At 39.6% G+C, this 144,179-nt stretch overlaps 1 protein-coding gene across 1 annotated transcript; it reads right to left on the bottom strand.

Annotated features, from left to right (window-relative positions):
* Positions 1-53,197: 53,197 nt before the first annotated feature.
* Positions 53,198-121,063, bottom strand: CPLX1 (complexin 1). The gene is made up of 3 exons (XM_032213804.1): positions 121,043-121,063; positions 120,541-120,789; positions 53,198-53,395 (listed from the first exon to the last, which is right to left on the bottom strand). Exons 1-3 carry the CDS (start codon positions 121,061-121,063, stop codon positions 53,198-53,200), a joined length of 468 nt encoding a protein of 155 aa, XP_032069695.1.
* Between the last annotated feature and the right edge of the window lie 23,116 nt (positions 121,064-144,179).

Raw genomic sequence — 144,179 nt, 5'->3', positions numbered from 1 at the left:
TAGAGAGGTACTTTCAAACTTGGCAAGACTCTGTTAGTGTAACCTTACAATAAAGTTAGAGCTAGTACTTCTTAGTGTACTTCTTACAAGGCTGATACTCCAGATGTTTTTTTTTCTAGACCAACACTAACCAGACTTTCTATATTCACTTGTGCCTCCATGGATTCACAGGGAATGAAAGGCTGTAATCTATTCTCACCCAAATGTATGGTAGAGATTATTTATAGTCCTATAGATTAGTAACACCATTCCAATATATCTGATGTGATAGAGATTTAAACGAACAATGAATTGGCTCAGACTACCTACCATATTCAGAGCAGGTATGATTTGATTTCGAGATTTCTAATTCAGAATTCAGTACTTGTAGTTTGATTTAAAACAAATGAAAGAAACAGTGGGTTGCAATACAGTTGCATCTCCATCTGTTTTGCTACCTGAGTCACTGACATTTGGCTAACAAGACATACTGGATTGGCTCATGGTCTGTTGTTTCCTAGAAAAGCACTTTTCAGGGATTGAGTTAAGAAATATTATCTTAAACTATGAAGCTAGTAGGCATTGACATCCCTCAATAAATAAACAAGTATTTCTTTGTGAGGAGATAGCAATAGCAATAATACTTAGACTTTACAGTGTTTTTCAGTCCTCTCTGAGTGGTTTACAGAGTCAGCATATTGGCCCCAACAATCTGGGTCCTCATTTTCCCCACCTCGGAAAGATGGAAGGCTGAGTCAACTCTGAGCTTGGTGAGATTTGATCTGCCTAATTATAGCCAGACGGCAGCCAGCAGAAGTAGCCTGCAGTACTCTACTCTAATTGCTGTGCCACCACGGGTCTTGGTGACTCAACAAAAGTCACCGTAATGACTCAACAAAAAATAGAAATAAGAACAAAGATCAATTTTCTAATCCTTGCTCAATCATTTGGTAGCCTTATAACCATCACCATCTTAATTTGGACGGTTTTCCCAAGGGTGAAACAAACTCTTGTGTATGTTCCTCAGAGATAGTTTGGGGAAACATTTGCCACATCTGGATATCATGACCAGCTATGTAGACATGAAGAATCCAAAGAAAGGGGAAGAAATAGAGGATGCTCCAAAGTGAGGCATGTTCCTGGTGACATTGAAATCAGTGCTCAACTTTCTCCAGCCATACAATATAGAGTCAACTAGGAAAAAGTAACTTGAAAGATAATGGCAAAAAAGGCTATAACTGTCAAATTGCTGCCTGCAGTCATGAGAAGCAGACTGCAGTACTGCACTCTAACCACTGCACCACCGCAGGGATGAGAAGCTTGTTCTATCTCAAAAGACCATTCAAGACTCTGAAGAAAACCATTGACCTTCTTTGATCACCTGATTCAATGCTAGTTGATTTTATCTCTGGACATTGGAAGAGGTTGAAATGCTTCACAGTAAATGAGAAGCTGGCAGAACCCATCCTTGCATATTTCTACTCCAATGACTTCAATCTACTGGTTTGCTCCATTAGAAAGGGCTAACTTGCCTTTTGGCTCCCAAAACGGCTTCTCCATTTAAAACACAAAGTTACACAAATGATGGAGTTATATTTGTAGCTCAGGGATGAAATGATGAATCCTTGGTGGTCTTTGAAAATTTGGCTGTTTTCTTGTAGACGTTTCATTACCCAACTAGGTAACATCATCAGTGCTAATAAGGAGTGAGGCTTGCTCTCAATTTATATTCTAGAGATTCTACCCTATCAGGGTTGGTGAGAATAGTTTTGGAGGTTTTTTGAGTGGGTGTTTCCTGTTAGCTTGTTTGGCAGTTCCTAGATTGGGGTATTTTTTACTCTACACAAATGAAGACAGGAAGTCAGTTGAGTGCCACCAAAATAGCTGACTGAAAGAAGGAAGGAGCAGAGCTCCAACACAAGAACCAAAGTAGGAGATTCAAGCAGATTAAAGGCTCAGCAAACTAAATATGACTAAATAGCTGTCTTTACACATATAGCTGTTTTTGCACAGAACAATTCCCATTCTATTTCTTCCTTCTCTTTTTGTTGACACAAGCTAACTCTTTGGAGCAATCTATAGCAGTCCTATAATTCAGTGGGAGTGCCCTTTGGCGCTGCTCTCAGCAGATTCCTTTCCTGCACTTCTCCAATGTACAAATCCCAGCAATAGTAATATCAAGATTTAGAACATAACTATTTTTAGTCTTCTATTGCTGCTTTGGTTCTTGCTTCAGGGGTTTATTGAAGGGGGTTGGGATTGCCCTGTTTGCAGTGTTGGGCACAAACATGCTTCTTTGCTCCAGCATTGCATGTGTTTCTTTTTGGTTGCATCCGGAGGAACAATTCTATTCAGTATGATAAACTCTTGACTTAGTGGACTTTGGAGAAGTTGGACAAAGCATGTGTTCAAATGTCTTTCAAGAAAATAAGTTCCGTAATATTGAAAGGTATCCTGATGGTTCATGATTATTTACATAAATTATAGTGCCCTGGTGGTGGAGTGGTTAGAATGCAGTATTGCAGGCAAACTCTGCCCACAGCCTAAAGTTCAATCCTGATGCGGCTCAAGGTTGACTCAGCCTTCCATCCTTCTGAGATGGATAAAATGAGCACCCAGATTGTTGGGGAATCCTCTTGTGAGCTTCTTGCAAGAGCCAGTTGGTATAAGGGTTAAAGTATCCAACTAGAAATCAGGAGACCATCAGTGCTAGGAAGAAGGGTAATGGTAGACTATTTCTGAAATCTTGTCAATAAAAATGGAGGGACTTATCTAGGCAGTTACCAGGAGTGAGAAGAGGGCAGGAGGAGAGCAGCATTGTTTTTTCCCTTAATCCAGATGGTCAGAGGGGTGGGGGACCCCCCACTGCAACCATTAGAAGCCTTTTACACATAGGAACAGCCCTTCTGCTTGAGATAAGTGATGTGAAATCCATCCATCCTGTATTAGATGTTTTCCTAAAATCATTGACTAATTAAAATCTCAGTGGACATAAATTGTCTACATTTTTGTAAAAATAATGCCTTTGCTATTTGAAAAAAAATATTGTAGAATATTGGGAGCTCTCATTTAGTTTTCAAAAATTAAATTGTGTAATTGAACATTGTATAATTTACTAAAAGGGACATGGTGGCTCAGTGGCTAAGATGCTGAGCTTGTTGATCAGAAAGGTCGGTGGTTCGAATCCCTAGTGCCACGTAAGGGAGTGAACTCCCATTATGTGTCGCAGCTTCTGACAACCTAGCAGTTCGAAAGCATGTAAAAATGCAAGTAGAAAAATAGGGACCACCTTTGGTGGGAAGGTGACAGTGTTCCATGCACTTTTGACATTTAGTCATGCTGGCTATATGACCAGAGAGATGTCTTTGGACAGCACTGGCTCTTTGGCTTTGAAACGGAGATGAGCACCGCCTCCTAGAATCAGGAATGACTAGCACATATGTGCGCAGAAATACGATGCAGTTTAAATTAACACTTTTACAAAATAAATATGGATGGGGTGATGTGGTTCTAATTAGACAATGTGGTAATTTTCTGGCAGAGACAAAGAGAAAATGTTCCCTGCTTTGAATTCTTTAACTTAATGTCAACTGTTTCTCTCTTTCATCAAAATGCTATGCTTTTTGAGTTGCATGAGGAAAGGGGGTTAATTTTAGTTCCTAATCCATGGGAAATTGCATTGCCTGAATTGGAATCTAATGCTTAAAAAATAATAGGCAAGATAACAACCTTTCTAGCTAGAAAAAGATGTTCTTGCATGTGGTGGCGGAAGATCATACTAATTATTTGTGCCTGTTCCTTTTAAAGAGGAACAAATGTTCCAGTAGCCATGTGTGCTTCTGCTGCAGGTTGAGAAGGCCAAATGAAATGTTAGAAATGAAACATGGTGTCTTCAAAATCATGTCTTTCTTGGAGTGGGTGGTTGTAATAGCTTTAGCAGAGGAGAATCATGAGGTAAATGTTCTCACATCCATTCAGTTCCTGAATAAATGCCACCCGGGTGTTTTTAACCAGGATTTTATGAAAACATTTCTCCTCTCAGTCAGCTTGAAAATCAGAATGGAGCAGAAGTGGAAACGGTTGTGGATGGTGGAGGAGGATCAGAGTTGGGTTCCGGATCCCATTGCAACCAGTACGGTGTAACATGGCCCGGCGGCCACCACATGAACGTGCGCAGCTCATGGGCACATGCATGCAGCTTGCACATGCATGCAGCTTGCACATGTGTGCAGTTTGCACATGTGTCCTTACCTCCTGCGATGCTCCACGACGCCTCCGCGATGCTCCAACTGCTCAGTGGAGCATCATGCAGGTGCCGTATGCTCCGTGCACGGAAGTGCCGAAGAACTCAAATACAGTTAAGGATGGCGGACAGGTGGGCCCTCTGGAGCACTGTACTGGAATGGTACCCAGTGCTCCTGGCAGGCACCGGTACACCTGTACCGGGGCGTACCACCTATAACCCACCACTGAAGAGGATGGTGGGAAAGCTACACAGGAAAAAAATAGGAAAAGTCAAAAATCCTCACTCCCAACAAGCAATTGTCCTCTACAAGCCTATATATTGCACGGGTCAGAAAGAGGGCCGAGCAAATATCTACAGACCCCTCACATCCTGGACATAAACTGTTTAAACTCCTCCCTAAGGCATTACTGCTACAGGGCATTGCATGCTGAAACAACTAAACACAGAGACAGTATCTTCCCTTGTGCCATCATTCTGCTGAACACCTGATTCCCACTGTATTGTCTTATGTCTATTTACTCATGAAGTATGGCTGTATTACTTTTATCCTTCTCATCTGTTCCACTACCTTCTCTTGTTGGTATCATTATTATGTTTATTATTACTTTGACATTATGATTATTATTACTCTGTTGTTTTGAATGTGCACTGAGAGTGTCATGTTCCAGCAGTCACACTGAAGAAAACAAAAGAGAGACAAGTTTGTTTGATGCAAGGTTTTTATCTCTCTCTAGCAATCAAGTGTTAACCGGCACTGAATGACAATGATACAAAGTAAGAAAATCCAAGTCAATTCTAACCAAGTTAACACCATCATCTCTCTCTCTCCCTCTCTCCCCCCCTCTCTCTCTCACACACACACACATACATAATTACCTCACCCAGTTCCACCCACAACTCCACTCAGATGACATCCAACCACCAGCACCAATCGCCATGACCTCAGCCACCCTCAGCCACGCCCCCACTCAGTGTCATTATTGCCTCCTTCCTGATCAGCTGCACCCAAGCAGAAGAGTTATGTCAGAGTAGGCAGCTGTACCCGAGTAGAAGAGTTACTTCAGAATAGGCTCTGAGGTGTAGCTGTTGTCCAGGAGGTGCACTTGCAGAGTTGTGAGGGAAGCCATGCAGCTACAGGCTCCGCCAACATCAGAGAGAGGAGAGGAGGGGCTTTGGCAGCGGCCCCAGGGGCATTAGCTGTAGCGGTGGCGTTGGTGGCGTGTAAGCATGGCCGAGTGGGTGTAGCATTGGCGATGGACGGGGTCTCCTCTGAATGGCAGCCTGAGGGCTGACAGAGAGCTTATGCACCAGAGATAAAACACTTGTGTGTCTATCACACTTGACCAATAAAGTATTCTATCTATCTAAAACATGTCCTTATCCATAAACTCCCTGTTGCTGTAGTAAAAGATTGGGACTATGTATAAGATAAGGTAAGGTGTCACGTGATCCAGAGTTTTGATCATTTATTTTCTTTCAATGCAAAGAGCAGATTTATAGGAATAATGTTCATTAGACCTCAAGTGAAGGAGAATTGGGTCAAACTGATTTTGCAAATTGGGATTGAGATAATTAATGTATTCCAACTAAAATCTTTAATATGTTTTTGTATAAAAAGATCTCTCTTTCTCTCCCTTTCTCTCTCTCTCCCCCCCTCTCTCTTGCTGCAAGTCATGTTTTATATCAGATTTAACTCATCTAGCTCTGTAAGTTAAGTAGACAGCTGATCCAGAAAGATCAAACTGTTTTACAATAAGTATTCTGTGGTCAACTTTTATATTTGAAGTGTGCATTTATAACAACAGGGCATGATTTTATAATCCCTGAAATAGTACTGTATTCTAAAAGTTGAAGAATTTGTTGGATTTGGGCTGCAAAAAAGAAAACAAAAACCTCAACCACCACTAGATGGCATAAAACAGATTTTCTGAATCACTTTGCTGCCATCTATTGGTCATTTGCATTTTTGCAGCCCACTTCTAGTTCCAAGGATTACACTCCATTTTAGAGGGAGATTTCTAACTGCAGATGATTGGATACTATTAAAACCCACCTTTCAAAATCACGAAAGAAAGCAATAGGACGAAGATTAAGTGGGTCTAAGGATTTGGCAGGTTCTTAAAAGGCGGGTCTAAGGACCTTTAAGCAGGATCTTTAAAAGGACACTGAGAAGGAAAGCTACTGTATAGAAACAGAGAGAAACACCACTCCCTTCTAGCACTGAAGATGTTACCTAGTAAGCAAGCAAAGAACTAAGTTCAGACATCACCAAGGCTAAGGTGACCAGACATCCTGATTTTGGCAGGACAGTCACGATTTATAACAATTTGTCCTGTGTCCCGGGGCATTTTAAAAAAGTCCCAATTTTCTGGCTTCATGTTGAAAGCCCAGTGGATTTGCTTAAGAAATCCTAACCGGGGCAAGACAAAAGACACTCTGTCTAACCCTCTCTCTCTGTCTCAGTACTTTCATTGAAGATATTAAAACTTTAAAGCAAGAAAACAGACCCTTCCCCCTGCCCTTTTACCTCCTTTTATAAGAAAAAATGACCCAGTACCATAGAGCTCCAGGAAATACATTGGCTAGAGAAGTTGCGAGTGTTCTTTCCTGGATTTCCTGGAGGGGAGGGACACGGAGGTTGGAGATCGGCTCGTGTGGAAAAAATGGTGGCAAAGTTTCTTTGAAAAATATTTCCCTGACTAATTTCACCATTTTAATTTGCTCAGTTCTTTGTATTAACATCTACATCATTCTGGATTGACTTGGAGTACCTGCCTGCTGGTAAGTGAGCTGGGTTTTTTCTTTTATTTTTTAATGTATTTTAAAATAATATTTTATTTATTGTGCATAGGATTTTTTAAAATAGTTTTATTCTGTGTGGATTCTTTTTTTAAATTGTCTTAAACTATTTAAAAAAAGATTCTATCCAAAATAAATTGAAGTGAAACCATTTTTAAAAATTCTATGCACAATACTTTGAAATATATTGTGCATAGAATTTTTAAAAATAGTTTTACTTCAATTTATTCTGTGTGGAATAGTTTGAAATGTTTTACTTCAATTTATTCTATGTGGATTCTTTTTAAATTGTCTTAGACTATTTAAAAAAAGATTCTATCCAAAATACAAAATACCAGCTGCAGTTATTCACTTAAGAACTGTGGCAGTTCTTAAGGTGGCATAGTGACCAAAGTTACAATGGCATTGAAAAAAGTGACTGATGACCATTTTTCACACTTAGCGACTATTTTCACACTTAGCGACCGTTGCAGCATCCTCATGGTCACGTGATCAAAATTTTGATGTTTGGCAACAGTTACAATTTATATTTGTAAATTGTAGTTATGTTGAAATAAAAAATATTACAATACTATTTTTGTGTTGTATGAAAATGTTTGTTGCTCCATATAAAATTTTTAATCAACCCCCCCCCCCTCTGGTCAAAGGTGTCCCTCTTTACCAATCTGAAAATCTGGTCACTTTAACCAAGGCCCACTCAGTTTAGCCTTGAGCTACTGATACTCACTTCTATTGGTACCTTAAAAGTCCTTTGGAGTACCAATATGGTGTAGTGGTTAAAGACACCACACTAAAAACTGGAGATTATGAATTCCAGTTGTGCCGTAGGCATGAATCTAGCTGGGTGACTTTGTGTCAGCTCCTATCTCTCAACTCTTGGGGAAAAAAATGTCCACTTCAGAAACCTTGGCAGGAAAACTGCACAGACTATTCTAGGCAATCACCAGGAGTCAACAATTGACTAAAGGGACAAAAGAAAAGGCCCTATTGTTCTCCACCACATTTGTAAATGTAAGGTGAATTTGCAACAGAAGATTTTTTTTTCACACAAACACACACCCTGAATTAGAAATGACGAGACATGCTATCCCTTTCTGTTTCCAGTTAACCACTGCCTAGGCTCACATATTGTCCTAAGCCATCATTTCTTCCACGGCCATTTATGGAATAAACCATAACTGCACAGGTTCTCCCAAATGCCATAAACACTGGATTATAGCCAAAAATGAATAAACCACATTATTTTTGGAGTCCACTGGGGCATTACCTCAATACATAAATGATGGGAATATTTGACATCATTTGCACCACAAGGCAACAGATGCAAGTTACATTATGAATGCTACTTACGTAGTGAGGTCAGGAAGTATGTGACATCTTCTATTAGACACAGGTACATATTCATGAGACAGTTTGTCATGGACAGCAGGACCCACTAAAATTGGAATATTCCATTACCACAGAAATCCTTTGGCCGGCATTGCTCTAAAACCTAAGGAGGTTGCAATAGTTGATAATCCAGCCATTTGGAAAAATGGCAAATGCAACACTGTTCGCACCCTGTAGTGAGTGTGATGTTGGCAACACAATGCTCTCATTTAGATTAAGTGCTGTGTCTGATCCATCCTCCCCCCATTTAATACAGCATTAAATTTATATATCTCTATCTCTATCTCTATCTCTATCTCTATCTCTATCTCTATCTCTATCTCTATCTCTATCTCTATCTCTATCTCTATATCTATATCTATATCTATATCTATATCTATATTATCTATATCTATATCTATCTATATCTATATCATCTATATCTATATCCATATCCATATCCATATCCATATCCATATCCATATCCATATCCATATCCATATCCATATCCATATCCATATCTACCTATCTACCTATCTACCTCTACCTCTATCTCTATATCTCTATATCTCTATATCTCTATACCTGTATCTCTATCTCTCTATTTCTATCTCTCTACTTCTATATCTATCTATCTATCTATCTATCTATCTATCTATCTATCTATCTATCTATCTATCTATCATCTTCCTTATTATCTCATGCAGAACTGGCTTTCATCCATCATTGGTGCATTCTGTTTCACCAGCCTGGCAACGGTCATTTAATCTGCCAGGCTTCTCATGTGACCATTTTTATTATGTTTGCTAATATGGACTTGGCAGCCAAGACCTGAGCTCCATTAAGCAAGGAAAATATTGGGCTTTTAAAAAAGTTTTCTTGCAAGAGCTTGTTTAGGGACGTCACAATTCAATTATGCCCCCCACGCGATACAAGTGCTCAGGAAAATTATTAGCAAAGATATTACAAAGGGCCAGATGTTCAAAATGGTGTACGTGCACAAATTCTGTCCCCGTGCGGTTCCTGGCAGCGAAAACGTGAAAGAAAGAAAAAATAGTCCTTTTCAGATGCTGAATAGTAGAGCGTGGAGCGAAAGGATAAGGCTTAAGGGATTTGGTCTGCCCATTTTGACAAGACATCCATTTATAATGAAAGGGAAAAGGTCGCCTCTCCAGGATTGAGTAGCAAATGTGATTGCAGAAGGGCCAAGCACTGCCATGCATAGGGGAGAGTGAAGGAGTTGGCAATGAAAAAAGGGAAAGAGAAGAAAGGAGCAAGAGGGACAAAAGAGAGGGTGAAGTTATAATATAAGTATTCACCAGTTTGTTGGAATCAGGTTGAGACAGGGGTGGGTTCTGGCTTCTGCCACTGCTGATTTGCTCAGGGATGCGCTGTGCGGTGCACACACACATGCTTAATGTGTGCTATGCGCACATGCGCAGCACTGAAAAAATTACATCTGTGCATTCGCAGAAGCAAGAAACAAGAATAGAATAGGTTCAGGGCATGGCAGGCCAAGTTACTACCTACTCAGCCAAACCGGTCCAAACCAGTAGGAACCCACATCTGGGTTGAGTATCTTGGAACAAGCTTCAAAAGATTTTGAATGTGTATGAAACTGGGGACTGAGGGTATACAGGAAGCCCTCAATGTGTGACTGGTCACTTAGCACCGTTCAAAGCTATGACAGATCCAAGAAAAGTGGACTTGCAACCTGAATCAGAAGTTCTAGCAGTTCCCATCCACTCCTGGCATAAAACCACACTTTGGGCCCTTGGGAACATGGCTGCATATATAGCCATTTGTATGGTCCCATGGGAATGTTTTATATTTTTGCTGAAAAGTGGCAAAACTGCACCAAAGTGAAAAAGTAGTTTGCTTAATGACTGCTGCATTCACTTTATGACCTCCAGGTTTGCTTAATGAACACCTCAAAAAATAGGCAGGGTCTCTTATGGTTGTAACTTGAGGACTATTGTATACTGAAGGATGCAGAGGGCAATATTATTGCCATAACGATAGCTCTGGGAGGTGTGTAAGTTGGAAATATTCTCTGTATGGCTCCCCACATCCCCCCCTTGCTATCAGAGAGTATGAGAGAGGGGTGAAGAGGCCAAAGAAGCCCAAAGACTTATTCTTATTCAAACATACAATAAAATCATGCTGCCAAAATTAGCAACCTACATCTGAGCAGTGTGTATGGCAGCCAAAAACATGTCAGGAGATCTAGATAGGTGGTAGGTTGCCCATTTCTAATTTAAAAGTGCTAATTGATTATCAGATACTCTTAATAGTCCCTCCCCTTGCCCCCACCCCAATACCTGGCATGGAGATAGGGGCATTGACAAGCAGAAGCCTCTTGTCAAATTTGTTGTTACTTGAATACCCACAACTTCTGGAGGCAAGTCGTTCCACTGAACAATCAATCAATGGAATGACTTGCCTCCAGAAGCTGTAGGTGCTCCAACACGGGAGGTTTTTAAGAGGAGATTGGACAACCATTTGTCTGAAATGGTATAGGGCCGTGATGGCAAACCTATGGCAGGCGTGCCACAGGTGGCATGCGGAGCCATATTTCCCGGCACGTGAGCTGTCAGTTCCAGCGCGCATGCATGTGCCAGCCAGCTGATTTTTCACCTTCCAGAGGACCAGGGGAGGCCGTTTTTCCCCTCCCCAGGCTTCAGGAAAGCGTCTGGAGCCTGGGGAGGGTGAAGAACAGGTCTAATGGGCCAACTGGAAGTTTGGAAATGATCAGTTTCTGGCTTCCGGAGGGCCTTGGGAAGCCATTTTCGCCTTCCCAAGGCTTCAGGAAAGCCTCCGGAGCCTGGAAAGGGTGAAACTCCCCCCTTGTGCAGGGGGGGTGGGTGCCATACACACATGTGCAGGTGGGCATGGTGCATTGCATTGTGGGTATAGGCACACACACACAATATTGGCATGCCTTTACAAAAAGGTTTGCCATCACTGGTATAAGATTTCCTGCCTGAGCAGTGGGTTGGACTAGAAGACTTCCAATTTCCTTTCCAACTCTGTTATTTTGAGATCAGAGCAAAGGAATGTACTATTGGCATATGTGGGAAGGAAGTCAAACCTTCCCTGCCATTCAGTCTCCCAGTAGATTCAATGCCATTCTGTTGTGGGAACCTAAGCCCCAGGACCTGTTCCAACAAGAGAATATAATGTCAAAGTTTGGACTTACCACTTTAGATTTCAGGAGAGGTTAACTAGGCTTAAGAATCTCTGCCATCCATCTTCAAGCACATAGTGTAATTAAAATTCTAAGATTTGGCAAGAAAGATTTCAGTCCATCTCCTACTGTGCTCTTTGCTTACTTTCAGAAAATTAAAACAAATGGAACACTAGAGAATCAAAACAGACTGAATCAGCTATTTTCTGAACCCGGTTAGGATTTTCCATTCTGTTATTTATAGAATTACAACTTTTCCCCCATTCCAAAACTTCTAAGTACATCCAGTCTAAGACTAATATAATATGTAACATAGACTTTCCCATTTCTTTAATGATCCTCTAAGCTGGCATTGCCAGATTTCTTCCCAACTCGTTTCTCACTATAATTCAATAACCCCTTATAAACAGGAACATGGAATGACTGACATTTTAGATTAAAATATAGTCACAGAGATCTTAATTCGAAAGTCTCATTGGGATCAGGGGTGCCATGCTCAAATAAAAAGACAGGACATTAATGAATGCAGCTCTGAGATTTACTGGGGTTGAGAACATATGAAACGTCACATCAAAGCTAATTGTTTCTTCACCACAAGCCTTTGTGATTATTATGATTTTTTTAAAAAAAACAACACTTAGTCACACCAGATCTCATTAGAAAATGGAACTGTTCAATGGAGTCCGCTGGGGATGCCATGAACAAAAGAGTTGAAGTCTGTTTCTGATGTAGATGACATCACGCACATCCAAACATAGTTTCACAATCACAGAAATAAGAAATTTTCAAGAAGCAAGGGGAAAGAAAAGATTCTTTTTTAATTTTATGGAGACCCCGAGCTCAGGATTATTAAAGGTAAACATTCCCCTTGCACATGCGTGCTAGTCGTTCCTGACTTTAGGGGCAGTGCTCATCTCCGTTTCAAAGCCGAAGAGCCAGCGTTGTCCGAAGACGTCTCCGTGCTCATGTGACTGGCATGACTAAACAGCAAAGGTGCACGGAAACGCTGTTAGAGCCGAGGTGGCGCAGTGGTTAAATGCAGCACTGCAGGCTACTGCTAGATCAGCAGTTCAGCGGTTCAAATCTCACCGGCTCAGGGTTGACTCAGCCTTCCATCCTTTCGAGGTGGGTAAAATGAGGACCCGGATTGTTGGGGGCAATATGCTGACTCTCTGTAAACCGCTTAGAGAGGGCTGAAAGTCCTATGAAGCGGTATATAAGTCTACTGCTATTGCTATTGCTATTGCTACCTTCCCACCAAAGGTGGTTCCTATTTTTCTATTTGCATCTTTACATGCTTTTGAACTGCTAGGCTGACAGAAGCTGGGACAAGTAACAGGAGCTCACTCCATTACACAGTGCTAGTGATTTGAACCACTGAACTGCCGACCTTTCTGATCAACAAGCTCAGCATCTTAGCCACTGAGACACCACATCAGGTTTATTAAGTAGCAATAAACTATCATTTCCATTTATTTTATAATAATTTGGAATACTGTAACACTGGGGTGTTGTGGGAAATTTAAATAGTTTCCCCTTTCCAATGGTGAACCAGGGCATCAAAAATCAACAGCAGCCAGAGCTAGATTTAACTTTAGTCTAAGAAATAAATATCTGAGTGATGAGGCTATGTAGGCTTTTTATACATGACCAATTATATTAAAGTGCATTGATGCATTTACATATACCTTTGATCCTACTATCTGGGCAACTAGGCAATTATTGGCATTCAACATTAACTTGAGCAAGGGTAGCATTCATTGTAGGTGAATTGAAAGTTCAATACACGGTGATCAAAAGTATAATCTGGCACATGCTTATCCAGTTGGTTACATCATTTATATATCAGGGCAAAGCCGCATGTTCCAAGTATATCTTCTTGGCTTGAAATATCAGAAGCTGCCCTAAAACAATATATGTTTAATTCTCTCCTGAAGATTCTAGTTAAATAAAAGAAAGAAAAGCATCAAACCGTATATTGTGTTTTTTTTTATTTTTTAAAAAAGACATGATTTCACTAGACTTGAAAATAACTTTTCGGTGAAAAGAGACTGATACTAATGTATTCTTGTAGAAAACTGAACTTGTAAAAAACATATTTTTACAGCTATAGATCATTACTGACTCGACCTAACTGAAAAATAAAATAAACATATGGTTCAAAACAGATGTTCCACCTAATGAAAGAGAGTACATTTTCTTCTTATTTGCCATTCTATGTCAATGGAAGTTTGTTTATATATTTAAAACATTTACATAGTCACCATCTTATATTGAATTCTGGCCAGCTCCCAATCAACACTTAAAATAGCATCAACATCAAGGCTTCTGCAACCTTAAACTGTCTACCGTGGACCTCACCCATTCCTAAGAAGTCTGTAAAGGGGGGGGGTGCATAAGTGCACCAGCACGCCTACTCTCCCTGTCCTACTGAATCTGACTTCCCTGATGACTTGACCACATGACCCCAGGACACTGCAACCGTCATAAATATGAACTACTTGGACTTCCGGTCTGGCGTCACGCTGGAACGGGCTGCTGACAGACTCTCTGTTCGGTTCGCCCGGTCTTTCCACGAGCGTGGCCGTAATAGGCAAGGTCCCTTCGAGGTGCGAGGACCTTTGGAGAGGGGAAACTTCTGTGCAGTGGAGGGTGAAAGGCGATCTCCCCCCACGAAGCAAGAGGCTCCCTCAGAGTTCGTGCAAAAGAGGTCGGCTGATTAATGGCCGACCAGAAGGCGTGACTGCCAGCCACTAATAAGGAAGGGAGAGACAGCTGCAGGAAACATAGCGGATCGAATGACGGTAATCACAAGATCTGACTTAAAAGCCTAAATCTAGAAGATAAACAACTTTACTGCAATAAATACAGATACGTGTGTGGGCGCATTTATCTGCAGCGGCTATTAAATACAAACAGTAAACTTTTGTGAAAGCTGATTGACGTAGTGGATAGAAGAAGACTGAGGCTTTGGACTATTTAAATTTGAGGATTAACAGAGGACGAGACGAAGAAGAGAAAGGCAGTCAGCTGGATTTGCCTGCCTGGGAAAAAGGAAAGAAGTTTAATCACAAGGGTTTGAAGTACGCGGTGTCATATTACAGCCAGAGACAGCAGAAGGAAAACACTACACTGACAACAGGAAGAGATTGATGGGTGAGTTCTAAATACTTTCTGGCCTCTCCTGCACCCTGTCGTATCACGCTGAAACGTTTCTCTTCCTGACTCTCCCAGATACTATAGAATTAACTGAGCCTATATTTCACAGCCCTGCTCCAGCTTAATTACCCTGTATGTACCCCGGGCTCTGTATAACTACTCAAACAGCATTCAGAAGGTACTAGACTTACACCTTAAAGGGGAAGAGCTGAATCAAAGCAAATGGCAACAAAAACAGTAACTTTAATTAAAGGGAGTAAAAAGCAAACTCCCCTATCTACCCCGGTGAGGGAAAAGTCCCCTGAGGGCAGGCAAACGGGAGATAAGGCAGCCCCAACCCTGCAAGACCAGGAAGTAACAATGGACTCCCTACAAGAGACAATATTGAAGATGGGTGAAAGTGTCGCCAAAGGCCTGGAGGGAGTAAAGAATGAAATGCGTGAAGTAAGAAACAATATGGGAAAAATTGAGGAACGTATAGGAGTAATACAAACAGCGCTGCTGAAAAATGAGCAGGAAATCCAAAATGTTAAGGGGAGAACGGAAATAGCGGAAAAAAGGATAGACAAAGTAGAGGACAATCTGGAATCTATAAACTCAAGCCTGGAGGAGGCCATCCTCCAGCTAGAATTAGAGCGATCAGCATATTATTTAAGACTACAAAACGTGGAGGAAGCAAAAGATGAAAACCTCCGGGAGCTGATTGGAGAAATCCTGGGATTAGTCCTCGGCAGGCCGAAAAAAGAGGTTATTAATGATCTGGACGAAGCCTATAGAGTCAATACAGGCTTCGCGAGACGCCACCGGCTTCCAAGGGAGATCCATGTGAGGGTGTTGAGAAGACAGCTGAGAGAGGACATTCTAAGTACAATAAGAGGGGACTCTCTAACATACAAAGGTAAAGAAATTCTCATCTTAAAACAGACTCCACGGAGAGTCAGAGAGAAGAGAAGGAAATACAACTTCCTCTCCACACGTTTAAACAGAGACAGAATCCAGTTCAGATGGCTCCTTCCAGAAGGAATGTTGATAACATGGAGGGAAAAGAAATACCGAATAGACACCTTGGCGAAAGCTCAAGAATTCCAGGAACTTTTACTAGCAGACGATGAGAGATTTAATAAAGAAGGACTTTTAAGACAGGAGGACAGTATAATTGAAACTCAACCAGAGGGGCGGGGGCCAGGAGAGGCCAGAGAACGAGAGAGATATGGCAGAGAAGACTCGAGAGCAAGGTCACCCATCGAGACTCGATCCAAAGGCGCCCTCAAAGCGAATAACGTGTAAGGGAATTGAAGAATGGGAAACGAATGTACTATCAGCAAATGTAAATGGTCTTAACATAACTTCCAAAAGAAAACGTGTACTGTTGGATCTAGTGAAACAAAAGTTAGATGTAATCTGTCTTCAGGAAACCCACATTAAAGAAAAATACAATAACCTGTTGGTCTGTCCAAAACTAGGTAAAACATTCTGCTCGTCAGCACAAACCAGAAAAAGAGGAATTGTGATGTATATAAAAGAATGGTTGAACCCCAAATTAATACATGCAGACAAAGACGGTAGGGTATTAATGGTGGAGATAATTAATGGTGGGAAAATTTTTTTACTAGTTGGAATCTATGCCCCAAATCAAAAACAAGAGAGATTTTATATTAATCTATATAAGAGGATAAATGAAATAGAGTGGCAAAATATATGTATTCTAGGGGATTTCAACGCTATAGCAGAAGGTAAGATGGACTATAAGGGTACTCACAAGAAAAGCACAAGAAGGAAACTACCGTCTGCCTATGTAAATATGGTGAAGGATTTAGATCTTTATGATGTCTGGCGAGCAATGAATGACAAGACGCAACAGTACACGTTTTACTCCCATCCACATAATTCATGGTCCCGTATCGACATGGTTTGGTCAAACTCGGAGCTACTCATGGATACTGTAAATATTGAAATAATAACCAACAAGTGGGCCGATCATCACCCAGTCTTATGGCAATGGAAAGGGAAGGCAAGGATAAAAGCTAGGTGGACATTAAACCAGAACATACTACAAGAGAAACAATTTGTACAACAAATAGAAAAGGAATTGGGCTACTTCTTTAAAGAAAACGGTAAAGAGCAGACCTCAATACAAAATGTTTGGGACACGATGAAGGCAGTTGTTAGGGGAATATCCATAGCCTATATAATAAGAAGAAACAAAATGCACAGGGAAAAACTTAATACACTGAACAAAGAATTAAGAGAGACGGAACTGCTGACCCAGAAAGAGCCAGAAAATAGTAGACACAGGGAAAAAGGAGAGTTAATTAAACACCAAATAAATTTGATCTCCCAAGAGGAAATAGCACAAAACATTAAGAGAATGAAGCAGAATTATTTTGAACATGCAAATAAAACTGGGAGATGGTTGGCCCACAAAATAAGAAAGGAGAAGGTCAAAAGAATTATTAAACAACTGTATGACGAGGAGGGGAATTTGAAACAAAAAATAGGAGAAAAGAAAAAGATAGTACACAACTATTATAGGAAACTATATAAACAAGACGAAATTAATGAACAAGACATTAGAAAATACCTTATAAAGCAGAAGCTTCCAGTCTTGTCGGAGGAGATGAGAGAGATGCTCGATAAAGAAATCACACAAGAAGAACTGAAAAAGGCCATTCAAAAACAAAAAAACAATAAAACACCTGGGCCGGATGGGCTTCCGTCGGAAATATATAAAAAACTTCAAAATACCATGGAAGACAAATTATTAGAACTATGTAATGAGGCATTACAAAATGGTAGGGTCCCAAAATCATGGGGGGAAGCTTACATCACCCTAATACCAAAGGAAGAGGCGGACAGTAGCAAGGTCCAAAATTATAGACCCATATCCCTGTTAAATGCAGATTACAAAATCTTTGTATCAATATTGGCGGAAAGACTAAAAATAATATTAAATCAAAGCATCCATTCGGATCAAAACGGCTTTCTCCCAAAAAGACATATTAGAAACAATACAAGAATAATAATTGATACCCTGGAATTCTATCAAACAAGATCCGAGAAACAACTCGCATTAATCTTTGTCGACGCTCAGAAAGCCTTTGATAACCTAGATTGGAACTTTCTAACCACTCAACTAAAAATGATGAAATTTGGCGATAAATTTATTAAGATTATAGAATCTATATATTCACGGCAATCTGCAAATATTATAGTCAATGGGGAACTAACGGAGAGGATACAAATTGGAAAGGGTGTTAGACAAGGGTGCCCGCTCTCCCCACTACTATTTATTACGTCACTAGAGGTCCTTTTAAATCGGATAAGATCAAATCAGGAAATTAGGGGCTTGACCATAAAAAAAGAACAATATAAAGTACAGGCCTTCGCGGATGACATGGTCTTTATCGTGGAAGACCCCTTACTTTCAGGACCGAATTTGATGAAGGACATTGAGAACTTTGGGTGTGTGGCCGGTTTAAAAATAAACAAGGAAAAAACAAAAATGATTATAAAAAATTTCCCCAAAGACCAGATTGGAGAACTAGAGGAAACAATGGAATTAAAGGTAACTAAAAAAATTAAGTACTTAGGGATCTGGCTGTCTGCGAAATGCTCTTCCATAAAAGAAGACAACTATGATAAGTTGTTACAGAATACCCAAAAGGACTTAAAAACCTGGTCAAAACTACAACTATCACTGATGGGAAGAGTCGCAGTAATTAAAATGAATGTTCTGCCAAAAATCCTCTACCTATTTCAAACGGCACCGGTTAAGCTAGGGGAAAAATTTTATAATGATTTGGACAAAATGATTCGAAACTTTATATGGAATGGTAAAAAGCCCAGAATAAAATATATGCACCTGCAGGATAAAAGAACTCAAGGGGGAATGGGATTACCAGAATGGAAAACATATCATCAAGCAGCAACAACTATGTGGATAAAAGAATGGGTAATGCTAGCTAATAAAAGAATCTTAACAATAGAGGGCCACGACCTGCAATACGGGTGGCACAACTACTTATGGTGCGAGGGAAATAAAATCCACAATTATTTTAGTAGTCACCATTTAAGGGGGGTATTGATTAAGGACTGGCTCGAAATTAGAAGGAGATACTACACGCAACTACCTAAATGGATATCTCCGACGGAAGCCCTGATATACCCGAATTTGATAAACTTGGATAAAATTGTTACCTACCAACAGTTGCTAGACGACCAAAACAAACTAAACCCCAGGGAAAATTTGGCTGATAAGGGAATAAACATCGATTGGTGGCCATATCTTCAAATTCAAAACAAACACAAATTCGATCTAGCACAACCTGGCTTCCAGAACAAGAACCAGGAATTAGATAAAATTTTAATTGGACCAGATGAGAAATTAGTTTCAAAAATATACAACTGCTTACTGATTCGAAAAATGGAAGCAGAAAGAGTAAAAGACGTCATGGTAACCTGGGCCCAAAACATCGGCCACACAATAGACCTAGATGACTGGGAAAGAGTCTGGGAATGGAACCTAAAATTGACAAAGTCGACGGCCTATAAAGAAAATATATATAAAATGTTCTACCGCTGGCATCTTCCACCGACAAGACTGGCGAAAATGTCTTCAAAAGTTTCGGCCATATGCTGGAAATGTAAAACGGTGCTGGGCACGTACTACCATATGTGGTGGACGTGTCCGGTAGCCAAAGCATATTGGAAGCAAATACTAGGATGGCTGAATGGAATCTTATCAACTAAACTATGTCTTAAGCCGGAAACTTTCTTATTAGGGATAATAGATCAAAAAATTTGCAAATCTGACTAATACCTCCTAGTCCATATTCTGACAGCGTCAAGGATTGTTTACGCACAGTGCTGGAAGAGTGAAAATGCCCCCACCAACACTATGGTGATGAATAAAATTCTAGAACTAGCAGAAATGAACAGACTGACGATGCGAATTAATGACAAAGAAGACACAGACTTTTATACAGTCTGGGAGAAGCTATACAAATGGCTTGATGAGTCAATGAAGACCTAGACATAAAAAGAGATAGCTGACTAACCTAATACGATTAAACCAATAACTCAAGTGAACAATATACAACAACTGAGAGATAAACGAAAGGAGAAATATATCAGGGGCGAGAACCCACCATCGAGCAATTTTGTTACGCTACAATGTTGGGAAAACTTTAAAAAGCTGATAGGAAATTCGCTATAATTACCTGCATGAAACTAGCGATCAAACTTCATTTTAGATGAGGCGAGAGGACTTATAATCCTTGCCTCTTCAAGCAAGGAAAGGGAAAGAGAACTAGGTTGTCCTCAGCAGAGGAAAATATGCAAATGTAACAAAGGTTAGAAGGGAGGGAGGGAGGACAGTAGGGAAGTCAGGATGGAGAGGAGAAAGGAGAGGAATAGGAAAGGCAGAAGAAGGGGGGAAGGATAAAGAGGAGGAAGAGAAAGCAGAGAAGGGAAAGAAGGTGGGAAGAAAGAAGGAGAGAAGAAAGAGAAAAAACTGGGGAAGGAAGGAGGGAGGGAAGAGAAGAGGGTAGTAAAGAGGGAAAGAGGGAGGGAAAGAAAGAGAGAAGGAGAGTTGAAAGGAAGGAAGGAAGGAGGGAGGAAAGGAGGGAGATTAAGAGAAAAGGAAGGAGGAGGGAAAGAGGCAGGGAAGGAGGAAAGGTATGTGAGAAGGAGGGAGGGACCGAGGGAGAGAAAGGAGGGGGAAGGAAAGGAGGAAAGGAGAAAAGAAAGGAGGGAAGGCAGGGGAGAAGGAAGTAAGGGGGGGAGGGAAGAAAAGAGGGAGGGAAAGATACCTAACCTTTGATGTTTATAATGATTTGATAGTATGGGAATATCTCGAAATGTAGTTGTATTGTTTGTTACAAGTTATGGATGTTGTATTTTCTTTTTACCAATAAAATCTTTAAAAAAATAATAATAATAAATATGAACTACTTGCCAAGACGCTGATTTTTGATCGTGTGACCATGGGGAGGCTGCAACGATCGTGTGAAAAATGGTCATTTTTTTCAGCGTCATTACATTTTCAAAAGGTCACTAAACAAAAAATTGTAAACCGAACTCCTTCAGGTCGGTTTACAATAGGTCTTTTTGGAGAGCTATTTATATGGTGGTGATAAGTGTATTACTAGCAATACACTTATATTGCTGCACTTCCCATTCCTTCTCATCTGATAGAGCAACATATTTTGAAAGTAGGGGAAAAAATATCTCCAAATTGTCTTACGGTATGTTTCTCCATAACATTTGAAGCACATTATTTCCAGATCAGTGAATTTCATGAAGACTCCAAGGATGGGAATTAATAAATTGTCACTGAATTGAGAAAGAGCAATGTGTTGTCCCAATACAAAACCTGATCTTTTAGTGAAATAGAACCATAATATATATTTTTAGGTCTATAAAGAAAGTGTGCCTTGCCATTATGATTTTCACAGAGCTGCATCCATTTTCAGATCAACCCCCCCCTCCGAGAAGCTTTATTTCCTTAATCTGCCCACCACCCCATTAACTCAAGTTAAATCTAATTACCCTGGCATTTTGCTTCCATAATTAACCTTGAAAGCATAGCTGATTGCTAAAATAAGCTACTTGTGATGCCAAATTGGGGGAAGGGGCATAGATCCCACCAAACAGTATAAATAAATGCATGTTTCCTTAACAGAACATCCGGCGATGCAGCCTTGAATAAAATAAACCTATTCTCAAATTCTTGCATATTTTAGGGATTACTTTCTTTCTCCAGAGAGAAGCTTGTCAGGAAGGCAATTGGTGGGGCGGGTTGTGTGGGCAGGGCGGCTAAGAGGATTATTAAGTGCTGGAACAACGCTAATATGGGCCCCCTCACCTACAAATAGACATAAGTTTCTGTTTTTCCTTGCCTTTTTGAGCTCCAGATTTTTGAGATGACATTTCATAACTATTCATAAACTGAAATGAAATATAAAATATATTCATAAATGAAATGAAACTAAACTTGCAAACTTAAATAAATAAGTAATGAAATTAAAATTCAATAAATTACATAAATAACTGTCCACTGAGTATCAGATTAATAAAGGTTATGTCAAACAAGGCTGCAAGGTGGCTTTGCTATGCACACAAAGCATAGAATATGAAGTATATATTCAGTATTGTTTTTCTTTTTCTTTTTTTGGGGGGGGGTTTGTAATTTTTGTTTTTAAAAATCCCCTTCATGTACCCCCTTTGAGCTCCATGGGCCCCGGAGCAATGTGCCAATTACACCTCCCTCTCCTCAGGCCTGTGTATGGGGTAGGTAAACAATTGTAAGAGTACATTTTTTAAAGTTATGTTTTGCTTTGTATCCTTTCATTTCTGGTTTCTGTGCATCAGCCATTTGTTTTCTGAAGTATTTGATGGTGATGATCTGAGATATGATGTCCTCTTAATGTTAATCTCAAGTTCCTGCCTGTAAAAACAAAGGAACTTGCATACATTCAGGTATGCAAATCTGTGCAAGTCTTCAATGAGCAGTTAGGACTGCAGAAAAAAACAATTGCAACCAGCCTCTCTTCCATTAATGACCTGTATACCACATGAGACAGAAAGAGAAAATATCTACAGACCCCTCACATCCTGGACATAAATTGTTTCAATTTTTCCTCTCAGGATGCCACTATAAGGCATTGGATGTCAAAACAAGAAGACACAGGGGCAGCTTTTCCTCCTACACTGTCACTCTGCTAAACACATAATTCTCACAGCATTGTCTCATGCCTATGGATATCATAGGACTGTATTACTATTATCGTTCTCGTCTTTCCTATTACCTACTGTTATTGGTATCTTATGACTATCACTTTGTTGGTTGTATGTTATGATTTATGATTGTATCTTATAGCAATATCACTTAGACTTATATGCCACTTCACAGTGCTCTCTAAGTGGTTTTTTTACAGAGTCAGCATATTGCCCCCAACAATCTGGGTCCTCATTTTACCCACCTCAGAAGAATGGAAGGCTGGAAGAAGGCGGGGCTTAGCAGTGAGAAGACGGATTTTCAGGCTATTCCTGAAATTCCCCTATTCCGAAGGAAATTGGACGGTTCGTTTCGGACCCAAGCTGTTCCGGAGAGACAGTGAAAGGTAGGAGGAGATCCAGTGACCCCAGAGATGTTCGTAAAGTCTCTGGGGGGCTTGGAATTTAACCTCCTTTGCCAGTGCCTTCTGGATTAGCTGTAAGCTAACCGAAACTGCAGGTTGCCCCTAAGAATGGCATGAGTGTTTTCAACTGGAAAGCTGATTTTATTACTCAGAGAGACACGGTCCGCATAAAAATTTAAGCTAATTGAAACCAAAGAACTGAAGAATCTAGCGGCGAATTGGATTTTTTTTTTATGGGTTTATGGCCGGTGGTTACCCTATTTCTTAAATGTTTTAAATGCTACTTACATGGAAAAAGGAAAGATTACTTCAACATCTCCTCTGACTCTCTGTAAGTGGGCTGTAAACCAATTTACTATAATTTGGCTCCCTACAATTTGACACTTTTATTGCTTGGCTGGGTTGGTCTAAGATCAGATAAGATTGCACAGCTCCCAGCTTGTTTTTACTTGCAAATACCTTAAAGACTCTAAAGGAAAAAATACTAACTGCGTCACAAACATGGCATCTATGCAAGTTTCAAATGATTCATTTCAAATGATTTTTTCCGTGTTACAAAAGTCGTCTGACACATATGATAGATTTGAAAAAAAAACACGACTATTTGCTGTTTTTAACATCAAAATATGAAGAAAAAAGTGAGAATGTTGACTGTTTGAATGTTCCTGAAATACAAATGAAGGATGTCAGAAATGAAGATTCTCAATTTGCTGACATTCCGGGCATCTGGTTTAAAGATTCTCAATTTGCTGACACTCCGGGCATCTGGTTTACTTCGGAGGGAGAAAGAGATGCAACGTTTGAAGGGGGGGCAGCCATACAGAAGATTTATTTCAAAAGACAGAGCGCAGGAGGAATGAGAAGCATTAAAGAATTTATACTTTATGAAACATCATTTGCAAAATTTTCAATACCACCACTGAGAATTAAAGACAAGCTGAAAAGTGCAATAAGCGTAGGACAACGATATTATATCAGAGGCATCTTAAGCAAAAAGGTGCGAAGATATTCCTGTTTGGACTTGCTTATAAAAACATTTGGTGAACTTGTTCCATGAATGGCAATAGGATTAAGGAGGTTTTGTTATTGGAGAGACACAGGCTGATAGATGGAAGAATACAATTCAAAATTAGCTAAACCTAATTATTCTTATTTGTAATAGATACAGTTGAATAATAATTGATGATGATAGTAATGTATATAATGTGGAGTTGATATGATAAATAATAATTGGATATGAGAAGGGAAGGTTGGAAATATTTTTGGACTATACACAAAGGTTATTAATCACAATAATTATCACTATTAAAAAATAAAATAAAACTATATACAGTTAAATGTTAACTAATATGGGGAAAATGTTACGATATACGATACAATTACATAAAGAAAGGAGAATGATAATAAACTATATACATGGAAGATGGAATTTTTGGTATTAAATATTATGGATGTTTAGCTAAAACAGGATATGAGGATTTGATGTTAATAGAGGATTTTACAAACAAGTAAATGAAATGCTAGCATGTGGTTATGGATTAAATCTTTGGCATAGTTAAGGATGAAAGACGTTTAAATAACTGTAGTCAACTAAAAGTGGAGGTATAATGATGTCAATATGGTAAACATTTGAGTTAAGATATTTGAATTAATATGAATTAATGGAAGAGATGCACCAAAATATGTTGTAACCAGCTGATATACTTTTTTATAATATATACCTGTGTTTTTTTTCTTTTTTTCTTTTGTTTTTCCTTTTTTCTCTCTCTCTCCCTGCCTTGTTTTTTTTTTTTTTTGTCTTTTTTGTGTTCTGATTTTTTCTTTTTCCACCGGTGTGGGCATGTGTTGTTTATGTAACAAAATAAAAAAAAAATTTTTAATTAAAAAAAAAAATTGCATAAAAAAAAGAAGAATGGAAGGCTGAGTCAACCTTGAGCCAGTGATATTTGAACTGCTGAACTGCAGCTAGCAGTCAGCTGAAGTAGCCCAGAGTACTGCACTCTAATCACTGCGCCCCCTCCGTTCTTATGATTTATGATTTATCACTTTGTTGCTTGTATGTACACTGAAAGCTTATGCATCAGAGACAAATATCTTGTATGTCCATTCACACTTGGCCAATAAAGAATATTTTATTCTATTACAAAACTCTTGTAAAACTGAATGAGATATAGAAATATTTATAATCCGGGGGGGGGGGGACCAGAGACCTAGGATGGAATGGATACTGGAATCAGCAGACTGCTAGTGTGTTGCTGTTGGTTTCATTTTCACCTTGGGTATCTGTGTGGAGAAAATATAGGACTGATGAGTCAGGACTGCTTTTGACCATAACATTTAGAAGTGCTTATTCAGAAAAAAAGCAACGCCTTGGATTTTCTTCTCCAAAGCTCCAAAGTAGAGAATTTAACAAGCCCTTTAAATCCCTGAAAACTCAAGAAGATGCAGTAGATGTGAATCATGCGGCTTTGGACTTAAGGAAAGATTTAACGAGAAATTATCTCTTAAAACTGTGGCACTAAATATATACTCTGCTATGGATGATGGGAATGCACTAGAGCCTATGGCTAGCCATCAGCCAGAAAAGTTTTGAAAAACTAACACAGGGCTGAGAAAAGTGGATTAAAAATCAAAGAACATTGGAAGAACTTAATAAAGGATTTCAGATTTTGGTTGTGTTTAAACCAGGTATTGGGAAATTGATCGGTAGTTGGTAGATAATATCTATTATGTAAAATCCATATAACTACAAATATGGACCTGGAGGTATTTCTTTAACAATTATACTTTCTGAAATTTGATGGAAATGGTTATTAGAAAGATGGGAATTTGTCTTGCCTTGGATTTTCTTTTCTTAGTTCCCAGGAAGCATAGGGTAAAAGAACCAGTTGAGTCTCTTCAGGTAGTGAGTGTCTTCAAATCCAAAATTTTCTTCAACCCACCTACATTATGTGCTCAAAACCCTTGTTTTATACTTGCCCTTCTACAAACTGTCCATAAGTGTCCATAAGGTCCTCCACTATGATAGAGCCTCCATTCCTAGTGAAAAGGCAGCTATATTCTAAAATCTCAGGGGGTTAGACCTACATGGTATGAAGCACAAGATGATGATGATGATGATGTCATCCATTCAATCATGTCTAATTCTTGGAAATTCTACTATGGGCCAAATATCTCCAAGTCTTCCAATCTTACACTATTCTTTCAGTTGTGCTATACCCTGGCTGGTGTCAGTTTTGATGGTGTCCAGCCATCGTGTTCCTTGGCAGCCTGGTTTCCTTTTACTTCTACCTTTTCCAAGTATAACTGCTTTCTTCAATGAATTCCTCAGCATGACATGGCCAAAGTAAGTGAGACACAGGTTTTGTGATTTTTGCCTTCTAGTGACACGTCTGATGTTATGCACTCAATACTTGCTGGTTAGTTACCTTTGCTGTCCAAGAAATTGCTGTCCAGCAACACAGCTCAAAGAAATTGGTTTTCTTGCTTAGCTATTTTAAATAGACCATAGCCTGAGGGGTGTTTAGTAATTGTAGTCAAAAAATGGTCAAGATGGTTTTTTCAATGAAGTGAAGTCTCACTCCTTCTTTACATGCACCACACATAAGAAATACTGAGGCTTTAATCACATGATCACAGCTATCATCTTGCCCCCCTTCCTCCAGATGCCTCTTGCTATTGAATTTATGATCTACATTTATTATTCCATTTTGAATTCTAAGAGGATGGTGGTGGATAGCAAGTTCTGAAAATTTGGCTTCACATTATGGATTCCTTCAGTGGCATAACTCCCATGTTTTGCCTACCCATTGGTAAAAATGAGCAGCACACACTCATCATAAAGTAACAACTCAAAGAAAGGATGTATATTTTGCTTCTGCTGATAGTTCATTTGTTTATTCAATTTATATAGCTGCCCATCTCATATACATGATGCAAAAAATATAGAAAAAATACAAAAAATAGCCAAAGACAGAACAAAACATTTTAAACAAGACAAATTATTTAAACCATAAAAACATAATCCACTCTTTGTTGGAAATTCCTAGCTTTTTTAAAGTGACATTGCCAGTAGAATCTCTCCTTGCTTCTAATTTTTTTAAAAAAGAAGCTTACAGTATGGAATTGTGTTGCATTGCTACTGTCAATATTCTTTAACCAGAAGTTTAATCTATTGCTAATGGCTTTAGAGCCAGTTCCCAGTTTATCCAGCAATGTCAAATCATTATTAAAGGCTTTTTCTCCCTTCAGACTAGCATTCAGATTTCTGCCCAGGTATTAATTAAATAGGTCAGATCTGTAAATCAGGAAGAAAAGGCAGCAGGTCCACGTTTGCATCTTTATTTGTACACAGTGACTAGGCTGTCAAGTTGCCCTGAAATGATGCTCTATTAACTTACTATAGTTGCTGATTTGTTTATACCTGTTAGAGGTTGGATAAATGGAGTCTATGATGAAGTCAAGGACCAAAACAATTAAAATGTGTTGAAATGTCTTTGCTTCACCTCAGAGCTGAGAGCTGAAAGAAAGGTGGCATATCTCCAGAGGTAGGATTAGAAATTCACAGAAAATCCCTCTATGCTGTCCAGCAGTGCCAATGAAAGCAATCCTGGAAGACTCTTCTTCCGACAGCAGATGTGGTAGGCACATGTCAAACTTTTATATGCCAATGGGCCTGTAAATAAATAGGCTGGAAAGCATGCTCCAGAAAAAGGCAGGACTGATAGAAAAAGAAAATTAAACTAAATGCAGTAATTGCTATTTTAATTAATTAATTTTAAAATCAATTGCCTCTAAATAAGATATTTTGTAAGATTGTTTGATTCCCCTATGTCTACATTCATGCATCCAGAGACAATGTAAATCTGGATTCAATATTCATAAAAATTAATATGCTTGAGTTCAATGGTGTTTAATTAAGTAAAGGTAAAGGTTCCCCTTGCACATATATGCTAGTCATTCCCAACTCACTTCCGTTTCAAAGCCGAAGAGCCAGTGCTGTCCGAAGACATCTCCATGATCATGTGGCCCGCATGATTAAACATGGAACGCTGTAACCTTACCACCAAAGTGTTTCTTGTTTTTCTACTTGCATTTTTACATGCTTTTGAACTGCTAGGTTGGCAGAAGCTGGGGCAAGTAATAGAAGCTCACCCCGTTACTTGGCACTAGGGATTCGAACCACCAAACTGCTGACCTTTCTAATCAACAAGTTCAACAAGATCACGGAGATGTCTTAGCCACTGAGCCACCGTGTCCCTTTATACTATATGTACATAGGAAGCTACTAATTCTTCAAGTGTGAATTTCTTTGTCCGTCTTCACTGTGAAAAGTGGATGGAAGTTGGAAGAGAGCCTTGGGGTATTTAGTAGATTATGTTGGTTGCCAAAAGGAACTTGGTCAGTAGAGACTTTTGGTGTATCACAATTCTAAGATTAACATGTTGCAGAACTTATGCCCAGAGGTCCACAACAAACTAAGATTTTGTGTTTTTTATCAGGGTAACCTGATCTACCCAAATATGGGACAGAGGTTGCACTGATGAAAAACACAAAATCTCTCCCCCGGTATAGCTGGCAAAGCAAGGAGAACCCATGGCTTAAAGGTTAATACATCTACCTAATTAATACGTATGTAAATAGCTAAGGTTTGAATCCCAGGCTAGCTGATGAAAGCTAAATAGCTTGAAATAGATCTATATTAGGCTCCCATTATTTCTTTGTGGGTAAAATATAAATTTAACCCAAACTGAGATTTTGTCAAAAGACCTAATAATGTGGTCAAAATGCAGGCTTTTCTCCTTAAATATTTGCCAGTGATTTTGCAGTGCCAATATGAACAGGACTGAGCGTGCATCACAATGTGTGTTTTATCAGGGCCCTACAAGTGAGCTAATTGTTCAGTGTCTTAACCTAATTTTTCCCAACTCTTTTTGCACTTCATAGTTAGAGGAGTCTCTCTAACACAAAGCTTCACCCTCACACACAATGGAGAATGTGAGGAAGGCAGGTTTACCTTAATTGATACAATAAGGACATCTGTTTCTGTGTATCAGTCACCTGCTTCCTTTATTTACACCTTCAATTTATTTAAATGCTTTCAACCACATCTTCTTCTATTACTGTATTGTATTCCCAGTAATAAGAAGAGGACTGGTTTAGTGTCACCAGCACAGAGCACCTCTCACTTGGACAGCTTGAAATATGGCTACAGCTACCTTCCCAGGCACTCTCCTGCAATTGCCCAAGATTCCCCTTACACACTTAAAGAACATTAATCAGTGGTTGTGTTTCCTTCTGACTAGTGAAACTTTATTTGGGAAACCCATCAACTGCTGTCCTCAACCTGTCTCCCACTAAAACTGTAAAGAAATATATCTATTTCCTTATTATTGAGGTAGAAGAGACTTCAGCCATTGGGGCAGCATCCATCAACTGAGAATACTTTTCCTGCTGATAGGAGGGATATGTATTAATAAGGCTTAGAACAGTGATCACCAAACCTTCGGACCTCAGGGACCACTAAATTCATAATTTTAAATCCCGCGGACCACTAATATGATCTGCCTAATGATGGGTGGGTGTGGCTAAATGATCATGTGACTCCATGGGTGTGGCCAATACAATGTTACTTATGTCACGGGGCACCTCGTCGGCCTCTACTTGTCCCTCCCCTGCCAGTCACTACTTGCCTCCCCGCCTGGACTCCTTAGGGCCCCAACAGGAAGCAGTTACTTGAACTAAGCAGTCACCAAGAGAAAGAGTTGGCAAAACAGCTGACTCAGTTCAAATTGGATCTGACCGAGAATGAGGCTCAGCCTCACTGAGGACTATGAACATAGGCTTTCCAAGTAGAGCAAAGATCTGCAGGAATGTAAGGCCAGGTACCTGTGCCTGGAGGCTCAGCAGACTGAGATGGTCAGCCAGTTCCAGGCCATGATACAGTCCCATTGGAACAAGGCCCTCCAGCTCTTTGCCACCAGTGGCACTTCCCTCCAGCCTTCAGCCAAAGCCCTGCACCAGGAGGCTGAAGCAGACCCCAAGTCAGAATTTCTTCCCCCCTCCAACTTGTATGAAAAGACCCTGAAGGAGGAGACTCTCTGCAGCAACACAAGCATTCATTGCACGTATCCGGTCCAGGAGTTGTAGTTTGAGGACCCCTGACTTAGTGCAATATAAAAAATGCAAATATTTTTTCCGCAGACCACCAAAATTTTCTTTCAGACCACCAGTAGTCCATGGACCATCAGTTGATGATCACTGGCTTAGAAGGAGAAGTCTTCAGTGAATATTAAAGACAATTCATAGATAGTACTTTCAAGGGAAAAAAGCTCATCCTTTTTTTTTTTTTTTTTGCTGAAAAATATACCTGAAAACTCTGGAAAATTATCTTGAAACAGAATGCAGAATTCACTGCTTAAAAATGATACTATGGCTTTGTGAACTTCCCTCCAGTTATTGAATGCTTTCTCAAATGGTCTCCAAATCACCTTCCCACTTTTGCATTGTAAAAAGGTTTATTTCTTTGGGCTGTTGTATTTTCAGTAACTCACTCGTCCCGAGGGCTTGATTCTGATCGTAGGATCGATCAAATGTTCCTGTAGGATTATTTTATGCCAGAATTGTTCTGATCTGTGTCAGATCGGCAAACCATCTTTTCTTTTTGGACTTTAGGCCTGACACACTCTCTATTGTGGGAAACTGGGAGGGGGGATTATGTGCAGTTGGGCGATGTGTAGCCATAATAACATTCTTCTCTGAAAGTCAAGGTTGACTTTGTCTCTGCACCTGGTCGGACCTGGATGGGAGGAATCTGTCTTTGTGGCAGTGAAAGATTGGAGCATGTGATGAACTTGTGGGTATTGGGGCAGAATTTTGAGCTTTCAACTGGGTGGGGAAACTTGGAAGCTTTCAGATTTGGGTTTTCCCAGATGTGCCAACATGGCTCTTTTAATAAATTGGAATTTTGAAGAACCTTTTGCCTCGGATTCTTATTTCATTTTGGATGCTGTTTGGAAGTCTGACAATCTGTTTCCTCCAAGGACAACACAAAGGCTGAGTTACAGCCAATTGCAAAAGCTGGCAGGGCCTGCTGAAATCTAGGTGGTACCTCTGCAGGAGGCTGGCCCTGCTAGGAAGACTCACATTGCTTGATTCTTCTTTTTAGGAAATAAGCCACGAGCAACACTAGTGAATTCCAGATGGATGCAATTAATTCACCAGCTTATTTTAATTCCCCTTTGCAAACCTATTAGTGCCTTTGTAGCCTTTTATTTTTTTCAAATTAGTATACGATAATCTCTCCCAACTGTGCCTGTTGACTTTATCTGACTTTTTCCACTGACTAGCAGCCATTCTCTGGAGACAATGATGGTTTTAGCACTAACTCCCACTCAGGGTTGTGGGGCCAAAGCAATTAACAAGCCTTTGGCTTTGAAGAAGCACGTAGATCCAAGATAAACTCAGTTAAATGAAATGTCTGGTTGAGTCTAACTCACCAAACTGGTAATAATGAAGTTATTTTGTGTTTGTATGTATCCAGCAGCTGATGACTATGCTTTGGCAGAACTCTCTTTCATTTTTTCCTAGGTTTTTTTTACTCCTTTCTCAACCATAAAGTAAAACATTTTGTTAAGCACTGAGAAAGAATGTATGTTTTTCAACAGTTGCCTTTGTAAGACTGCAAAGCTCTCTTAATTAGAGATGCTGTTGAGATTAGAAGGACAAAGGATGTGATTTATTAGAAAAACAAGTCCTTCTAACCTATTTTTACTTGCAATGTGTGCTCACAGCATGCTTCCCCTTGCTCAAATATTGAAGCATATATCTGCAGCCTAATATTCTCCAGTTCTTTTGGACAAAATTTTCTCCTCACATTTAGAAGACTCTTTAAGGTGTTGTTGCCTTTCAAGATGTTGGCAGATTTCATTAAAAGAACATTAGCTACCTCTGTGAATCATGCATTTGCCAATTTGGCTATCTATAAATATAATCTTAATACCAGTTTGGAATGCAAAGTGCTTTTTGGCTAATGGAAACAACTCATTCCAGAATAAGCATTTAAGCAGTGCAGCTATTAAAGTGAGACAACAAAGATGATTAGGGAACAGGAGGCTAAATCATGCAAAGAACGGTTGCAGGAATTGGGTCTGTCTCATGATGAGAAGGACTAGGAGTGATAGCAATCTTCCAATATTTGAGGGGGCTGCCACAAAGAAGAAAGGTGGGTCAACCTTTCTTCAAAGCACTTGAAGGCAGGACAAGGAACAAGGGATGGAAACTAATCAAGGAAAGAAACTACAATTAAGGAGGAGTTTCATGACAGAACAATTAACCAGTGGAATGGCTTGTCTTCAGAAATTCTGGGTGCTTCATCACTGGAGGCTTTTAAGAACAGATTGGGCAACCATTTGGCTGAAAGGGTATAGGATTTCCTGCTTGAGGAAAGGGTTAGATCTTCAAGGTCCCTTCCAACTCTGTTATTCTATTATCTAATAGTCATGTTTTTCAAAATCCCTTCCCAGATAACTAGCTGAGCTCTTCTATAAATGGGACATTATCACAAAACAGCTTCTGAAACTGTCCCTAAGGAATTGGTTGTTCTCTATGGTGCAATAATCTAAAGCTTTGTTGTATTTATAGACAAGCTGAGCTCTTGGCCTCCAAGGCTTCTGCTTGGTGTCTCTAACTTCTCCAGCTCTTTCCTGCTCCTTCTTTAAACTTCATTTTTTTCATATATTTTTTTCATTTATTAAAATTTATAGGCCGCCCTTTTCCCTGAGGGGACTCAGGGCGGCTTACAATCACAAGGGAGGGGGGTGCAGTATCAAAAAACAAAACAAAATGTGAACAAAGAAAAGTAATAAAACACAACTTTCGTTCAGCAATCAAACACTCGGGCGGGTGAATTGGGAACCTATCCCCAGGCCTGCTGGGAGAGCCAGATCTTGAGGGCTGCGTGGAAGGTTTGGACCTCTGATTCATGCCTTGACCTGGTGCCTTGCCTCATAGGCTAATTCAAGGCTTTGAAACCTTTCCTTTGTTGAATGCCTTGTTCTGGCTTCTGCCTGGCTTTGGGAATTGAGACCACAGCTCTTGCCAGCTCCTTAGAACTCCTGGTGGAACTTAGAAGGGATGTGTGGGTCTTTGTTATTCAAGAGCTGCTGAGGACTGTATCCTTGGACTCCAGCAGTCAATAAAGACCTACCGTTGTGTGTGCGTCTATGAGCAGGGCAGCACAGCTTGGTGGGAAGTTTGAATTTTATCTTTCTTTGACTAACCGATATTAACTCTTTCCTAATTATATCGCTTCCTCATGAAAAAAAGTTCACATAGTCTTAATATGTAATTATATGCATACATTTTAAAAGTAAAACAAAGTAAAACTCCTTTTTACTCTCTTTGAGAGGAGCCGAACACTGTTCTGTCCCTTTGAGGAAATTAAAGAGGTCAGGATATAGACAATTCTTTCCAGATATTGCTGACCTTACACTGAACTCAAATGTCTCATCAAGCTTTTGAATCCCCTGAAAGTATTTCAAAGCAATTGGGGTTAAATGTCAGCTGAGAGACATCATTAGAATCCAGTTCTCAAGAGATGTGAACTCTGACGATATTTGATGGAGTTTAAGCTGAGTTTTAAGCCAGTGTTGTGAATCAATAGACAGTCTGTGTAAAAATCCTTTCATAACAGAAGGAGGATCAACATTCTGACAAGCGATCAAACTGATGGCAGTCACTGAAGCCTCAGCAATTTGATGGATTGAAAAAAAATGAAGGGGGGCGGGGAAGCCCTGGTAACTCCAAAACAACAATCAGAACAACAAAGCTTTGACAATTTTATTGTGAAGACCAATATTTCAGAAGATTTATGAGCTCCCGGGGAAGAAAGCTGACCTTTCCTCAAAGATGTGACATGGTTATGGAAGAGTGACATATGTAAAGATTCCCATTGATAAAAAGAACTATGACCACCTTCAGGGGGGAGAATTTGCTTCCAACCAGAACTGCAAAACAATTTGTCATAAATAAAGCTCCGCCTCTCAGAGAACATCGCTCAAAAGAAAATATAATTTAGAATGGCCAAATAGGCAACACTACCTCTAGTTCGGATAAGATCTTAGAAAAGTTATAGCTATGTCACCATGGACTGATAGAGGCTGGGACACTGCGAAATTTAAATGGTGCTTCCAAATGTCCTAGAACAGATGAGTGAGAATATGTAAGACTGTTCAAGGAACCTAATACTACAAATACTATTCTCCTATGTTTTTAAACCACTGTTTGGGTAGGCTTTTTCTACATAAGCTGGAATAATCAAATTATCCAGTTTCATATTTGTGACAGACAGAGGTGGGTTGCACCAGTTCAGGTGAACTGGTAGTGGTATGTTGGCCTGGGTCACAGAACCAGCAGTGACCCAGGCTGGCCACACCTCTGAACCGGTTCCCCAGTTGCTGCTGGTGCTGCCGGCATGGTTTTTAGTCCTTTTTTAATGTTCTGTGCACAAAGCAAACTAGCAGTAATGGTGGCAGTAACCCATCCCTGGTGACAGAGTGATTTATCAGCAGTGGAAGAAGTTAGACCAGAGCAAAACATCAGGTGGAGAGGCTGAAGATAGCCTCCTGTGGAATGCATGCTTTGAATTTAGAGATTTATTATACTTCCTCTGAATATTACTAAAAGTGTTTCCAAATATTTTGGGTCAATATGCACACTTGTTGAAAGCATGATATGAGTGCTTAAGAAAATGGCTACCATGACTAATTTACCTTCCACGAACAGTTGTCATAATGTACAGATGAACATCAATTTACCAGCCAAACACCAATTTACTGGAAAGCAAACAGCTAAGGAGGCTTCCTGTTGTTCTCTCCCATCAAAGGGATGATGACTACTGAACCCCTAATTAGTTAATCTTCAGCAACTACAAAATTCCGTGTTGAAAAAAGTACATATTATTTATCTGTCCCCAAATGCAGCTGCTTACCTTTGACTATACTTTGCTATTTTCTCACTTATTTACTCTCAAAATTTATTTTAGAGCTGATTTCCAAACCATCAGGTTGAAAGCAATTTACTGTGGCTGGGTAGGTCCTTGATAAATTCAAATGACTGTATGTATCATCATGTATGTTGAATCTTAATGAGCAGTAGAAGGACCTTCATCAGCTTACCTGTTCCTTCAGGTTTCTCAAATGTGTACAACAGAAGACAATATTTGTAGCTCAGGGTTGAACTGTGGGGTCCTAAGCAAGGAAACAACCATCTTCAAAGGTGTAACCATTGCCAGAGTAGTCAAGTCTATCCACCTTGTTGCTGATCATCCTCTTCCACTCCTCACACACACACTTTCTCAACATTATAGACTATTTTTATCTATATGCTTATTTATTTGTTTGTTTATTTGTTTATTTATTTATTTATCATGTTTATGTAGTGCATATTGGAGGTAGTGACCCCTTGATAGCTGTATGCAATGATTAGTGTACATTCAAAGTGACAATAAAGTTATTCCAGGTCAAAGCCTTCGCTAAAAAAATTGGGTCTTTGCTTAGTGTTACCAATATATGATAATCTTTGCCTGGTAGCTTGTATCTCAAATGAGATGAATGGATTAATTTGTTTTATGATCCAATTGTTCATGTTCTTGACTATCCATGATACTCTTGGAATTTTCTTAAATCAACCAAAGTAAAACATAAATATATTCTTTGCTTGTGCTTTGCCATATGGTTAAAGTCATATATACCATAAGATGAAAGATAGGTGTTTTCTGCTATTGGACTAACAGCTGAATAGAAAGGACAGAAAATTTCTGTCATTAAGGAAGACTTTTTTGCAAGAAGGAAAAGATTTGGAGAAGAAGGCGGTAAAAATATTATGCAAATATATGGAAGAACTGTGCAAAAGAACATTATACATATGATGATTATATATGCATATGATGATGATACACACACACAATATCTATCTATATCTATCTATCTATCTATCTATCTATCTATCTATCTATCAATCTATCTATCTATCTATCTATTATAGATAATGATGATGATGATGATGATGATGATGATGATGATGATGATGATGATTGGATTAGAGACAGGCATTCTGGAGAGTGAAGTTTAATGGGCCCAGCAAATATTGCTAATGAAGAAGCTGCAGTAATTGCTGAAATATCAGAACTGTTTACAGTCTTACAAAATGGGATAGTTAAAATACTACTTGGGAATTGTGAGTGGAAAATGGAAAACATATCCCAAAGGAATAGAAAGGATCAATTTATATTACAGTACCAAAAAAGGCAATGTTAAATAACCTTCAAACTTCCAAACCATGCTTTTATCTCACATGCTAGGAAGATAATGCTCCAGATCTGTCGGTTCAGATTGCAGCCATATATGGAAGGTGGACTAGCGGATGAATAAATTGGATTTGGAAGAGGCAATGATACCCAAGAAGATGACATTGGTAACCTCTGACAGATAATAGAAACAGCAAGAAAGTTCCAAATGCATCTCTATTTTTGCTTTATTGATGATGCAATGCTGTTTTGTGTATCATAGCAAGCTGTCAGTAGTTTTTATAAGTATAATCATTTTATCCACTTATTGAACAATTCATGATGAACAGGACCAAGAATACAGACCAATTCAATTGTTCATCTCTGGATCAGGGCTTTATCAATTTGCTTTCTCCACATTTATGAAGAAATGTATGAACTTCAACAAATTCTTATATCAAACAATAAACAAAATAAACTACTCAGTGATTCAGAATAAATAAGTAAATCTATGCTTAAAAGTAGCTTATGTTACAGCTATTAGATGGGAAAATGGGATTCTCAATGAAGTGGCAAAGGAGTGACACTCTCAACCCAAACTCTGGGTGCTTCCATCCATTGAGTGGACTTCCATTTTAAACATAGCCCATCCTACATAATGTTCAGCCTTCCAAAGTTGATAAAATGAGGATCCAGATTGTTGTGGGCAACAGGCTGACTCTGTAAACCACTTAGAGAGGGCTGCAAAGCACTGTGAAGCAGTTCATAAGCCTAAGTGCTATTGCTATTCAGGCTGATCTAGGTCCCCACCGAAGGAATCAGTATGAAGGCTTAGTGGTTCAACAGACTTCTCTTCCTCCTCATTTGAAGTCCTGGCAACTGATTGTTAAGCTGGAACAAGTGGCAAGCGGAACAGGGATGCGTTTTCATAGAAGGCTAAATCACAAATCTAGCCATCCATTGAAACTATTGCCAGCCATTGCAATCTTCTTGCTCTTTGCATTATTCCCTTCATATCACAGGGTCCACAGTTTTGCATTTCACCTGCTACTTTCTCCGGTGATGTTACACATATACAGTATGTCTATGGAGATTCCCAATCATCCAGGTCAAGGCTGTCCCAAAGGTGCTTTTTCAAGCCTTAGTTGAACTTTGTAGTTGTTTTCTTTGAAGACATTTAACTTCTCATCCGAGAAGCTTCTTCAGCTCTGACTGGATGGTGGGGAATGGAAGGATTTATATTCCTTGCATTCAGTTGGCCATTTGCATTCTTTTTGAGAGTCGTTGAGGCCACTTAGAGGTTTATCTGTGTCCTCATGTGACCCTGAGTAGTGCAAATGGGTGTGGAACCTTCTTGAAACTAATGAAAGGGCTGTTGAACAGCCTTCTCTCAACAGAGGGGGAGGGATACGATCTTCAGTCTACAACACAGTCCTTTCAGCAGTTCCAAGTAGGCTCCATACCCATCTGCACTACTCAAGGTCACCCGAGGACACAGATAAACCTCTAAGTGGCCTCAACGACTCTAAAAAAGAATGCAAATGGCCAACTGAATGCAAGGAATATAAATAATTCCATTCCTCACCATCCAGTCAGAGCTGAAGAAGCTTCTCGGATGAAACGTTGCCAAACAAAAAAGTCCAGTTTCCTCGTCAAAAAGTAGCTTTGGGATTACTTATAGATGGTTTTCTTGCCCTTTGTAAAGAGAGCAAGCTTCTCTGCCTGGAAAATGAGGAGACTATTTTTTTGGCTGTAAGGTAATATTTGTTTCTTGGAGAAAAGATCTAGCAAGAGGATAGGAAGGAATTGGGCCATAGGGAGTTGGTGAGGAAAGAAGACAGACTGAAGTATAAAATAGATAATATTGAGAAGCCCTTTCAAAAGATGGATTCCCAAAGAAGATTTTGTGTGTGTGTGTGTGTGTGTGTGTGTGTGTGTAGTCCTTGACTTACTCTGTTCATTTAGTGACCAATCAAAGTTACAATGGCACTGAAAAAAGTGGCTTATGAGCATTTTTCACACAACTGTTGAAGCATCTCCATGGTCACATGATCAAAATTTGGACACTTGGCAACTGGCATGTATTTATGACAGTTGCAGTGTCCTGACATCATGTGATCCCCTTTTGTAACCTTCAGGCAAGCAAAGTCAATGAGGAAGCCAGATTCATTTAACTTACATGTTACTTACTTAACGGAAGTGATTCACTTAAACAACTATGGCAAGAAAGGTCATAAAATGGGACAAAACTCCTATAACTGTCTGACTTAGCAACATAAATTTTGGGCTCAATTGTGTTCATAAGTCAAGGACTATCTGTAGTCTCATCAGCACCCAGAGTCATTCGGAATCAGACGTGGTATTCTAACAGTTCGGACCGGTTTGCCTGAATCGGTAGCAAAAATCACGGGTGCCCCCCCCCCCCAGCTCTATGGCATCCCATTTAGGCCCTTTTTTAGTCAAAAGCGCAGGGACGGAAGACTTAGCACATGCACCAAAATGCACACTCACATTTGCAAACCAGTGGGGAAGGTAAGTAAATACCATCCCTGTTTGAAATGAGGCATTTTTAAATCTGCGTAAATAAAATCAGGAAAAGAAATATCATAGTATTGATGGGGCAAATAACATTCTGCTTGTTCCTCTCTCTGAACTGTAAGGGGCAAAAAATCAGAAGTGAGGAAGGGCTAGAGCTACAATTCACTCAAGCTGAAGAATTAACAAAACTTTAGGAAGAAATGGAAAGGTCAGAATATATTTTATGTCACCATCATTTGGAATTGATTTTGATTTACCTCTATTTAAAGAGAAAGAGAAGGAGCTGAAGGAGAAGGGCATTTTTGAGAAAATGAGAAAAACACTTTGGCAGGCAGCAAAGAACAGAAGCTAAGACATTATTTGCCAAAGGAAAATGAATAAGCTCTTTTGTAAAAAGAAAAAAAAAGGCCTATTTGTTTGGCACCTTCATTCAAACTGGAATTGCTGTGTAAGATAACAACAGGCTATTCTGATCATTACGTTTTTGTGACCAGTCATCCAAGGGAGCATTTTGTAATTTCAATGAATAAAGCTAATAGATAGCCATGATTAATCTTGACCACAATAAGCTCCTCACTGCTATATTGATTTGACCCCACTGATAAGATGACCATAGACCGGCTATTATAATTGGCAGGTTAAAAATATGGCTCTTTCCTCACTATTATTCAGTCACTACCTGAATTATTTCTCACACTGTTTATTACAGAAGAGTAAGTTGCACTATTTGGGAGGCAGCTTAAAGAAATATATCCCAAAATACCACTAGACATATTCTGTGAATCTTTCACACTTTTTTCAAGTCCCTCCAGCTCAGTTCTCTAACATCTCAATTTGAAATTATGTACCCAGATGAAACACGGTTGAAATCCTTTGGATGGCATGTCATTTAAAGTAATGGAGATAATATAAGGGGCAAACTAGAAGGACAGGATATAAATAAGATGCAATGACTTGCTCACAAGTTTATTGGTGGCAGGAATGGTCAGGCCAACTCTCAACCAGCTTGTTTGATAAACAAATCCATTCTCTTATTCAGGACTGCCAAGGTTTGTAGCCCTCCTCTCATATGAGCCATTCATGAATTCTTTTTTTTTTTTTTTTTTTTTTGCCCATTCAAGGGTGGACTAAGTATAGTTGGGGTTATATGGCCTTCTCTCTGATTCACGTTGGGATAAGATCAAGAAGATGTTTGAGGAAAGGGTGGGGATGGGGAATTGGGAACTGGGATCTCTTCAGAGGTGGTATTCAGCCAGTTTGGGAGAACCGGTATCGGAAATTTTGAGTAATTCAGAGAACTGGCAAATACTACCTCTAGTTGGGCCCTCCCTCTCACCCCTATCATTCCCTGTCCTATATTCCCTCGTTTTTTTTAGCTCAGCTGATTCATGCAGCAGAGCATATTGGCATGCCCCAGCAGAGCTAAAAAACAGCTCAGCTCACCAGCTCTGACACCAAGGGCGGTCTTTGAGTGCTGTGTGCGAAGTGCGAGTGCATGCGCAAAGCGCTATCTCATAGAACCAGTAGGAAAAGATTTGGAATCCCACCACTGGATCTCTTGTCTCATAAGAGTGAAACGCACCCTTGATGTGCCCTTATTGACTTAACCAGAGAAGGAAGGATAAAGTTTTCACTGGCTGTGTTTTGACTGAAGCCTAGCAGGAAACAAAAAAAATCCATGAAAGTTGAAGAGCTTTGAATTAAATAAAGCCTACTTTTGTTTGAAAATGCAGAAGCAGAAATCTATTCAAATCCTGAGGCAACACAGGAGGAATCTGCCTAATTTTCAAGATTTCAAAAAACTCCTTAAAGTGTTATTCCAAAATGGTTGCTACCTTGCTTCAATATGCCAGAAAAGACATCTGGAATGTGAAATGTGCCTTCTTTATAGTGTCCAGCCTTTCATCCTTCCTGTAAACCCTTATTTGATGGAGATTGACATACTTCTAATGCTGTGCCGTGTTCCAGGTTTCTCCAGGTCCTCAGCTGCAACTATTTGGAAAATGTCTTCATCAACCCTCCAGCTGTTCAGGTTCCCTTTCATATGTTTTGTATTGCTCCTAGCGTAGGGATAAAGGAGGGGATCCCCTTTGTCTTTCTTTGCTTCATAGGGCATCCCCTGCTTGCTTCCTCCAGCAATGGATGTAGTCCAAAGCTCAAAAAGGTCATAGCAACAGATGATACCTGGAAACATGAGCTTTCATTTACTATGATGCTTCAACCAACTCTGGTTCTTTACCATATTTGGCAATATAGTCATTTTACCAAAATTTGGAAGATGCAACTTGGCTGTTCTTCTAAGTGCAGAGAGTGGGGATCAAGCTCAGTTCTGAAAATGTACATTTCATAGCTTATATGTAACCCTTTTCTGTATGCCCATAAAGGATATTCAGAAAGCCAAGAATCTTCAGAAGACCTTGATCCAAAAATCTTGACAGGTTCATTGTGGGGAACACCTCATTTGGGCAAGCTTTAAGATTAACACTTTAAATCCTTTTCTTCTTTAGTCTCATTCACACATCTCACTTGCCTAAGCAGGCAGTTCTAACAAGCTAGCTTTCATTTAAACTAGAAGATGGAATGTTTGGTTGGCCTATGCCTTTGCATGTCCATGCAGCACAATTAAAAACAAACCAGAGATTTGGTCTCTGGCTTCTTCTGTCTGAATGAAGCCATGTTCATGGGAAAAAGCCAATTGTTACTTTTGAGTATAGAATAAGCCCAGGTAAGTGTGACAAAATGAACTTGTTCTTTTCATCTGTTTTCTCTTTTTTTGCAAAGATACAGCTTGATCTGAGGAATGATATAATGTCTTTAAAACACCTGGGTATAAAGCTATTTGATGATCTCACATCATTTCCATCACATTACCTGGAAAAAAACATTTGCCCTTAGAGTCAGTTCTGCAGATAACTGAATCGGCTGTGCATATTTGTATGTGTGTGAGGGAAGGGATACAGGTGACTAAGACTGTTGCTAAGCTTTTTTGACACCTGAAATGGAAATAACTTCTGTACACAGTAATGTAAAAAGAAATGTCTTTAATGATGTCCAAGATCTGGGACTTAAGGTGAGTCCTGTGATGCTGAGTCATGCAGGGAAAGCTTCTTGGTGCTTGCTTTTAAAAATCTGAATTCTGTTGGAGAGCTTAATTTGCTCCACCCAAATCCTCCATACCAGTCAAATAAAGTCCCATGTTTATCAGAGAAGAAATGGAATGTTAAAGCAAACATTCCATTAACATTGTTGTGCACCAGAGATGTTGTAGGAGATTTTGTCATCCGGTTGTTAAGAATTGCTTGTTGCCTTTCTCTCATTCATTTATACACAAACAAAGGATTGTTATTTAACCTCCTGTTCCTTTTATGTGCACTTTCACTTTGCTTTTTTAAATATATTTTTGAAACTTCCCGGTATCTGTCAAGTTGATGAATTTAAAAGCCTTCTAAAAGCTGACCTCTTCACCTTGACATGCTCTAACCAATTTTTCACTTCTACCTCCCCTTTTCTATCTAGACATGAAAGAAAGGACTGAATATTTTATGTGCAGGGTATAATTACTAAAGGCACAAGAATCAGGATGTTGTTTTTTTTACCTTTGTCAGTTGCCAAGCCGTGTCAGCTAATGTTCAGGCTGCATTTTAGTTTAAATGTTAGCCTTTATAGTATATATTTATTGTGTGCATGGCTGTGTTTTCTCTCAGTTTCTCATTTGTGTGGTCTTGCATTCATTTTGTCATGATTTTGAACCAGTTTCTGATTTTTTTCCCTCCAGCAAGGAAAAAAAAAGTACACATTTTCAGATGCATTTCCCCTGATATACCTACTTGGCATTTTTTGCAAGCAATTTCTTTTAATGTAATGCAATTTTTAATCATCTTTTCCAAGACTGTGCACTGTTTGTTGTGCACTGTTGCTAAACATATCAATATTTGCACACATATTTTTTTAACCTGTGAACTGCTTTGAAAAATCCAGACAAATGCTAATGACAATTTTCCTAAGTAGTTTTAGGTTGGTTGGTTTTAAATAAAATGTGAGTTGTAGGTTAAGGGGAATTAAGTGTAATAAAAGGCTTAGAATAATTTATTTCTTTTCCTACCATACTTCAGTAAGAAATCTCATTCTTAAGGCACAATCCAAGAAGCAGAAAGGAGGAGGATGGGCACCCCAACTGGCTTAAAGACTACAGATTATCCACTTCTTCCCTACAACAATATGGAGGGGAAAAAAGCTGGAATGACAATTTAGTTTGAAGTGGTGATGTCGCTGCCCCCTTCCCCATGTGTTTGTTCACCGCCCTGAGTCCCCCCGGGGAATAGGGTGGCATACAAGTATAATAAATACAAATAAATACAAATAGGTCTTCCTAGAGTCATGCACTAAAATATGAATATTGAAACCAAGAGACTCTCTGCCTTGAATCTACTGCCTATGCATATGTTCCTGGTGATATTGTCTTGAGCTAGGAAGTCTGGTGCACAAAATCAGACCAGAACTGGGACCAGAACTGGGACAAGAACGGGGACCAGAACAGGGACCAGAACTGGAACCAGAGATAATGTGCACAATTTGACACCATATTTAATTGCATATTGAATATAATAGAATAACAGAGTTAGAAGGGACCTTGAAGGTCTTCTAATCTAACCCTCTGCTTAGGCAGGAAACCCTACACCACTTCAGACAAATGGATATCCAACATCTTCTTAAAGTCATTCAATTGATTCATTGTTCTAACTGTCAGGAAATTTCTCCTTAGTTCTAAGTTGTTTCTCTCCTAGATTAGTTTCCACCCATTGCATCTTGTTCTACCCTCAGGTACTTTGGAGAATAGCTTGACTCCCTCTTCTTTGTGGCAGGCCCTGAGATATTGGAACACTGCTATCACGTCTCCCCTAGTCCTTCTTTTCATAGGACTAGACATACCCATTTCCTGCAACCATTTTTCATATGTTTTAGCCTCCACTTCCCTAATTATCTTTGTTGCTCTTCTCTGTACTCTTTCTAGAGTCTCCACATCTTTTTATATGATGGCAACCAAAACTGGATGCAGTATTCTAAGTGTGGCTTTACCAAGGCATTATAAAGTGATATTAACACTATTGGCATAGTGGTATGGATATGTCTGTGTGTATGTGTATATGTATATGTACACACACACATGTACACACACACACACACACACACACACACATGTGGGTATGGATTCCTTTAGAACATAGAATAATAAAGTTGGAAGGGAGCTTGGAGGTCCAACCCCCTGCTCAAACAGGAGACCCTATATCATTTCAGACAAATGGTTGTCCAGTCTCTTTTTGAAAGCCTTCGGGGATGGAAGACCTACTACTTCTGAAGGCAAGCTATTCCATTGGTCAATTGCTCTCACCATTAGGAAATTTGTCCTTAGTTCTAGGTAGTTTAGTTAACTGCTTATTAAACATACTGTATTGCTTTCAGTCAGATACCCATTTGACACTTATTCTTAGGCAGGCATTAAACATGGAGTTACCTTTCAGTGACTTTGGTTCTAGATAAGACCAATTATTCAGTTTTCTGATAAATATGAAAATACAATGCATGGATAAGGAAAAAAAAAACATCTTCAGACTTCATATATCATATAGGCTTATGCATCGGCCTACTAGAGTTGGCTACATCTTTGTGTCAAGTGACATTTTGTTAGCAAACCCAATTTCACACTCTAGCAATGCACAGAAAGGTCCATAGTCCCATTTTACAATAGGAATTTCACAGGAAAAGATGGGGGGAGGGGAGAGTATGTAATCACTTTTATTATTACTGTTTGCTTGTTTGTTGTTTATTGGCTGTGACTCCATTTGAAAAGAACATGGTACCATTTGAACCCACATCATGCAGGAAAAGGTAGCAGGCAAGTTACAAACAAAATTTACATTCACAGAGTCTCTACTTGAAGTCACCTTCTGGTTGATTTGGAAGGTGCTGCATGCATTCGAGAGAGGGGTGAAGAAAAGGAGAGCTTTCCCCCCCTCTTATTAGAAAATGCCCACCTAATTACATGTTCTGCTCTGTTTATTATGTGAGTGGAGTGTGAAAACAAGCATAGTTTAAAAAGACATTGACTGAAAGATGTTGCCGACGGAGCACATAGAATCGCGGTTAACACGGAGTCAAACGTATACAGAGGTAACGGGATCAGATATAAGTAGGACATTACATTCAGATCACAACAACAGATTCCTAATGGTTGATTCTAATGTTCTAAGAGCCTGTTTGGAAGAATGCATTTAAACGTCATCGGAGTGCTGTTTCTTGGTAGAAAGTTAGGGTAGATGGAAACAAAGCTAACATATTGTCCTGGAAACAGAGATGGAAATTCCCAAAGTGATATAGCACACAATCTAAGGTTTTGCTTCCTGTTTGTTTCTTTGTTTCAAACACAGAATAGCATTGTGATTTAATATTGCAGTCTGATTTTATATGGCTTTCTCTAAGAATAGATGCAAATTCATGAAGCTCCACTGCCAAACTTAGCTGGTTCCTTGGTTTCTCCCAAACCCCAAAGGGATTAATACACTGCTTTATTTCTATTGAATTAAACAGAGATGTAGGGGAGAAACACAGACATGAGGGAACTGTCCAAATGTGTGTAATCAATGAAAAGCATTTGTACCTGAGATAGAACTTATCATGATGGAATTTCAAAACCAAAATAAATGTTGAAAAATGTTATGCATTCTGGAGGAACAAAAGTATATGCAGAATCTAAAGGAAAGAAGCACACTTCTCTTTGGTCGTCTTAATGTGCATTCACTGGCTGTGTATTCACTGTACTAGATGTCAAGAGTTTCCAGAAATGATCCCAAAATGTATACAAATTAAAAGCTGAGAACCCAGGGACTGTGCTGATCTTTCTTTTCAAGGTGGCAAGTGCCCATTTAATTGTGTTACACACAACTACTGGCACATTGAGGGAGACAACCCCTCAAAACTGGCATTGTTTTCAGGTATAAACCACATGATATGCCGAAGTCCAGGGTATGTTTTGTCGGTTCAGATTGAATGGGATGGAAGAAATATCTCTTTTTAAAATGAAAAAAAACAACAACATTTTTTTTTAAAAAAGTCTTGCATGCTAAACAATAGCACATCTGAAGAATGATCCCCCCTTCTGATTTCCTTATATTTGAAATGCCAATGGTGAATAAGTTAATATAGGAAAACATTGAGACTAGATCTATTTAATGCTTGAAGTAGAACAATCCTGAAAGGATCCCACATTATAATTTCATTGTAGTTGGTCCCTAAGCCTACTTTAATACAGCTGATTTAAGAGAAATACATTAGCTTTCCTTCCAATCTTAATTTTCCCCCCCCCCCTCCACAGTGGTCCACCTTGCATGCTTTTATTTGCTTAAAAAATAGGAAAAATGTATGGCTTTAAATCCTATTGGACTCAAGATGGAATCGTAACTAGTATTCCCTTTATTTTAGCAGGGACAAAAGCTGATCTTTTTTCAGAAGCTCCAAACTGAACTAAATCAGATTCAAAAGACTAGCATACAGAATACGAATGATAGCTGGCTATCACAGGTTTGATTTTTTTTAACCTACAATGAAATAATGCATTACTTCTCATTTTAATGAAGGATGAAACCAGCCTTTGGACAAATTGGATTTTGCAACAGGCAAAACCTGTTGCATATCACACCACACAAACCATCTGGCAAGGACTGACTAATTTCAAATGCAGAGCTGGACAGAGCTGGAGAAAATCCGGGCTTGTGATCAGTGCACCAATATAACAAAGGATGGTGACTTTTCCTGGCACACAAAGCCATGTTCCCAGCTGCTTGAAATCACCTGAACTAGTCCAATCGCACACTGTTTGGATAATCATGTGAAATTTTGGTGATGGCTCATTGGAACTCATTATCTTTGAAGGGAGATTTGTCCATCGTACTCATTGCTGCTATGTTTAAACTGTTATTTTTTAAAATTTAATTTAGAAAATGCAAGAGTTATATGGATAGTGCTGGATGGCCAGGCACTGAAGAACAGCAGAGGTTCATTTGCTATGAACTTTAACCTTGTCAAGGTGTTTAAAATTCTAAACATGAAGGAGAGGCAGCAATACCTGACCCAAGTCAGCCCTACTTCCTCTAGACCTCATCTTAATGACAGGGAAGATCTGAATGGAATCTTGCTGACTGTGGCCTGAATAGCCAAGAACCCTGATTGGGCATATCTGCTGACCACAGAGTGGATTTGATTGCGGTCATAGGAATATGGCTTGAGTTTTCCTTTAGATCAGCTTTGCTGGCTGAGGAATTCTGGGAGTTGAAGTCCACAAGTCTTAAAGTTGCCAAGGTTTGGAGACCTCTGCTTTAGATCATCCTCATCAACATGGCAAAATTGTGTGCGTGAGAGAGAGAGAGAGAAAGAGAGAGAGGGAGAGGGAGAGGGAGAGGGAAAGGGATAGGGTTAGACTAGACATCAATGTCTGTCCAGGATTTCTGAATGCCTGGATTAAAAAAAAAACCATGTATATGTATATGTATGTGTATATGTATGTGTATGTGTATGTGTAAGTGTATATGTATATGTATATGGGCACATGCTCACTCACAAATTTAAATGGATTTAAAAGTAATTATTTGAGAACTATAGTTCTGGGTAAGAAGAGGATACCAGAAAGCTAATCAGAAACTCTTTTTTCCATCTTCGCAAAATTTCATTTTCTAAAATTCACATGGGGAGCTCAAATCAATTAAAACAGTGCATGAAAATATGCTTTCTTGCATTCATACTAAAGATAGAACTTCAGCAGCCTGAGCCTTCAACTAAATCTGAGAAGGAAGGAGGAGTAAATAAAGTTAGGTAACTGCTTTATACCAGCCTGGAAAAAATAGGAAAAGATGCTGAATTTTGCTGAAGTTGCTGGCTAAACTGAGAAGCATGAAGCAATGTACCTGTCACTTGATAATCCCTCATCTGAGTGTATTAAGAATCTATTGAAATTAAGAGATGCCTGCATGATTTTGGGAAGGTCACCTTACTGTCATAAAGGCATCTATTGAGCCTTTCCTTCTGATGGAATGAGGGTTGGATAGTTTCAAAGACCCTTTGAAGAGGTACTCTGTAGGAATAAAAATTATGTGGGTCCCAATTGCTTTAAAAAGCTGGTAAAGAATTGTCATTGTTGACCTTAAGGTTTGCAGGCCTAGAATGTTATTTTCTATCATGGTAGTTGTATTGTATATGCTTGCGTTCCTGTCAATAACACTGCACTTAAAAAAGTGTTCTTGTTATGGTTTCTATAAACTACCTTATAAAATTTGTAATGGAAAATGTTATAAGTAAGGATTTTTCAAACTGTGTTCTGGAGTTCTATGAGAATGTAACAGTTTTTAAGGCTAAAGGCAAAATAAAATGTAAAAAAAAAGAATGCAACCAATTTTTCATCACCAGAGCTTTGTTTCTTGATCAGGATTTCTAGATTTTTTAAAAGTAACTAATAGTTTAACAGCTTCTAAAGTTAGCTTTTGTTTAAGCAGCATAGCCTGAAAAAGTTAGAAAACTCTTACAGTAAGTGACTGGGGAAATATCTACATGGAATATTTATTTCCTCTGACCAAGACACTGGCAAATGAGGGAAATGCTGTTATTGTTAGAAATGGAAATCAGATAATTAACAAGAAATAAAAAAGGAATCAAGTGCTCAAAGTCAGATTTTGAACAGAACATGAACAAGGTTTAAAACCTCCATTTTTCTTTGTCTAAACCAGGTACAATCCCAATGTGATAGAACTATGACTAAGTGGGGCTACAAGTAATTCTTACTTCAGAATTCCATGAGTTGTAATGTCAACATATATGAAGGATTTGGAAAAAAAAAACCTGTCAAGGGAATTCTGCTCAAATAATTCCTGTCTTGGAAACTGACTTCTCTTTTCACAAGAGGGGTTGCCAAGATTGCACATTAAAAGAAAACAGCACAATGATCTCTTTCCTTTCCTGATTTAGAAATGCTGCGCTCAACCTTGTAACTTCAATAATAAACATCTTTATAATTTAAAATAAAAAGTTTCAAAATGGCTGCACCATTTAAGCACATTATTTCCTGACAAAACTTGCTGGGATGATTCCCCACTAAGCTTTATTATAGAGATCAGGAAGACTAAAAAGATGTTCTGAGCATTCACGCTTTCTTTAAAACCAATTAATAAGATGTATTATTTACTAAGTTTATTGCCATACGTAGCCCATTATGCAAGGTAGCAATAGCACTTAGACTTATATCCTGCTTCACAGTGCTTTACAGCCCTCTATAAGTGGTTTACAGAGACAGTATATTGCCCTCAACAATCTGGGTCCTCGTAATGTTACTTTGGCTAACAGGAGGGCAGGAAATTATTTGAATGCTCCCCCAAACAAAATATTTCACTTCGGGACACCAAGAGCTTCCCAGATGTGTTGGCTTTCTTTTCTTTTTTTTTCTTTCTTTTTTTTTTTGTTAAAAAGAAACATACAGTATATGGAAAGGGTTTTTTTTTCTAAATGTAAAAATACATTTTTTCTACATTATAGTCATTTCTACATCTATCTTCCCTCCATAGGCTGTAGTCATACACAAAGTGACACTATCACATGATGCTGCAGCTCATGGGGCCCTGCTCTGATTCCCATTCTAAAGTGAACACAACTGTCTTTTCCCACTGGCTAGGCTAGGTATAGCAATGGCACTTAGACTTATATACCACTTCATAGTGCTTTTACAACCCTCTCTAAGTGATTTACAGTGTCAGCCTATTGCACCCAACAATCTGGGTCCTCATTTTACCCACCTCGGTAGGATGGCTGAGTCAACCTTGAGCCGGTGAGATTTGAACTGCTGAATTGCAGCTAGCAGTCAGCTAAAGTAGCCTGCAGGACTGCACTCTAACCACCGTGCAACCTCAGCTCTATAGGGTATAGGGACACACCAAGAAAACCTTAAGAAAACTATTCAGAGACTATTACAACAACCAGTGCAAAAACAGAGAAAGTATTAGGCTGAATCCTCCCTGATTCCTGGGATATAAGAGGGAAAAAAGGAAAAAGACAGTCAGGATTCTAAGACACTTTTATGATAACTAAGTGAATCTCAACCTCAGCCTCTATGATGTATCGACTTCAATTCCCAGAATTCTCCAGCTATCATGCTGCATTTGAAGTTCACACATCTTAAAGTTGCTCAACTTGAGAAACAAAAGTCTATTTCAGTTGATAATGTTCTACTCAAACTCTAGACTCGTTTCCTGATTAGGCCAACTTCAAAGAGCTAATATTGATATTTCTGATCATGGGCAGGATTGATGATAGTTTGAGTTGATGCCAGGACATGAAGAGAACAGAAGCAATGTAGAGCAATCTTTTGCAGTTTTGCCAAATCTGGGCTACAAACATCCAGATGATCATGAGATAGCACCAAACAGTATTGACAAATATTCTTAATTAAAAAGTCAGGAACCGAATTTGGGATTGTAAAAAAATAAAATAAAAATACATATAATATTGCTGAGCTACTAAACTATAGCAATTCCCTGATTTTGAACCAGGCTTTAGTGTGCTTAGTTTCAGTAAGTGGCTATCAGACATAAAACAAGGATTTTTATTATTATGGGCAGCCTAAGTATGTAAAAGATAACTGACATAAGACAATGCAAATTGGACTCTGAATCAGTATGAACCATTGTTGTCATTTAGTTCCTTTTATTTTCTCTGGATGGAAATGTATGTGTTGTACACATACAATAATAGTATAACTAATAATGTGTATTTATTTGGAATATGTTGGCTTCTTTGTGACATGGAATATTGGCCTACAAATTGATCTCAGGCTTTAAATTGTTAAAGGACTTTGATTTTTTTTAGGATTAGTTCAAACTTCAGTGAAGAAGCTTTTAACACCTCTAAGGAGCTACGCCTCTCATAGCTCACTTTAGTAGCTAACACCCCAATTGACTATTGTTAAAAAAATAGAGAGACTCCATGGATCATAGCATGCCAGGCCCTCTGTCCTCCTATATATCCTGGAATTTGCTCAAATTCATATTCAATGCATTAATGACACTGCCTAACCATCTCAGCATCTGGTGTCACCTTATCTTTCTCAACATCTGGGTCCTTTCCATTGAGTCCTCTTGTCTCATTAGATGGCCAAAGAATTTGAGCTTCATACCTGTTCATAACAGTTTCTCTAATAAGTTCGAACAAGTTAACCAGCACAGTTTTATGACCTTAGTTAATTAAGTCCCTGCCAGGCTTGTGCTGCTGCCTGAAATTGACAAGACTTTAATCATTACTTGCTGAATATTTTTGCCTCCTAGCCCATTTCTATGACTGGAAGAAAGGATATTTATAATGCCTGGAAAGGTGATTTTATATACACATAAGGGAAGTCCTCTTTTTTTTGCAGTTTATCACTGCACTGATTTTTGTTGTAGATGTCAAGAAAATAAAAATTAATGTGTCCTCCTTTCCTCTCATTTGTTCTCCTTTCCATTTGTTAGTGTCCCCCTTCTGTCTGTTCAGATATCTGGTAACCCTAGCTTTGTGGTGTTTTGTATTAGATATCAAAATATATTTGGAACCTGTAGAAGTTTGGACACACTACCTGTCTATGACATCTTAAACCAGATGAATTCTCCCTGGGATTATGTAACTGTCCTTTTAGCATGGGGTGACCACAAGTCCCATTTTCATCAAAATTGCAAAAGGGGCCTCCTGCTAGATGTCTGCCTGATGTCACAACCCAGGACCAGGTACAGGGCTTGAAGTAGGGTGATACTTCCCACACACTGACTGGTTGGCTTCCTTCCTAAGGATGTTGCTGACTTTTAGAGTTGAACCTGGCTCTTCTTGGTCCCCTCAGGATTATGCTAGAAGGGGAAAACAAGTTATAAGATGTGAAAACAGCTTTTAAACTTAAAAGGCATTTGATAGCTTTGATCCTTATTGAAAAAGTACAGGTGGGCCTCTCTATCCCATATGCACTTGGAGTAAAACATATTTCTGACTACCTCTCTTCCATAAAATGTGAATACTTTACGATTAATGTATAACCTACTAATTTCTCTCATTTAGAAGATAAATTTCTCTCATTTAGAGCTGAATAGTCACCCATGTTGTGATTAAAAAGGTTAGATGATGGAGATGAATATTTCATCATTGGAGCTGTATTTTGGGGAATATTCCATTTTTTTGCTGAAGTTACAACCACCCCCTTGCCAGATGTTCTGCTGCTCTGCCTTCTCTTTCCCTTCCCATCTGGTTCTGGCTTCTACTTCTACTTCAGTTTTCTGAGCTTAACTTTATACAGTGATTAGAAAAGATATATTAATTGGGACAATGATCAATAGTTTTGCCCTCCCCCCCAAGTGACAATAGGTAGGGGTAAAAAAATTAAATGGAGACTGAGGATAATGCATCACTGAGAAATCACATGAATGATCCCAGACAATCAGGAATCAAAACTTAACATGTGGATTGTGTGTAAGAGTAAGTGACAAAATAAAACAACAACAACAACAACAACAACAACAACAACAGGATATGTTTCTTATTCTTAAGGTACCGGTATGTGATGAGGGCAAACAAAATCACAAGGTGGGAGGAGAATCAAAAAGAAAAGAAAAGGGGAAAGGGAAAAGAAAGGAACATACACAATCAAATGTTTTCATAGGCATCATAAAAGTTACAGCTAGTCCTCGTTAGCCACCACAATTGGGACCAGCAATTCTGTTGTCGTAAAGCAAAGCGGTCGTTACATGAACCCGCAAGTATGCTTACAATCTTCCTTCAGCTTCCTTTTCCTTTACAAACTTGCAAAGATTGAAAATGCGCGGATGGATCGCAAAGCAATTTTTTTTTGTCACCATCGTAAATGTGAATGGTCACCAAACAAGGCGGTCACTAAACGAGGACTACTTGTACTGAAATATGGATGGCTTTTTTTTTCAGAGACTGTCAAGACTAAGAAACGACTACCTTCCACTCTGTTATTTCTCTCTCCTACGCTGTGGTGTTGGGGACAGCCTAATTCCTTCTTAGACTTTTCCTGGGCAGGGAGAAGCTACCTGTAGCTCACTTTGGCTGAAGCTTTCTTCTTTCTGGAAGAGGCAAACCAAATGTGCCCCTCTCCCTTTCTCTGTATAAGAAAAACACCTGTCCTTTCATTTAAAAACACATGTAAAACTATGGCTTTAGAATAATAATAATAATAAGGATAAAAAGTTGTGTAGACTGCAGCTCATTAAATCTTTTCCATCCCTTTGGAGGCATCGTCTAGAAGTGAGGATGTACAAAATCAGGAATGGAAGGGAGGGTGGGGCTCAAGGGAATGGCTGGGATTGGAGCAGAGCATGGGAAGGGAAGGGGCGTGAGAGGTGGTGGTAAGTCTAAATTCCCCATTGGTCAATGAGAAATCCATTGCTTTACTGTCCATGGACAGGCTGGCAGTCTGTTGCAGTTTACTTCTTAAACATATCCTGGAGTGGACCTGGCAGGTATTTAATAACGGTATCTAGGATGCTTTCCTCTTCCTCCTCGTCCTCATCTCCACAGCCCGGTGGGATGGCCTTCTTGGGACGTGTCAGGCTGCCTTCTGCATTTGCTTCCAGAGCGGCTTGGGCCTCTGCTTCTCTTTCCTCCTTCTTCTTAATGCCATACTACAGAAAGGGGAGAAAAAAGAACAGAGGCTTTAAGCATTGGATCAAAACCAATCAAGGAGAGAGCTAACCTAGAAATAGGGAGAAATTTCCTGATAGAACAATTAATAAGCTTGCTTTTTGAAGTGATTGGTGCTCCATCACCCATCACTGGAGATTTTAAATAAGAGATTCGACAGTTAGTTGTCTGAAAGAGTATAGGGCAGGGGTCAACCTTTCAGACCTCAGGGACCACTAGATTCCTAATTTTAAATCCTGCAGACCACTAATATGATCTGCCTTATGACTGGATGGGCATGGCTAGGTGATCATGTGACTTTGTAGGTGTGACAACTTGATGTCACTCATGTCGAGGGGCACCTCTACGCGGCCCTCCCCTGCCAGTCACTCTTCGACTCCCCACCAGGGCTCCTTAGGGCCCCAACAGGAAGCAGTTGTTGGAGCTAAGCAGCCACCACGAGAAAGAGTTGGCAAAACACCTGGCTGAGTTCAAATTGGATCTGACCCAGAAGGAAGCTCAGTAGAAGCACCTCACTGAGGACTACAAACATAGGATTTCCAAGCAGAGGGAAGACCTGTGGGAGTGCCAATTCCAGACCATGATGCAGTCCAGGGATGTGCAGTCAGGGGAGGCAGGGCCTCACCACTGTCATGATGAAAAGAAAAAAAAATTAAAAGGAAAAAGGCTGAGGTAGTTGCTGCCAGAGTCACAGTGGATGACTCTGCTTAGTGCTTAACTGCAGGAGGAGGCAAGAGAACCAGAGTTTGTTTGAGAAGAGAGGGAAGGGGGAGAGGCAGGGAGGGCAGCCTTGTTTCAGAAGAGAGGGGCAGCCCGCCAGCAGAAGCGGGTTTTTTACCCGCCTCTGCTGGTGGGCTGGCGCTTTCTTTCTTTTGCCTGCTCTGCCCCCTTCCCTTTCTCCTCCCCCCCACTGAGAGCCCCGTCCTGCTCCCCTCTCCCTTTCCTCCTCCTCCTCTCCTCTTTCTTCGCCAACTGCCACCTCGCACCCCACTTCCTCCATCCACGCTGCTGTGTCCGACAGAGGCGTCTCACGTCTATGGCGGACATAAATGTGAGACGCCTCTGACAGGGACATCAGGGGGGACACTGCTTCTCGCCGCCGCCATGCTCTTGCCTCACCAACCGTAATCCTCACCGCACGTCACTGATGCAGTCCCACTGGAACAAGGCCCCCCGGCTCTTCACCACCAGCAGCACTTCCCTCCAACCTTTGCTGGAGGGTGAAGCAGACCCAAAGTTGGAATTTCTACCCCCCTCTGACCCACACAAAAAGACCCTGAAGGGGAAGTCTCTCTGCAGCAACACAAATGTTCATTGCACATATCCGGCCCAGGGGACGTAGTTTGAGGACCTCTGATTTAGTGCAATATAAAAAAGGCAAATAATTTTTCTGTGGACCACCAAAATATTCTCACAGACCACCAGTGGTCCATGGACCACCAGTTGTTGACCACTGGTATAGGCAGGGGGTTGGACTAGAAGACCTCCAAAGTCCCTTCCAATTCTATTATTCTGTCATAATCATAGAGGATATCAGCTGAATGTCATTTGCTTTCAGGCAAATCACATCATGCCAGAATCCATTCTGGCCAATGCTGCACTCAGCCTTTAAATCAAATAGTAGTTTTAAATGCCAGGCCAGCTGGTAAATGATAGAGCTGAGGAAAGAAGGGCTAATTTCTCCTACAGCAAAGAAACATTATAAACCAGCTAATCCCTTAGATCCTCCTGCTTTGCTGCATAGCCATTAGAAATAAAGAATTCATATTTAAACCCCATAGTGCCAGTAGTCCTCAATTTACAACCCATAATTGAGCCCAATGTTTTTGTTGTTAAGCAAGATAGTTGTTAGGGAGTTTTTTTTGCCTCATTTTACAACTTTGCTCACCACAGTTGTTAAATGTATCACTATAGTAGTTACATTAGTACCATCGTTGTTAAGTCGATCCTGCTTTTTTTTTTTGCTTTTCAGAAGTCACAAAAGGGGATCACATGATCTTGGGTCACAACAACCACCTTAAGTATCAGTTGCTCATCATGTGACCAGGGAGATGCTCCAACAATCATAAGTGCTGTGTAACCGTTGAACAGTCACTAAATGTATAGTTGTAAGTCAAGGACTAGCTATAATGTATATGCAATCGTACACATAAGCGAGGCATTTGTTAAGTGAATTGTGCCCCATTTTACAACTCTTCTTGCCTCAGTTGTTAAGTGAATCACTTCAGTTGATAGGTGAGCAATCCATTTTAAGTGAATTTGGCTTTCCCATTCACTTTGCTTGTCCAAATGTTGCAAAAGGAGTTCACATGATTTTGGGGCACAGCAATGGTCATAAATAAACTGTGAAAAATGATCATAAGTTACTTCTTTCCATGCTGTTGTAACTTTGGACAGTCACTAAACAAACTGTTGTAAGACAAGGGCCATCTGTACCACTCCATAGTGCTTTATAGACCTCTCTGAGTGCTTTATAATGTCAGCACAATCTGGGTCCTTATTTTATTGACCTCAGAAGGATGGAAGTCAACTTTGAGCCTCATCAGGATTGAACTCCTGACAGCGGGCAGAGTTATCCTGCAATACTACATTCTAACCATTGCACCACCAGGGCAGTGAGTATGGAATGCATGAATTGTTCCAGGAACCAGTCCAGGCTTTTCCCAATTTGGGAAAGGCTCTAATTGGCACCTGCCCATGGTATCTTTCCTCACCAAGAACAGTATGTGGATGCCAGGAGCAGTTACAGGATCTGATTCTTTCACCTCCATGACAACCTGTGAATCTGAGCTGCAAATAAGTGCCACTTTTTGTAATAAATGTGTGCAGCCCTATGATCATCTTCTCCCAGCCAGGGTTGCATTCCAATCTATGGAACGCTATCATGAAAATGGAATGCCAATAGTTGATAAATAATAAAATGCTTGCACCTCATTTTAAAATCCCAGAATAAAGAGTTTTGGCTTAAAAAAAAATACAAAACAAAAATCTATCAAATCCCCTGCCTTCAGCTTTGATTCTTATGTACAGACTCTCAGTCCTGAAAATATCCTGCGGTGATGAGGTGTCATTTCAATTACGCAGCATTAAGGATACACTTCACAAGCAAAATGACTTAGAGAGGTCAGATCATCTTCTATGAAATTACTTGTCTGTTGGATCCAAAAGTAATTGCTTTGCCTGAATGGTCCTTACACCTTATCTGGTTGGCTTTGCATTCTAATTAAACCACTGTACGGAAATCATGATAAAACTCAATATACACATGCAAAAGGACAGTTGGTTGGGGGTACATTATTTAGGCCAGCAAAACATACAATGAGAATAAGTGAAAAACCTGAAAAGAAATTACGTGGGATTTCAAACAGATTTAAAGGATTATTTCAAGACAACACTTTTCAGCAATCCTCCTGGTTTGAATATGTAAAGTGCAGATGTTCCTTTGATGGCTTTTTTTAAAAAAGAAAATATAGCTATTAAATTAAGTCGAAGTGATTAGTGGCGCTATGGATAATTCATCTCCATAAATCAGCAGATAAACAAACTATACCTTTCAAAGGAAGAATATACACCCAGCAAGGCCCAAAGAAACCCCCAGATACTTTTCATAGTAATTAATTCATGCAGCCATTTGATTAAAGACCAGTTGCTTCAAAGTTTAGCAATCAGCAATATGATTGCAACAACTTTAACTATTTCCCCTAAAATTAGTGAGATTTTATTCTAATACTATCATGGGATTATATGATCTGTTCATGAAGATCTTGGATGGAAAGAAGTAACCTTAATAGTTGTTTCCATCACTTCTTATGAGAAGGTCAACTCCTCCTGTTTTACAAAAATCAACCAATAAGGGGTGGATTGCTACCAGCATTACTGCCGGTTCAGTGTGCAAATTTTTTTGCATGTGCATTATCGCTTTGCTCGTATGCACGCCAAATGTACGCTCTGTGTGCATGCACATTTACCTCAAAAAAGTCTGTGCATGTGCAGAACATAAGAAAAGGGGGGAAATTACATTTGTGCAATGGAGATTGTTCTGCGCATGTGCAGAAGCAAAAATAAAGATGGCACCACTGAGAATAGAACTGGTTCGAATGCGTGGGCAACTACCTACTCAGCCGAACTTGTCCGAACCAGTAGGAATCCACCTCTGCAACCAATGTTCTCTAGATGGTTTAGGCTACAGCAGGGGTGTCAAATTCAAGGCCCGGGGGCTGGATCTTTAGATCTGGTCTGTGGGGCCACCCTGGAAACAGGACTTGCCCACAGTGTCTCTGCCAGCAAAAATGGGCCTCTAGAGAGCTGCTAGTGGTCCTCCTGAGCTCTGTTTTCACTGGCAGAGAGTTGCAGGGGGCTGTCACAGCCAAAAACAGAGCTTGGGAGCCATTTTCACTGGCAGAGCATTTGGGCTTCCACAGGCACCCCCAACATGAGTGATGTTGAGCTGGCCATGCCCACCCTGGCCATGTCCACCCTGCTGCCTGAAATCAAACACAACCCTAATGTGACCCTCAATGAAATCGAGATTGACATCCCTGGGCTAAAGTTTCCACAAGTTCTCCTCATTAATAATGCTGATTGGGGTTGATTGGAGCTGAAGTCCAAAACCCAAGGAGAACATCAGGTGACCAACTGCACATATAATATTACTCAATCAAAAGAACACTATACCAGTACCCTAACCATGTTCCAATATCTATTGGTTACTTTCTCTAAAACTCAACCATCCTTCTTCATCCACAAAATGATACGGTTATTACATTGACAGTCTAAAGTACAGGAAATGTTGCATTTCATCACTTGAATGTGGAAACTTTCCTTCCAGTGAAATAGTAGGTATGTGAGGCAATTGGATCCAGTTTTGGAATGCAGTCACTATGGATAGAGTCAAAAATCAACCCGAAGGTCAAATATTTCCATTATGGCCCTAATGTAACCTAATTCAGATCTCTCTCACCCTAAATGTATGGGGTGGGGGAGAGGGAGGAAGGCAGGGAGGGAGAGATGGATGGATGGATGGATGGATGGATGGATGGATGGATGGAGGGAGGGAGGGAGGGAGGGAGGGAGGGAGGGAGAGAGAGAGAGAGAGAGAGAGAGAGAGAGAGAGAGACTGCATTTAGCATGGCCCCAAGAAACCCCAAAGAGTTGAAGCTGCTTTACAAATGTTAATTGTACTTAAAAAAAAACTAACATCAATAAAAATATACTGTAACTACACTGCAGCTGAAGGCTTATGTTGCATTTCTTGCAGGTTTTTAAGCATTGAGTAGCCCCCACCCTACAAACAATAGAGTTAATAAAGAGGAACATAATTCCATGGACAGAATAGAGATCCTCCGTGTAGGTTTTGAACCTGGAAACCTTTCTTCTGCTTAAAAATAGTTCACTGCTCTTTCCCCAGGGCAAATTTATGGAGGGAAAACTCCTCATTCAGTCAAAAGAAAACCAGATCATTCCTTTGCAAGACAATAACTTTCAACAGACTCAGTATACAATATTGGCAACTGCTCAAACAGGATCAGGCATATGTTGATTCCGGCATTATTCCCTCTATTTGATGGCTACCTTCCACCTTGCACGTAGTTTGACAGGTGCATCCATTTGTGCATTTTTCTCTTTGCAAACTATATTATGGGTTTCCCCCCGTCAATGCCCTTGTTGATTTCTTATTAATTTTCCACTAACTTAAGTGACTCCAGCAGGAAAGGAGGCTGGGCATTTATCAGGATCCAAGACTAGAGACATGAGAAGGCCACAAGTAATGTTAGACAATTATTTTTTTAAAAGTCTTTTTTAATGTGTATTAAGAGTACTCAATGGAGATTAGACCGCTTCCCCCATCCAGTAGTAGTAGTAGTAGTAGTAGTAGTAGTAGTAGTAGTAGTAGTTTGAACTAACTCATCACAGCTTATGTGGAGCTTGAAATTAAACACAACAATGACTCTCATTATTCAAAGCCATTCCCTATCACTCTGCAACTGATAGCCCAGTGTTATGCCTGGTTAAGTGGAAGTAAATTCAATTGAGTTCAGGAGGACAAGCATCCAAATATAAGGAGGAAAAAGAGGAATTTCTGTATTTATATATTACAAAATAACAGAGTTGGAAGGGAGCTCAGAGGTCTTCCAGTTTCCCCTGCTCAAGCAGGAAACCTACACCATTCCAGACAAGTGCCTGTCTAGTCTCTTTTTAAGAGTTTCCAGTAATGGGTCACCAACAACCTCTGAAGGCAAGCTCTTCCACTGGTTAATTGTCCTCGGTGCTAAGAAATTTCTCTATAACTCCAAGTTGCTTCTTTTCTTGATTAGTTTCCATCCGTTGTTCCTTGTCTTGCCTTCAGGTGCTTTGACCCCCTCTTCTTTGTGGTAGCCCTTCAAATATTGGAGCTCTCATGTCACCCCCTAGATCAGTGGTGGGATTACTACCAGTTCTGTGGGTGTGACTTTGTGGGCATCGCAGAAGAAGGATACTTTAAAATCTCCATTCCCTTTCCACTCCAGGGGAAGGTTACTGCAAAATCCCCATTTTCTCCCAATCAGCTGGGACTCTGGAGGCAGAGAATAGATGGGGATGGAGCTAGTCAGAGGTGGTATTTACTGATTCTCTGAACTACTCAAAATTTCCGCTACCAGTTCTCCAGAACTGGTCAGAACCTGCTGAATGCCACCTCTGCCCTAGACCTTCTTTTCACTAGATTAGACATGTCCATTTCTTGCAACCAATCTTATGTTTAGCCTCCAGGCCCCTAATCATCTTTGATTGATACTTTAGTTTGTTCCCATATATGGGACCTAAATGTCATATATAGTTTTGGTTGTGCAGATTAGGTCCCTGGAGATATTGGTGGAGATGCATTGTAGTAAATAGCTTTTGTCAATGAGGTTTTAAAAGGCCATCGAGGAAGTCCTCTCTGGGCTCCTCCCTGACTCCATCCAGCATTAATGTTCATTTCTGGACCTTAGGGACAGATCAGAGGAATAAACAGGTGACAATAACAAGACAGAAAAGCAAGCAAGCTAGGAGGTGTCACTGCCTTAGCAGAGCCTCGGTTCCAGTCTTGCTTCACCTCACACCAATCTCCCTGTAATGTTATTTTTAGGCTATCATAAATCCAATGGACACCTTTATAAAAACATCCCAGGCAGAAAAGATATCATGCATTGAGGGTCATTGAATCCCCAGCTGCCGTTTGTTTCCATAATTAATCCACCCAAGAGAAGGTGACGGAGATGAACCATAATTATGCGGAAGAAAAAGGAGATGAAGCAAACGGAATAATTATTGACTATACATAATGAATTTTATCCTGAATATTTGCCTGTGGTTATTTTGAGGACAAAACAGAGAGAGAGAGGATTTCAGAGGCCCCTATTTGTTCTTGCTTGAAATGCCTATATGTATGTTTCCCAGCCTCTGAAACAAAATTGAAAGTTGGGTGGAAGTATTTTTAGACCAGATGTAAAGTTTGGTCTCTGTCTCTGTGTCTGTCTCTCTGTCTCTCTGTCTGTCTGTCTCTCTGTCTCTGTCTCAGTCTCTCTCTCTCTCTTCTCTCTCTCTCTCTCACCTTCATTTTGTTCATGTTTGTGATCCCTTTGATGAGCTTGGGATTGCTATCTTTATTGGCTTAAAAATAAGAGATCTCTGTCAAGTTTCATTTCTCATTGTTTCTCAACAATCCATTCTATTCCAACTGGCCTTTGGAACTCAATATCCAATGAAGGGCAAAGAAACTCTTTTCTACCAAAAAGGCCATGATTTCTATTGAAGGTGGTGAGACAGCATCTGGCAACTCCTGACAGAGTCCTCTCATGCTGGTTCTTCTTCACTTGGTTGGGCCCTGGCCAAAATAACAATTAAGAGAAATATCTGTGTCAGCCCTTAAGGGAAGGACAAATCAAGAAACAGGCAAGGTACAGATTCCAGATAGACTTTATACTATGAAAAAATAACAGAATTACAAAAGTCTGTCCAAATCTGTACATATTTCTCTCTGCCCTATTTCATACTAAAGAAAATCAAGGCAAAGTAATTTTGAGTTTCCTTCTCACATTCTCCTCTTTCTGAAGGCTTTGTCAAACACACACACACACACACACACACACACACACACACCAGTGGTGGGCTGCCGGCAGTATGCCCCGGTACAGGCATACCGGAGCCTTGCCAGAGCACTGGATACCGTTCCATACGGTGCTCCGGAGGGCTGACCCACCCGCCAGAGCTCCTTACCTGTCTTTTAAGTCTTTGGCGCTTCTGCACACGCACATGGCACATACAGCACCTGCGTGATGCTCCACTGAGCAGCTGGAGCATCACAAGGCTCTTGGAGGCGCTAAGACGCATGCGTGCGCTGCTCATGTGGACGCTGCCAGGCCCGTTCCAACCATACTGGATCTGGAACCCACTACTGAGACACACACACACACACACACGGAGGGAGGGAGGGAGTGGGGGTATGTAATTGTTCTTTCCTTCCCTATTCTCATGGTTAGTTCCACATAATTTCTCAAACTGCCCCTTCATACCCCCATATCTGGCTCTCCTGGTGTCAGCAAATAGTGATCCTATCCAGCATCTGACCAAGGAGCTGAATATGAATATGTCTAGTCTAGCTAAGAGAAGAGCTAGAGCTGACATAATAGCAATCTGCCAATATCTAAGGGTTGTCACAGAGAAGAGTCAACATATTCTCCAAAGCACCTGAAGGCCAAACAAGAAGAAATGGATGGAAACTAATCAGAGAGAGAATCAGTCTAGAACAGTGGTTCCCAACCTGGGGCCTATGCCCCACAGGGGGGCAATTTGATTTTTAATGGGGGCAATTTGAACCTTGTTTAAACCAAGTAAATGGCCTTTTAGGCTTTCTCTGCATGAGTAGAGTTCACTTTTTGAGTAAAGTGAGAATTATATGTCACAGGGGAAGGCATCAGGATTTTAGAGATGCTTAGGTGGGGCATGGCTAAATAAAGGTTGTGAACCCCTGCTCTAGAACTAAGGAGAAATTTCCTGACAGTGTGAACAATTAATCAGTGGAAAGGATGGCCTCCGGAAGCTGTGGATGCTCCATCACTGGGGTTTTTTAAGAAGAGAATAAATGGCCATTCGTCTGAAATGGTATAAGGTCTCCTGCTTAGGGGGGGTTGGACTAAAGACCACCAAGATCCTTCCAACTCTGTTATTCTGTATTTTATTCTGTATCTCATTACTTTCTTCTCTAAAAGGTAGCTGGTAATGTTCTAGGGATTCCTGAAGAGGCAATACCTGGCTCAAAAAAGAGTTTCTAATGCTTCATTTTTCCGAATTTTAGTGTCATGGCTGTCTATGAAGCTATTTGAGTACCTGGAACCATGGTTAGGTTAGGGTTAACTAGGAATGACACATTTCTTGCAATGCTTCCAGGAAGGGAGAGATTTTAAAACAATTTGTCATCTTAATAAAGTTTCTAAACAGAGAAGGACATACCAAAAGAGAAAGAAACACAAGGAGTGAAGTGTATCAGGTCTTGTTTTCTTTCCTAGAAATGTTAGACCTTTTAAAGGTAATTTGGGGTGATATTACTTTAGTACAATTAAGCACCAAAGACGCTCCATTAATTTACATTAGGCATCTGTTTTGGGGTGGGCTGTTTACCAGGTGTGAAGAGCTCAATTTCCCTTCTCATAAGCTCATTCATTATCTTCTTCATTAGCCTATGAACAGGATTTGCAACAGGAACATGGGCATAAGGCCCATATGGATTGCCTTGGCAACAACATGGAGATGAGTCAACAAATTGGCCATCTTGCCTCTGCCATGAAGCTGGGGTACTGAAGCTGCAAATGAAATCCATCCTCCTGCCCTCTCAGAGAGCAGAAGGGAGGAAAGGACATCTGAGACAGAGAATGAAATTCCTGGAACATTTGTGTTGTTTTCAAGCTCTGTTGGCATCTCTTTGGCATTCTGGCTAGAATTTCCCTTGCCAACACTGGCCATGTTCTCATTTCTGCACTCCTCTCAAGCAATCCACTTTTCTTTATCTTCAAACATCCATGATATTAGTGTATCACAATATCATTCAACCTGGCACAGCCAATATGGAATCTTGGGCATTTGCCTACAGGGTAAAAGACAGTAAACAGGAGAAATATCAAAAAGAACATTGATCCACCATGAATGCATTTCTTCCACCCCACCCCGAAAATGCCTGGAAAGAAGAAGTCACCTACAATGTAAGTACTTTACTATGAATTACCTGTTATACATATAATCATATACCGGTACATATGCTTTCTTCCTAGCAGTAAAGATGATTATCTTAATTACACAGTGTTAATGATGAGCAGCTCCAATGATACATTGGTATGATACTCCCCACTTCCTTTTCCATCAAAGTAGAAGACTTTGAAAACTAGCTTTTGCCTCCATTGGTGAGGTTCAGAGGTGGTATTCAGCAGGTTCTGACCAGTTCTGGAGAACCGGTAGCAGAAATTTTGAGTAGTTCGGAGAACCGGTAAATACCACCTCTGACTGGCCCTGCCCCATCTATTCTCTGACTCCCAAGTCCCAGCTGATCGGGAGGGAATGGGGATTTTGCAGTAACCTTCCCCTGGAGTGGGGAGGGAATGGAGATTTTATAGTATCCTTTCCCTGCCATGCCCACCAAGCCATGCTGACACAACCATTAGTAAAAAAAATTTGAATCCCACCACTGGTGAGGTTGCTTGCGTTGAAAAGTTCAGCAGAGAATAACAGGAAAACCAGCAAAGAACAGATACACTAGAACTGAGTCAAATGAAAATGGACCCCCCCTCCTTTGTTCTGGGAAGTGACCTTGAGCAAATGTCTGATTTTTAATCTACCTCACAGGATTATTGTGAGAATGAGAGTATAATTAACACAGTGTGAGAGAAAAACAGAAAGTAAATGTAATGGTTAAATGATATAGCATTCTCCAAGGATGTACACAATGGGTAAGACTGTCCGGTTAATAGCAGCTTCCATGACATCTTCCTACCTAAAATAAAGGGAAGAGGGGAAGGATCACCCATTTCTAGCTTGATACTAAGGTTCAGCATAAGATCTACTAGTGAAGCGTAAAAGACACAACTTTCACTCATCTAAGCTTTTGTGCACAGGGGGTGAGATGTCAAAGGCATAGTTTTACAATAAGGCAGGAGAGCATTCTCAGTACATAAATCAGGATTCTCTTTGGAAAGATTTGGAAACAAGTTAGGTACCTAAGAGATAACAGATGTCCATACAATTGTTTGTTTACATTTTCCTCCAGTTTTTGGCTCAAGGCCCCAAATCCATTATAGAAAAAATAATTTAACAGTGTAAAACAGTAAATCCAGTTACTGGATTTCACTTCATGTATAGCTTGGTATCTTTCCAGTGTCACCCAAACCCTCTGTTCATGCCAGGAAAATCAGCTGGTTGTCTCCCATATTCACGAGGTGTTGGGAAACAGCCAGCAAGGCAAGGAGGAGGGAATCAAGCAGGGAATTAGCCTTGAGTTGCTGTGCAGCTGCAAGAGACCGAGAACTGACCCCTTCCACTCCCCAAACTCTATGGAACCTTATCTATCTGTTTCCACGAGAAGGTAAGCAATCTGGAGAGATCCCTGTATTGTTTGGTAGAATTGCAATGAATTAGTTAATTCGAATTTTACACATGTGGATTTGGTTGCTTATTCCAGACAGGAGGTTAGATGGGCTGAAGCCTAGAAACATTATTTTCTAGTGATGGAGCCGGACTTCTAAAATGATATCCAGTTGATGATTCATTTGTCTCTGACAGTGTCTACCTTCCAGAAAAAAAAGCTAAATGTGAAGCTTTTCCAGAGAGCTATTGGGACTTCAAGCCATATATTTTGTTTGGGCTGGATCTGTCTTAAGCTTTTTACATTGATACATTTGATTTGTGTTTCATATCTCGCTACTCACTGAGGGTCTTGTGTTGGCAGCAGCATTCAAATGGGTCAAGCTTCCTTTCAGACTTGAGCAGCTTCTCCATTGTTCCTAAGATTGCAGGCTTTCAATACAATTTTAAAAGCTTTCTTCATGTCGCTTTGAATTCAGTGGCACTCATATACAAGCCAGCAGGCTGTGTTAGAAATGATAAATAATTAAGGCACTTAAAGCTTGATGCTAACTGGCATAACTGGCTTGCTAAGAGAAGTTAGGGAGTTAAAACTTAGTTGCAAAGGTCTGTGATTACTGCTTTGTAAAGAATCAGAAAACATAGGAACCTCGGGGAAGCTAAGATAATAGAGGATAGAAATGAAAAGAAGTGATAAGGTATTTGCTGTCAGAAGTGTTGGAGACAATGGAATAAGGGCATATGGATCACAGAAGAGCTTTGTGCCAAGAAAGAAATAAAATCCAGAGTTAGGCTGGAGCGTCATGAGGCGTTGCTGGAAGGTAGGATGCATGTATGTGCTGCACGCATCTGTGCGCATGTGCGCATGCAGTGAGTGCATTTATATGGAGGATGCTGGGCCCCGTTGCAACCGGTATGGTTGCAAGGGGATCCGGAACCCACCACTGACTGGGAGATACATGGGAACAAGGTCAGCCAATGAATAGGCATAGCAACTAAGTCAGCCAATGGGAGCTTAAACAGATCTGAGTCTGTGCAAAGAATTGAAACAGAAACTTAAGCAGTCTGCTGCTCTGAGAAGTCAACTAGCAATCTGTCTGGGTTTGTCTGCTGAAATGAAGCTAACTGCTTGTGTTTGCCTATAACTCTCCTGCCTTGTGTTTACTTGGGGGAACCACTTATTGGTATTGTAGATTTATTCATCTATTCTTATGCATATAAAGAAATGAATGAATCCAGCTGAATCAGTTATCTCTGTGTGCTTTCTGGATTTGAATTTATACAACAAACTCTGATAGATTCTTAGTCTGCCCAGTTTCTACAGCTAAGGGGGAGAAGGGACAGCCCAGTTGCAAAGAAATAAGGAGTTTCTCTTGGCAACACTTGGCCAAATACACAGAGAGAAACTGGCAGATGTTCACTCGGAAGAAAAGCAGCAATGGAATTGATCATGGAAGAATCAAGGCTTGAAGAGCCAAGAGGAGAAGTAGACTTCATCAGGCAGACCAGCATTGAAAAGATCCAAAGATCCAAACCAGAAGGAGGGTTCAAGAGTTGTCCAAGCTGAGGAATTCAAGGAAAAGCATGACATTAGATTTTTGCAGACCCAACCATTGATTTGGGACATTTATTCAGAAGATATAGCTTTTTTAAAATATGTACTCTAGCCCTTTATGACCTTTCTCAGGGTTGTAGCAGAAGGAGACACAAACTTCTAATTCATGGCAGGTTTAATCTACTGGACAAAACAAAAATCCATCTCATTTATTCCTATGCCTGTGTCTCAGTTTCTATAACACTACCATTTTATTTATTGCAGGTAGTACTGTTTTTCTGACAGGCCAAGAGGATGATTTGGAAAAAAAAACTTTATTGTATATACACATGTGATTTTTCAAATTTCTGATCTAGATTACAACTCTAGGATTCCTAGTCAATCTCTCATCCAACTACTAACTAGCTGCAACCCTGTTTCATTTCCAAACTCGAATAGGCCAAAAGCATCTGTGTATACCATTCGGAAGTGAACTCTACTGAAATATACATGAGTAACTTCTCTACATAAGATGTCATCTCTAGAAGCTTCTCTCTGCGTGCTGGTAGTGGTTCCTCCTCACTCTTTGAGTACAGGAATTGAAATAATTTGGGCCAAGCTGTAGGAGAAGCAATAGTAATGCATACTATACATGCTGAAAGACTGTTTCCAATCACAGATGGTACCTTCTTCCCTGCTAGTCTTTTATCACAGCTAATAGAATTAAGGCTAACAAATCCAAGATAATATTTGGAGGGCATCTATTTTTCAGAGCTGAAGTCCACTCATCTGAAATTGCCAAGGTTGAGAATCCCTAAGTTAGAATTTACCTTATCCAGTCTGCAAAATTCCAAGCAACTATCAGAGGGGAGTAAACAGTTACTTATAATCTTAACATTTCACTGGAGTTTTTCCAGCCCTGGATGGATGTGTAGAATTACCATATGCTATCTGCTCCTTACTTTCTTAATCTTTCTAAGGGATACTCCTTTAAGCCAAAAACTCTGGTTAGAGGTGCATTTCCAATTTATGTATTCATTCCACTTTTAATCAAAAATCCATCTGAAATCTTTGATGACTCCATCTGTCTGGTACATCCTGGCATTAAACTGGAGATCCAACCTATTCAGAAATGGCCTAAGAGTAATTCAGAAACACAGATAAGTGCAAATAGGAAATAATATGGCAAACAAAATTCTTGGAAAATTAATCTCTTATGCTGAAGTAAAAGTAATTACTGCTCTGGAACAGAATTACAGAATCACTTGTGTGCTTAATGATGATTTTCCTCCTCCCCAAACTATCCCTATTCCCCTGAACAGACAAGTCATAGAGGATACATGATGATTTTAAATGTTGATTTGGAATACCAGCTAAGAGCCAATATGCTCAGCACCAGAAATTTGTTTGGGTCTCAGTCATTAAGGGGCAAGCTGAATCCCACTGCAAATTGCAAGGCAGATTAATCTCTGATTGCATTTGGAAGAAGGAAATTAATTCCATTATTGCAAACACGATTTTCTCTGCTCTTCCCCACTTCAGTCCCCATGATCCTCTAAATCTATTTAGCAGCATCCACAGCTCTCCAAAGTATATTTTTGGAATGAAGGAGGGGTGTGGTGTTTGTGTAGGAAATCAGAATGAGTCTGATAGCACCTCTCAAACCAACAAGTTTTATTACAAAGCTCATCTGATGTAGCTGTATCCCACACCATTTAAATTGGGGTGATGTAGGGGAGAAGGGGAAGGAAAATAAGGGTGATTAGGTAGATGCAAGTTACACATAAAATGGATTAGTAGTAGTAACAATTGTAGTGTGTTAAAAAAATATTGTGTTGATTGAGACCTTTTGAGATGGCCTGAAACTTTTCATAATGTTGAGTTCAGCAGCTTCTTCCTTGACTGTGCTATTAAAATATATAGGTAAAGGTAAAGGTTCCCCTTGAACATATGTGCTAGTTATTCCCAACTCTAGGGGGCGGTGCTCCGTTTCAAAAGCAAAGAGCCAGGCCTGTCTGAAGATGTCTCGGTGGTCATGTGGCCGACATGACTAAAGGCCAAAGGCGCACGGAATGCTGTTACCTTCCCACCAAAGGTGGTTCCTATTTTTCTACTTGTATTTTTACATGCTTTCAAACTGCTAGGTTGGCAGAAGCTGGAACAAGTAACGGGAGCTCACTCCACTATATGGTGCTAGGGATTCGAACCGCTGAACTGCCTACCTTCTGATTGACAAGCTCAGCATCTTAGCCACTGAGCTACCTTAAAATGTGTGTGTGTGTGTGTGTGTGTGTGTGTGTGTGTGTGTGTGTGTGTGTGTTCATGTTCCCCCCAAAGGGCTACTTTGAGTCTGCAATGGACTGTTTCAAAAAGCTAATATTCTTTAATATTGCTTTGTCCTTGTTTGAGTCCTATTGTCAGACTTCTGACTGCTGAGAAGAAACATATTGGATTTATTTTGGACTGATTGAGCACTGATAGGATTGGATTGAGCACTGATGATGTTACCTAGTTAAGGTAATGAAATGTCTGTAAGAAAACAAGCAAGTTTAGAGAGCGCCAAGGATCCTCTTATTTGATTTTATCTAGATGGTTTTTAGTAATGCCCTTGAAGTGTGCTCCTTCCCCTCCCTCCAAGAAAAATGAAAACAACCCACACATTGCAGTGTAAAATAAAGTGAAATTGCATGTGGAGTCCTTGAGCTTGGTTGTTTTCTTACAGATGTTTCATTACCAAGCTAGGTAATTACCTAAATAACTAATTAACAAATGATTGGTAATGAACAGTCTGCAAGAAAACAGCAAAGCTCAGAAAGTCACCAAGGACTTCACAGCTCAACCATGAGCTACAAATATTCTGTCAATAAGATGAAATTGTTCTAACCAAGACTGTGATTTCCCAGGTTATTCATTTTTTCCCCCAGAATTCCATTATGCTTATAAAGGTATTATTTTCTTGGAGGTTGAAGGACAAAAGACAGGAAAGCAGTCATTGGACTTAAAGATCACCGCCAGTATTTAGCACCTGACAGATGATCAGACATGAACCTCACTCATCTCAATCAATTATTCCATATTATTGTTTCCTTAAACCTGTTTCTACACATCCAGTTGGCTGAAACAAACATTATTAAGATCTGCATACTTTTTTACTTGGACAGGTATCTGTTTCTATTTCTCTCTCTCTTGCAACATGTAAGTGGTTGCCTCCTCTTCTCTAGCCAGCTGTACAAAATCTGGCCCAGAGAGAGGAGGTCAATAGAAAAGCAGTGGGGATGTTCTTGCTAGGAACTGGACTCATTCAGGAACAGGAAACTAGTGAGCATCTTGTGGTCTTACTCAAGTATGCTCGCCTCCAATAAAAAAGAGCAACCCCATAAGCACTTCGATTGAGTTGAACTTTGAGAAGCGATTTATATCTTCAAAATATGCATGGTGTGCAACAGAACAAAACGCAAAGTGTATCAAATGCCTATCATGTTAATTCACATATAATATGTAAAAGCCTGCATTAATAAATTAATAGAAATTAATTTGGCATTCCCTGCCCTATTGCTCTGCATTCTAATAATTACAGAATCATTCTGCTCCTTCTATTTACTAGCACAGGCGAAGAACAGTTTAATGGTGGCCTCTCAACTCAACTCAACGGTCCTTGGATGAAGCCGATTACCTAGACTCCTTTCAGTCGGGCTTCAGGCCTGGCTACAGCACAGAAACTGCTTTGGTCGTGCTGATCGATGATCTCTGGAGAGTCAGGGATGGGGGTCATGCCTCCATCCTAGTGCTCCTTAACCTCTCAGCGGCCTTCGATACCATTGACCATGGTATCCTTCTGCGATGGTTGTGAGAGGTGGGAGTGGGAGGCACCGTTATTCGGTGGTTCTCCTCCTACCTCTCGGACAGGTCGCAGTCGGTGTAGGGCAGAGATCGACCCCAAGGCCCCTCTATTACGGGGTGCCGCAGGGTTCGGTCCTGTCCCCTCTCCTATTCAACATCTACATGAAGCCTCTGGGTGAGATCATACGCCGGCATGGGATTAAGTACCACCAATATGCAGACGACACACAGTTGTATCTGTCTGCCCCGTGCCAACTCAGCGAAGCAGTAGAAGTGATGTGCCAGTGCCTGGAGGCTATTAGGGTCTGGATGGGAGCAAACAAGTTGGCACTCAATCCAGACAAGACCGAGTGGCTTCTGATGTTCCCTCCCAAAGATTGGCCAATTATTCCATCTCTCAGGCTGGGGGGGTGAAATTATATGCCCCTCAGAGAGGGTTCACAATTTGGGAGTCCTCCTGGATCCCCAGCTGACTTTAGAACACCATTTGTCAGCTGTGACCAGGGGGACCTTTGCCCAGGTTCACCTGGTGCACCAATTGCGACCCTACCTGGATCGGGAGGCCCTTCAGACAGTCACTCACACCCTTGTGACCTCAAGACTGGATTATTGTAATGCGCTCTACATGGGGCTGCCCTTGAAGAGTGTTCGAAGACTTCAGTTAGTCCAGAATGCAGCTGCGCTAGCGATTGTGGGTGCACCCAGGTACACCCACATCACACCTATTCTCCGCAAGCTGCACTGGCTACCCATTAGTCTCCGAATCTGCTTCAAGGTGCTGGTCACTACCTATAAAGCCCTACATGGCATCGGACCTGGGTACCTGAGAGACCGCCTCCTGCCGATTGCCTCGCATAGACAGATTAGATCTCACAGGTTAGGTCTCCTCCGGATTTCATCCGCCAGCCAATGTCGGCTGGCGACCCCCCCGGGGGAGAACCTTCTCTGTTGCAGCTCCAGCCCTCTGGAATGATCTCTCCGTCAAGATCCGGACCCTTACTACCCTCCCGGCCTTCCGCAAAGCCACCAAGTCCTGGCTGCTCCAGCAGGCCGGGGGGCTTGTGAAACATCCAGCCCCACGGAAATTGTGAATGTTGCGGTTTTTGTTTTAAAGTGTTGTCTTTGTGCAGTTTTCCCCTTCCCTTGTCTATTGTGAGCCGCCCGGAGTCCTTCGGGAGTGGGCGGCATACAAGACAAATAAATACAAATACAAATACAAATAATTAAAGATGGACACTCTGGTTCTTATTTCCAACAATCTGGTTCTTGGTTACCCTTTTCTTCCTCCAAATCTAACTAATCCAGATGTTATTGGATATTCAGTTTTTGGCAAAGAGGAAGATCTCACATCCTCTGCTTGTAAGCATTATTATCTAGGATATTAGTAAATACTTATTGTGTTACTTCTCGTTAGCTTGTCTGCTTTCATTAAATGGCTTATTGTTTGGGTTGGGTTTTTTTTTTTTTGAGAAAAATAAGTATATTTCTTCCAGCTCTTCCTTCAAAATGAATGCAGGTCACATCTGGAAATTAATATTCATGTAGCATCTCTGGTACACCTGCAAGAGCGTTATAGTATATTTACAGTATATAAAGTATCTCAGAAATGATACTAAAGTGGGATATTCTAGGTAACAAAAATGGCAGACAAGAGAGACATTGAATTCAGGAGGTTCATGTTTAATCTGTTGGCCCTGCTGTTGTTTTGCCCATCTAAGATGTTGCATATTGATTTTTTTATATATCTTGCTGATGAATAGTCAGCCAATTCTCATAAACAATTTTGAATTGTTAAAAAACATCTGCATCATATAAATAAGATCCTTAATACAAGTAATCCGTTCCTGAAATTCTTGACATTATTGTACGCAGCTATACTTTATCACAGATATATTGTAGGGAAACATCTTTTTCTTAATTAACTCATCAAAAAAAGAGGCTGGAAAATTCTAACTATAGTTTCCAAGACTGTTATTTAACTCTGACTAGTATTAAAGATAAAAAATAAAGACTAGTATTAAAGATTAAGGATAGGGATGTGGTGGCTCAGTGACTAAGATGCTGAGCTTGTTAATCAGAAGGTCAGCTGTTCGACAGGTCGAATCCCTAGCACCATGTAACAGAGTGAGCTCCCATTACTTGTCCCAGCTTCTGCCAATCTAGCAGTTCAAAAGCATGTAAAATGCAAGTAGAAAAATAGGAACCACCTTTGGTGGGAAGGTAACAGTGTTCCGTGCGCCTTCGGCATTTAGTCATGCCAATCACATGACCACAGAGACATCTTCAGACAGCGCTGGCTCTTCAACTTTGAAACAAAGATTAGCACCACCACCTGGAGTCGGAATGATTAGCACATATGTGCCAGGGAACCTTTACTTTTACCCTTTACCTAGTATTAAAGATATCATTGTGTAATTTTTCCTTGGTTGTGCCCACTTGTGGGAGGCCTGACAACTTGGATTGTACTTCTAGAGACACAAGGGGATCTGACTTGTTCCAGATGTTGTTATCAGTAGCTGCCTGATCTATGCTTCATGTTAGACTTGTGGATCCTTGCCTTGGTTTAGATCCCTTCTGGGAATTGAAGTCCACACATTTTAAAATTGGTCAGGGGGAGAAACCCTACCCTAATGTAATAAAGACATCCATCACAGAATGGGAAAAAACACCCTCAAAGCTTACCTAGTCCAAACCCTTGCTAGTTGCAGGATCTGCTAAAACATGTTGACTGATGGATATCCGGCCTCTGCTTGAAGATATCAAATCTCTCTCTCTCTCTCTCTCTCTCTCTCTCTCTCTCTCTCTGTGTGTGTGTGTGTGTGTGTGTGTGTGTGTGTCTCACGCTCTCACTCTCACTCTCACAGAGATCTGTTGGCCACTTCAGATCTAAGAAGAAAATAATTTTTCCCTTTCCTTTTCCATCCACAAAAGCTAATGGTGATATAGTGCAGGGAGCTGAAAGCAGAAACCCCAGGTAAGGAATATTGGCAGGAATTTGTTATACAACTTTCACTTCCAACCTCTTGTTCTACCACCCAATATCTTGAAGCAATTGCTTTACTCAGCCTTATCACAGGGCTGCTTTTGCATGCCTGTGATCTGTGTCAGATTCCAGATGGATATTTGCAGATTGCAACTGGAACTTTTGCAGGTTGTCAGCATTTGATAGAAATAGCACTTCAGATTTTTTTTGTATTAAGAATAATTGGAATATCAAGCTAACTGGAATCAGTTTCATTTCCCCAGGAATTTACAACTAGTTAATTGCATTGCCTTCTATAGCCCAAATCCTATCCTTACCCTCCTGAAAAGACAGTGTCTTGACTTTTAAAACTGCCTTGCAGATAGAATTATCTGTCTACTACTGAATTATTTCTCTACTACTGGTTATCTTAGCTTAAGGTTCTTTAATTATGTATATGTTTGCAAGCTACAACACAGGCACATGCCTATGGCTATGTGAAGTTTTTTTTATTGATCAGCTTTATATGACCACCCATCTCATGAAAAAGTGGCTCTAATTGCTGTACAATAAAAATGCAATAATAAAGTTGGGATTCTATTCTATATTTATGTCTTATTTTAGAACTAAAAAATAACCTGGCAGATTTGGGCAGACTCTCTTTCCCTCTACTCTGATTGATAGAATATTTGATTTTGAGCTATGGTGGTGCAGTGGTTAGAATGCAGTATTGCAGGCTAACTCTGCCCACTGTCAGGAGTTCAATCCTGACTGGTTCAAGGTTGACACAGCCTTCCATCCTTCCGAGGTGGGTAAAATGAGGACCCAGATTGTTGGGGGCAATATGCTGACTCTGTAAACTACTTAGAGATGGCTGTAAAGCACTATGAAAGGGTACATAAGCCGAAGTGCTATTGCTATTGCTATCTTCCATAATCTTCTGATTCAGAGGTACTATCTGTAAAGGATAGACTAGGTCCCATGGCACATCTTGTTCTTTGAATGTTGAGTCTTAACCCCACATTTCTTATGCAATCATCTTCCAACGAATTTCTATTAAACTGACAAGATTCTATCAATATAATATTCTTCAATTCAGTTTAGATTAACCAATTCTTTCCTGAAACCACCAGGTTTTGAATCCATTCTAGTGTCTCAGACCTCCATCAACTTCTGTTTCCCAGTTCCCCTTCCAAAATCTCCTCCCATCGTTTCAAATTCTACCTTTCATGGTAGAATAAATAAATTTTAGCCCAATAAATTTTTTTTAACAAAACAGTGCAACTTTCAGAGATGTATTTTCCTGTGAGGAACTGAACCAACTCTAATCTCAGTTTTTCTTATCAGCTAGCCAGCACAAAGTTTGTTTATTTGGTGTGGATTTATGAAGAAAAAAGTCATGGCTGAATGCAAGTTCAGAAGTCAGAAATGCTTTCATTCATGTCAGTATATAGAATAGAATAGAATAACAGAGTTGGAAGGGACCTTGTAGATCATCTAGTCCAACCCTCTGCTCAAGCAGGAGACTCTATACCATTTCTGACAGATGACTGTCCAGGCTCTTCTTGGAAACTTTCAGTGATGAAGCACCTACAACTTCTGAATGCAAGCTATTTCGTTGGTTGATTGTTCTCATTCAGAAAATATCTTCTTATTTTTATGTTGAATCTTTCCTTGATAGTTTCCATCCATTGTTCCTTGTCTGACTTTCAAGTGCTTTGGAAAATAGGTTGACCCCCATTCCTCTCTGTGACAGCCCTCAAATATTGGAACATTGTATTATGTTATCCCTGGTCCTTCTCCTCACTAGACTAGCCATGCCCAGTTCCTGCAACCATTCTTATCTTATATGAAAGTGCTCCATGGAATAAACTATTTTGACTGAAACATTAAAAAAAAACATATCACTGATTACAGTAGAAGAATGTTTCTTCTTTGAAGACTTCTTGCTATATAGAACTTACCAATCTTGCAAACACCAAAGCCCTTTTTTCCAAGTCTTATTCTTATACATAACGCTTCCAAGCAAAATTCCTATTTTGGCTTCAGAATTGGACCTCAACCACTAACATCAAGGGGTCATTTCCACCAACTGATCTGGGAAAATGGTAGGAAAATGTTGGCCACCTTCTTCTCTCCCCCTGCCCCACAATTACTGAAAAGTCTCCAAAATTACTGTGAGGTAGATTAGCTTTCCTTATCAAAGAAGTTCATTTGAAAAGCAAGGATGCTAAAGGTACAGAAATTTCAGCAGCCATTTCCTCAAGAGCCTCCTCCTCCTCCTGCTTTTCTATTTAAATCTGAATGACCCTGTCAGAGTGGTTAATACATGCAATTAGCACTGAAGCAGATCTGCAAGTTGAGACGAAGCCGCTCAAGTCTTCCTCCCAGAATGAGTAATACAATATATTACCTACCAGTCAGCTATGCAGTCTGGGCAGCAGGAGTTCTTCATCATCAGCAATCAATTATGATATTTTGGACTTGCCTATTTCCCCCCAGAGGATGTTTTATCTAACAAAGCAATGGATCTATCCTGACCCAGTTATAAGTCGTTACTGTCTCCTGAGCTCTGGTTCTTTTAGGAAATGTACAATGCTGTGGATGTAACTGAAAAGTAAAAAGGTGAAGATTTCCCTGTTGAGTCCTATCCAACTCCAGGGACAGAGGTGGTATTCATCCAGTTCTAACAGGTTCTGGAGAACCGGTAGTAGAAATTTTAAGTAGTTTGACAAACCAGCAAATAGGCTGGTCCTGCCCCTGCTGCTTCCCAGCCTACCAGCTGATCTTCTTTTGTTGCCCTGAACAGGAGAATGAAGCTGGAAAGCAGGTTAGTGGGGAGGGGAGGGAATGGGGATTTTGCAGTACCCTTCCCTTACTATGCCCACAAAGCCACGCCCACAAAGCCACACCACACCCACAAAGACACACCCACAGAACCGGTAGTAACATTTTTTGAATCTACCACTGTCTAGGAGGCTGTGCTCATCTCCATTACAAAGTGAGGTGGGCCCGTGTTATCCAAAGATGTTTTCCATTGTCATGTCACCGGGATGGCTATAGATAAAAGGTGTATGGAATGCTGCTACTCTGCATTCACAATGATATCTATTCATTTATTTACATTTACTACAGCTAGGTGGGCAGGAGCTGGGGCAAGGAACCAGGGCTCACCCTGGTGCAGGGTGCTCGGGCCTTGAACCTGGGCTGTTGGCTTTCTAGCTGACAAGCTCAGTATCATTGACCACTGAACCATTACTTCCCAATTAAAGAGTAGATCATTAAATTGAGGACAATTTATGATCAGCATAACATCTGTGATTTTCTAAGGGACATCAAGAACAAGTCCTATATTTTCTAAATAAATAAATGGATTTCCCCCCTAAATTGATGAATTGAATTATTTGGGATGCAGATAGGAGAATAGAATAAGATTGAAAGAGAAAATAATGTTACATAAATAGAAACATTCCTTACTTCAGATGGGAACAAATGCCCCAGAGCAAAAACAACAGCAGAAAAACGAATAAGACTGCCTAGGTAAAGGTAAAGGTTCCCTTTGCACATATTGTGCTAGTTGTTCCTGACTCTAGGGGGCCTTGCTCATCTCCGTTTCACAGCTGAAAAGCCAGTGCTATCTGAAGATGTTCTCTGTGGTCATGTGGCCGGCATGACTAAATGCTGAAGGCGCATGGAACACTGTTACCTTCCCACCAAAGGTGATCCCTATTTTACTACTTGCATTTTTACAGGCTTTCAAACTGCTAGGTTGGCAGAAGCTGGGACAAGTAACGGGAGCTTTTATAACAAAAATTTATAACAAAATGGATACCCAGACAACTTTATCAAAAGTTCCTGACCACTCAACCCAGGATAGCACAATGAACACAAGCTATACAAAGATAATTTCATATATCAAAAAGATCTCAGAAACAACCAACAGACTGTTTCAGTCACATAACATCACTGAAGCACACAAATCAAGTAAAGTCCTACAAAACATCTTAAATAAAGCAAAACACCCAGCAACCAAAGAAGAAAAAACAGGAGTCATCTAAAAGAGGGGTGTCAAACTCGTGACGACACATTATCACGTGACGTATCACACCTTCTTCCCCACTTTGCTAAAATGAGGGTGGGGATGGCCAGCATGTGATGCATCTGACCCATGGGCTGTGAGTTTGACATCCCTGATCTAAAACATGCAGTGTAAAGACTGTAACAGTCATGATGTAGAACAAACAAGCAGAGTACTAGCGGAGGGCATCCAGGAATACCAACTAGCAGTCAGAAGAACACAATGAAAACTACTTAATCTCACCATACATGAACAGGCTCAACTATAGTTTCAGTGGGGAAACTGTGAGCATCCTAAACCAAGCTAAATCCAAAATTGCTAGGGAATTCCTGGCAACATGGCATTGAGACAAATCAGCCATCAACAGATACATTCAAAAAAAGACAACAAAAGCTAGAAGGAAACAAAAAACACCAGAACACATCCTCACCAGTTGCCAATGCCCCAGATAATATCCGTAGTACTTAGACTTATATACCACTTTACAGTGCTTTCCAGCCCTCTCTAAGCAGTTTATAGAGTCAGCCTATTGCCCCCAACAATTTGGGTCCTCATTTTACCCACCTCTTAAGGATGGAAGGCTGAGTTAACCTTGAGCATGGTGAGATTTGAAATTGCAGGCAGCTGGCAGATAGCAGAAGTAACCTGCAGTACTGCTCTCTAACCACTGCGTCACCTAAGCAAGAATTAACACCAAACAAACAATCAAAAAGAAAATAATACCCCAAACCAAGAACTATGGAGAAAACTACACCCCCATGAACACTATTATATACAAACAGGGATCAAATCCCACACTAACTAGCATTGATGTTACCTGGTTGGATGTTACATCTGCAGGCAAACTAATACTATATAACACTGCAATTAGGAGGAGGAAGGTGTGTTGGATATGTTCTTCATCTTGAGTTATTTGTAAAAACAATACAGGTGGGACAATCTTTCTCACTCTGGTGCTGTTTTTAAAAATGCAAAGCAGTTTGTTTTCCAGGCTTATTCAACATTATATATCACCTCTAGCTAATATAAAATTTGATTAGAGTTTCTGGAAATGGATGTTAAAATAGCTGGATTAGGTTGGAGAAGAAAGTTCTAAAGGCATTGGAGAGTCCTTTTAAAGATCTCTGCTATCATGCCATCCTATCATTAATATTTTTAGTGGAATTTCAAAACCTACAATTGATGATAGAATGAGCTTTAAATCTGAATGGCTAAAATGATGCTTGAAATAGATAGACTTCATTGAGTCCCTGTTTTCTCATCTTAGTTGGATATACATGTAGTCCTCAATTTCTGGTTGCTTGAAGACAGACTTTTAAAAAAGCTACTTATAATCATTTAAAGATTAGGCTGCCATCTCCCCACAATCACAACATTTCAGGTAACTGAAATGTTGGCTCACATTTATGACTGGTTGCAGCATTCTGCAGTCACATGATCACAATTGTGATTTTTTTGGGGAGGGGCAGCTTTCTGGCAGATGCTGGTTTTAATTAAGGTCCACAAGATTTGCTTAACAACTGCGGTCACTCAATTTATGACTGCCATAAAAATGATTATAAAATCAAGTCTGGTCATGGCCTTAACTTACTGTACCACAGCTTAGGACCAAAATTCTAGTCTCCATTGTGGTCATAAGTTGAGGACTGCTATACCTGTAACAGATATATTTGTGAAATACTGCTAGACCAATGTGTAAAAATAAGTATCAAAGCCACCCCAAAGGCTCTACAATGTCCGGAGAGGCTTATGGAAGTTATGGAAGTAAAGGATAGATGGACTCAAGAGAAATGGGTGGAGCTTATTATAAAGGCAGAGACAAGTCTAAAATGCTTTGGCAGGATTTCTGTTTTACACTTATTGTGTAGTGGGCTTCCGTAGGCAAGAACCAGACCAGCATAGCTACAACAGCATTTATTGACTCAAAACTGGAACTGAGGAAGAGCAGGTCTGTAATTTATACTCTGGGCCCAGAGAGTATAACCAATCATAATGCTTGAAAAACCCGCCCAAATATGAATGTTTAAAGTTTCTCTCCAAAACAGTTGGAGCGAACAGTGTAGGTCATCTAAAGGTTAGTTTCACTTTAGCAGAACACAACACAACTCAATACATAACAACACCCCTCCACTACATAGCAAAACAAACACACCAAATCTAGACTCCAAGTAGAAATAGAGACATGTACAAGATGCGTATGTGCTCTATTCTTTCACAGCTGGTACTCTTCCTGACATTTCCCTATGCACCTCCTTCCCCTCCCCCATCTCTTGGTTGATGCTTAAGAGATGGACAGTGCTAAAATCTTTCTACTTACCAGTGAGTAAACTGTATTATAATGACAAGCATCAGGTTCATGGGTTTTCTTTATTCCCAGGACTTCTCAGGAAATAAAATTTGAGACTGGAAGCAGATGCTTTGTCAGGCAGGTGATTACCAGTTTAAAAAAACAACATTAAAATGCTTAAAAATTACAGGAGGCCTCATTTACTCATTAATTACTTCTGTTCCCTAGAACCAGCTCAGCTGCAGTGCTTCGAAAACAATAACAAATCTAGCATTTGTCAGAAAGTGATGGAGCTCCCATTTGCCTACTTGATGGGTTTCCCCCTCCCCACAGAGATTCAGCTGAATCTGTAGCATCACCTGAGGATTTCACCAGCCTTTTAAACTTGAACAAAGGGATGGTGATTTGGCATTCCTCAGCTCATCCATCCTATCTGCAACCAGTCTTTTACATGTCAGCAAACATAGGAATAGAGCAGATCCAGTGGTGGGCTGCTGCCAGTTTGGACTCGTTCAGGTGAACTGGTAGTTGCAACCTGCAGGTGGGCCGCCCTCCCACCCTGGCACTATGCTGTCCTATTTAGCCTTTTTTAAAATGCCACACGCATGTGTGCAAGGTGTGCACACAAGTGAAGCGCATGCACAGAAGGCCGGGTGCATATGCCGGTGGCAAGTGCTCATATTTCTGGTGCTGGGCAAACTGGTTGTTAATTCATGTGCCACCCACCTCTCAGCAGATCACATGACTTTTTATCCCTTTGCTAAACTGGGAGTGGGCATGGCCAGTGAGTAACACACCCACGGGCTAGGACTTTGACAGCCCTGGAATAGAGCATCAGCTAAGAATAAGGAAGAAAGGAAGCAGTGAAGAGATTCCTCCCTCCATTTTTTTTCCTATTTTTTTCCAGTTGGGGAGAAAGTTGCTTGGTTCAGGTGACAATTTACAACCTTTGAACTGATGTCAAGGTAGATGACTGCAGGTTACCTTCAGACTATTACTTAAGGAGTGAAAACAGCAATGGGATAGACTGTTCTTTGTCTCATTAGGCTCTGATTGATTCAGAAAATTTCAGCAAAAATATTGGCTTTAATTTAATGGGATGTATGTATGTGTGTGTGTGTGTGTGTGTGTGTGTATGTATATGTATATGTATATGTATATGTATATGTATATGTATATGTATATGTATATGTATATGTATATGTATATGTGAAGAGAAGACTCTTCACACAGGTACAACTAAGGACATCTTAAGCTTGTTCTCTTAAGGGGTCAAGTTGAAAGCAACAAGTGGAGAAAGGCTGAGTAGAATGCTCAGCTTACTTTAGTGCCAATAAACAGATCTAGATATTCTAGAACAATGGCCCCCAACTTTTTGGGCACCAGGAACCAGTTCTGTGGAGAGATATTTTTCCACAGGTCAGAGGGGGCGTGATTTTGCATTCTGCCTGTGCCCCACAGATGAGGCTTTACTTGTTTGTATGGCCCGGTTTCTCGCATGCCATGGCCCAGTGCCAGACCACATACCTGTTCTAGAACTTGGATTTTGTTAGGGAAAAGACAGAAAAAGATGTGTTTCCAATGTGCCTCAGGCTGAAGAAAGTGCACAAGGCCTGTGAGTGGCTAAGTAAGAAAAACTTCTCAGAACTTGGGACAGCTGGAAGGACCTCCTTCCCCTTCTCCTATGGTAAATAATTGTCCCCTGGGTCCCATTAGTGGTGAAAAAGACAGCCTTGCCATTATTCATGCTTGGGAATGATGCTGCAGAAAGCAAAATGGGATTGTAAAAATATACAAGGAGACAGAGATGGAATTGACTGAAATGGAGTTAGGGGAAAAACAGTTTAGGGTGGGAAGCAGACTTAAAATGTTATTTACAAGACCATGTGAAGCCAAGGCTGGCTTGATTTATGCCACATTGGGAACTACAAAAGCAATTACAAGGCAATCATTTTCCACTGAACTCTAGGGCAACAGTGACTACCTAGAGAAGGCAGGGGGGAAGGAGAGGAACCAGCTGATCTTACCATCAGTATGAAAAAAGTAGATACACAGTACTATGAACAGCACACAAGACTTATCTAGGAAGGAATACAATAGAGGCAGAACCACATACACACACACACACACACATATTTTCACAAATCAGTCAGGAGAGAGAACAAATTGGGAGCCAATTTGCTACACAGCCTTAGTTATTTGAAAAGAGTGATTTAAAAAACACATGGGAATTAAAGTCACAGTCCATGAGGCCAAACTGGCTCACAAAACATGAGATGCTGCTTAATATTGGTTTGCATGTGGGCATGCATGCAGGGAAGTTGTAGGAAAGAAATTACTAATTCTGTGCCTTCCCTAACCCGAAGTTGGACAACTTGGAGTCATAGTAGTGACATGCAGCCCTCAGTCTAAATTTGGTTCAGGCCTCTGGTGAGATACATCTGCTGTTTTCCCTCAGCCTGTCAATTAGTAGAAAGAAAATAAGTTGTCAAAAAAGCATGGGGGGAGGGGAAGAATGAAAACAGAGGATTGTGAGAGAGGATGGACTTCCGTTCACATTTTGTTTATACCCTACCATGTGGCCACCAACTGTTAATTAATTTTGCAGCTAGCTCAGATTGTAGTAGCAGGGCTAGTTATGGAGATTCCCCATTTGACCCACTTTTTTAAAAAGCTGGTCCTCACCAATAATGTTCTCTATGGCACAGATTTAAATCCCTATATGGCCCAGGACCCAGTTATTTATAGGACCACCTCCCTTGAGGGCATTTGCCCATCTCCTGAGATCAGCTGAGATAGCTGTACTCAGCTCTCTTCTCTTACATGCAGTGGTGGGTTCCTACCAGTTTGGCTGAACCAGTAGTAGTTTGGCGGCCTGGGTTGCTGGAACCTGCAACAACCCAGGCCTGCCGCACCCTCGAACCAGTTCTCTGGGTGGTGCTGTAGGCACCACCATCTTGTTTTTAAGTTCTGAGCATGCACAGAACAATTTAATTGTGCGCACAGCGCACAGATGAGCAAACGGGCAGTACTGTCTGCCGGAACCCATCCCTGCTTACATTGTCTTCTGGTGGACCTCAAAGGCATGTCTTCTCTGTTAGAGTTTGTTGCAGAAATCAAATCCAGAAAGCACACACAGGTAACTGATTCAGCAGGATTTATTAATTTTTGTATATAATATAATACATGAAGTAAATATACAATACCAACATCTGGTTCACAGGCAGAGGAGAGAACAGTTTTGTTTCAGTTCGGAGTTGAAGACAGACTAGAGTAGTTTCAGAGATCAGTGCTTAATACAGACAAAAATAACCTCCTCTATACAGGGCAGTTAAGCTAAGCCTAAGCCACGCCCAGGCTCATTGCTGTCTCAGCTCCCAACAGCCATCATTGGCTGACTGAGTTGTGAGACCTATACATTGGCTGACCTTGGTTACCCTGTCCTATTCCAGCCAGTCCCCAATGGCTGACCTGTTGCTATGTCCTATTCCAGTTCATGCATATTCTGACATTCTCTGTATCAATTCTACAGCTTCAGAGAATGATGTATCTCATATTGGCATACAGTGTATACATACTACATATTCCTGCCTCAGCAGAGGGCTGGACTAGAAGACCCCCAAGGTTCCTTCCAACTATGTTATTCTAAAGACAATACTCTTCAACTGAGGATATTTCTTCAGTCCTAGTTGAAAGTCAAGCTGAGTTACCTTTTCAGTGTATGCAAAACATCTATTTAATCTGAAAAATACATATTTGGAAATCTAATGAACAAAAAAAAATATTCAGGGTGTGAAAGTGTAGAGATTTTGAGAGGGAAGAAGAATTAAACAGCCCTTGCCTATTACTTTCCCTCTGTAGTTGCATCCTGGTGGCCTGAGGATTCAGTTATTTATTTTACCACTGGAAATTTTATTTCATTTGCAAACTCTACAAGAAGAGGATAGAATTGGGTGTTTCAGTTATGCTGAAGCTCCCATCATAAAGACAACAGGAGGGGGAAACATCTAATGGGAAAAGCAAAAATAATATGCAGGTGAAAAACATGGAGCTTTTCTCTTTTGATGTTTTGCCCTCTTTGATTCTCAACCTCCGTTTTTTTTTCTGAAGCAGTGCACAAAGTGACTCTAATGGTTACCAGAAGCTAAAGATTTTACTTTGAAGGCAGAGGGAATATTGTTAACCTATAAGTTACACCATACCTATGGTTGAAATGATGCAAATGAAGGGAAATTGGATTTCCTGTGTGGGTTTCATTGACATACCTTAATAAAGTTCACATAAATCATTGGCATTCCAATAAACACATAACAAGACTCATAGTGTTAGGAAGAAGAAAAAAATACCATGCAGTTCTGTATTTTCTTCCTGAATAGACTTTCTGTTTATGAAAAGAAAAAAAACCCAAAAGACGGAAGAGGAACAGATGGTTGTAAGTGGAAGAGATATTATGTAGATTAGCTGTAACTTTCCCTCAATGAGGAAGTGAAATTGTTGGGGGGGGGGGGGTTTGGAAAGAGGAAACAATCAGAAGACTCTGTACATTAATTATGTGTATCTTTCAAAGAGATCTGACTACATTACACATATTTCTGGAGAGGGTTCCTTCCTTTTAATACAGCTCCCAATTTTCCAGGAATTGCACATCATCATTCATTGAGGTGATGGCATTTATCCAAAGATATGGAGATAAACTCCAAGCCACGTAGCAATGTCCAATAACAAAATATAATAAAGTATTAAATGACAGAACATATCAATCATTCATATATCATGCCATGGGTCAACAAATACCACCTATTGCAGCAGCAGTGATATGTGCACTATTAAGAAGATCTGAAACATCGGGTTAAGGACATGCCATTAAAAAATATCCATGGTCACTAAGAGCTAACACTGACTTCACAATACATAACCCATATAAAGCCCATGGAAGTCACATATCAATCATACCACAAAGACTTCCATAAAAATCCAAGTTTAATGACTTTTTCAAAAACCAACAAGCTTGGTACTGACATGTTTCAGACAGAAATGTGTTGTGGCCTGCCAGTGGCCAGCAGAGCTGGCAGCAATTTTGGACAGTGAGGAGGTTGGGGAGGAACATGGGACAGTCCTGGAGCCTGGGGAAGGCTCTGATGAGGGCTCTGTATCGGAGACAGAGAGGGGGCTCAGCTGCCTTCAGAGTCAGACATCAGTGAGGCAGATGAACAGCTGGACCCTGTTCCCAATGTGCGCATGCACAGAGTTGTCAGATGAAGGGAGCAGCTAAAGAACATGAGTCGACTTGGGAGTAAGGCCACAGGTGGATGATGAATGGCCGCTCCCAGAGGAAATAAAAGAAGAGCAAAAGGGGAGTGGAGTTGCAGGAGATAATTAGTTTGCTTAATTGCCTCATGGCTCTCTGAGACTCCTTGCAGATATCGGCCTGGCAGCTCTCTATGCCAGATAAGGTCTGTGACTGTAAATCCTCCCTTGAAAACCTTTGCTGGATGTGAATGAGCAGAATTAATAAAAATTTTCTTCATACTCTTGGGAAGCCTAGGTCAGAACAAAATGGGACTGCTCACCTTCATAGTATATGGGAATAACAGTCTTTCTGAATGGGAACCCAAAGAGACCAATCTTTCAGATCTTGCTGGGGCAGCAGGAAGTTACAAATGCATCCCTATAGTCCTGAATCATGTGGCAATCAGCACCTTAAACTGCAGCCTGAAGTCAACCAGTAAACTCTAAAGATATACGTATTATCCAGGCAAAGGGTGATTTTGGGCCAATCACTCCCTCTCAACCCAACTCTCCTCACAGGTGGTTGTTGTGGGGAAAATGGGAGAAAGGGATATTGCCACTTTGAGTTATTTATAAAAATAATAAAGGTAGGATACAATTAGATAAAAAAAACAAGAAAAATCTGTAGGTGTTTGTTTTATGAATTCTGGATTTGAAATGTAATTTTACCTTTAAAGTATCATTTCTGATAGCAAAATTTCAACCAGCAAATATTTAATTACATTTCTCTTATAGGATGTAAGCAAGAAATATTTGCTAGATGGCACTCCTGGAAAATTGAGAACAGTCCACCCTCCTTCTAACAATATTTTAAAAAGCACCACTATGATGAGCAAACACATTCAATAACTTTTTTAGAAAAAAGGAAAAGAAAAGCTATCTAGCTGGAGTATGTTGACTGGGGTGAAAAGGAAATTAAAACTGTTTAGAATTGGGGACATAGTCAAGGCTATGGTTTTCCCAGTTGCAATGTATGGCTGTAAAATTTGGACCATAAGAAAGGCTGAGCGCCAAAGAATTGAGTCCTTTGCATTATCCTGCTAGAGAAGACTCCTGCGAGTCCCTTGGGCTGTAAGGTGATGAAACTGGTCAGTCCTAGAGGAGATCAACCCTGAGTGCTCTTTAGAAGGCCAGATCCTGAAGATGAAACTCAAATACTTTGGCCACCTAATGAGAAGGAGAAGAGCCTAATGCTGGGAACGATTTGCAAAAGAAGAATGGGATGACAGAGAATGAGGTAGCTGGATGGAGTCACCGAAGGAGTAGGTGTGAGTTTAAATGGACTCCAAAGGATGGTAGAGGAGGAACATTGTCCATGGGGTCGTGATGGGTCAGACACGACTTCGCAACAAACAACAACAATCTATCCATATTGCTTTCTTAGCAAGATTATACAGTAGATTTGCCAATAATTGACATTTCCTTCTTACAGCATTGTGTGGGGGGAGAGAATTGGGGGGAAGCATACTACTGGTGCAAAAACATTTCCAGCAATGTCAGATAACCACTGACATACAATTTTCAGATGGTATTTCAACATGTTCTGGCAAGCAGGACTAGTAGAATACAGGATTGTTTGCAAAATAAGTTGCACCTCATCTACAACTTGATGAACTGTGATGGTGCAGTGGTTAGAACACAGAATTTCAGGCTAACTCTACCCACAGCCAGAAGTTCAATCTGGATTGGCTCAAGGTCTTGACTCAGCCTTCCATCCTTCCGGGGTAGGTAAAATGAGGACCCAGATAGTTGGGGGTGACAATATTCTGACATTGTAAACCATTCAGAGTGTGCTGTAAAGCACTGTGGAGCAGTATATAAGTCTAAATGTTATGGAAATGAAGTATCATCAAGTCTCAGTAGCTAAGATGCTGAGCTTATTGATCAGAAAGGTTGGCAGTTCGGCGGTTCAACTCCCTAGCGCCGGGTAACAGAGTGAGCTCCTGTTACTTCTCCCAGCTTCTGCGAACCTAGCAGTTCCAAAGCATGTAAAAAAATGCAAGTAAGAAAATAGGAACCACATTGGGTGGGAAAGTAATAGCGTTCCATGTACCTTGTGTGTTTAGTCATGCTGGCCGCGTGACTATGGAGACGTCTTCAGACAGTGCTGGCTCTTCAGCTTTGAAACAGAGATGAGCACCACCCCCTAGAGTCGGAAACAACTAGCACAAATGTGCAAGGGGAACCTTTACCTTTATCATCAAGATACATCAACAGCAATAGCAATAGCATCAAGAAGAAGTGGCAAACAAAATAACAAGATAAGATATAAAAATAAGAAATGAATTTCCACATATACTAGATTTAGTATGTGCAGACTAATCTAAGTTGGATCAAAACAACATAGGCTAATGAAGAAGGTTGAGGACCAGCTACTGGATGCTAGAAATGTGAAACAACAGGAATTCTTTCTACAGAATGTGCAGTAATGTCTTTTGTACAAATGACCAGATTTCTACAATAAGACAACAAAGTGTACTAATGTTAGTGAACTCACACAAGAGTCCTTCAGCAGTTAATTCTGCTGCATAGATTATTCTTTCACAGAGTACTTCCAAGCAATTTGGTGTTGGTGTTAAACTGTGACTGTTAAGTAGAAATGGAATCATGACATTAAAATGCAGCAGAAAGAAAATTTGAAAGATTTAAAAGTATATAATAATGTTTATATATTATCATAAATAAATAATCTAAACTGGGTTAATTGCTTCCAAGATTACTTGGAGCCAGCAGACAGAAAGCAATATTCTAAATATTATCCCAGACTGCAGTTAAATAACTGATTCTCTTGCTTTTCTCTCTCTTTTTTCTCACTGCCCCACTTTCCAGTGACTGGAATAGAGATAGAACAACTGTATCAGCATAAATGCAATAAGGTTTGCAAATATAAAGCCAAATGATTGATTCATCTTACATTGGCCATCTTGCCACTGATGATTATTCAATGCAATAACATGCCCTCATGATTACAGTTCTAGTAACAGCACAAAAACAGGAAAAGCCACAATCTTTCTGTGCCAAAACAACATAGCACAGAGTGCTTTTGTGAAGGTTATTCTAACTTTGTCTAAACCTTAGAGACTCTGAAAACATGCCTCGGTACTCTCTAAAAACCCTGATTTATGTAACACATTTCAAGTTTTACATAACCTTTATTCTGAGCTGTGGAAAAGAATTGTGTTGGTTCTTTAACTCGGAAAATGTCCATTTTCTCTGAAAAATTAGCAGCAAAGTCACAGCAAAAGCATTCTTTCCCCACTGAGGCCCTTGAAAAAGCACATGCAAAATATGGAATCTGCATTTTTCCTGAAAACCTTCCTTCTAATGGACTTTCCTAAGCAACCAGATGAAAGAGATTATTAGCATATGAATATCCATGCACTCAAAAGTGAGCTGACTTGAAGTGATGCGTCAATCTATAAAGAAAAATAAACTGGATTTGGCTTAGTTCAATGCATTTTCATATAAAATGCATTTTGAATATGCCTTCTAGGAGAAAACACACTTATGTTAGCTGGTTATATCCTTCCATTTGCAGGAGACTGTCTTCTGTTGAGGTTTCGGAGAACAATACAAAGAAAATATCTTTCTTCCATAGGCTTATCATGTCCCATGTGGTAGAGAGGGTTTCCTGTTGCTCAAGGGCAAATTTTTGTGAAGTGATGACCAAATGAAATGTCAATCAACTCAAAATGTATTCTGATCCTGGAAACACCATGAATTAAAACAGTTCTACATGATCCAGGCTGGTGTACCTATATATGTATGCATGTGCATAAGCACAAATACACTCCCAAGTAGCCTCAACTATTGAATGTGCCAGAGAGACGCTTCAGGGAGTCAAAGTAGATTCTATGGAAACCACAGTTGGGAATGTTGATTAAGATGTTAGCCCATCATTTTTCAGTCCCAACATGATTTTATTCTCTAGGGAGATTAATTGATTTAACATAATGTCCGGAAGCCTTCTACAATGGAATAGCATATTCAAAATCCACACACTTAAATAAATGTAGCAGCTGTCATTGATCCCTACCTCAAACTCTATACTGTGCTACTTTGGCTTGGATGGATGTTCTTACCTTAGAAGGCAATACATACTCTGTAGTTTCTCATAGTTCAACATTCTTCCCCCCCCCCAAGAATCCCCTAGAATCATAACCCCCAAAATTCAACAGCTCATTTCCACTAATAGCTAATACAATTTCCTGCTGATTCTTGGGAATTAGTAAAGAAATTAGATGCATTAAGAATGTGGATGCAGGTAGAACATTAAAAGCAGCAAACTTCGTTCAGAATCCATTGGAACAAGACTTTATTCACTGGAGGGACCTAACAGTGTCATCACTTCGTTTCCTAATCTAGTGATGTTTGGCTTCTCAAAATAATATTAAAGACAAGTAGAGCCCATAGCTTTACAGATGGTAACAATTCTAGTGGTACTACTTGGTCACTTTGAGTGCAGGGTGAGATAGAACTGCTTCCTCAATGAAGCAAAAATTAGTAATTCCATTTGAGTCTTGCCACAGGGAGACCTGTATGAGGGCATGTTATTGCATTGCATTGCATGTGTTTGTGTGTTTGTTAGATTGGTGTCCTGCCTTTCCTCTAGAACAGGAGTGTTAAACTCAGGGCCCGGGGGCTGGATCTGGCTCATGGGGTGCTTAGATCTGGCCTGTGGGGCCACCCTGGAAACAGCAAAGGACTGGCCTGGGATGGCTGAAGGTTGCAAGAAGGCATTGCAGCTGAGAATGAAGCTCAGGAGCCCGTTTTTCCTGGCACAGCACTCAGGCTACCACAGCCACCCCCAACACAAGTGACGTTGAGCTGGCCATGCCCACCCTGACCACACCTACCCTAGTCCCAAAGGTCAAACACAACCCTGATGTGGCCCTTGATGAAATTGAGTTTGACTCCCCTGTTCTAGAAGGTCAAAGCAGCATATACAGCATTCCTTTTTCCAATTTCCCCCCATACCAAGTAGGTTAGTCTTAGAGAGAATGACCTCAACTGAGCTGCCAAGGCGAAGGGTGGACCTGACATGGGTCTCCCCAGTTCTTATCCAACCCTTTATGATTAAAAGATATTGGCCTATTGCAAAAGTCAGCAAGAATTGGATTCATTTTCAAATAATTTGTGGGTTGGCTGAAACCCCTGAAATTATCCCTAGAGAGCTGTCTCTACTATTTACTGGGTTAAACCTGGCTTCTCTCAAAGGTTAAATCACAAAAATAAGGATGATGCTTTTTTTAAAAAAATGCTGTTCATGTTTCCTAAATTTTAAAAAAAGAATCAGGGTCTCTTAAATCCCAGGAAAGAAAACTTCAAAGATTCAAAGAGTCCTGAAGAGGCTTATCTGTGATGAAATGGAGGTGGGAAAGTAATCATGCAGATGAAACAAAGGAGACAAGTGGCAGAAGGGGAGGGAAGAGACTCTCACAATGGAACAAGAAGAACTGGAGTGACAGCTGTGATTAGCAGAGCTCTTCATATAAGCAAGCCTTTGTTCCCACTCCAACTTTAACATTTGAATTTATGTAAAGAAAATACCACAGGGTGGTTTCAGTGTAGATGGAAAATGAGACAAAATGAAAATGTCTACTTTAATCTGAAGATTGTGCGCTGCCTTTTGACGAGAGAAGAAAAGTCGGGAGCAGAAAAGGACGGGAGGTAAAGGAGGAGGTATATTCTGCGGGAGATTACTGCGAGCACGTCAGGTGGAAGGAACATGTGTGGGATGGGACTGGACTGGGGCATCAGATTCTGCCCTAGATATATTCCAAAGCATTCTACATACACAGATGGCAGAGATTTTTTTTCTCCCTCGGCACCAGGAAGTCAGCAAAAGCCAGCCTCCTCCAATCTGGGGAGATACATATGGCAGATTTGTTCCACCACCCATGAAAGGCAACAAACAAAGCCTGATTTCATCGCATTGTTACTATGCATATTCATTCCTACAGCTTCTATCGTATTTCTGAGAGGGAATCAGGACATTCACTGGTACAAAAACAATGCAAGAATGTTTATTTTCAGGGGGTGGGGAGAGTGACTGGGATAGAGCAAGGTGGGATACTGTCACAACTGCCATCTTACACTGAGCTTTGCAAATGTTATCTGCCAGTCTGTCATAGAGTAGGGGGAGAGGGAGTTGGGAGAGAGGAGAAACCATACTGCTCGTCTTACTTTCCAGAGACAACCATTCAAGGTCAAATTACAGAGAATAGAATGTAACAGCTAATGGCCCACCAACTAGGGCACCATGGAAAAGACTGTTCCCAAAACAATTTATTAAAAGTTAATTGGACAGAATGGGCCTGCAAAGGAGAGGGTCAGGAAAGCATCTAACAGGGCAAAAGTTAAGTGGGGAAAATTGACACGTGAATACTTAGTTCTGGCTTTGTTTTACTGTAATCCACTTGGCTTTTAGTAAAATATATATCTTTCACTACACAATGGAGTCAAAGGTCTTTCTTTGTAATGGACCAAGTTGGGGCAGATCTGACAGATACATTTTCCATGAAGAAGATCCCAGCAATTGGGTGAGGAAAGACTTCACCAGCAAAGTAGTCACTGTTGAGCCAACCTTTTATGTTGCTAATACTGAATCTTCTTTTGAATCATACACAAAAGGTTGGAGAGAATTGTTCTAACATAGGCTTCCCAAGAGCATGAAGCACTCCTGGTCCTGACAAAAACCCCTTTTATTAATTACTATGAATTCTGCTCATTCATCAGCAAAGACTTTCAAGGGAGGATTTACAGTCACAGACCTTATCTGGCTTTGAAAGCTGACAGGCCGATATCTACAAAACTTGGCAAGGAGTCTCGGAGAGTCACAAGCCAATTAATTGAGTTAATTGTCTCCTGCAAACTCCACTCCACTTTCGCTCTTGTTTTATTTCCTCTGGGAGGGGCCATTCATTGGCTACCTGTGAACTTACTCCCATGTTGACCCCTGTTCTTTAGCTGTTCCCTTCGTCTGGTAATTCTGCACATGTGTACACCGAGAACAGGCTCCAGCTGTTCATCTGCCTCAGTGATGTCTGACTCCAAAAGCAACTGATAACTGAAATACAGGTTTGGCTCCCTCTCTGCCTCTGCCACAGAGCCCTCATCAGAGCCTTCCCCAGACTCCAGGACTGGCCCATCTTCCTCCCCAACCTCCTCACTGTCCGAATCTGCTGCCAGTTCTGCTGGCTGCTGGCAAGCCACAAAAGGAATCTCTGAGCACAGAATTACTACCTGCTCATCTCTGCACTGTATGTTGTTCAAATATCTCAGAAAGCAATTGTCCTTCTGACTTCCCCTCTAAAACACCAAGTGAAATTAGCCTGTAATGGAAAGATAAAGTAGGTATAGATAACTAACAGATGCAGAAAGATTGGTGAGCATCTTTGTAATCCCTCCAGCTTCTTTTGACCAGCCTTCAAAACTGTCAGCGGGGACACCTGCGCTTATAATGGCTACTTTTCATAGGAAAAAAAATCACATATGGTTTTGTAGAGCTGCTGCTCCTTAGGGAGGACAATTCAGATTAAACGGGGCAGGAGGTTGACTCAATACAAGGCATCATCCTGAAGTTTTTAAAAAGATCTGGATTAGCATCCCTGACAGCAGCTGTTTCTTTTCACAGGCATTTGGGATAGAACTATTTTGAAAGGAAGCCATAATTGATGCAAGGGAGAAAAGTATGATGGCTTTGTCAAATGGAGCTTACATAGAATGCATGGTATTAAGAAAAAGGAAGAGTAGACTAGGTTGTTAGTCAAAAATTGTGCAATGTATGTCATTTCTTGCTAATAGTAAGGACCATTACTGGCCAGTTTGGACATATTTTGACCAGTATCATGGTCATAAAGAGAAGCAAACTTAGTTTTATTTCAAGAACTCTTCCATTCCATGCAAGCTAAGATTTTTAAAGTCTCTCTTTAAGACAACATAATATTGCTTTTATCCCATCAAGTAGAAAGTACACTGATACATTCAGGATAAATTCAGCCAGGATAAGTTCAGCTAGAACAGCTTGATGACATAAGCTGCAAAAGGAGGAGGGAAACTATCAGGAAGGGCCCAGAATGATCTCCCCAGCCTAGAAGATCAGAAGTTAAATCCACAGTACCGCTTGACGTGAATCAGAAGCTAGTCTCTCTAACTGACTTTCCACAGCCTGGTGCCCTCTGAATGTACAATTTTCACCTGCTAGAAAATTATGGGGCTTGTTGTCTCAATACAGCTGGAAGACAGCAGACAATTCTAGTGGGACTAATACTAGGTAGCTCTATAATCTCTGGGAAGGTTGTAAAAAAAAAAGTATAATTTCTAGGCTTCTGGGGGGAGTAGGTAGGTGTTCCCATACATGCTCACAAGTATTCTAAATTCAAAAGAGCTACATAGATGGATGGATGGATGCTTCTACAAATGTCAGATACATGTAACATTTGCTGTAACAAAAGGACTGATCTCAAATAATACTTAAACATGTTTGCTTGGAAATAAGTCCCCATGTCAATATTTGTCTAGTCAGTATGTTCAATATTGGAGCCTTAAGTTTCATCTCTTGGTTTCATCTCTCCATGAAATACACTGTCAAATTTTATTGCCATTCTAGGATGTTGAAGCAGAAAAGATAGCTTATCCAAGGATTTATGAGAGGGTAAAATTGCTTTTATATTATTTTCCTGCTCTACTACATCCAGAACAATTGACAAAATAGGAACTGCTTGATATTTTCAATATAATTAATATTTTCTATTATGTCCATTTGAATTGTCCAGCTGAGAAGCAATGCAGCAAATGACTTCAGCAGACTAGCAGGGATATTAAAATAACACAAAAAATTGGATTTGAGATTTTTGTTTTAAAGATCTATCATTAAATCAAGCTGATGTGCTTTTAAAAAAACTATTTAATCCATTTAAATAATAAGAGAATTCATCATCTTTTGTTCACAAATTCACAGAGATGCTAACTTTACCTGTCTGCTACTTGGAAGAGGAACTATGACAGAACAAGATAAAATAATGACTAGAGGGATTACACAGACAAAACTCCTGCAATGTATTGTCAATTCTATGGTTTTCCCAGTGGTAAATGAGTTGTGAAAGTTGGACCATTGGAAACAAAAGTATTCCTTGTGTGTTGTAGTGCTGGAAAAATGGTTGTGAATGTTTTGGACACCAAAAAGAATAAATAATGTAATGTTTGCTAAAATAAAACTTAACTTTGCATTGGAAGTACTAACCATGAAACTAAAGTTTAAGCCCTTTGGGGCATGTAATGCAAAGGCAAGGATCACTGATGAAGAAGACCCTGTTGTTTGGAAAAACCAAAAGAGTAAAAAAAAAAGTGGCCAAAAAAGTCAAAATGGCTAAAACATGACCCACACAGGAGCTGATAAGAACTTCGAGAAGCAGTTACTGAGGGATAGTGATGGCAAATGGATACCAATGGATTATAAAGAAACAGAAGTCCATGTGTCTTAAAGTTGACAAAGTTAAGAAACACTGATACAGATGATTTCTTCTTATATTCCCTTCAAGGTTGAATAGAGACATTTTCCAAATGGCTGCCAGGGTTGTCATTCCAATCATAAAATGTGTTTTATGTTGTACTACAAAGGTCAGCAAGGGTCCTTACCATCCTTCCTTGAGCCATCAGCAACCCCTTTAGCTGTCTAATAGGGAGTACTTAAAACATCAAGTTGCTGGCTACTCACCCATTTCCTTGCAACAAGGGGGAAAATAATTAAGCCCCAAACCATGGGGATCAATTTTTATTTTTCTTAAATTATTTGCACGGCTGCCACTTAGAGCCAAACTCTGGATAGCTTTCGGCCAATAAAAACTACATACACAATCATGAAAGCAAGAAAAGACAATAAAACCAAATCAGAAAAAAAAAACTTTGTGCCACAGCCACACTTCCCTGATGCAACTTACAATTGTGACCTCGCCCATCCCAGTGTTTAGGGGAAGAACCAGCCCTTCAGTGCTTGCCAGAAGTTTAAAAGTGGAGTGGGCTGTCAGATCTCAAAAGGGAAGTTCTAATTGGGGGAGTGGAGGTCTGCTACTCAGAAAGGCCGGAGAGCAATGGAGGAATTGATGCTTCTATTTCAGGACATAAGGGATAGCTCCAGGAGATGGAACACAGTTCCTGATAGTGAGGAGCTGTTCCTCCTGATGCCACAGAAGAAATGTGGCAAGGTTGTGTTCACAGTGATGTCTTTGGAGTAGTGGTTCAGCCCATTCATTTGTAAAGTAAATCTGTTCAGGATAGGAAGCCTGTTAGACTCCAGACGTTATAGGTCATGCAAGGAACGTTGATGATGAACAGCTCAGATAACCATACTTTGGGCTTTTAGGAAATATCGTTATATTTACCCACCGAGTCAGGTTTTACTGGCAAAAAGTGGTCCAGATCATTTATCAGACAATGATTGTAACGTTGAAATTGAACCCTACAAATAAATAAACAAATAAATCCAATCGTCTTAGATAGCCAAGACCAGACACATTGCCTTCTTCCTCAGAAATCCTAGCACAGCAGCTGGCAGGCTTCACTGTGGTTTCCAGTGAGGGAAGTTTTTATTAAAAGTAATACAGTGCTGAAATCCATTTCAATTATCTACCCATGCAAATGTGGAGACTGTTTTGCTACTTCTTGCTCAGAATAGATCTATCATCTATCTATCTATCTATCTATCTATCTATCTATCTATCTATCTATCTATCTATCTATCTATCTATCTATCTATCCATCCATCTATCTATCTAACTATCTTTTCTCTTGATCATTTTCTATCTATCTATCTATTTATCTATCTATTTATCTATCTATCTATCTTTTTTATCGATCATTATCTATCTATCTATCTATCTATCTATCTATCTATCTATCTATCTATCTATCTATCTATGTTTCAGGGTGCTTTGAAACCTACTGTGTTTTGCAACCACTTCATCTTAAGCTTTCCTAGTTGCCTTCATGTCCTGAATGGAAAAGCCCCCATTATAAGAATTCCTTTCTGATGTATGGCTTTGACATCAAAATGAATCAACTGTGGGAGCAATGATGGTTTATAAAAAGACAGACTCATACCTAACCACAACTGGCTTGCAACTTAGATAAAGTCAGAACTCTATCCCTCATCCATGAGAATTTCACCTTTTCTTTTTTCCATGAAATGATATTGGTGAATCACTTTTCACATCGAACTAGAAGAGAGATATTGAAGAAATATTCCGGAAATGGTTTTCACAGCTTTACAAATAGTCCTAGACTTACAACACTTCATTTAGTGACCATTCAAAGTTACACGGCACTGAAAAAAGTGACATGACCAGTTTTCACACTTATGACCATAGTAGCATCCCCATGGTCATGTGATCAAAAGAGCACTGGCTCTTCGGCTTTGAAATGGAGATGAGCATCGCCCCCTAGAGTCAGGAACAACTAGCACATATGTGTGAGGGGAACCTTTACCTTTTAACTATAAATAAAAGCAAAATAACCTACTGAAGATTGGGCAGGCTCAGTGGTTACAGAACATGAAATTTCCTGAGTATGATAGGAACGGCCAGATGGTCTTACAGGCAGGCATGGTGAGAGAGGATCCTGGATCCCATCAGATTGCATTGTTTCATGGAAGGGACTCAAAGCATGCTCACCCTGTCATATCTTGTGGACAGAATGAGATAATCAGACGTAGATAGTTCCTAACATGGTCCATGCATTTGACCTTTGTTGGAATTTTGAGACTTATTCAGAGACTTCAAATATAAATTCTCACCAAATAAAGACTTATTCAGTTCTAATCAAACCCATACTGCCATAATGAGGGGACAATTATCAATTATACATCATAGAAGAAATGAATGTGAGCCAATTACTTTGCAGTGGTGCATCCCTAGCCGTTAGCTCATCCTTTGCTTTAAAATAAATAACCTTCCTTTGTCCTTTACTAGCTCTGTGTGTTTCCTGGAGCAGTATCTCATTATGTCATTCAAACCATACAAAAGAGCTGTTTCCTCGTTCTCAAAGACAAGAAATATGACTGTTTTAAATTGCATTGTACAGCTTATATAACATACCAAGTGTGACTAGACATTCTCCCTCCCCTTTTCTGATGAAAGCATCTATCTCTATTGAATTAAAACAAAAAATAAACAAGTTGGAAAAAACGATGTACAGCAACAGGGATGATTAAGCATCAAGGTCAAAAAGTTGCAAATCTTTCATAATAAAGTCATGACCTAAAAGAGATCAATTCATAATATGGCTTTCTTTAGAAAAGAAAGTTCCCTAAGCATTTATTTTCCCAATGTTTTCAATAAGAAAAATACATCACAAGTCCTAATTGCTGACCTGGATCATAACTCTTAACTAATTCAGATTTATATTGCACAGATCTTTACCATAAGCATTCCAAAAGAACAAGACTGGTTTTTTTCAGAGATTATGACCTGTTCACTAATTATTCTGCAATTTTTGCTCATACTTTGAGGATTAAAAAAAATGCTGTAAGAAGGAAATGACAATTATTGGCAACCTACTGTATAATGTTGCTAAGAAAGCAATACTGATAGATTTTTGTAGTTAGTTGCGAAGTCGTATCCAACCCATCGTGACCCCATGGACAACATTCCTCCTCTACCATCCTCTGGAGCCCATTTAAGCTCACATGGACTACTTCGGTGACTCCATCAAGCCACCTCATTCTCTAACCATCCCCTTCTTCTTTTTCCCTCAATCTTTCCCAGCATTAGGCTCTTCTCCATCCAGTCCTTCCTTCTCATTAGGTGGTCAAAGTATTTGAGTTTCATTTTCAGGGTCTGGTCTTCTAAAAAAGCAGTCAGGGTTGATCTCCTCTAGGATTGACCGGTTTTATTATCTTGCAGCCCAAGAGACTCGCAGGAGTCTTCTCCAGCACCATAGTTCAAAAGCCTCAATTGTTTGGCGCTCAGCCTTCCCAACTTACACAGCCATATGGATAGATACATGTGGCCTAAAACTCTTTTAAATCCAAAGGGACACATTTCTACCACTTGTATTAGGTAAAAGTCCTATGATGCTATCCTGATGGTATACTATGACTCAATGCTATAACAGTTCAGCATTTAAATAACTTGAGTGAAGAAGGTCTTTGCCTCTTGTGTAAAATCTATGACACTGAAATTCATATAGGCCTGATGACATAGATCAGTGAGTCAAGATCTGGTCTGTAGTATTTATATTGAATTTAGACTTTGGGCTAGTTTTAGCCCCAGTATAAAGGGGAAGGAAGAAAAGAGACAGGAAAACTCAGATGGGTGCATGACACAGACACTTGTGGCATAACTGTCGGCCTGCCAGCTTATGCTTCTTGTGTTTATCTGTTATGCAATGCCAGACTGTCATGAACCGTGGGGAGACGGGGCAGGGGGGGGGATGCTTGGGAAATCAAAAGTAGACATTGTGCCTCCTTGAGATGGTGCCTGAAGATCATCCAGCTGAAAGTAGGAGAGAGCCGCATACCAAGCTGCACTTGGACTGACTGCTATGAAAAACTTGCCCTTGATTGGTTACAGTGGGGTGAACAGTGGGGAATAGTTAGAGGGGGGAGTTCTAGCTTTGCAATGCTGCAATACACTTGATCTGTAATAAAACAATAACTTTTCTCAACAAATGGAGCCAAGGATTGTTTCTATGTAGAGGTTTAAATTGTGGCCAGTCTAACAGTTAACCAGAACTGCATTCTTTTACAGTTAATATTCAGTTATGTTATCTTTCCTCTACCCTTTCCCACAACCAGAGATGCCAATGTTTTTGGTTATAGTGCTCTCTCTCTCCCCCTCTCCCCCCTGTGTGTTTGTGTGTATGATCTCATGTGCACACAAGAGATCAACTGCAAATAGAGGGGAAATCAATGTTTATTTAATTTAATTTATATACCATCCATCCCAGTTGCTCTGGATAACCCTTGGTGTCTTGGAATTTGCCACTAAGTGTGTGGAGACACCACTTTTCACCTTGAAGAAATGGCTGCATGTTTCTTTCACCTAAGAAAAATGGGAACTTCTGGGCAAGGAGCAGAGAGAGCTATGATGAGATTAAATATTCTCTGGAATAAAACACCTTGCCTTGCTGCAGAGAAAAAAAAATTAACTGGGCCACTTATGTAACAAAAATTACTTGTTTTCCTATTATACTTTTAAGAATATGCCATTCATTCCTTTTTATGGATATATAACATTTATTATTTAAACCTCTCTTAGTTTATAATAGATGTTATATAAAAAGAATGAAGAGGGAGTAGTGACAGGAATCAAAATACCAGTTCTTAAAGGTATCTACCATATGAATTCCCCAAAAGAGACTTTGTGATTAATCTACTTACTTTATTACACTGTTCTATTGATTAAGATTCTAATTTAAGCAAAAAATTGCTCAGAGAAATACAATTCTATATTTCTCTATGGGGTTTAGAGCATTCATCTCAGTAATGATGAGCAGGAAGCCTTTCCTGTATTAAAAGTTTTTGTATAATTTAGCTTTGTAGGTCGGCAGAAGCTATTTATTGATGTACAGTTATGAGAGAAAGGCTAATATTATTAACCGAATGGCTTCGATGGGCCCATATTCTTGTTAAAGAATGCATCTAAATATTCATGTGCACCTATGAAGTGATTGTTATATGCTGTAAATAACAGTGAGCACTAAGTGCAAAGTGGTGGGTTAAATAGGGCTATTTGCAAAAGCCCTTATATATCTAAAAAATCTCAGAAATATTTACTTTTCCATGAATATTCCTCCTGATAAAAGAACAGTGGGTAGAATGAGCCAGAACAGTTGTGAAATTCAGTTAGCATGGCCAATCTGTACCCCTCTTTCAGTTGACTAACAGCTAGAATTGTTGACTCTCTTTGAAAACCCTCTTGAAATTTCAGAATTGTCTACTGCCGTTTTTGAGTTATAACAGAAGCTTTTAAAAAAGTCATTCATTCAATCTCTAAGAGCTGTGGTGGCACAGTGATTAGAATGCAGTACTGCATGCTTCTTTTTCTAATCACCAGCTGCCAGCAGTTAGCAGTTCGTGTCTCACTGGCTCACTGGCTCACTGGCTCACTGGCTCACAGTTTACTCAGCCTTCCATCCTTCCAAGGTCAATAAAAAGAGGACCGAGATTGTTGGGGCAATAGGCTGACTCTGTAAAACATTTAGAGAGGGCCATAAAAGCAATATGAAGCACTATAAGTGCTATTGCTGTAACTAAATGGACACCCATCCCATACAAGCAACTCTAGCTGGTGGATAGAAATAAAACATCAGTATAATAATAAAACATCAAGACACAATAAAAATGGCATCCAAGATCATCCCTGCAAATAACAATAATATACACATTCACCTAACCTCCCAACCAGAGATATTACTCTGCCAGTTCTGACCATTTCACCTGAACTGGTAACAGAAATCACAGGGGGCCATACCCACCAGCCCTGGCTGTACGACATCCCATTTAGGTCCTTTTTAAGGCAAAGCACATGCAAATATGACACATGCGAGCAAAGCATGCACACTCATGTGCGTGCTCACATTTGTGAACCGGTAGGGCAGGTAAATGAATACACCACCCCTGCTCCCAACCTCCTTTCCGGAGAGACAGCCAGAACTTAACAGTCTTCTAAAAGACCAGCAGGGTTGGGGCAAGGCTAATCTTAAGGAAAAGTCCAGACACAGTATCAGAAAAGGCACATTTCCTTGGTTCTCTCCACACGCTCCTTATAGATAGAGCCTGGTTGCTCTATCCCTCATGCTAGTATCCTCCTTCTACGTCTGATGGGTTAGGACAATTGTAGGAAGACAGTCCTTCAGATACCCTGGATTTTTCAGAGAAAGGGCTATATAGATAACAACGAGCATGTTGAATTGTACTCAGAACCCTATTGCAAGCCATGAAACCTGCAAAGTAAAGATGCAACATGGACATATCAAGGTAAATCATAATTGCCTCCACCACCGCATTCCAAATTAACTGCAACTTCTAAATGTTAAATCTAGGGGATAGGCACTGACGTCGCAACAGTACGACATGCAATCTCGGGGCTCCGAGATCACAGTCAATTTTTTTTGCTGCTGGATGGTCCTTTTGGACCTAAACCGACCCGAAGAGATGGTGACAGGAAAGAGTATGTCTTGTTGATCTCAGGGACATCGCAAAGTCCCTGATTGATCCAAGAGAATCTCTTCTTGCTAGCGACAGAAGCGCAGCAAAGCTGCTGAAGTTGGGACAGCTCTACAATGGGAGGAAAGCGGAAAGAGAAAGTGTGTCCATCTGGTGAGGAAATTTTATGTTATAAAAGAGACTGCCCCAAAAATCAAAGCTAAATTAAACTTGCCAAGAAAAGAAAATAAGCGGCGAAATTAAGCTATATTGGACAGTGTGTTATCCTTTTTGGGAGGATGGAGGTTTTGCAAATATTTCCTACTTTTTAAAGTGAAGGTATTGTTTTTTCTTCTTCTATTTCTTTTTTTACCTATGGATATTTTTCTTTATCTTTATAATATTTCTCTTTATTTTGCTCCATTTAAGAATTTTGTTTCTTTTTTTTTTTTCTGCAATAGAAAATTTTTTATTTTCCATTTTTCTGTATTAAATGTTTTATTCATTTTCATTTTCAATTTTGTACATTCACTTATATACTGGATATTTGCAATAATATAATATAATAGTAAGAAAAAAAAAACCCAACCTAAACACAACTCATAAACCCAACCTATCGCTTTCAAAATTCAAGAATTTTGTTTCTTTTAAGCCTGGAATATAAAGAAGATATAAAAGGAATATAAAGAAGGTAGTAACATCAGAGGGAAAAGAAATTACATTGCCATTTGGAGTTGGAGGTTGAGTCCTGGAAATATTGCTTTCTCTTTTTTCTCTTTGATCATTTTGACTTTGCACTTTAAAGGCTTTAGCTTGTTTACAGAAGAGATGAGGAAAGAGCATGGTTGTTTATATAGGTGCTCTTTGGATGCTTCTTTGGCAGCTGGAGAGAAGTGAAAACAAAACCTTGTTTTGAAACTAGAGTGGCAATGTTTACTAGTTGGAAGAATGGCACAACACCAAAAAGAAACCATAACATTACAACAGATTATGTTTGAAATTCAAAAATTATTAGAAACAACAGAGAGAATTGAGAAGAGATTGGAAAATATAGATTGTAATGCAGTAAAATTCGATGGAAAATTGAAGATATCCAGCAAATGGAAAAAGTGAAGTTAGTGTCCTAAAACCCAAGGGAAAAATGAACCAAGAGTAATAATTGTGGATACTGAACAGTGACTGAGTGTGGTTGGAGATGGAAAGAGTGGAACATGGAAAGGGAAGATAGATGGAAAGGAGCTCTACCCCAGATTTCATGGTATAAAGAAAAAGAGAAGAATTGATGGATTCAAGAAGAGAAACTTTGATAAAAGCACTACTGATACCAAAGATAAGCTGATTAAAGAAGCTGATGGAGGGTCTTGATATTTTACAAGATATGTAAAAAGCAATAAGTTGCGAAGAGAAGTCCACACAAATTTGATTAAGGAAATAACCAGAAGACTAATTCCACCAATGGCAAAACACATAAAACTGTACTATTACTGGAGAGACACAGTTGAGATATGAAAACTAATAACAAAATATTAGTCAAGTTTAGTTAAAATTAGTGTATTATGTTAAAATAAAGTGATAATGAATATAGTTAGATAATAATTGATAATGATAACAATGTACACATATGTATTGGTTGATAAGGGGAAATTTGGTATAAATTCTAAATGGTGATCATTTAGTTAAACGAAGACCAAAAAAATGAAAAAAATGAAATGATGATGGATATTATTAAATAAATGATTGATAATGATAATATGTAATATTTGTATTGACATGATAAGGGAAATTGGATATAAATTGTAAACAGTGATTAAGAATGGTAGTCTAGAAACTTATTATTAAACATAATTATTTTTTATTTAGAAAGTGACCTGTAACCAAACGACATACTGTATGTGATGATGGGCTTGGTTTTTGTTTTTGTTTTGATTTTCTTTTTCTATTGTTGTGTATATATGTTGTCTATGTAATAAAAATAAAAATAAAATTTATATAAAAAAGAAAGTGTTATAAAGATGTAATGCTGAAATGATATTGAAAATAGATAACGGAATGCCATCATGTGGTTTTGCTTTAAATTTTGGAATATTTTATATAAAGGGATGTAAAAACAATTATGGTCATATGAAGATTGAGGTATGATATAGTAATATATAAATATATTTGATTTAAAATATATAACTTGATATGATTGTAGGTGATGACTGTGGAAGGGATGCAAGAAAGCTCTTTGTAACCAATTGACACACTTTTTACAATTTGTAATGAAATATATTTTTGTGGTGTTTGTTGTGTTTTGTCTATTTATGTTTTATATATATATATATAGATAGATAGAGAGAGAGAGAGAGACACCAACACCACACACACACACCACACACACCATATATATAATATTTAAAGTCACAACCCTGGTATGCCCAATATGGGAGGAAGATCACTACTTCCATTCTCTGTCCTTTGGCTCGTCACAAGAGACCATCCAGGCAGAAACCCAATATTTTTTTACTAGTAAGGGTATGGCTAGCTGACGAGAGCTAAATAGCTTGAAATAGATCTATACTATCTCCCTTTATTTATTTATCAGCACAAATACAAATGTACAAAAAGGCAACAGTAAAAAATTGGGTAGCTCAGTGGTTAACACGTGCCTAAGAGGCAATACAGCACAGGCTCGATTCCCAGTAAGGGTATGGCTAGCTGATAAGAGCTAATAGCTTGAAATATCATATATATATATGTTATAGAGCCAAGTGGCGCAGTGGTTAAATGCAGCACTGCAGGCTACTGCTAGATCAGCAGTTCAGCGGTTCAAATCTCACCGGCTCAGGGTTGACTCAGCCTTCCATCCTTCCGAGGTGGGTAAAATGAGACCCAGATTGTTTGGGGGCAATATGCTGACTCTCTGTAAACCGCTTAGAGGGCTGAAAGCCCTATGAAGCAGTATATAAGTCTACGTGCTACTGCTATTGTAATATATTGTTAATCTACTTCTGTTCGTATTTTGGCTGTATTGCTTAATTATTAAGAGGGACTCATAGTTTTAAATTTCTAAATGTTATCAAGGGCATGAGTTGTCCAAAACAGCTGAAGGATGGTGATTGTCCCCTTATCAAGAAACCATCTCCTTAAACATTGATTGGACCATTTCCTCAAAAATGCATTCCGTATTGCCATTAGCCTACCTACATGTCACATCTTGGGGAATCTTAGCTAACTAAGAGAGTCATAGATCTAGTGTACAGGTGGCCAAGCTTGCAGTCCTGAGAACCCTTGCCCACTCTTCAAGACTAACAGGATCAAACTCAATCCAGACAACATTGCGAGGTTAATTCCATAGGACCTTAGCTCGATTTGGAGAGAATCTGATAACTTTATCCATCTGATGCCTAGCAGATATGTTCAAGAATCTCTGGCTCGACTAAATTATGGACCAAAACTTCGAATGGCAGCAATGAAAGATCAAATACTGCTGGATAACATAAAAGATGTCAGATTTATTGAACTACAGTTCCAGGATAATTTGTTTTAACTATACTATATTGCCAAAAGTATTCGCTCACCCATCCAAATAATCAGAACCAGGTGTTCCAATCACTTTCATGGCCACAGGCGTATATAATCAGTACCTGCATGCACACTGTTTTTACAAACATTTGTGGAAGAATGGGTTGCTCTCAGGAGCTCAGTGAATTCCAGCGTGGAACTGTGATAGGATGCCACCTGTGCAACAAATCAGTCATGAAATTTCCTCGCTCCTAAATATCCCAGTCAACTAGCTGTATTATAAGAACGTGGAAGTGTTTGGGAATGACAGCAACTCAGCCATGAAGTGGTAGGCCACGTAAACTCATCCAACATCAGTGTGTGACCTCACAAGTGCGCTTCTGGGAAGAATGGTAAACATTTCCCATAAACCACCCTAAACCTTGTGGAGAGCGTTCCCAGAAGAGTTGAAGTTGTTATAGCTGCAAAGGGTAGACCGACGTCATATTGAACTCTATGGATTAGGAATGGGATGTCACTTACAGTAAATTCATATGAGTAAAGGCAGGTAAGAGAATACTGTTGGCATATAGTGTATGTTGGCCAAGATTTGCAGCTTAGCAACATCTGATTTTTTTAATACTTATGATATAAATCCATTCCAATGTTTTGTTAAGTCATCTGGCTTCCCCATTGTCTTTGCTTGTCAGAAGGTTGCAAAAGGTGACCCCAGGATGCTGTGATGGTTGTAACATGACCGTTGCCAACAAATGAATTTTTTTTTTTATAGCAATAGCAGTAGACTTATATACCGCTTCATAGGCCTTTCAGGCCTCTCTAAGCGGTTTACAGAGAGTCAGCATATTGCCCCCAACAATCTGGGTCCTCTTTTACCCACCTCGGAAGGATGGAAGCTGTCAACCCCTGAGCCGGTGAGATTGAACCGCTGACCTGCTGATCTAGCAGTAGCCTGCAGTGCTGCATTTAACCACTGCGCCACCTTGGCTCTTGAATTATGATCATGGGGATGCTGCAAAGGTTGTAACTGTGAAAAATGGTCATAAGTCTTTTTTTCAGTGCCGTTGTAACTTTGAACAGGCACTAAATGAACCATTGTACATTGAGGACTATTTGTAGTCCACCTTTTAGAAAGTTAGATATTGTGTCTTTGTCTTCCCATTTCTTTCTGCTTAGGGTCATATTTCCCAGTTTAAGGAAAGTATCTTAATAAAAAGAGAAACCAGTGACTTTTAATTTGCCTAACTCCAGTTTGTATTTGGACAGTAGATTAGGAAAGAATAGTCTATATTTTATTTCTGCTTCAATTACAGCAATTATTGCTGTTTCCAGGTGTCTCTGTCTCTCTCTGTCTCTGTCTCTGTCTCTGTCTCTGTCTCTCTCTCTCTCTCTTTCTCTCTCCTTTTCTTTTTTTATAAGGAGGAAAACTGAATCTGCATATCTCTGTAGTTATCTGTCTATTGTGTGACTGTAGTGTAACTCATTCACGCCTGGAAGTCTTCTGATGTTGCAGTTGCCATGCTACGGACATGCATGTGTGAACCAATTCAACAGCTTCAGAGATGAAGGACTTTAGCAGTCAACACCACTGCTCTGCAGTTCATTTCAGCTGAATATAATAGGTTATTAAACATTCCTTCCCATTACACACTCTGAGAACCAATTGAATTGACACTTATTAGGAGTAGAGGAAATGTTCCAAATACTGTAAGTCTACTCTAGTTGAATCACAAGAGGAGCCAATTTATAAATGCCTTATTGAGTAGACATTATAATGTCAATGTGCAAAAAGCTAAACCAAGCCAGCTGAGGTCCTTGGAATAAATTACAATGAAATTACTTTCTCTGAGGGGAAAATCAAGTTGCTTCACAGCTGCAGCATTTAATATTGATGTAATCACTCTGTCTTACCTGAATTGTACAAAGATATAAGACTCATATGGCCTACAACAGTGTTTCTCAACTTTGGCCTCTTGAAGATATGTGGACTTCATTCCCAGATTTCTGGGAATGGCTGGCTGAGAAATTTTGGGAGTTGAAGTCCACACACCTTCAAGAGATCAAGATTGAGAAACATTAGTCTTAAGATGGTATCCCACAATACTGAAGAAGCAGTAGTGTTCAGTAGGTTCTGACTAGTTCTGGAGAACTGGTAGTGGAAATTTTGAGTACTTCAGAGAACCGGTAAATACCACCTCTGACTGCCCCTGCCCCATCTATTCTCTGCCTCCTGAGTCCCAGCTGATTAGGAGGGAATGGGGATTTTGCAGTAACCTTCCCCTGCCATGCCTAACAAGTCAGGCCTACCAAGCCATGCCCACCAAGCCATGCCCACAGAACTGGTAAAAAAATTGAATTCCACCACTGCGAAGAAGCAACTCTTATTAGAAGTAAAGCAGAAATAATCCTCTCGGTTGTCTTGTGTGAAAATATTAATGTTTACATTTCTAATGAATGCTGAAATATTTAAATGTTTAATTAACCACCTTTTAATATTTAATTGTAATTGGTGCAGCATAGTGATGTGTCTGCTTTTATTATCCAATAGCATATGATAGCCAACATGCCATATCCTTTATTATTTGGCAATAGGTTAGATGCCATGCAGCAGTGCATATTATTGGACAAAAGTTGTAAGAAATATGTTATGATTTTTACAGCTGACATGGTATTTGACATTGAATGCTTGACATCTTCCAAAGTCAGATGTATCAGTCAGTCTGTTACACTCCAGGGTACAGATAATATTTGATACTCAAGAATTTATTTTCAAGCTCACATCTGAAATACGAATTGTAAAATGTCTATTGTTGGAATTATTAATAGAGCTGCTTTGCATTGCAGGTGTTAACATTCAGAATCTCCACCAATTCAGGTTCTCCAACAAACAAAGGAAGACCTCAAGTAGCTCTTGCTTTGTTTCAGGACAATTGGCATGACTCATATTCTCCTGAGTAAAGGCTTTCCATTGAGGTCTTGAACATGACAATAGGAAGTTTTCTGAGCTTCAAGATAATCCTTGGTTTTTATGTGGCTTCTTTCAATTATTTTTAAATTGCAGAAGGGAGGGAGGGAGGAGGAATGAATTTAAATTTAAATTTAAAAGAGTTGGAAGGGACTTTGGAGGTCTTCTAGTCCAGTGTTTTTCAACCACTGTGCCGCGGCACACTAGTGTGCCGTGACATAGTGTAAGGTGTGCCGTGGGAAAAACATCCTGCCTATAGTCAATATAGGCACAGAGTTAAATTTTTTTAACATTTTCTAATGGTGGTGTGCCTCGTGATTTTTTTCATGAAAAAAGTGTGCCTTTGCACAAAAAAGGTTGAAAAACACTGTTCTAGTCCAACCCGCTACTTAGGCAGGAACCCCTATATCACTTCAGACAAATGGTTATCTGATATCTTCTTAAAAATCTAATCTCTTCTTAAAAGGGGAGGGAGGGAGGAAAGAAGGAAAGAAGGAAGGAAGAAGGTCTATGCAGTTTACAAAACATCAGAACCAAATAAAATAAAAAAACAGTAGGAATCAAACAAATAGAGTTTAAAAAAATGTATGGGCTTAGCTGAAGAAACTTGGAGATAAATTGTTATTAGAAACTGGAATTATTTCACAATATAGTGATCTTGCATGTTGTTGAGTTTTAATCTCAAGGAAATTAGACATTCCACAACTTCCTGAATTGTTTTTTAAATCCCCTTTCGTTGCTTTAAATAATGTAGTGCCTTCTTCAGGTGATCTTAAGGTGTCCTTTTATTCTGTTCCCAACAGTGCCATTTTCTGTAGGATTTATTATTCAGCCCTTTAGAAAAATCCCAAAATTTGATGAAAAGACCACGGATCCTGAAATTTACTCCGTTATCCTTTCCCCTATTTTTCCACATTTTAAAGTTGACCTTTGTTTTAAGATAAATTTAATTTTAAATCCATTAGAATCTGAATTAATCTATTTTTATGACTTTTACTTAATCGTTAAATTATTCTACCATTGTGATTCTATTTTGTCCTGGTAGCAATTAAGCAGAGCCATTCCATGAAAATTAAAAAAAAAACCACAAACCTTAAATTTAAAAGTAAATAATTGATATTTTTTTAAAAAGGCACTGTTGTTGTTATTATTTCATACATTTACAATATTTTACTGCCAAACTCAAGTAAATGATTATCATAAGTCATAATAATTTAAAAGTGTATATATATATGTATATGTATATATATTATATTAATTATATATATATATATATTATATAATATATAATATATATATATATATTATATGTATATGTATATGTATATGTATATGTATATATATATGATTTTTACAACCCCTGGTAAGCCCCAATTATGGGAGGAAGCTAACTGCTTCCATCAACTGTCAATCAGCTCGTCACAAGAGTCCATCACGACAGAAACCCAATATTTTACTGTTGCCTTTGTATATTTGTGTTTTTTTATTTGTGCTTTATTTTATTTATTTAGCACAAAAAAAAAACATATATACATATATGTATGTATGTATGTATGTATGTATGTGTATATAATATGTAACATACAACAGCTTAGAAAAGAATTTTAAAATCATCAGTCCAACTTTCAACATATCCAGGAGATGGGTTCAGTCATGTATTTGGGGCAGAGGTGGGTTCCGGCTGGTACGTAGCACTACGGGTGTACTGGGGCCAGAAATTTGCTGTATTTTTCTGTACCGTTCCATGTGGTGTGGCCACACCCCCGTACCGGTACGCTCTCCTCCCCTGCCCCCGTTTGCAAGGCACTTCTCAAAGAGAAGGAAGTGAGTGGGGGGCTTCTTCAGAGGATCCAAGACAAGAGCGTCATTAAAGCTGCTCTGAAGCAGCTGGAAAAGGTATGCATGGGTTGGGGAGGAGGAATTCAATCTTCATCCTCCTGGTGCAGTACGGTGTGGGGCTTTGGGTAAAGGATGGAGGGAAGGGCCCTGGCTCGCTCACGTTCTCTCCCTTGTTCTTTCCGTCCCTTGCATAGTTTGATGCAACCTGCAGTCAGTGAAGCTGGGGGCGGACCAGTGGTGGGTTTCAAATTTTTTAGAACCGATTCTGTAGATGTGGCATGTTTTGTGGGAGTTACTCGGCAGTCATGTGACTGGGGTGGGAGTGGCTTGGTGATCATGTAACCAGGTGGGAGTGGCTTGGCAGTCATGTTACTGGGTGGGAGTGGCTTGGCAGTCATGTGACCAGGTGGGGTGGTCAACTTGATGTCACTCACCAGGAGATGTCATGGATTGGGTAAAATGTGGTGAAGCTCACTTAACAAAGCTCTTGCTTAGCAACCAAAATTTTGGGCTCAATTGTAGTCATAAGTCAAGGACTATCTTTGCCTTCCTCTGCATGGTAGCCTTGTCCTAGTAAACTCTTTCTCCTTTCTGGCAATTTTCTTTTTTTTTACAGAGACCAAAATAATCCATACAATGTAAGGTTTCCTGCTGCAGCAGGGGGTTGGACTAGATGACCTCCAAGTAGCCTTCTAACCCTAAATTGCTGTGCTATTTTTCTTTCTTTCTGCTAACAAAGAAACCTGACTGAGGCATGCGCACACACAAAAGTTGGATTAGATATTTCTCCCAATGGCTTGAAAGCAGCTTCCCTGCCACCACCACCCCAATTCCCCTACTGCCTTCCCCAAACACCTCCCCCATTGCAAATGCAGCATGCTGTCCGGGTGGGAAATGCCTGGAACACAATAAAGCCCACCCACTCACCTCCTGCTGGCAGACTGGGGTGAGAGGAAGTGGCAGAGAAGTTGGAGGGGAGCCGGTGGAGCCTTCTGAAGGATGGGGTTGAGGGAAAGTGTGTGTGCTACAGCATGCCCCTTTGCCTTGCTCCCCCTCCCCAGTCTAGTTTGATTGCAGGTGGAACCACATTGCCTTTTCAAACCTGTAGTCAGTGAAGCTGGGCTGGATTTTTGCATAGCTTTATCCAGCTGTCAGGGGAGGGGGAATGACTTCCTCCCCAGGCCTCCATCCATTTCTCTCTCTCTCCCCTCTCTCTTCTCCCTCTCTCTCTCCTCTCTCTCTCTCTCTCTCTCTCTCTCACACACACACACACACACACACACACCTGGATAAAATGAAAAAATCCAGCCCAGCTTCACTGTACAGGTTTGAAAAGGCAACGTGGCTCTGCCTGCAATCAAACCAGACTGGGGAGGGAAAGCACGAGCGAGCACTGAGGAGACCACAGGAGGAGGCAGGAAGCCAGACAAAGGGGCATGCTGTAGCACACACACTTTCCCTCAGCCTCGTTCTTTCAGAGGGCTCCGATCGGTTCCCCTCCGGCTTCTCTGCCTTTCCTCTCACTCCAGCCTGCCAGCAGGAGGTGAGTGGGTGGGCTTTATTGCAAGGCTGCCATGCAGAGGAAGGCAGAGATAGTCCTTGACTTATGACTACAATTGAGCCCAAAATTTTGGTTGCTAAGTGAGAACATTGTTAAGTGAGCTTCACCACATTTTACCCAATCCATGATATATCCTGGTGAGTGACATCAAGTTGGCCACTCCCACCTAGTCACATGCCTGCCAAGCCATTCCCACAAAACAGGCCACACCTACAGAATAGGTTCTAAAATTTTTGAAACCCACCACTGATTTGGGGCCTCAGGTTCAAACACAGAGCCAAGTCTTCAAGGCTTTATGTAGATGACCAACAAAGTCAGGGCCAATCTAATGTCTGGAGTAAGGATATTGTCAGCTTCCTAACAGATGGGACTTGGAGCATTCTCCTGCCAGATCTAATAGAACATATAGATATGGGTAGTTGATTAAGCACAATTGCATATAAATTAGGTTCAAGCTATTGTGTATATCATTTGCTGCCTTTAGGCAAGGTGCTGCTACCAAAAAAGTATTGTGTATTGTTTTCATCAACTGTGCTACTTTTTATGATAATTATATAACAAGGAATTTTGAAAAAATAATCTCAGTGTATTGCATCCCACCAAGAAGCAATTACAGTCATGCCTACACGCACATCTATAGATTGCAAATAACTTGCTCTGCGACTTTTATCAGCATAGCTAATTAGCATAGTATAGTGATGCTGGGGTCCTGTCAGGTTTAAGTCATATTCTTTTCATTTTGCTTCTAATACCATATTAAGCATTCTGGAATTTCTCCTTGGTAGCTAAAATAGTGTTTATGCCACAGGTGTCTTTCTATTATTTATATTATTTGCTGAGTCTCAGTTCAAGCTAATTTAACTTTTGGAATTTATATAGATTATTTATTAGCTGACAGGACCCCAAAAATAAATTTTATTGCAATATTTTACCTTTTTGCAGTTACCCCCTGATGTTCTATTGTATTCTCCATTGCAGGGTACTGCCAATTATATCTCCTAGAATATAGGAGTTGACATTCACTAACTTATTATGTTGTTATACCTTTCCCATAAGTAACATTTTTGTTCTGTTCTAAGTTGGTAATGAAGATATATTGTATATATACCCAAGAAGCAAACATAGAGAAGCTACAGTATATTAATCACCCAAAATTAAACCTGGTGCTAGATGTACCTCAGGTCACAAATTTATTGCAAAATTATATCTTAAAACTATAGAAAACTAATATTAGACAATAAGACTTCTCAGCAATACTACTGTCTGATTATTCAGTGAAGATAAAGAATAGGTTAGAGCTGATAAATGCAGTGCCTGAAAATCTCTGGATTGAAATTCATCCTATCATTAAAGGTAACACAAATGGAGAATTATATAATACAAAAAACAAAAATGAGCACTATGATTATCTGTTGGTATGTTGAAAATAGCTGAATAAAGGTGAAAAGCCAGAAGCGAACCTGAGAGAAAGGAAAAATTGCCAAATTAAAATAGAGTTCCAGATGAAAAGCAAAATGATACAAGTTGTTCTATCTAAATAATTACTGCAGAGAAACTGTGGGAAGAAGTATGCAGAAGCCAGGATCTTGCTTCATATTTTCAAAGGATATTCATATTTTAAGAAAAAGCCCTCTAAGATTATGTCACAGACAATGCCAATCTAATGCAGCAGTAATACAAAGAGTAGAAGTTGATAGTAAGCAAGATTATCTTTCCAGACTCAACAATTCACAGGGATGTGAATGTGGCCATGAAACATATGCTTCATTGGAGAAAGACTATGATATCTAGGCAAAATATTAATCTGCAAAGACATTACACTGACATTGTGCTGACAACAAGGGGGCATATTGTCGAGTTTCCCCAGTTGTCAAATGTTGCTATAAAAGCTGAGTGAGGAAAAGCTGAATGGTGCCTTTGAGTGATGGTGCTGAGAAAATTTTTGAGAATACCTTGGACTGTAAAAATAACAGATTATTCAGATTCAAATATAACACATTAAGAAGCTAAAGCACTCACACAAGCCTGATGACATAGAGCAGTGAGTCAAGAACTAGTCGGTAGCATTTATAGAATTTGGACTTTGGGGTAGTTTTAATACCCGGTGTAAAGGAAGAGAAGAAAAGTTAGATTTTGTACTGTAGGCATCACACTGACACTTGTGGCATGACTGTCAGCTGCCACCTCATGCTTGCTCTGGGTCACTGTTATGTGGTGCAAGACTGCCATGAACTGTGGGGGGGAGGAGAATGAGGAAGGGTATGCTCGGGAAATCAAATTAGAGACTGTACCTCCTTGAGATGCTGCCTCAAGGTCATCCAGCTAGAAGTAGGAGGAAGCAGCATATCAAGCTACCATTGGACTGACGGTTATGAAAACATCTTGCATGCTGCTCTTGATTGGTTTCAGTGAGGTGGACAGTGGGGATTAGTTATGGGGGAGTAGAACTTAGGGGTTTTAGTGTGCAATTCTCAGTTCCAGCTATGCAATGCTGCAATACACTTGATTCTTAATAAAACTATACCTTTCTCAGCAAATGGAGCGAAGAATTGTTTCTGTTTAGAGGTTTACGTTGTGGCCAGTCTAACAGTTAGCCAGAACTGCATTCTTTTACATTTACTATTCAGTTATATTACCTTTCCTCCACCCTTCCCCACAACCAAAAGTGACAATGTTTTTAGTTCTTGTTATCCCCCCCCTCTCTCTTTCTCTCTCTCTCTCTCTGATTATGTGTGTGTGTGTGTGGTGTGTGTGTGTATGTATGTGTATGCTGTACACATGTATACAAGAGATCATCTGCAAATAAAGGGGAAATCAATATATTCTCAGACATATAATGCAAGAAGAAGCCTAATTGAAAAATATTCTAATGCTTGGGAAAATCAACAACAGTTAAAAAAGGAGGCTGACAAACAAGATGGCTAGATACATCATTGATGGCACACAATTTTCAAGAACTCGGAGAAAGTGTTACTGATGGACAGTCCTGCTGAAATGGTGTCTATCAGGTCATGAAGAATGAGAAGCACAGAACTTTTTAAAGAAAGGACCAGGATCGCTTATGTGTATGTTCAACAGGGGTGAAACTAAAGAATAAGTTTTATTAAGGCCCTATGGTGCTCTATAAAGCCAGATGCTGCGTCATTGGCTTTTAGCATCCACTTAATTTGTTGCTTCCTGTAAGGAATGTCCACAGACCTATGGGTTTCTCATTTTGCTAGGTTGTAGCCTTTATGAGCCAATGTATTTTTGTAAGTAGCTATCTAAATACTATATACTTCCAAATATGGCCTACAGTATTACCTCCTGTTCAGTAAGCACATTGAATTTTTTCTTACTACAGTAAAGAAACATTCCAGTTTCAGCATCTCCTCTGAGCAAGCCATCTAGGTCATGCAGTCCCTTGTTCTTACCTACAAAACACCTTGCTTTGAGAAGTTCAGAGAATGCTTTGCAAAATATTCCACAGATCTGAGATACCAGAAAGTGTCATATCCCTAAATGCAATACTGCCATTCAATTGGGAGAGGAGCCTCGGAGTAATTTATTGGAGGTGCCAATGACAACTGATATTTTACAACTGCTTTCCTGGCACCGGAAGGATGGAGATCTCAGTACCTCTGGAGGATGTTTATGATGGCCATGTGGGGTATCTACTTTAATGTCTAACGAAAGATAGCCATGGGAATGTATGTTTATTCGGATCTCAGGGCAGTTGGTAAAGGAAACATTTTCACACTTGTGCATTGGCCAGAAACTGCATTCTGACAAAAGGGGAGGGGTCACTATCACTTTAATTCTACTTGCATTGCCTAAGGGGATTCAGATGTTGCTTTGCTTAATGGCTTCCATTCTTCTTAATTAAAGGTTCCTTTTGAAACAATCCGTTTCAGGAGTCTTCACTTTCTTAAGTTAGGAGAGGAGCCCTTACAGAAAGAAGTATTGGGAAGGAAAGCTACAATCCTGGAAGTACAGGAAGCAGGGCTTGATCCTACTCTTCTAATTTCACTATGTGAGGCATAGGATTTGTTTTATTAATTGATTGAATCTTCTAGCCACTTCTAGCCACCTTTTTACAGATCATTTCCACTTTTGCAAAGAGATCCAAAAGTGAGTACAAGTTTGTGTGCTGATTCAACATTAATTTCCTGCTACAGCTATAGTATCTTCTCTATTGGATCCTCCCAGTGTGACTCCTAGTGGCACATATACCAAGCCACAAGTAGAATTAAGGGATGTGGCACCCTGGGAACCCCTATGAAACCATTTCCTTTGCCTTTCCCTAGTAATAGATAGAAGGCATAATATTAATACTTGTATTTGATAGAACATTGTAGAAAAACATATATTAAGCCTCTAGTTATTGCCTTGCTTGAGAAATATGATATATCCACAATTATCCTGTGTTGAATGAATTTATTGCAACTAAATTGACAATGGAAGCAATACCCATATTGTAAATAAAATGTTTCTTAAAGATTACGGTTCTTTATTTCTACATCTCTTTATATGGATAGAAATGTCAAAATCCAATCTAAACATCTGGCTGACTGTGTGAAGAACCATAATAAAATTTGACAATATTTTCCATTTGTCACATGCAAAAGGCTACATTGCTTGCATTTGCATCCATATACATTATGACACCTCAGGGTTTGGAAGAACCTAAGGGCATACCTGTTAAAGATGTGGTATTCAGCAGTTCTGACCAGTTCTGGAGAACAGGTAGCAGAAATTTTAAGTAGTTTGGGAGAACCGATAAATACCACCCTGCTGGCCCCGCCTCCATCTATTCTCTGCCTCCCAAGTTCCAGCTGATCAGGAGGAAATGGGGATTTTGCAGTATCCTTGCCCTGCCATGCCCCCAAGCCAGGCCAGCAGAACCGGTAGTAGAAAACTACCCACTACTAACTAGCAGGTATGACTTTAAGTGTTGTGAAATTAAATTATATTCAGCTATCAATGACTCTGGAATACAAATATTTGAAATAATGGAGAAACTTATAAGTTCCTAATTTTCTTCCTCACTGAAATGGTTTGCTGGTGACAAAACTTGAGCTCCTTATTTATGCCAGTCCTCATCACTGAAGCATACTGAAAATCATATATTTAATTAATTAATTAATCTATCTATCATACTATCTATCTATCTAGCTATCTATCTATCTATCTATCTATCTATCTATTTATCTATTTAGTTAGTTTGCAATATTTATAGGCTGCCCAATCCCGAAGGACTCCGGCGCTTACAAAACAAAAGAAAAAAAAAGAAGTAATAAAAATAAGGGAAAAGACAGGTTTAAAAAAAACATCACACATGCACTCATCTGATCCGGGCTGGACCTCAACAGTGAGGTCAACAGCCCCATGCCTCCCAGAATAGCCAGGTTTTAACAGCTTTTCGAGGAAGGCCATGAGAGTGGGCAAGGTCCGATCTCTGGGGTAGCTCATTCTAAAGGGCGGAGCAGCCACAGAGAAGGGCCCTCCTCCTGGTAGCCAACAGCTGACATTGTCTGCTGATGGCATCTGAAGGAGGCCCACCATGTGGGATCTCACCGGCCGCTGGGAGGTATATGGCAGTAGGCAGTAGGTACCCTGGTCCTAAGCCATGTAGGGCTTTAAGGTAATACCAGCACCTTGATTGTGTCCAGAGTACCAATAGGAAGCCAGGTGCAGCTCGCGGAGGATAGGTGTAACATGGGTGTACCTTGGTACACCAATATCGCTCGCGCGGCTGCATTCTGGACTAGTTGCAGTCTCTGAACACTTTTCAAGGGCAGCCCCATGTAGCGCATTGCAGTAGTCCAGCCTTGAGGTGACAAGGGTGTGAATGACCGTTGGAGTGCCCTCCCAATCCAAATAGGGCCCACAATTGGTGCACCAGGCGACCTGGGCAAAGGCCCCCCTGGTCACAGCCGACAGATGGTGTTCCAATGTCAGCTGTGATCAGGAGGACCCCAATTGTGGGCCCTCTCTGAGGGGTTGTAAGTTTCACCCCCAGGATTAAGGATGGACTATCTGGGCTGTCCTTCGGGGGCAGCATCCACAGCCACTCAGTCTTGTCGGGATTGAGTGCAAGTTTTTTCACCCCCATCCAGATCCTGACATATCATTGGTAACATATCAATAATTAAAATGAAAGTCTGCTAGGGAATTCACTGCAGTCACTTGGGATGTAAGCAAAGTTTACAAGATCTTTAGTATTTAGACAGATTTTTATTCCTTTTGAGGTCCTTAGTAGCTGATAATAATCTAAGGCATGGCTGTCAATCTTGCTAATAACATTGCCATCATGTGACATTTTGCAACATTTTCCCATTGCAGAGCTGGGGTGGGAGTGCCTAGCAGTGACAACATCCATGGTCTGCCAGTTTGATGCCCCTAATCTAAGGGATTCTAGCCTCCCACTTAGGAAGTTTTCATAAAGTCATCATTTCAACACCATCTATTGGCATGTTATACCTAAGTGGTTATGATAACAGTCCTCTGTACTTCAGGATTCCATTCCAAGAATTGTATAAAATTTGCTCACTGCTGTTTTCCAGATGCTGGAGCTTTCCCCTCATCTGCCATTTTTCAAATTTGGAATTGATTGAAGTGAAGCTCAGTAAGTCAAAAACTATGCTGTACATGCTAAATTTCATTTAATGTTTAATACCTTTGCTTTTTTTCTTTGCTTTCAGTAGCTGTCTTCAGGGCTGCTTTCTCTCAGAGGACTCTGCCCAGCCTGTAAGGATCTAGTGGGGAAGGCACCATTTTAAATTCATTTCTAAAGGACAATTAACACCATGGAATGTGTTGTCTTTTGTGATTCCTTTCTTTAGGATCAGTGCCCCATCAGAAATGAGCCGAGGTGGCGCAGGTGGTTAAATGCAGCACTGCAGGCTACTGCTAGATCAGCAGTTCAGCAGTTCAAAATCTCACCGGCTCAGGGTTGACTCAGCCTTCCATCCTTCCGAGGTGGGTAAAATGAGGACCCAGATTGTTGGGGGCAATATGCTGACATCTCTGTAAACCGCTTAGAGAGGGCTGAAAAGCCCTATGAAGCGGTATATAAGTCTACTGCTATTGCTATAAAAATTGCATTAGGCAACACCCTTGCTGGCATTTAGGAAAGAGATGGCTATTTCAGAACAGTTTAAGGATATTTATTTACTTTAAATTTACATTTTTGGGGCTGACCACATACAAATCACTGTGGGCAACATACTAGAATTAAAAACTGCCACTGTGCTTCCCAGCCAATCTGAACTGACAAATTGGGGTGGTTCAGGTTCCTTCATTTCAACCATGTCTTCTATCAGAACCTAAGAAATGTGGCTCTTTTGTCACTTTGCCTGGTTTCTGCAATGAGATCTTGAATGGCTCCCATCCTGTTGCATTTTGATGAGCCATAAACATCTGCCATTCTCCCAGGCTTTGGGCTACAGTTGCTAGTGGACCCAATGCTGGATTTAGATGTTGGTGGGATGGTTTGGGGTTTGCTGGGTTCACCAACTTCCTTCCTTCTTCTTCCTCCCGCCCTCCCTTCCTCCTCCCACCCTTCCCCCCTTCATATAACATCATATAAAGAACTGATAACAGTTCTGATAACTGATAAACTGGTGGCTCCTCCCACTGAAATATATACTTTTTATTAGGGAAGAGATATTCCTTGGTATGATGAAGTAAGCCTTGTTATTTGTTTTTCTATTATAGTATTATCATGTTTTAATTTTATTTCATGTTTTTATTGCATTGGAGTATATATTGTGTTTTTACAGCTGTCTGCAACTGAAGCGCTTAGAAACGAACATAAATAAATAGCATCTATAATTATTATTCAATCTCTGAATGATTTTAATACCTCAAGCCACACCTTCATTGTTTCCAATTCAATATTGTTTATTTAATCTCTTTCAAATTTATTACATTCTAGATTTCGTGGACCGCAAAAGTCTCATCACCCCAACCTTTTATAGATTAACCTCACTTTTACAGTGTTTATTGTGCAGATCAAATGAATGTCTATCTATCTATCTATCTATCTATCTATCTATCTATCTATCTATCTATCTATCTATCTATCATCTATCTCTTCTCTCTCTCTATTTCTCTCTCTCTCTCTCTCTTATCTATCCATCTATCTATTTTATCTATCATCTATCTATTCATTTATGTCTGTCTGTCTGTCTATCTCTCTCTATTTCTCTAGCTATCTATTAATCTATGTCTCTCTCTACCTAGCTACCTATTTATCTCTTTGTCTATATTTCTCTATTTCTCTAGTTATCTATTTATGTGTTTCTGTCTATCTATCTATCTATCTATCTATCTATCTATCTATCTATCTATCTATCTATCTATCTATCTATCTATCTATCATCATTATCTACATCTACCTACACACCTACCTACTTTCCTATAAATACAAACAAACAATTTAATTTGATCTCTTGGTACCTGATAGCTAGTATTAATGAAACTCAGAGGGAGTTTAGCGGTTCAGAGCCAAGAAGTTGATTAGGGAATTCTGGAACTCCCAGGAATTGGAATTGTACACAGAGTCTAAAACAATTTCATATCATGACAAGCACACTTCACAAAATTGGCATGCCCTTGAAAAGAAGTCAACTCTGAAGCCAATCACCTATAAATAAATCATCCACCTATCACATTTCTAAGCATATGGATTTGAATCAGAAGGATAGAAAGTATTCTAGATATTATTTTGGGCATTCATATGTAAGTCTCCAAAGCTCTTTTCTACCCAGATAGTTCTTACTGAGAATGCAAAATCTACATTGGTCAGAAGTTTATGCAGGTTCAAATAGTTTCTCTTTTTCCTGTTTAATGCTTCAATATATAGTTTGTGAAATGCAATATTGCTAGGGTTGAGAGAAGGACTGGCTAGATTGCTTCATATCTTATGCAGGACTAGAATTCACAGTCTATTATGATTATGATTGTGATTGTGGATTATGATCATCATCATCATAATTGCAATTGTGACAATCCCCAAGGGCTTCCAAGTAAAGCTTTTCTGCAAAAGTTTATCTGGTGCAAAATGTTCCATGAGATTATTTCACACCAAGTAATTATGACATTGCTCTTGGAGAATGCTACATGTTCTTGAGAAAGTTTCCAAGATTTTTCTTTTTGTCCTTCCCTAGAGCAGCAATGGCAACCATGCCAACTTTAAGGTTTGCAGACTTAAACTCACAGAAATCCACAGCCAACATGGCTTGCTGAGAAATCTGGGAGTTGAAATTCACAAGGTCTTAAAGTTGCCAAGTTTGGAGTCCCCTGTCCTAGAGTAAGACTGGACAATTTATTCTGGATCACCTTCTGGACTAAGATCAGATCATGATATGTCTAAATAAGCTGGAGAACTTTGAGAGGTTATCTGCACATGCTTCATGTACCTTCACCCCGCCTTCTCTAGGTTCAAGTGCACTCTCCAACCCTTGCAGGGAAATGCTTGTAGGACTCTGGTAGAGCTTTTTCTAATGAATACATTTTATTAGCGAGTTTTTAATGACTTGAAGAAGTGACTCTTACCTTGTCCCGAATCCCTTGCCTCACAACCTCCCGTTCAGCCTCCATCTTGGCATATTTCGCTTTCCTTTCTTCTTCCTGCTGTCGGAGCGCTTCCTGTCGTTCTTCTTCTTTCTTGGCAGCATCAGGATCTTTCTCTTCCTCTCCTCCTAACATCTTCCCCATGTCTTTGGTAGCCCCATAATGGAAAAGCAGAAGGCCAAGATTGTGATGTAGCTGTGTTGGTTTTTTGTATTGTTCTTCGATTTGAACCTTTCATGGAAGGAAGGTAAATTACTGGTTTGGAGTGGCATATAAGCTCCAAAAACCTACATAACTAAAAGGAGACCTGCCTCCTATTTTCCATACCAAAAAACAACCTTATGATCTTGACTGGAATGAGAGAGAAGAACTGGGCCAAGGTCACCCAGTTGGCTTCCATGCCAAAGGAAGGGTCAGAACTCAGTCTCCTGGTTTCTATGCCAGCCACTGAATCACTACTTATTAACAAGAATTTTTGACTTACTGAGAGATGCAGTATCACCATAATCCAGAGAAATGTTACCAAATCAAATCATAACTACTGTGCATTGCTTTTGTTGGTTTGTTTTCACAATTTTGACACCTACCCTAATCATTTGAGCCTGGTAGTGCACAAATATTATTAAACATGGGATACTATTTCAAAGGCCTGGGATGCTACCAAGAATGAGCACTTCTGATGCCCCATTAGATGACACCATAAGGACTAAAGCATGCCCACCCTATCTGAACTAGTGTAACTCAGGTGAACTATGAGTAGCATTCAGAACTGCTACTTTCTGGACCAGTTTCAGTTTCCAGATGGTCCTTAAGGAAAGCCCCATATAGTGCACATTGTAATGCAATTTGCTGGTAGTATGGAAGACATCTTAAATCAAACATTTTGATTTCCCCTGGACATCTTTGTTAGATAAATGAAGCCACAGCAGCTTGAATTCTAGTTAGTTTATCCATAGTTAGAACTCCCCTGATTGTAATAAGGTGCTTAGAGTATGCTTAGGCATACTCTATCAAGTGGAAATATACGGTTCTTGCTTCTTAAAGCTGATTTATAGACTATTATTAAGACCCAACATAAGCTGAGTCAGAATACATATGAAGGTTTAGGCAAGGCTGAAATTCTGTTTCATTTTTAAATTTGAAGATATCATCTAGTGGAATTAAAGGCAGTGGGATTGTTTGAGTCAGTTCAAGGATCCATCCATGTAATCCAGCATCATATTTTAGACATTAGTTCCACTTACCCTATGGAACTACACAAATAGAGATGATGACAATAATCTTCCATTGTCTGTTTACAGTACCTAACACTTGCAATAAACAAGAAACAAAGAAGCACTGGTTAGTCATGGATACCCATTGTTGAAACACTATTCCCTCCCTCCCTCCCTCCTTTCCTTCCTTCCTTCCTTCTTTTTCTTTTCTTTTTCTTTTTCTGTTTCTCTCTCTCTCTCTCTCTCTCTCTCTCTCAGCTAATGTGCATCACTAAATCTTTTTTATAGATCTCTAAAGTTAATTATTTCTGTAAAGCAGGCAGAATTATTTTTATTAAAGAAAATATCCTTGACATTTTGATAATCAAGTCATTACATGACAGCTTTTTTTTAAAAAAGAGGGGAGATTATTATAGTTTTAACAACTTATTTTATTGAACCTTAATTGAAGGTCAATAGAGTTTATTAAAAGAGTGAGTCAATCCAGAGTGGGATGGGGAAGTTTACCGCTGTGTTTTCAAGGATGAATAATTATTCCCTCCTTTAAAAATCATATCTCCCCCCTTCCTACTCAATTGTATAGAAAGGTAACTGGGCAGGTAAGGAGTAAGCATTAGGGGAAAACCTGTTAATTTACAAAGACAAGACCAGATCTTCCAAGGATCATGATAAATGGTGCAAGCATAGATGGAGAGAGGTGGTGAATCTTGTTTCCTATTCCTATGTTTTTAGGGATGACTCCCCTCCCCCATCCCTACTATCAATGTTCAGTATTCAGTTTAACAACACTTGTGTCTTCTACCCAGCTTGCTCCCCACCTGTGGAAAGCCCTGCTGCTCCTGAATGTTTTGTTCCAACAGAAGTCCATTTCTCCAAAATGCAGTACTGGGGGAGAGACAGTGCTGGAAATGCTGGCAAATGTGGCCACTGAACAGTTTATTTTGGAGTCCAGGGTGTAGAAAATGCTGTCAAATGGAGAAGATATAGACTTGAAACATGATGTCAGCCTCTGTTTCGCTATTCGCTTTTGGCTGCCATTGAAACGGGGAGGGGGGCATGGTATTTGGGAGGGGAATATTTGGTACAGGAGAGATTGTTAAGAGGGAGTTTTGTTCTCACCATCTACTGCGCATGCTGATGGCTGGTGTTTAGAGTTGGTCAAGGCCAACCGTCCTGCATACCAACCTGATGATGCTTCTTGGAGATGCAATCCACATGACACCTGAGGGATTTGCAGATTGGACAATGGGATGGGGGTTGCAGGGGGGAGATGGTTGGGCAAATATTGATATGTATGATTTTGTGTGCTTCTGCCTCAGACCTTGCTTTATTTTGCTGCTATCTTTTCATAACCAGTAAATTCCTAATTCTGCAAAATGGAGTTAAGTGGTTTCTTTCTTGGTTGCTGAAGGAGGCTGGCTTGACACATATGCTTTAATGAACTGAGTCACCATTCTTTCCTCTGTCTCATCCAAAGCAACAGTTCAGCCTTGTAGAACACCAGGATAATGTCTAGGTAGCAAATTTCAACAATTTGCTATGGACAGGGTTATCTCTGTCCATCACTGACCATCTTTCATTTGTGACCATATTTATTCCATTGGAGACGTCAGATAATGTTTTCACTCAATTCAAGCAATATAAATTGAGCAGAATCTTTTAAGAAAGCATCCATAGTTAGAAATATAATTTGCATAGTAGATCAAGAGGACACCATTTTGCTTTATGAAATGGAATAATATTCCCACAATCATTTAATTATTTGAGAGCTACGGTATTCTGTTTAAGACCTCTGATAGCCAGGTATTATCGAGATATGTGGGGATTGCTTACAGAATACACAGCCATTAGCTGTGACATCTGGAGATTACGCAAATTGTAATATTAGTACAACAAAGATGCCAAGTTGGAAAAACCTGCCAGGTACATATTTGAGTTACATATTTTAAAATATATATGGATTTTTTATTGAGAAATTTTCCATGGATAAAATACAAAGATAAGGGAAAAGGCAAGGGAAGAGAGAGAGAATACAAAATGAAAGTACAAAAAAGGAAAGATGGAAAGAAAATAAAAGAACAAGAATCAGAAACTGTTGTGTTCTGGATATCTGGCTTTGAGTCCAACTGTGAAACAAGCATTTGTTCCCGTCTTCCCATTCTTTCCATTTATTCATGTTGGCATTGTTATTTTTTTTACTTGTTTTACTCTAACTAAACAATGACTTTGCTATGATTTCACAGAGATCAAAACATGTCACAGCAGGTGTGTAGTTTAATTGATAGAAACAACTTTATTGTAGCACATGCAATCTGTTTTTCAAATTGTTTTATTCTACTTTCAGAAATGTATTTTCTCTCTGATTTCAGATACTTCTTTTCCTCCATAATATGTTTCAGGGGGATTTGTCTCTTTTTTAAAAACACATTTTGTTTATTTTATTACAAATTTGAAAAAAATAAAAATGTAAAAAAAAATACCCTAAAGACTGACTGACTGATTGACTGACTGTCTGTCTGTCTATCTGCTATCTGCTATCAACAAACAAGCTATAAACAAAACATGATTAATAACAAGTAAAATAGAAAAAGGGAAAATATAAACAATCTAATAATAGCAGCTATATATTACATCTTAAAGAATAAATTAACCTTTCAAATTTAAAAAATCTCCAATGTAAAACATTATTAAATCTGTGCCGACTAGAAATATACAGTGTAATTTTTTTTTTATTAGGAGAAAAAAATGATCTTTTCAAAAAGTAGAATAAATGATCAGAAATCCCCCCCGCCCCAAACTCACAAAAATTATTTATAAGTATCTTGGTCTGTTTTGGCAAAAATCTATATTAATATTCTGTAAGAAAAATTATGCTATGGAATGCCAAATATTTATTCAAGTAATATAAAAATGCTTTCAAATGCCATTATGTGTTTGAAAAACTAACATATTTTCATGAGGTACTACGCAGACTGGTTAAAATATTGGTCTAAGAACAGGGTGGATCTAAGTCCACTGGGGGATTTGGGCCCAATAGCTCTCCTTTAGTTCAACCTAACCTAGAAGGAAATATTAGGGGATGGAGGGAGGAGAGAGACTGTTGCACATTACTGAGTTCTTGGTGGAAAATAAATATACATTTAACAAACAAAAACATTAGATGGATTGTGGGATCTTCAGTGCTCTCTGAGTTGGTAGTACATTTAATTACCAAACTAGGTAACATTATCAGTGCTAGAAGAGAATAGTCAGGGTTTGTGTTCAGAGAGTATCAACGACCCCACAAATCAACCCTTGAGCTACAAATATTATCTGCTATCAGTATTTGATGAAAATTCAACAAGTGTGTAAATTTGGCCCAATATTTACTATTTTATTTTAGCTCCAGGGAATGAGGCATGCAAGCTCATTATGAGGCTCAACATGGTTCTACATGTCCTTCCTCTTTTAATTGCCCTCCCTTCCCTCCACTCTCCTAGAAAGTTTTATAAACTCCCTAGATGAATCTTCTGATGTGCCAACCAGAACATTAAGGTTTTATCAATCACAGGAGAGGCCTTTATTTTGATAAAGTTTGAATGAAGCATTCCTTCAAAACTGTTTCAAAACAAGGCTTCTGGGGGCGGAGCCTGTCACCGAAGAGGGCTCAACGGAGCTCCTCTCAGAGATCTGGTCTGTATATCTAAATAAGATCATAGATATCACCCCTTTTGGGCTAGAAAGGGGCAGGGAGTAGCTCTGTGGCTAGGGTCTATTCGTAATTCACAGCCTTTTTCTTTTTTTTGGCTGTGGATGGAGATTAGATCCAGCGTAAGCTGAGCTTTTATCTCCAGCCAGTTCTTCTCAGCTGCTTTTTTTTTGCAGCCCTAGACAGGTGACTCCCCCCTCAGGACAAAGCAAAGTTGTTTGAAGCTATGATTAATACGGGCGGGTCCCACCCCTGTGAGATTTTTGCTTTTATTACTATTTTAAACACCAGCCTCATTTGTCCCAGAGGCTTCTTTGTTTAAACGGACTTCAAAATGGCGATTTTTCTCCGTTGGTGACTGATAGGGTATGTACTTAGCCGGTTTTACCTTCCTGCAGACCGCTTCTTAACAAAATATTTTTTTTTTGGAAACAGAGGGGAGCGAGAGCGCTGTTTATTTGTTTATTTATAATGGCTCCCAGGTCAAAATCGAAGCGTTTCTCTACGAATGTGCTTAAAGAATCTACTATGAAATCGCTGCCCTTGTCTCCTACGCCCTCTACTGGAGAATTCTTAACACAGGAATTTTTCTTTCAAATGCTTAATGACTTTAAACAGGAAATTAAAGAATTTGTATTGGAGCTATATGGTAATTTAAAGTCTAAGATTGCCCAAATGAAGGCGAATACGTTTGTAGCCATGTCTGCTCTGACAGATTATACCGCTGAAATGGAGAATAAATTGGAAAGCTTGGAGGAGGCAAATTCTAATTTGACTACTAATATCCAAACATTACAACAAAAAATTAGAGATACTCAAGAACAGCTCGTTATGATAAATTTTAACAAGAAGGCATTTGCAATAAGAGTCAGAGGATTGCGCGAAAAGGAGTGAGAGAATTTGAAACAGACCTTTGTTGAGGCCTTCAGTCATGCGGTGGGAAGCCCGGGATTTAATTTTGATTGGCAGATTCGGAAAATCTATCGCCAGAATTCGTTGGTAGCGGAACAGCGACAGCTCCCGAGGGACATAATTATATATTTCTCCACAAAAGAATCCAGAAATGCGATCATGCAAAAGTTTTACAATAACAGGTTGCGAGTCGATGGCCAGGATTTGATCGTCTTCAAAGAAATACCATCCCAGATGTTAAAAGCAAGAAGAGACTATACTTTCTTAACTAAAGAGCTTATAAACCACCAGATACAATATAAATGGGAAGCCCCAGCCGGCATTACGGTCACATTTGAGAATCAAAGATTTCGTCTCAATTCTGTTTCGGAGGCTCGAGATTTCTACTATAAGACTTTGAAGGCGGGACTTCCTGATTCACTTGGAAAAGAGGAAAGACAAGCCGAAGGAGAAGGCAAGCAGCAGACCACATGGCTGCAAGATGGAGGGGGTAGCTCTCCCTCTCTCGGAGAAGCAGAAGAGCGGAGATCGAGGATTTAGACATTCCAAAATATTCGCCAAAGTTGTGGATTGAATGGGGGTTTGCGATCTCTCTCCGGTAGAAAAAGCGGAATTGGATATTGGTGGTGTGATATTGGGACTGAATTATGTGGATGCTGAATGTATATTTCACGGGACTTGTATGTCTGAACTTTAATTTAAACTGTCCAGGACTCTAAAGTGAAGAGAGTGGAGATGGTAACCTTACTGAACTTTAGTTTGGGAGGAGGGAGCCGGGTAACGCGGGATAGGTGGAGGGGGAGCGAAAGCCTGATCAGAGTATTTTGAGTTAAAAGGTAAACTGACTTCTGTGTGAATTATTGTTTGAAAATAAGGTTAAGAAAGATTATTTGGAGGGACTATGGGAAATAGTGGTAAACATCAGAGAAGCAAGGGACGAGGGTAAAATGCATGCGGAATGATTTACGTTGTTTAAATCCTATTAGAAGGGAAAGCTTGATGAGATTATTTTAAGATAGAATGCAAACTGATTCTTGTGTAAAGTATTATTTGAATATGTGGAATGATTCACGCTGCTTAAATCTTACTAGAAGGGAAAGTTTGGTGAGATTATTCTGAGCTAGATTGTAAATTGATGTCTGCACAAATTTGTATAAATTTTTAAAGATTACTTGGAGGGACTATGGGAAATAGTGGTAAACATCAGAGAAGCAAGGGACGAGGGTAAAATGCATGCGGAATGATCTACGTTGTTTAAATCCTATTAGAAGGGAAAGCTTGATGAGATTATTTTAAGATAGAATGCAAACTGATTCTTGTGTAAAGTATTATTTGAATATGTGGAATGATTCACGCTGCTTAAATCTTACTAGAAGGGAAAGTTTGGTGAGATTATTCTGAGCTAGATTGTAAACTGATGTCTGCACAAATTTGTATAAATTTTTATTTGAATATAAGGTTAAGGAAGATGAACTGGAGAGTCTACAGGAGGTTGTGGTAAATAACAAAGAAGCAAGAGACGAGAATAAAATACATATAGAATGATTTATACTGTTTAAACATAAATAAAGATGGGGGGCTGAGCTTAATACAAAGAGTTCTTTTTTTCTCTCTTTTTTTTCTTTTCTTTTCCTTTTTATAATTTGTAAATTCTTTTTATCTATTTTTTTTATATTACTTTTATCTTTAATTCACACGATCATAAGATACTTTAGAAGGGGTTTGACAGAGGGCAGTGCCAGGTGTGGGCCCTGGGAAGTCAGGGGGACTAGGGATGGGGATCTACGGGGGGTGGGTAGGTGGGTGCTAATATAGTTTCAATAAGAAGAAGAATGCACTTGTATACGGTTGTTCTTTCTTTTTTTTCTTTTCTTTCTTTATATTTTTTTCCTTGGTTTATTTTATTTTTTATTTTTTATTTTTTATTATATTATAGTTCAATATTAATAAATTGAATAAAGGAACACACCAAGGGGAGAGGTAGAGGGAAAGAGGAGGGAGGAGTAAGGAAGGAGTAAGGGGAATGTAAGGAGGGCGTAAGGGGAATGCTAGGAGGAAGGGGAGAAAAGAAGGTTTGAGGGGAAAGGGAAGTAGGGAAGGGGAGTGTTAGAGGGAGGAAAGGAAAGTTGGAGGTGGAAGATGGGGTGTATGGAGGATGGAAGTGTCAGGTGGGGTTGTGAATGATGATGAGTTGTGTTTTCTTTTTTATTTTATTTTATTTCTTTTCTTATAGCAAATATTCAGTATATAAGTGACTGTAAAATGGAATGTGAAAATGAATAAAATATATTAAAAAAAAAAAACTGTTTCAAAACATAAAGTCCTCGTTTCCAAAAATATGAGAAGAGACCCAGTTGCTTGGCTTCACTCTATTTTACAGACCTTTCACAATTTCTAGGGATGCCTAATCTATCCTGGAAGTGGTTTCTGTAGAATTCTATCCAAATCACTCTAAAAAAGAAAATTTAGCTCCCCCATTCCCTACCCCTAAAGTGAAGAACATATCAAAAATATTAGACCAAGCCTTTCTGGTGATCTTTTTATCTTTCCTCTATTGACCTTTGAAAAATAAACTTTCCTTTTGGAGGAAAACTCTCCTTTTTTGAAGATATTGATGTTTGGGAATGAATGTGGTTTTCTTCCCACAGCCCTGTTGTTTCAATCCTCATATTTAATTTTAAAGAAGAGAAGAGAATTCTTTATTGGCCAAATATCATTGGACACACATGGAATTTGTCTTTGCTCTCAGTGTACATAAAGAAAAATAAAATACATTCATCAAGAATCATAAGATACAACACTTAGTGATAGTCATGGGTTACTAATAAGCGATCAAATCATACTAGGAGACAAATAAAACAATATACATTGTAAAGATACAAGCAACATGGTTTTAGTCATAAGTGGGAAGAGATAGGTACTAGGAAGGATGAGAAGAATAATAGTAATACAGTCTTAGTAGCTAATTTGACAGTGTTATGGGAACATACACATGCACCAAGTTGCACTTTCATCATGTGTTTATTTTGCCAGTAAATTTTGGTGGCAAATTCTTGGGATGATGTATAGGTACAGGATAGGTGATCACAGGCTAGCCATCTCCTGCTTGAAATATAATTAGCAGATCTCAGTGGCTGCATTTGAACACCACTTTAAGTCAAAATAACAACAAAAAAAAAACCATTTTGTGACTTACAGCCAAGTGTGAATCCAGTCTCGATCATCAACTCATACCCTGCAAAAGGCCTGGACTCACTGGCAGCATGAGAAATGAATTCTGAAATCACGAAATAGCTGTTGTATTGCAAAACAAGCATCCAAGATGCAAAAGGTTGCAGATTCCTTCTCAGAATGTCTTCCTTGATTACAAGCATAAGCCCACCACAACGTCTGGCAAAGAAAACCATAACAAGCACATAGGGAAGAACGATTTTAATTATGCTCCCTCTGTGACTCTAATTTTCCTTCAGCTAAAGCAAGGGAGCCTTCCAAAATAGAACCCCTTCTGCCTTCGAAACTCTGGCATCATTGTGCTGTTTGCATAGCCTGAGCTGGAATCATTCAACATGAAATGTTAACCTGTTGCTAATGAGACGTTAGTGCTTAATCTCAATGACAGCAAAACAGAGAGAGGGAGAAAAATAACCCAACAACCCTGATTATACTATTTGCCACAGAACCTAATTGGAGAATGAATAGACTAATGGAGCTTAGTCACTCTGGGAGATCAAAGTAATCCTCCTTGAGTTCCTTGTGTTAACTACTATGAATTTGGCAAAGAACAGAATGATGGGAATCATACAATATGCTTTTTACAATTACTATTGGCACAATAGTTTGGGGAAGCTTATCTTCTCTTTCTGTGCAATCAATGGATTTCCTATTTTGAGCAATGTTCTACATGCCACTCTCATGAGGACAGAATAAAATAAGGAATATTTTAATATATAGGTAAAGGGGTATGCCATCTTCATTTGTCTATTGCCTCTAAGTCTTCCAAATTGCTTTCAAAAAGAATGGTGCTCCACTCAAGCCAGGGTAAATAACTCTTTCTCCTGTCTTTCCCTCTTATAATTCTTCCATTTATAGCAGGAGTGCAAACTCAAGGGTGCTTAGATCTGGCCCGTGGACCCTTCCTGGAAACAGCAAATGACTGGCCTGCAGTGCCTCTGCCAGCGAAAATGGAGTTTGCAAGGGCCGCACTCCTGAGCTCAATTTTTGATGACAGAAGTTGCAGAAGGCTGTCGCAGCCGTAAACAGAGCTCGGGAGCCTGTTTTTGTTGGCAGAGCACTCTGGCCACCACAGGCGTCCCCGACACAAGTGATGTCAAGCTGGCCACCCATTAGCCATGCTTCCAGCCACACCCCAGCCATGCCCCGGCCATGCCCCCAGCCATGCCCCCCCCTACATCAAACACAATCCTGATGTGGCCCTCAATGAAATCGAGTTTGACATCCCTGATTTATAGTGATTGAAGCAAACTTGGGTTAGTTAATATTTAATAACATGCAATAAAATTTTTTAGCTGACTGCATCAAAAATCATTGAAGAGTACTTGTTCAGCACTTTCCATCTGCCAATGAGATGGGATCGTTCTTCACCTCCAAATTTCAGGTGGGAAGTGGGCAGTGTGAAAGGGGAGAAAGCAAAGAGAGTCTGAAATTATAAGCACTAAAAGTTATACAAAGTCAACTCTCCAAAGGGGTATCTTAATAAAGTGAAGATTCAGAGGAATCACCCTATTGTAGCGAAGAATTTTATCATGGCTTCAAAGCAATTTGTAGATGAGCTGAAGAACTTGATTAAGGACATATTGTTATGGAGGAAATCTACATGGTCAATCACTAAGAATTGGTTGACCTGACCTGATGACACATAATCAATCAATCAATCAATCACAGCGCTGTTTGCAGTGTGACTTAGGTGATTTTTTTGCTGCTTCTATGGTTCTCACAGACAAACTATAAAGTTGCAATCGCTTTTTGCATTGTGAGACGTATAACCTCTGGAGATACTGTGAGCAATCAGCCCATGAGTTTCGTCCATAAACTCTGCCTCCGTAAACTCTATGCCCGTCAAAGCATTTTGGGTTGCAAAACAAATATTGGTTTAGGACTCATTTACATTCTTAAGTCTCAATTTCTTTAATGTATCCAACATATACTTAACATCAAGTTTCTCCTGGGCAGTTTGAGTGTCATATTTCTGCCCTGATCCTGTTGTTCTAACTTAGAAGTCTATCCCAACTGTCAGTACTCTGGGAAATCAAATGACTTTTACCCCACTTTTATTTACCTATCTCTATATATAAAAGTCAAGTACCACTCACTCATCACGAAATCTCCAGAACTGTAAAGACTACAAACTTGAAATTTGGCACATATGTTTCTCTTGGCTTCGAGGTGTTCACTAAGAAAGGATTTTTCGAAATGACCATCAGATCATTAGTATTTCTTATACAGTAATTAACATGCTCTGATGCTAAGGTGTTCTACTCCCCTTCTCCACCTGAAAAGAACTCTGCTCCAACTGCCAGTTGCCTCACATTCCCTTACCTCAGTTCAAACTGGCAGACGTTCCATTCCTTCACTCAGGAGCATCCTGGGGCTCCTTACAGTACTAAACATTGGTACCTCACCAAAATGTCTATGCTTTCCACCTATAGAACTGCTTCCGGATTCAAGATGGCAGGATCAATATTCCCTTATGTGTTTCAATCATTGACCATCACTGAGCCAACAGATTGTGAACCAAATTTCTCCTGCATAGCACGATCACATAGTTTCATCACAAAGCACAGGTATCCAGCTAGTATACCATATAGTCAATTCAAGCTGGCCAGCATGCCTAAAACTCCTGCCTCCTTTTTTGCCCATAACAGGAAACCTGTGTGTTGGATTGGGCTGAAAGAGAGTGATTGGCCCAAAGTCATATATCCAGCTTCTGTAACAAAAGGGAAGACTAGAATTCAGGATCTCCTAGTCCTAGGCTAACACTTTAACCACTAGTCCAAACTTGATCTCTTATGTTAGCTGTTCCTCCATGCACACACTTTATCTCCTTTATAAAATTGGTTTATCCCACTGGTATGCAGCCTTTCAGCAGACTGTAAATTTCTTTTTGAAACAAAATCCTAAGAATAGGTTTAATTAATACCATCCTTAATGTAACCAACCACATAGAATCCAGATTCAGAAGGGATCCAGTCATACAAAGAAACTTTGTAAAAGAATAAAAGTAATAAACTTAGCTTGCCATATATGATGAATTAAATCTACCCCTATTTTCTCCCACATTTACTTCAGAACTGGTTTTTAATGGCACTTTTCAGGCAGCATAGCTATCTAGCATATGTCTAGGAAAGCAAGGAAGCTTCATAGCCACCTCTTTTTTTTCATAACTCAGCTTGATGTATAGAACTGATTGAATGTGAATTTAATGGATATTCCATTTAAACTATGTCAGAGGCACAAGAGTTTGCATTTCAATATCAAACTCTGCTGTGTCCTAAATGAAATGACACAATGGCAAGTGGCTGGAAATTTTTTTAAAAAACATGGCCTTCCGTAAAAATAATTCTAAAATGTGAACTTGTCTGCAGTGCTCCATAACTAAGTTGACATGAGATAGAGGCCGAAGAAGAGTCAAACAGCGTTTGAAGAAGTAAATGAAATGAGGACATCTTTAAAATATGGATACATTAAGCTAGCATTCACGCTTGGATTACATACTTGTGGGTACCAGATAGCAAGTGTTTCTCCCTGCCAAATCCTTTGCTCTCAGGATTCTTTCCAACACCTGCTCTTTTTGTCTAGACATGGATAGGAATATTGAATTGCTTGCTGAAGCCACTTATAGCAGACATTTTGGTAAATGCATGCTGACATTCTGTATTGGTTTCAGATGGGCTAATGCAATCTAGAAAGAGGTCTAACAGAGGGTTCGCCTCCCTCAATATTATTTACATAAACAAAGATTGCTACAACCAGAGGGGCAAATGATTTTAACTTCACATATCCATTAATAGCATCGCTGCTGTTTAGAACTAATTTTCATTTGCACAAATGTAATTTAAAATGAAAATGCACAATGTTGTTAGGAATTAGGCTAATATAGCAGGAAGAACTGCTATACTAAAGGGACGCAGTGGCTCAGTGGCTGAGATGCTGAGCTTGTCGATCAGAAAGGTTGGCAGTTGGGTGGTTCAAATCCCTAGCACCGCGTAATGGCGTGAGCTCCCGTTACTTGTTGCAGCTTCTGCCAACCTAACAGTTCGAAAACATGTACAAAAAAATGCAAGGAGAAAAATAGGGACCACCTTTGGTGGGAAGGTAACAGTGTTCCATGCACCTTCGACATTTAGTCATGTCGGCCACGGAGACGTCTTTGGACAGCGCAGGCTCTTCAGCTTTGAAATGGATATGAGCTACGCCCCCTAGAGTCGGGAACGACTAGCATGCATGTGTAAGGAGAGCCTTACCTTACTGCTATTCTAGTAAGAGCCACCATATCAACAAAATCCCGTCTGTTTCCATTAATCTGGAATGGTAAGGAGCATGATGGCTTGTGTGGTTAGGATGCTGGATGGAGGCTAGCAAGCCTGCATTCGAGACCCGAGTGCTGCCCTGGGGCTGGGTTGAGCTTCTGTCCTTCGTTTCAACTCCTGTTGTGGACAGGAAAGGAGTCCCAACTGAATGTCCCCCAGGCAATGGTAATGTCACCGGCTAATCTTTTCAAACCAAAAATGCCTTGGTGCTTCTGACACATGTGCAATGCAAACTTGGAAAGGTGGGAAGGAGATACCGAAATGTAAACCCTGACGTAGAGAGGTTCTTATTTCTGGGAGTTGCAGAAGGTAGATTATTCCTTATTGCTGTTCTCTTCTTGTCTGCAATAAAGAATCTACACTACCTGAACTATTTGCAAAATCTATTGCCAACTGAGACAATGACACACAAAAAAGTTGGAGAGCCAAGAAATATGGGGCAGCTACAACCTCTGGCCGAAGCATTAGAGTCCTTACATTTCAACAAAGAAAATGAAAAAGGACTATGTTGCAAGAGACATCCAATCAAGTTAGATTTTCAGCATAGATATCTGTCATGGAGTGATTGTGTGATTTCATAACAAACTGTGCTGTTAATCAAGCCGTAATATCTTATTTCAAATTCTTTTGTATAAACTTCACTGTATTGCAGTAGATTTCTCTAGAGGCTCAGCCTTCCCTGAGCATTCTTTCTTTTCTGCAGCTTCTTACAAGTTCTGACACATCCTTCTGCATCCTCTGCTGCCTGTCCTATTCCTCCCCAGGACGTTATTAGGCTTGTAACATTCAAAAAAAACCCAGCCTATAATCTTTCTGCACTTTGCCAAGAATTAGGAAAGTTCTGGTCAGTTTCTTTTCACTTATTTTTCTGGCAGTAACCTCCCTTCCAATAAATAAGTTTTATATGCAGGATATTGACTGATTTTATTGTTGTTTAGATGTGCTTTTTAGGGGACGCAGTGGCTCAGTGGCAAAGACCCTGAGCTTGTCGATCAGAAAGCTTGGCAGTTCAGAGATTAGAATTCCTAGCGTCGCATAACGGAGTGAGCTCCCATTACTTGTCCCAGCTTCTGCCAACCTAGCAGTTCAAAAACATGTAAAAATGCAAGCTTGGGCGCCTCCATGTGGCGACCACGGAGATGGTATGAACGGTATCTCTGACCCTAAGATCCAAGCCACCCCCCTGTGAGGCCAACCACCTTATAGAGGGCTTGTTGCTGGTTACTAATATATAGTATTCAGTCCTGGTCTCCTTGGACTTTCGGACTCCAGCAATAAATGCCTTCGGTGCCTTTAGTCATGCTGTCCACATGACCACAGAGACGACTTTGGACACCGCTGGCTCTTCAGATTTGAAATGCAGATGAGCACCACCCCCTAGAATCAGGAATGACTAGCACATATGTGCGAGGGGAACCTTTACCTTTTAGAAGGACACGGTGGCTGAGTAGCTAAGACACTGAACTTGTCGATCAGAAAGGTTCGAATTCCTAGCACCTCGTAATGGAGTGAGCTCCTGTTACTTGTCCCAGCTTCTGCCAACCTAGCAGTTCGAAAGCACGTAAAAATGCAAGTAGCAAAAATAGGGACCACCTTTGGTGGGAAGGTAACAATGTTCCATGATCCTTTGGCATTTAATAATGCCGTCCACATGACTACGGAGACGTCTTTGGACAGCGCTGGCTCTTCGGCTTTGAAATGGAGATGAGCCTCTAAAGATTTTAGTTGTAGTACCCCCCTTTCCAAAATGAGAAGCTGTCTGTGGGTAATTCTATCATGTTTTTGTGCTATATTCATATTTTCAATTGCGTGTCTAGGAATTGCCCACATGGGTATCTTGTCATTTAGTTTATATTGGTATTTTTTCCAGACCCGCAGTAAAGCATTTCTTAAAATATGACTTTTAAAATTCTTGTCCAATTTTTTGTTGAATAACAGGTAGGCATGCCAACCATATACCAGATCGTATCCCTCAATATTCAATATTCTATCATTAGTTAAATGAGTCCAATCACTAATTACAGATAGCGCCACTGCATCATAATATAGTTTTAGGTTAGGTAATTTCAAGCCTCCTCTCTCGCGTACATCTTGCATTATTTTCATCTTTCCCCTCGGCTTCTTTCCTGCCCATACAAATTTGTTGATACCCTTCTGCCATTCTAAAAGATTCACATCTTTTTTAAGTATAGGTAACATTTGGAAGAGAAATAAAAATTTTGGTAAGATGTTCATTTTCACTGCCGCTATCCTACCCAACAAAGATAAGTGCAATTTCTCCCATTTTTTCATCTCTATCTGTATACTATGCCAAAGTGGTTCATAATTGTGCTTATATAATTTCCCGTTTGAGGTTAAAATATTAACTCCAAGATATTTGAGAAGGTAGTTCAAACATGGTTCCAGTATGGGCAATTACAGGCCAGGTGGAAAATAGAAAACAGAATTAGTTAAAGATTGTGTGATAAAGTGGGCTCAAAATATTGAAGAACCAATAATGTTGGATACATGGGAAAGAATCTGGGTAAGAAATGTGAAATTTACACAAGCTCAAAACCTGAGAGAAAATTTTTATGTTCTATAGATGGCATTTAGATCCTAAAAAGCTGGCTTCTATGTATCCGAATTTACAGCCTAAATGTTGGAGATGTGGTTCTCTCGATGCTACATATTTTCATATATGGTGGACCTGCCAAAAAGTTAAGGCATTTTGGATAAAAATATGGTGGATTATGCAAAATATCTTTAAAAGAAGGATAAAGTTTACTCCTCAGTTATTTCTACTAGGTATAAGTACTGATTTTACAGTGGTAGAGACTAACTTGATTCTGCACCTAATAACAGCAGCAAGACTATTGGTGGCACAATACTGGGAGAAGGAAGACTTGCCTACAACTCAAGAATGGAAATTGAAAGTTACAAATTTAGCTGAGATGGCTAAAATATCGGCATATCTTAAAGATCATTCAAATGAGAGATATAAACGAGACTGGAAAAAATGGATTGACTATATACAAAACAAATATGGGACTAAGAAATTCCAGATAACCTATGCTTAAGATCAGGAATGATTTAAACTGTTCAAAGTTAGCATAGCAAGAAGAAGCTAAGATCAATGTAGAGATGTTATTAACCCTTTTTTTTCTTTATTTCTTTTTTCTCAATATATTTTAGACTGTGTTTGCTAAAAATCTACACCTTGTACGGGCTCTGGGAAGTCGGGGGGGAGGGAGGTGGGGTGTTGGGGGTAGGGTGGGGGGAGGGAGGGATATATACTAGGTTAGATACGATGTGTTAGATTTCAATGTAATGCGACTTCACATGTATACTGTTTTTCTTTAATTTCTCTGTAAAAATAGGATAAGTTAAGTACATTAACATATAGTGGAAATACACCAAGGGGAGGAGGAGTGGGATAGAAGAAAGAGGGGTAGAGAGGGCAGGAGAGAGGATGGGAGGGAGGGTGAGAAGGATGGGAGGGAGTGGATCAGGAGAGAGGAGTGGTAGAGTGGGACGGGAAGTAGGGTAGAGGGGGATGATGGAGGGAAGATAGAAAGTTGGAGGGGGGGTGGAAGAAAGAGGTGTACGGAGAGTGGAAGAGGTGTACTGGGTTTCTATTTTTTGGGGTATTGTTGACAAGAGGAATTGCTGCGATTATTGTTTAACGTTGTATGGCTCCAGCTATGCACAGTATATATGTGAGTGTATGAAAATGAAAAAATGGAAAATAAAAACCTTTTCAAACCAGAAAAAAAAAATTAAAAAAATTAAAAAATAATATATATATATATATTTATATTCTATATAAAATATAGAAATGGAGATGAGCACCGCTCCCTAGAGCTGAAAATGACTAGCACATATGTGCAAGGGGAACCTTTACCTTTACCTTTAAATGTGCTTTTAATAAGTTTTGGGTTGTATTTTAACTGTATTTTCATTGCATATTCTATTTTGGGGGGGGGGGTCCTACCTTGAATACAATCTGTGGTTACACAGGTAAATGATTAATGGTCATTCATTAATAAATGAATGAACTCCCAATATACTCTGTGTGTGTGTGTGCACACGCGCGCGCGAGCATGTGTATGTTAAAGATGTGACTTTCCATATTTATTACAAGTATAAATTTTGGTTACTTATTCCTTCTTCTTGAAATGCAACAAATTATCTCTTCTTTCCATATTCCATCTCTTATCTATTAACAATTAATAAAGCATAATTATTTCATCAAAATTCCACTAAGGGTTAAAAGAAGTCTACAAATCTATTTTAATGTTGGTCAAACAAACCATTTTTATATTCCTCCCTTTTACTTCTAACAAATTTAATCTTTCATCCATTTAAATAATGTCATAGAACTTCATTTCTTTTCATTGTTTTCTTTGTCTCATTAGATTCTTAAAATATGAACAAGCATTTTTTGTAAATCCAACACAGGAAAATTATCCAGGTCATTGGATAATGCATATATATGTGAGAATGTAGCATAGTGGTTAAAGTATTGGACTAAGATCAGGGAGACTAAACTTCATATCTATTTTTATTTGTGGATACTCACCTAGAAACTTTCAGCAAGTCATTCATTCTTAGCCTAATCTACCCATAGTGCCCTTAAGGTTAAAATAAATGGAGATCCACATCTAAACCTCTTGGAAGAAAAGTGGCTATTGATTTAATTGATTTGACTGATTTAACATGTAATTAAATTTAATTTTCCATTGAAATAAGGAGAAACATATTGACAGTATGAACAACGAACCAATGAAACAGCTCACCTCATGGAATTATGGGTGCACCATTGTTGGAAGTTTTCAAGACAGGATTGGACAATGATTTGTCCAATATAAGGCCTCCAGCCAGGGCAAGGAAGTTCCCTTCTGGCCCTATGGTTCTATGATTCTTTGTTCTGGTGCCACCCATCCCTTTCTCAAGGTACCACCTCTTTTTGGGAACATGTCCTTCGACTCATTACACAAAGGGCTTTGAAATGTCATACAGTCCCATTAGACTGGTTTTCCAGTCCAGACAGAAAATGCTATACAGTGCACAACAACTGTTCTTCATGCAAAGCACATGCTGTACCTAGAACTGTAACTCCATCCTTAATAGCTGTTCCCCATGTAGTTACTATGGAAGTAAATATTAGCCTAAATTATTGCCTCTTGCCTGATTACAGCTTGAATATATTATAGGGGAACATAAATTCTTTGATTATTCCAAACTGATTTCCAAAATTATATTGTCTTGATTTTCATCCAGAGACATTTGAACATTTTTATCACCTTGTGATAAAATATAACCAAAACAATGTTCAAAATAGTCTTTCTCTATATCATAAATGCCAGAAAGAAATTTCATTTCTAAAATAACTCACCATAGAGTGCTGGTGGACGATCACTTATACATGAGCTAGCAGTGTGCAGCAGCAACCAAAGCTAAAGCAATCCTTGGTTGTATTAACAGAGGCATTGAATCAAAATTAAAATAGTATAAATACCGCTTTATAAAACCTTAGTAAGATCACACCTGGAATACTGCATCTAGTTTTGATCACCACGTTATAAAAAAGATGTTGACGCTTAGGAAAAAGTGCAGAGAACAGCAACTAAAGGCTTGGAGACTAAAACATATGAAGAATGATTGCAGGAACTAGGTATCGCTAGTCTAGAGGGAAAAAAAACTAGGGATTACATGATAGCAGTGTTCCAGTATTTGAGGGGCTGCCACAGAGAAGAGGGGGTCAACTTATTTTCCAAAGCACCAGAAGGCAAGACAAGAAAAAAATGTATGGAAAATAATCAAAGAGAGAAGCAACCTAGAACTAAGGAGAAACTTCCTAACAGTGAAGATAATTAATCAGTGGAACAGCTGCCTTCAGAAGTTGTGGGTGCTTCATCACTGGAGATTTTTAAGAAGAGACTGGACAGCCACTTGTCTGAAATGTTATAAGGTCTCCTGCTTGAGCAGGGGGTTGGAGTAGAAGACCTCCAAGGTCCCTTCCAGATCTATTTTAATTGATTGATTCAACATGACTTTGATAAGCACCTCTGGGGAAAGGTTGTGGACAGTTTTGGATAGAAGTTTGAACAAATTGACAATTTTAAATTTTATTACATATTGCCTGATCTTATTTTAAAGCTTATACATGATTTTTTTGAAACACTGTCAAATTGCATTGGCAAAGGAAGTAATGGTGAATTATAATTACATTTCAAGTGTGTTTGTAAGATACACGGAAGTTTTCAATATGATTGTATTTCATCTTTCTAAAACTTTTCAATTGATCTACTACTACAGGCCATAGAAGAAGCCTTAAAGATTTGTATTGTTACTTCTACTTTATATTACTGTGGGTCCTCCTTACAAAAATATGTTTAATTTTTCTCTTATAAATTGCTGCTAAGATTTTCATCTGATTTTCAGCTGATTAAAGCCATATATATACTGATCTGAGAATAAATCAATAAGAATTACTTCTGAGTCAATTTGTAAAGGGCTGTGGTATTAACTGATTCATCAAGTAGATTTGAATTGATTAGACTTTTGAATGCTTAATATCGGCATATGAATACAAATAGTTTTAAAGAAAAATCCATTTAGAATTAATATAAATGTGAGAAAGTATTCAAAAACTGCACTTTATGCAATTTTATACCTTCTTTGAGCACAACTCTGATTAAATCCTTTGAAACCTGAATTTTTGTCTTGGATTTTTTAAATACTGTTTATTATGGCAAATCATATCAAAATTGGTATGACAAGCCAACTACAATTAAATTAGGGCACACACATAAAGGCACTTAAGAATTATTAGTATTCAGAAGAGCTTTATTTTAGATAAAAATAGGATTTTAAAGTCCTTATATCCTAATTTATATGCAATTACTCTTCTGATGTAATGGGTAGTGAGAATAACCTTGTGAGACTGGAGGAAGAGCTGCAGCTTAGACAATAGTCTGATAACAGAAATCCCAGTTGAAAGCAGGAATAGAGATGGAGAAGCACCTCAGAATTCACCCTCCTTAATTCTCTAGAATATAAAGGCGGGTGGGGGGAAGCACTTAGAGACTTGCAAAATTATCTTACTGTAACCTTACAATAAAGATAGGATTAGTATTCTTGTAGGGCTGATTTATAAGCATATTCAGTGTTATACTTTTAAATATATTTCCAGGGAGGGAGGGAGGTACAAGATAACAGGTATAAGTATAAACAAGGACATGAACACAGGAAATGAGTACAAATAAATGAGGACACTAGGACAGGGACAGTAGGCACGCTGGTTGCTTATGTACTCCCCCTTACAGACCTCTTAAAAATGAAGTGAGATCCACAGTAGACAGTTTATGGTTGAAGCTATGGTGGTTTCACGATGTAACAATGGAGTCAGGTAGAGCATTCCAGGCATTGACCACTCTGTTGCTGAAGTCGTATTTTCTACAATCGAGTTTGGAGCAGTTTGTATCTATTGTTGCCCATGTATTATTGTGGTTGAAGCTGAAGTAGTCATTGACAGGTAGAACGCTGTAGCAGACAATTTTGTGTACTATGCTTAGGTCAGACCATAGGCAGTGTAGTTAAAGGTTGTCCAAGCCCAAAATTTCAAGCCTGGCAACATAAGGTATTCTATCGTGAGCAGAGGAGTGGATTACTGTATATACTCGAGTATAAGCCTAGTTTTTCAGCCCACTTTTTGGGCTGAAAAAAGCCGCCTCGGCTTATACTCGAGTCAGTGAAAAATTTGCCCGAAATGGAGGAGAAAAAGGGGCGGGGCCATGCCGCTGGGTGACACTCGTGAATGGCCCAGTGCCCCTGTGAGTTTCCCCTCCCTCTGTGTCAGTTTGCCGCGCAGCGCGCACCGCACCATCCCCCCTCCTCACGTTCTAATGTAATGCAGGGCTGTCTTATGATTCCCCTTCCTCCCCCTCCTGCCGCTCTGCAACGATGTCCCACCTCCTCCTTGTTATGGCAAGCAGCCACATAGCGATGTCCCACCTCCTCTGGTACAGTGATCCAATGATAGGAATCACTGTGCCGTGTGTCATAGGAGGCGGGACATCGCTCCCGCGGCTGCACGGGACATCATCATCACAGCGGGACATCAGCATCATGAGGTGAGTGAAGTATTTCATTGAATACACCGCTAGTTTACTGTTTTTCTTTGAAATAAATATTCAAAAACATTATTGGTATCTATTTTTATTTTTGAAATTTACCGGTAGCTGCTGCATTTCCCACCCTAGGCTTATACTCGAGGCAATAACTTTTCCAGTTTTTTGTGGTAAAATTAGGTGCCCCGGCTTATATTCGGGTCGGCCTATACTCGAGTATATACGGTACACTTCTTGTGAAATACCTCTGGACCCACTGAATTGTATTAGTGTCTGATATACAGTGTGGATTCCAGGCAGATGAGCTGTATTCAAGGATTGGTCTGGCAGAGGTTTTGTGTGCCCTAGTTAGCACTACAATGTTACCGGAGAAGACACTTCACAAAATTAGATTAACAGCTGTATAATTATAAGCAAACATCAGTAGAATGGCCTTTGTGATGACAGATTATGTAAAAATATGATCTGCTGTAATTCTAAAGTCTTACCTTGGCTTGAATGACAGTTGAATAGGTTTCCGGTTTAGAACATTTTGCTCAATATCATAGAGTCTTACACTCAGTCAAAAAGAGATTCATCTGCTTCAGCCTTCACAGTTTAAATCCTTAGGATTATCAATTTCATATCTGCTCTCCGGAGTCTTGTACCTGATTCTCAGAATTTCAGACAAAGACTCTGCATTGATCTAGTGATAGCTATTCTGAGCACTTGTAAAGGTGAGCTTGCTTGAGAAGAGAGAAGTTCCTTTAATATTGCTATGAAATACTGCTTTGTATTTCATTCTGGAAAGATGGTTCAGAATATATGGGAACATTTGGTTCCCTCAAATTGTATGACATCTGAAGAAGGCAGCTGTGTAATCCTTGGAAAGGATACAGCTGCTTTAAAGCATTCCGAACAGGTGCTGACTCTGGACTCCCAAGTACTCTGAAGCCTATTTTTAGAATCTACTGAAGCCTATTTTTAGTGACTACTGATTTTTTTTCTTTGACTAGTAGATTTGCAAAGTATTAAATGACCAAGAAGATGATTAAATAATCCAGAGGAATACACGTTTGGGGCTTGAAAAATGCACATATTTTTAAAACCTATAATTTCACTATTGATATAAAGGCATTTATATAAAATTGTAATTAAATTTATCATTACAAAATACATGGCCCAGAAATTTATTGTTACAAAATATATAGCCATGGCAATTCAACATGGTGGATTGAAGCCTCCACCAAAACAAATTATTTAATTTTCTATGTTCTTTCTGCAATGTAAAAGATGAGAACCTCACCTAATCAAGAAGCAAATGGTATTTCTTTGTATGCATGCCTTCCTTCTGAATAGATTGAGTTCCATGAACCAAATAAGCAGTGGCACAGTGGTCAGAGTGCAGTACTGTAGGCTACTTCTGGTGATCACCGGCTGCCAGAAGTTTGGCAGATCAAATCTCACCAGGCTCAAGGTTGACTCAACCTTCCATCCTTTTGGGGTGGGTAAAATGAGAACTGTTGTTGGGGCAGTAGACTGACTCTGTAAGCTTAGAGAGGGCTGTAAGGCACTGAAGTGGTATATAAGTCTAAATGCAATTGCTATTGCTATCTGCAGAAACGATTGCATCACTCTTGATCATAAAACTCAATTATGAAGGTTGCTTAATTAGAATATTCTGTAAGAAATAGTTATGAGTTATCCAGAGGAAAATATTTAAGGAAAATGCGGACAATGAATATATTTAAGTTTACGAAACAAAATTGACAGTGTCTGAAAATGCATATATCTCAGTTATTGAAATTATGTTTAAAATTAATTTCAGGATGTTCATTCATGAAATACTGGGAAACAAAGATAATTGTTTTATTAGTGATATTGGAAAAGTGGGTGAAATTATTGTGGATGAAAAACTAACCCAACAACCAAAAGCTTTTTTTTAAAAAAAAATATCCTACAACAATGGTGATATGTATTCAAATTAGATCAGAGTTTCTCAGTCCTGTTATTTTCTCTAACAGATAATTTCCATCTGTCCAACATTTGCGGTTGATAAATATATTGAATATGGAGCTTAAAATGTTTGCATTTCTCCTTAAGAGCACACATATTACTATGGTGAAGTTTCTTTTGGATGTATTAGAATAAGAATCCTTTTCATTCT

The sequence above is a fragment of the Thamnophis elegans genome, chromosome 3, assembly GCF_009769535.1.
Source record: "Thamnophis elegans isolate rThaEle1 chromosome 3, rThaEle1.pri, whole genome shotgun sequence".
In the NCBI taxonomy this organism is placed as follows: domain Eukaryota; kingdom Metazoa; phylum Chordata; class Lepidosauria; order Squamata; family Colubridae; genus Thamnophis; species Thamnophis elegans.
The sequence above is the reverse complement of the archived record's forward strand: the minus strand, read 5'-3'. Positions and strand labels throughout refer to the sequence as shown.

What these genes read in the sequence shown, in the direction of transcription:
- CPLX1 (XM_032213804.1), bottom strand. Translation starts at nt 121,063, where the DNA reads ATGGTGATACTGCATCTCTCA. An exon ending in TGGTGATACTGCATCTCTCA is followed by an intron (nt 120,790 to 121,042) that starts GTAAGTCAAAAA and finishes CTTCCATGAAAG; the next exon opens with GTTCAAATCGAAGAACAATA. An exon ending in GGCAAGGGATTCGGGACAAG is followed by an intron (nt 53,396 to 120,540) that starts GTAAGAGTCACT and finishes CCCTTTCTGTAG; the next exon opens with TATGGCATTAAGAAGAAGGA.